The 144,179-nt window shown below is 42.3% G+C and overlaps 2 protein-coding genes across 9 annotated transcripts; both read left to right on the plus strand.

The window, feature by feature from the left end:
- Positions 1–21,174: 21,174 nt before the first annotated feature.
- On the plus strand, positions 21,175–97,095 carry LOC132572887 (core histone macro-H2A.1). 8 transcript variants are annotated; one of them, XM_060240436.1, is made up of 9 exons: positions 21,175–21,428; positions 43,221–43,421; positions 72,827–72,933; positions 73,198–73,395; positions 78,016–78,123; positions 84,221–84,320; positions 90,903–90,992; positions 92,756–92,930; positions 96,390–97,095. In XM_060240436.1, the coding sequence occupies exons 2-9, from the start codon at positions 43,250–43,252 to the stop codon at positions 96,553–96,555; spliced, it is 1,116 nt and encodes a 371-aa protein (XP_060096419.1). In that variant the 5' UTR covers positions 21,175–21,428; positions 43,221–43,249; the 3' UTR covers positions 96,556–97,095. The 8 variants fall into 8 exon arrangements, 4 of the variants coding, with proteins under 4 accessions (XP_060096419.1, XP_060096421.1, XP_060096420.1 ...); XR_009555467.1 differs by lacking the exon at positions 96,390–97,095 and adding an exon at positions 86,000–86,090 and having other exon boundaries at positions 21,232–21,428; positions 92,756–92,841; XR_009555464.1 differs by lacking the exons at positions 84,221–84,320; positions 96,390–97,095 and adding exons at positions 86,000–86,086; positions 90,385–90,487 and having other exon boundaries at positions 21,232–21,428; positions 92,756–92,841.
- On the plus strand, positions 30,784–31,385 carry LOC132572058 (histone deacetylase complex subunit SAP30-like). The gene has a single exon (XM_060238846.1). It carries the CDS (start codon positions 30,784–30,786, stop codon positions 31,240–31,242), a length of 459 nt encoding a protein of 152 aa, XP_060094829.1. The 3' UTR covers positions 31,243–31,385.
- Positions 97,096–144,179: the final 47,084 nt, after the last annotated feature.

The following is a 144,179-nucleotide window of genomic DNA, read 5'->3' on the forward strand; positions in this document are numbered from 1 at the left end:
TTCATCATACATCATTTGCCATTCCCAAATTTATATTATAAATTACTTTTGTGCAGGCACTGAGTACCATCTGCACAAAAATTAGCCCTTTAAAGTCCACTCATCTCTGTGGAATTTAAGAATATTTGCTTTCCTTGGGATTGTTTGGTGATTGTGTGTGTGTGCACATGCACACATGAAAGCCTGGAAGTCATGGTTGACTTCTGGCAAACCTCAGTGGGGTATTGAAGACTTTCAGAGAAGTGGCTTGCTATTGCCTGTCCCACCTGACAGCTAAACAGAGTAATGCGGAAAATAGAGCAGGAAAAAGGCACCCAGGCCTCCGCGAAAAACCAGCCTCAGTAATTACAAAATACTTTTCAACACTTTATAGAAATAACATTTTATTGCCAAGAATTCTGAAGCTTTGCTCTCTTTCGAAAATTGTATAATGGCATTTTGAAGCTTGTAGAAGCTTTGAGTGAAACAGGGCATCACATACAACCCTGTCGTCTTTCTTTCATGCTTTGCTCATTTGGCTACTACACCTATCACATTTGGAAGAAGGATTTGGAGCATTGGACTCCATTTGAGAAATGACTACACCACAGCCCGGACCTTTAATTTTGGAGCGGTCGGCATTGATTGCTGTTTGTAAGACTTTTGGTGCAAGCGTGGTTGGCGTTCTTTTGCTTTCAATATGCTTTATTTCATTTTCTATGTGAAAATACATTCCTATTTCTATAAAGTGTTTATAAGAATTTTGTAATTACTGAGGTTGGTTTTTCGCGGAGGCCTTTGTGCCTTTTTCCTGCCCTGTCCTGACAGCTGGCATTCCAAGGAGGTCTGCCATTCAAGTACTTGCCAGCGTCAGCCCTGTTTAGCTTTTGAGATCTGACAATAGCAGATATCCAGGTCAGGGCATTTTTCATAGTCTACCTATACAAAAGTAAAAAAAACACCTTTCCGCTCGGGCTGTATCATTTCTGTTTGAAGAACTGCATGTTTAAGTGCATCATTCATGCATCCATTTTTTTTCAAAAATAGTACCTATATGCTTCCTCAGCAAGCAAATATCAGCTCCCAAAGAAGCTGTTTTAGATCAGTAAAATGGTGACTTCACAACCACCCTGGCAGTTCTGACCTGAATTAAGCTCTTTGCATCAGGCAGCCGGCTCGAGGTTGACTCAGCCTTCCATCCTTCCAAGGTCGGCAAAATGAGTACCCAGCTTGCTAGGGGCAAAGCGTAGATGACTGAGGAAGGCAATGGTAAACTATCCCATAACAAACTACCCCATAACAAAAAGTCTGCCAAGAAAACGTCATGGTGTGATGTCACTCCATGGGTTGGTAACGAGTTGGTGCTTGCACAAGGGACTACATTTACCTTTTTATGCTTAATAACTGGACTATTTAAAAAAAAATTCCTAGAACTCCCAGTGCATCATTTGTCTTGGGCCATAGTGGCCACTGGTCACTGTCACCTTAGGATTTTCAAGGCAAAAGATGTAGCAACCCTGGACATCCTTGATGGTCTCCTATATCTGACCCTGCTTAGCTTCTGGGAACTGACAAGATCAGGTTAGGTCAGGGTCTACCTAGAGTTGCTCAAAATCTTTATGAAATAACTAATTCCAACCTCCAGCAGGTGGCGCAGGATGTCAGGGCATTTTATCAACTTCCAAAGCAAAGATGCCTTTAATGACATTTTTGTCATCAGTTTGGATGCTCAGGGGACAACTGAAGTCCAGGCCACCTTGCATTTACAGTCTATCAAGAAGCATCTTGCTTTCTTCAGAGGGCACTATATCGGACCTGTTACAAATAGACAGAAATTAAGAATACATCAATATAAAGATCATTGTTATAAAAATGCCCTGTGAAATGTAAAAGAAATGTTTTTTTCTGTAATTAAAATCTTACTGAACGTTGTTCTATTTTAATTATGTAGGGTTTTTAAACAGCAGTTTAAGCACAGCAGCAATATTAGTGTAGGAACAGTGCCATCAGAAGATTTATTCTAACAGCAAGGAGAAATAAGGTACTTTTTGCTGCACAACGATTATGAACACATAAAGCTGCTTCATACTGAATCAGATCCTTAGTCCATCAAAGTCAGTATTTTCTGGCAGTGGCCCTTTCACATCACCTACTGCCAGATTCTTTAACTAGAACTGCCAGGGATTGAATTTGGGGCCTTCTGCATCTAAAACAAATGCTCTACCACTGAATCACAGCCCCCTGCTTACAGCCCCCTGCTTGAGCCCTTAGAATAATTTTATTCATTAAGCAAGTTAGACTTGATTCCATTTATATGTGGAAACTACAAAAAAAAAAAAATTCTAATGCCCCCAAAATCTCAATAAAACTTTATATCTTCTATCCTACGGTGTTTTCTACAAGCCAATGTGCCAAAATATTCAATTGCAGTTCAGAAGCTTGGGGAAAGAGTTTAAAGTTGAGGAGCAAAATGTGGAATATAGTGCTTTTTTCATAGATTTTAAGTAATCTAATTCATGTAATGAACGTATAAACATATTTTCAATAAATTTTTGAGACTATGATAATAACAGACCAGATCGACATTTCAGTGCAAAAATAACCTACATTCAACTTTTTAAATAAGTGGATAAATGTTTTCTTCTACATTGAGGTTAGTTTTTGAATTTAAAAATATTTGGTATAAGAAAATAAAATTATCTGATGAACACACAAACAAGTAAGTGCCATCTCCTGGTTGAAATGTCTAAGCGCACCTTTTTCTTATACACCTATAACTCACGCAATGATTCTGATGTTTCAAGGATGTAGTACTTGCAAAATACATTTTCACTATTTATTTCTTAATTTTGAAAATGTGTACGCTATCTTTTCACTGCACACTGTATCACAGGTTGTTTGCAACAAATAATAACATTGTAAAACAGCCCATTTCTTCAAAGATAGCTACATATTAAATATCTAGATGTAATCTGTTGAAGAGCTCCCCATGACTGGGATTATTGCTAAATCAATGCAGCTACAGTATCACTCTTAGTTCTCACTGAACCAGTAAACTGTGTCTCAGCTTGCTCACTCACAGAAAAGAAGTGTGGCAGGAAGAAGAGTAGGTTAGAATCTCTCACTGAATTTCTGTTTGATAGTTTTGTTCTTATGTATTTATCTTTAATTTTTTGTATGTGGTAGCATTCAGTTCATGAAATCTCACTTGTAGTCTAAAGCAGCACAACTCAGACAGAGGTTTATCATCCAGTGAGAAATAAGCCTCAGGTATAATCAGGTTCTGATACAGCTAGCAGCTGGGTATTCGAGAGCAAAGCTGGGAACAACGTGCCAAGGGTATAAAAAATAATCAACTTGAAACTGATTGCAGAACTTTTCCCATGATTACACTGAAAAGGCTGATTGCTGGAAAATAATTACACTGAGCTGAAAACTGATTGCTTTTTTTTCTTCTCAGTGTTAACTTCCTAAAAATCACTGTTTACCTTTACAATATGTTAGTCAGACGTTAATAATATCTAGATATTGGGGTTTGTAGAATCTTTCGGGCTCAAGTGCTGTGTTCTACTGGAGAAAGTTTTCCTTCCAGACATTTCGTTCTCAGCTGCAGAGAACATCCTCAGTGGCGTTGCAGCCGGAGCAGGTGCTCCGACCTTCTTGGCTGCTGTGCACTTGAGCCCGAAAGATTCTACAAACCCTAATGATGTTACCAGCCGTGAAAACCTGAAATCTTTGATAATATCTAGATAGTATACTAAATAAAGAGGACAAACCATGTCCTTTTCACAGAAGCCAATTCCAGGGATAACCCATAAAAAAAGGTGACTTCCATACACTGGTGATAGATCAGGGTGCAATACTACTGTGAAGTCCCATTTTGAGTACTGAACCAGGATCTCAGGGTCCATTTTTGCCTCTTAAAAAAAAGGAAGCATTTTTGTGAAGTAACTGTGAACTGACATTTTCATTTATATCTGAATTCTTTCATTCATCTATTTATTTATAGTCCACCTTTCTCACTGAGACTCTCAAGGTGAATTACATAATGTAAATCAGTACAATCAATAGGAGACATCTAATAAACAAAGTAATAGGACTAGGATTGCAGAAATCTGAACATATCAAACACCACCACAAATGTATTAAACAAACACAGCAAACATATTAAATATCACATGTATTACACAAATAGTGTAATACATGTGGTATAGAAATTGTATTACACAAACAGAAATATAACACAGTAGAAGCCAGACAAATATGGCAATAGATAATAGATATTAGTAGTATTAGTTCAGTCCTATCAGAATGTCTTCCTGAATCATTTTAATACAGCCCTGTTTATAAAATGCCCTCCTGAACATTTCTGCTTTATATAGTTTGCAAAAAGCCAAAAATTACCCTTCAGTTTTGCTTTCCCATTTTTATTTTCCATTTAATATGTAACATAATTTCATAAACTGTAACACTGTGGGTAACTGCATCATGTGGTTTGGTCATACAAAGTATGCAAGACTTCAGCCAGTTTGGATTTTTGAGTATTTTGGATAGGAAAGGTTTTGATAAAATTAATTATATTGTGCTGTCAGGTAATTTGGTTGGTAGACTACCTTCCTTGAAGGTTTTGGTTCAAGTTTCAATTTGCCTTATACTAAATGCCCATTTTCAGTAATCAATAGTAACTATATCCATCAACTAGAATGTCAAGAGTAGTCTTATGTGGCTGCTGCAAACCGACATGTTCTGAATATGTCAATAGAACAACAACAGGATAATGGTCTGGAAGAAAAGCTCCGAAGTTCAGCTAATTGTATCTGTGCAAGAAAAAAATACTGCTACAACTCAATGACCAATTCCCCACTAGGCTTGCTCTGGCATTGGAGCTCTTTTTTCCCTGACGCTTCCATCCAATTTTGCACAAGCTGCTGCGGGGCTGCGACTTGCTGCGGGAAAGAGAACAACCAAATAAGAAGAAACCAAAACAGGATGCTCATAGTAACAAAGGCTGTAATTAACTATATACTACTAACAGCAGAAATTAAAGAAACAATGTATAAGTCTGGCTTCAATTTTTTTCAAGACATACACAGGGTACAGATTCAAATCCCATACATTGTATCCAACAAGAATCCACCATAGACATGAAAATGAGGTACATTCAATGGCACGCACAAAGTATTAACCCGTTTCCAGGGAACTCCCATTCCTTCCAGTGTGCTGATATAGAAATATGTGCTCTCTATTGGTTCCTGCACACAAAATTATTGTGATGGATCGCTAGCAAAATACATGGCTCGAAGTTTTGGAAGAGTTTGAAGAAATGTGTCCTGAGAGCATGCATGCCTGAAGAAGCCTTTCGGGAAATGGCATGGTACTGCTAGTGATCCGTCGCAATAATTTTGTGTGCGGGGACCATTAGAGATCACATATTTCTATGTCAGCACATTGGAAGCAATGGGAGTTCCCTGGAAATGGACTAATATTTTGTGTGTGCCATTGAATGTGCATGATTTTTGAATCTGCAGTGGATTCTTGTTGGATACAACGTATGGAATTTGAATCTGTACCCTGTGTATATCTTGAAAATTTTTGAAGCCAGACTTGTACATTGTTTCTTTAATTTCTGCTGTTAGTAGCATATAGTTAATCACAGTCTTTGTTACCATGAGTATCCTGCTTTTTACTTTGTGCCATGAGAAAGAGGCAGGCAAGTCTACCAACTTCCCTATGGAACCCAGTTCACCAACCAAACTTGAAAGAATAAAGAGAATAAAAGCATAAATGCCTAATGCTATTCTAAAATAGGTGCATGCAAGAATAAAATTTGGATTAAGAGTTTTTTGTCTTTTAAAAACCTTGAATTGCTTTCTTGAATATAATTATTAAAATTAATCATAATTGTTAATCTTATAGTCACTTTCAATAAGAAAAAACATATGGGTGTTAACTTCTCCCATTCAACAAATTAGAATGAAATTTCCCTTGCTAAAGCGGTCCTTCCTATCAAATTTTAGATAAGAGAAACTGTTCTGTTTTATAAGCATTCTCCCTTGGAAAGTGGGCACAGGAAGGCATGACTATCTTGGTTTGTGACTCTTCCCTTCTTTTCTCCTAGAACATGGAAGCTTATGGGGGGGAGGGGGTCTGTCTTTTTCTTTTAGACACAGAGTGCATCCAAGAAGAAAGTCAAACAGTTATCCCTCATCACCTTACCATGCTGCATCACGATACTTTCAGCATTTTTCCTCCATCCTAGCAGACATCCAGTATTAGAGATGGACTCAGGGAGAAATGCTGAATGTAATGTTTAGGAAGGGACAGCTCTTAGCTCCTTTGGTCTTCATTCTGCATTTTTGTTTTAAACCCACCCCCTGAGTTTTTATACATGAATGGCTGACCTGCTAGAAAGAGAAGGAAAGCCTATCTTTTTCTACACTTTGCCTATTTTTTTATACACTTGGGCTCAGAGCAGCTGGTCATTTCTATAACCACCTACTTTAATCTTTTTATATGCAGTTAGAGAGATGCTTGATCATCATCATATTCTTTGATCATCATGCTGACCTCTCATCAAAAATCTCTCCCATCATGTTTGGATGTTACTTGTGCCTCAACCCTCTTCTCCCATCCACAGCATGACTGACTGACTTGCTAGAAAGAGAAGGAAAGCAATATCTTTGCCTGCCTCCCCTTCTGGCACACTACAGTCCCTATCAGTGGGAATGTAGCTATTAGTACTTGGATTCTTCCATTATCTTCCCATTTACAAAGAAGATCAGTTTCAGCTGCCCATTAAACCTACCCACCTATGGTCATCTTGGAAGGTCTACTTCAGGTGCCCCCATCTTCTGAGCTTAGGTAGGTGGCAACCTGGGAGAGGGCCTTTTTGGTAGTGGCACCAAAACTCTGGAACTCTCCCCAAGGAGATTTGTCTATTGCCTTCTGTTACCATCTTCCAACAGCCGGTGAAGACTTTTTTTTTTCCACTTGGCATTCCCTCAGTGACCCATCCTGCTCACCCAATGTTTTAATTTTTGCTTTAATGTATTTGTATGTATTGTAGCCCTTGTTTTAATATTATTATCGGTAGTTTTTAAGAAGTAATTTTATTATGTGTGTTTTGATTTATTTGTCAACTTGATGGCCCATATGAGGGCAGAAAGGCAAGGTATAAATTTTGAAAAATAAACAAATAGAAGTAATAGCCTCTGCTCCTTACGCCATGCAGTCATGCCTGTCCACCAGCAACCAGAAGCAATGTCATTCTTCTGCATGCCTAGCAAACTGCCTACTATCCGGAAAAAATTTTTCAGTCTCTCCCCCCTCCACCACCCGAGACAGCTTTCTCTTGAATCATGCATTAAAAGGTATCCCACCCCAATCCCAGATAAGTAGACCTAAGGGAAATTCCTTCATGTTGAAATGTATGGAAACCAGACCCAGTTCATAGTACAGAAGCTATCACTGAATCTAGAGGAACATTTTTGAAAAAGCAATCCAATCCTACATCAACACTGCAACACTCGGTCTTCCACATACCTGATAGTCCATTATTTCATGAAGAAACAGAACATTCAGGCACAGGAGGCAAATCCCTTCCCAATTCCACTGAGGGCCAAATTAGATGGATTTAAACAGGGAGCTACTCCAATCATGTAGAATGTGGGGATGAGGTCTCGTTTTAAAAGCAAAGAGATACACACTAAAGGAGAGCAGAAAATCCCTTTCTAGCCAATAGGAAAGTGGAAAGGAGGCCAGGAGGAGGGTTCATTTTCTGGAAGAGTTTTGCATGCCCTGTTACTTTTAAAATCAGATTCACCCACACTCCTTTCCTAGGTGATTAAGAGTTTGGGGTTTAAACACAAGGAACTGTCACCATCATGTCTAGTATTGCCCTAGGCCACAGTCATCCTCTGTGACCATCTGTCAACCATCTTGGCTGTACTGTGAATAAAGCTTAGAGGGATAAACTAATGCTTAATCCAATTTGCTTCTCATTATTGCAACAACCATTAAACTTTGCTCATCATTTATCATGAACCTGTGAGGAATTCCAGTTGATATTTATTGGTTGATTGATATAAATTTGAACTGTACCATATCCTAAAGAGGTTTTATATTTCCTTACAAAATATATAACGAAAATTATCTACCACTGAATTAAATATTCCACAGTAAAATAATTTCTCCCTTAACCCTTGGTTACAAAACAGCAAGATAATAACTAGTCTTATCAGAAATGGAATTGTTTAAATTTCTTCTTGAACTTGCACATGAAATGAAAAGTTGCCACAAATAATACATTCAAGAGGACTCAAATGTTTGGTTACACAATTAGGGTTGCTGACCTCCAGTTGGTACCTGGAGCACTCCTGCTATTACAATTGATCTCCAGGTGACCAATATCAGTTCCCTTAGAGAAAATGGCTGCTTCAGAGGGTGGACTCTATGGCATTATACCCCAATGAGGTCATTCCTGGCCCCAATCTTGCCCTCCTCAGGCTGCCCCTCTCCACACACCAACTCTCCAGGTATTTTCCAACTCAGTTTGGGCAGCCCTACATACTGTATACAGCCAAGCAGTACTGTAGATTGGAGGGAAGCCTCATCTTGTTGATTCCCTCCTTTGAGAGGGAGAGAGCCAGTTTGGTGTAGTGGTGAAGTGTGCGGACTCTTATCTGGGAGAACTGGGTTTGATTCCCCACTCCTCCACTTGCACCTGCTAGCATGGCCTTGGGTCAGCCATAGCTCTGGCAGAGGTTGTCCTTGAAAGGGCAGCTGCTGTGAGAGCCCTCTCCAGCCCCACCTACCTCACAGGGTGTCTGTTGTGGGGGAGGAAGGTAAAGGAGATTGTGAGCCACTCTGAGACTCTTGGGAGTGGAGGGCGGGATATAAATCCAATATCATCATCTACCTCACAGGGTGTCTGTTGTGGGGGAGGAAGGTAAAGGAGATTGTGAGCCGCTCTGAGACTCTTCGGAGTGGAGGGCGGGATAAGAACATAAGAACATAAGAGAAGCCATGTTGGATCAGGCCAACGGCCCATCAAGTCCAACACTCTGTGTCACACAGTGGCAAAAAATGTTATATACACACATACACTGTGGCTAATAGCCAGTGATGGACCTCTGCTCCATATTTTTATCTAAACCCCTCTTGAAGGTGGCCATACTTGTGGCCGCCACCACCTCCTGTGGCAGTGAATTCCACATGTTAATCACCCTTTGGGTGAAGAAGTACTTCCTTTTATCTGTTTTAACCTGTCTGCTCAGCAATTTCATCGAATGCCCACGAGTTCTTGTATTGTGAGAAAGGGAGAAAAGTACTTCTTTCTCTACTTTCTCCATCCCATGCATTATCTTGTAAACCTCTATCATGTCACCCCGCAGTCGACGTTTCTCCAAGCTAAAGAGTCCCAAGCGTTTCAACCTTTCTTCATAGGGAAAGTGCTCCAGCCCTTTAATCATTCTAGTTGCCCTTCTCTGCACCTTCTCTAAAGCTATAATATCCTTTTTGAGGTGCGGCGACCAGAACTGCACACAGTACTCCAAATAAGACCGCACCATCGATTTATACAGGGGCATTATGATACTGGCTGATTTGTTTTCAATTCCCTTCCTAATAATTCCCAGCATGGCATTGGCCTTTTTTATTGCAAACGCACACTGTCTTGACACTTTCAGTGAGTTATCTATCATGACCCCAAGATCTCTCTCTTGAGCAGTCTCTGCCAGTTCACACCCCATCAACTTGTATTTGTAGCTGGGATTCTTAGCCCCAATGTGCATTACTTTGCACTTGGCCACATTGAACCGCATCTGCCACGTTGACGCCCACTCACCCAGCCTCAACAGATCCCTTTGGAGTTCCTCACAATCCTCTCTGGTTCTCACCACCCTGAACAATTTAGTGTCATCCGCAAACTTGGCCACTTCACTGCTCACTCCCAACTCTAAATCATTTATGAACAAGTTAAAGAGCATGGGACCCAGTACCGAGCCCTGTGGCACCCCACTGCTTACCGTCCTCCACTGCGAAGACTGCCCATTTATACTCACTCTCTGCTTCCTATTACTCAGCCAGTTTTTGATCCACAAGAGGACCTGTCCTTTTACTCCATGATTCTCAAGCTTTCTAAGGAGCCTTTGATGAGGAACTTTATCAAAAGCTTTCTGGAAGTCAAGGTAAACAACATCTATCGGGTCTCCTTTGTCCACATGTTTGTTCACCCCCTCAAAGAAATGCAACAGGTTAGTGAGGCAAGATCTTCCCTTGCAGAACCCATGCTGAGTCTTCCTCAATAACCCGTGTTCATCAATGTGCCTACTCATTCTGTCCTTGATAATGGTTTCTACCAACTTTCCCGGTATTGAAGTCAGACTGACTGGCCTGTAATTTCCCGGATCTCCTCTGGAACCTTTTTTAAAGATGGGGGTGACATTTGCTACCTTCCAGTCCTCAGGAATGGAGGCAGATTTCAATGAAAGATTACAGATTTTTGTTAGAAGATCCACAAGTTCAACTTTGAGTTCCTTCAGAACTCTCGGATGTATGCCATCCGGACCCGGTGACTTATTAGTTTTTAATTTGTCTATCAGTTGTAGGACCTCCTCATTTGTCACCTCAATCTGACTCAGGTCTTTCAACACCCCTTCCAAAATTAGTGGTTCTGGGGCAGGCAAAAAGTTCTCGTCTTCTACAGTGAAGACGGAGGCAAAAAATTCATTTAGCTTCTCAGCCATTTCCCTATCCTCCTTCAGTAATCCTTTTACCCCATGGTCATCCAAGGGCCCCACTGCCTCCCTGGCTGGTTTCCTACTTCTAATATATTTGAAGAAATTTTTATTGTTGGTCTTTATGTTTTTTGCAATATGCTCCTCATAGTCCCTTTTTGCCTGCCTGATCACAGTCTTGCATTTGATTTACCACAGCCTGTGTTCCCTTTTACTAATCTCACTTGGACTGGTTTTCCACCGCTTAAAGGAGTCCTTCTTACCTTTTACAGCTTCCATTACTTTGTTTGTTAACCACGCAGGCCTTTTCTTATGCCTGTTTGTGCCTTTCCTAACTTGTGGTATGTATTTTATCTGAGCTTCTAGGATTATAGTTTTAAATAGCGTCCAAGCTTCCCCAAGGGTTTTGACTGTATGTACCTTTCCTTTCAGTTTCTTCCTCACATGCCTCCTCATCTCAGTGTATTTACCCCTTTTAAAGTTAAACGTGGTTGTGGTGGTCTTTTTGGACAACTCCCTATTTATACAAACGGTGAAATCAATAACATTATGGTCACTGCTCCCAAGCGGCGCAATCACTTTTACATCTCTCACCAAGTCTTGGGCATTACTTAGGACCAAATCCAGGATCGCACCACCCCTGGTAGGTTCTGAGACCATCTGCTCCATAGCACAGTCATTGAGAGCATCAAGAAACTCAATCTCTTTCTCTCGACCAGAACACATATTGACCCAATCAATCTGCGGGTAGTTAAAATCACCTATTACAACACAGTTTTTACGTTTAGCCACTATCTTTAAGCCTTCCATCATATTATAATCGTCCTCTCTCTTTTGATTTGGTGGGCGATAACAAACTCCCATAGTTAAATTTCCTTTTGGGCCCTCTATTTCAACCCAAAGCATTTCTAAAAGTGAATCTAATTCTCTGATCTCAGCCTTACTGGACCGTATATCCTCTCTGACATACAGAGCCACCCCACCTCCAACCCTTCCCTCCCTATCCTTCCGATATAGCTTATATCCAGGAATCACCGTGTCCCACTGATTCTCCTCATTCCACCAAGTTTCTGAAATTCCCACAATGTCTATGTTTTCTCCCAACACTAAACATTCCAATTCACCAATTTTACTTTGAACACTTCTAGCATTTGCATACAAACATCTATAATTTCCCAGGCGAGCTAGGCCCGCCACCTTCCTCCTGCCGCCTCGAGACACTGGCAGACAGTCCATATTGTTTGTCACCTTCACAGTGGACAACTCCGGTCCGTTACCCGGTAGAAAAATAGCAGCTAACCCTTCATCTCTTTGAGACGAGTCCTCCTGAACCAGAGACATTTCATCTCCTGTCGGCTTTCCCCCAAGATTTAGTTTAAAAACTGCTCTGCCACCTTTTTGATTTTAAATCAATATCATCCAATATCATCATCATCATCATCATCATCATCATCATCATCATCATCATCTTCGATTCACAGCCCCCTTGATTCCCTTGATTTCCCCTCCCCCACAATTCCCTCCATGGACTCTCCCTTCGTTGATTCACAGACATCTTAAGATGTATGTAGCTAATGAAGATAAAGGCAGACTAGAGACAGACCGACCAAGGTCAAACAAGGTGAAATAAGGATGACCCTCTGATTTCTCAACAACTTTAATTTCATTTAAAAGCAGCTGTACTATTTCCCTAAGTGAAAGTGTCATCTACAGCTCTTTTTAGCCTTCACTGAGACAAAATACAAACAACTTCCCATTCATATATAACGAAAATGGAGGCAGGGAAGTCTGTCTTTAAATACAAGCCAAGCATTTTTATCCTAGATTGGTCTCCAGTTTTGAAGCCTTTGGTGGAAGAAAAATGATTAAAATACTGGAGTACAAAAAGGAAAGGCACAGCATTGTATACATCCATAGACTCATACATGAAGATCTCCTTGAGTGGTCAAAAGCCTGCTTCTGTCCACTGTGCCACTGAACAAATTGTGAGACCATCCTAAACAGTCACACCCTTCTAAACCCATTTAATAAAATGGACTGTGAAGGATGTAACATTGTTTAGGATTAGCATTGTTAATTGCCTATGAAATGGAGACCAATCTTCCTGAAATCTGGCAAGTAGGATTCTGTAGCTGAGGGGTACAATTTCAGAGGATCTGAAAACCATAGAAATGGAACAGAATAAAAAAACAGGGAGCATGCATAATTATGATCATAAAGGGACAAAAAAAATTGAATCTAAAATTAACTCACCCAAGGGGATGCATTTTTAGCTCTTAGTTTACCTTTGTAACTGTGTTTGCTTCCCTTCTTCTTTCCACTCTTAACAGGCTAATAAGAAGGGCATACATCTTTCTACATCTCCTAAAGTCTTATGAAAGGAAGACACCTTGTAGCATACAACAGAATTCCTTTCCTTATCTGCTACAAAGTAAATCCTCAACTGAGGCGTCTTCTTCCATAGTGCAGAGTTATGGATGGCTGCTAGAAATGTACTGAATCTGCAACAATTTAAAGTTACTAGAAAATTGCCTTCGATCAGCGTAACAAAATCACTGTTCTTTCTGCTCTGAAGACACATGAATAAAAAGAAAAACACATGGTGTGAAATTTTACTGTCATCTTAAGTCAATCATGTTATTGGATTGAAATCAGTACAAACCCACTGGGGCCTCCAGACACCCATTCAGATAATCCCCTGCCATTCTACTGTATCTGTCCAAGCAGGCTCATACTAAACCCATTAAAGTACCTTAACTTCCACTTCTAGATCTGATGATTACTCCCCCTACTAACAGTCAAAAATATGCCAACTTAAAGAGTTCCTGGAGGGCAAATATCCTGCAGTTACTCTTAAAATAGCTAAATTTGGTTGGTTCGCCGGACAAGAAAATTGCTAGTAGCCTAAAATGCCGGAGTACATCTGTTTTAATGGCCATTTCTGTATATTTTTCAATTTTAATAATGTTATAATACCTTTATCATGTTTTACAGATAGTTCTTATGGATATGTATAGTTATCCCTTTTGTTTAAGATGTTGGCTTTTGCTGTAAATAAAAAAAATCTAGATCTGATGGTATTATATGATATTGTTAAATATGTGCTGGATGGATACCCATATCTATCAGTGTGATGGACAGAAGAAGATTCCACCCTGAATGGAATGCTTAAGTGGGGCTGGGGAAACTGAAGGGAGTTTAACTGTCAACAACCAACAGACAAACCAGGGAGTTGAGTTTTGGAGAGATAAAAATAGGATGTATCCAGGACTAGTCCATTAACTACTATAGTGTATGGTTGTAGACAGGCATGGTTCAGATGTTGTTCCTTGATAGACACAATTAATAGTTAAAGCTAGGGATGGTCACAGAATATGAAAATGATGGTTTGTGTTTGTTTGTGCTTTGTGTGATCATTGAAACCGGAGATTCATTTCATTTCATTATTTGTATGGTTGCTTGAATCAGTTCATGGTTCATTGGCTTGTTTGGTTTGAAAGGTATAAAACTCACCAGGAGTCTTCAGAAGGCTCTGTGATGGACTCAGGAACAGGCTTGCAGCAATTGGCTGGAATGTTGCCCAAGCAACGGAAAAGTATCCTTTGGAGGTTTGCTCAGCAAAAAATCACCTCAGGATTTTTGGTCGGAGCCAGGGGGACTTCGAGTGAAGTCTTCACTATAGCAGCCTGAAGTGAAGATAGTGGGCTTAGGCCGGACAGTTGTAAAACCAACTGGACGAGGGGCTGAGAGCAGCCAGAGAGGCTGAGCTCCTTGTGGGAGACAGAGCTGAGTGGACTTTGTCTGGAAGAGGGAGTTTTCAGTGGTTTGGAACTCTCTGAGGGAGATTTTGCCAGTGCATCAGGCAATCTCCAAGTACAAACTAGATCACACAAATACACACTGAGAGGAGAACTGGATTCTGGTGGTCAGCAGGGTTGCCCAAGACTCAGACCAGAGGACTAGCTGTGTGGCTGAGACACATTGGTATTAAGGAGTGCGAGTCCTGGAAGATAGCTGGTGTGAAAGGGTCTGTGAGGGAGAATACTGACACCAGTCAGGAGTTCTCTATGTGTGTGTGGAAAGAGTGATTGAAGTTTGTTATTTATATGAATTGGCACTGCCAAAGCTAGGGCTAATCTGAAGAAACAGCATTCTGAGTGCCCAGAAGGCACAGACAGCCTGTGTGAAGTAAAGTCTAGTGGGACTCTGAAACCTGCCTGGTTTATTGTTTATTTTAAAGATATTCTGCCATAGTAATGTTATATTTTATCTCAGTCTAATTAGATTCTATTCTCTGTAAGTAATTTATTCTGCCAACCAGCTGCCATCTGATTTGCCTTGGGAATATTGAACAGCCATAATCAATATTATTTCATCTCTCTCCCTTGCCTTTTGTTCCTTAATAAATATTTTGTGGTTTTTAACTTTAAAACCGTCTGGTGCCAATTATTAATAGTTCTGACAGGATTTCTGGGAGTGTTACTGAGGGACTGAGGGAAGGTGACCGGGGAGAAATTTAAAGTGGTTGCCTCCTGAGTAAAGCCTCTGAGTGGGTTCTTCACAGACTCTCCTCCACCTGCCCTCCAAGTTTGGTGAAGATCAGATTTGGAATATACAAGTTATAGTCTCCCAAAGCAGGTGCCCCCAGGAAAGCTCAGCTCCAGCTCTTACAACAACTAACTCTTCTCTCATGGTACTGCAAAGTAGAAGCAGAGGAGTCAGGATGTCTGCCCTCTTAGAACAGAATGGGAGCTCAATGAGTGGCTCCCAGAGCTACCAATCAAGCTATGGACAACTGCTATGAGTTGCTATGAGGGCTCCTAGAAGTCCACCCCCCAGTGTTGCCTAGGAATTGATTGAATCAGCACCAGGCCATCTGGGAAAATGACCCAAACAAAGCACCAAGGAAAAAGGGGGGGTTTCCGGTTTGGGCATGACATGAACAAACAAACTGGTTCAGAATGAATCACAAATTGGCCTGATTTGTGAATGAATCATAATTCATGGTTGGGCCCATCCTTAGTTAACACTGTCTAGTTATTGTCTTTAGGGTTTATTTATTTATTTATTTATTTATTTATTTAATGGACTTATATCCTGCCCTTCTCACCGAGGTGTCTCAGGGCGGCTTACAACATAATAATTCATATAATTCAATTTAAAACGTTTACAAGTACAATTAAAACCACAGTTAATAAAACAAGATAAAATAAAACCACTGGGGCTGCAGTCAGACAACAGGCTTAGCACATTTGGACTGTGCTTCTAATTTTATTCTTATTTTTTTGTGCCGGATAATTTTGTCTAAATATCCAAACGTAACCCACTGCTCTGCATGCTCATCCCATGGTCAACTGTTCAGATTATTGCTGCATGGTATCCATGGAGCAGTTGGTTGGGCAACATCTTTTTTGTTTATTTTTCATGCATGTGCATAAGTATGTATTTAAAACACCGGCTCCTTTTGACAGCTCCACAATCCCTCCTCCAAGTAGTGTACTGTGATCATTGGTTCTTATCAGGCCCGTAGCCATGCGGGGAAGGCGGGGGGATGGCCTGGTTTTTCAAGCCCCCCCTCCAACCACGTAGCCCCTCCAATCAGTCAAGCTCACCGCTGTGCATTACTTCTCCTCCTCATCTCCATAGTGTTTGCCTCGTAACTACCTCCTAGCTGCCTTGTAGCTTAAAGCTGAAGTAAAAGAATTTGCTGCCACTGCTCTAATTGAGCAAATTTTGCTGCCGTTGAGGGGAACTCACATGGGATTTCAAAGGGGGAGGGGGTTGCGGCAGCGAGAGAGGGGCAATGGGAGGTCTTCCCTCGGCTGGTTGGGGCTCCCATGTGTTTGATCAGCTTGCCCAAGGCCTCTTTCACAGAAGGGAGGGCTCCTCAAGAGGAGCCCTCCATGCAAATGTGGCCATTTGACCCCACTGGCCTTTCCCGCACTGCAGGAAAACCCAGCGGTGGCAGCATTTGCACAGAGGGCTCCTCAAGTGCCTATTTCCAGTGTCATCCTCCTCAAGAGGAGCCCTCCCTCTGTGCAAATGGAGTCTGATTTGGGCCAGTGCTGGGGGCAACAAAAATCCCAGCACTAGCCCTGGGTGGAGGGGGGGAGTTCAGGGGAGTGAAACTGACCAGCCGCAAAGCTTCAGGTTTCTGCACCACCAGACCAGAGGAAAGGGAAGGAGAGAGAGAAGAAAGGAGTGACATCTAGGGGGAGAGAGGGCAACAGCAAGAGAGCGAGTATGAGAGGGGGGGAGAGAGAGTGAGGGAAGAGCAAGAGAGTAAGCAAGAGTGACAACGAGAAAGCAGGATAGAGAAAGAGAGTAACAGCAAGAAAAAGAGAGGGAGAGACAGCCGGGGAAGGGGAGGGGTGAGCCTGAGTGGTGCCCTGACAGCATTCCCCCCCCCCACACACACACACGGTTGGCCTGCTGCAAGCTGCTTTGGTGGGCAGGGGCTATCTCATGAGTAGTAGGGGGAAGTGACCCTTTTCTGGGGTGAGGTCAAAAGCAGAACTGGTAAGAAGCAGCCAAGCCCCTGCAGCCCCCCACCACCAATTTTTTTAAATCTCTGGGGCCCCTCCACCCAAATTTTTCTGGCTACAGGCCTAGTTCTTATACAACTGTATTTTTCCACCAGAAATCACTCCCTTTCCTGCCTGATATTATTCCCTTTCCCACTCATCTCATAAGGCTCTATATATTTCTGTGGCACTGTCTGTCTGCATCCTGCAGCTTTTTTCTCTCTCCATAAAGTACTCCATAAAGCTTTTTCTGTCTCCATAAAGTCGAGCAATATTATGAAGTGGCTTGGAGTAAAGTTCCAGGGATGGAATCCTGGCTACTGATATGAAAGCCTAAATAGGGACTATTTCCAGTGCCATTCCACCCGAAGAAATTTATTTTTCAGATTTGTATTCCTCCCTCCCTGCAAGTGGGCTCAGGATGAATCACAGAAAATAATTAGGCCATTCAGCAAACATAAATGATAAATAAATAATTAAAATACATTACATTAAAAATTAAAAATGATTGCACTATTTGTTGTGCACACAATCTTCAGAAACTGGTACCTTTGGATGCTGATGTTTGTTCAGTCCAGGGCATCTAAAAATGGTGTTTTCAACAGGGGAGGCTGACTTTTTTATTGGACATCTTCTGCCTCGGCCAAAGGCCTGGTGGAACAGCTGCATTCTACAGGCCCTGTGGAATGGTAGAAGGTCCCAAAGGGTCCTGATCTCACTTGGGAGCATATTCTCCCAGGTTGGGGCCAGGGCAGAAAAAGTCCTGGTTGAAGCTAAGCTGACATTCCTCAGGCTGGAAAGGGAACAACCAGCAGATCTTGGTCAGCAGAATGCAAGGCTCTCCAGGGCATATATGGAGAGAAGCAGTCCCTCAGGTATGTTGGTCCCAGGCTGAACTAGTCTTTGAAGGTCAATACCAGAACCTTGAAGTGGATCCAGTATTCAATTGGTAGCCAGTGCAATTGGCTTTGGGCTAGCTGAACGGGTCCTCACATAGCCAACACAGCAGGAGCGCCACTGCATTTTGCACCAGCTGGGGTTTCCGCATCAATTGCAAGGGCAAACCTGCATAAAGCAAGTTACAGTAATCAAGACTGGAAGTGATCATTGCATGGGTCACTGTAGCCAGGTCTTGGGGGAAAAGATATGGGACCAGTTGCCTGAGATGATAAAAGGCAGACCTGGCACCTGTGTTTACCTGGACCTCCATAGAAAGAGAGGCATCAGAGAGCATACCAAGGCTCCTCACCTGCTGGGCTGGCACAAGCAATGCACCATCCAAGGTGGGCAGCCTGATTCCTGACTCAGTTCTCCCCTCCTAGCTCAGGTACAGGACCTCTGTCTTCAATGGCAAAAGGGGTAGTTTTTTCTTGAATTTGTTGCTCTAAAACAATTCCATCCCCCAGTGGGCTCCTTATCACCACAAAATATTGCACTGAAGTGTGCAAGTGGTGATTCAAACCCTTGTGTGAAGATTTAATGATGTGCACATCACTAACTGCTTCAAAAGAGGGGGCAAAAACAGAAGGGAAGGTTCAGACTTCACAAACAGTTTGTCTTCAAAATAGAGGAGTCCAGACATCTGGAAATGTGGAGAGAAACACTTATACCTATAAACTCTTGATTTTCCCCAGTATTGGAAAACTTACAATCGAGAAGGGGTGAGACTGGGGGGAGGGGTGATGACTGGGGAACGGGGTACTGATGATGCTGTTTGAACATGATTCTTAAATCTACAGTGTAACAATAATGGCATCAGATCAAACAGCTCATCTGACTACAGAAAGAACCCACATTGTAACCGTTAAGTATACCACACCTCCCAGTTCTGGTAACTGTATCAGCTATGAGACTAGAATGGGGAGGCACTACAGGTTATGCTTACAAAATACGTAAATGAATGTTTTGTTATATATGTGCCTTCTTTATCATCCTCAACCTGTATGACCTATTACACACTCTGTAGGCAGGGGCGGCCCGACGCCCCATGGCACCCTAGGCAGACTCGCTGCCTGGCACCCCCCCCCCCGAGCACCCCCACTCCTCCCCGCTCTGCGCATCCCTCCCCCCACACTGTGCCTCCTCCTCCCTCCCTTCGGACCCTTCCCCCCGTGTCATTTTCAACGCCGAAACCGGCTCTAGCACCATGTTCCGACTCTTTAAAGACCCCCCTCCCCGGCCAAACACTCGAAATGCGGCTAAAACCGCGCCGCTGGGGTGGGGTGTGATCATCGCCTCTCAGGAAGAGCATCCTGAAAGGGTGACCCCCACTGCTACTGACCCCTCTCTCCCATCCAGGAAGTGGGGAGGGGAGCAGTCAGTAGCAGCGGGAGTCACCCTTTCAGGACGCTCTTCCTGAGAGCCGATGAGCGCACCCCACCCCTGTGACGGTTTTAGCTGCGTTTCGAGTGTTCAGCCGGGGAGGGGGGGCTTTAAAGCGCCAGAACGTGGCGCCAGAGCCATTCCAGCATTGAAAATGAGACGGGGTGGAAAAGGGTCCAAACGCCGAAGGGAGGGAGGAGGAGATGCGGCTGGGAGGGGGGAGGTGCAGGGGAGTGCAGAGCCACAGTGGGGGAGGAGGTGTGGGGGCACAGAGCCGCGGGTGGGAGATGAAGGGAATGGAGGGGCAGGCAGCGATGGTGGCAGGCAGTGGTAGCAGCGGGGGGCAGGGGAGGCAGGCAAACTAGGTGCTTGCTAGAGCACTGGGAGGGGGGTGGGGGAGCCCAATTTGCCGCCCCCACCCTCCCGGCACCCTAGGCAACCACCTAGTTTGCCTAGCAGGAGGGCCGTCCCTGTCTGTAGGTCCCAGAGGAAAGGAGTCTTGATTTGTAGCTGATGTGCTTACTGGTACAGAATAAAAGAATCCTGTGTTTGTGAAAGAAACACTCACCTAAAGTTAACCGTAGACCTGATTATAGCAACTTAACAGGGGAGTGTCAGCAGTGAGGTGGGTTAGGTGGGATACACAACTCTCCAGCCTATGGAACTTGTTATTGGCAAAGTGATATAAAACAAGATGAAAAGAGAGCAGCCTGTATCAGAGGTTGCGACAATCAGATTGGGGTCAGATACAGTCATGAAGACATGTGGTGTTCTGTAGTGTCCATCCACAGAAGGAGGCAAATTTTACCATGGCCTTAGCACACTGAATTTCCAATAGTGGTGGTGGTAAAGTTAAATAAAATATTCCTCTCATTACATGAACAGACATCAGATGTGGATGCACTGATCTTGTAACTCTTGCATTGGCAAGAAAATGTGTATAAAAAATAAGAGCAGTGGGGGATGGCCACGAAGGGGTTTTGTGTGATGAAAAACATTGTCTGCTTATCTGCTCAACATTGCTGCCATTCAACAGGCTACGCAGCCAAGGTTAGGTGGCAAACAGTACGACCCTAAACAGGGTTAAACCTTTCTAAATCCATTTACTTTAAGTGACTTAGGAGGTGCCTTGAGTGAAGCATTGCCTTGTGTTAAAGTGCATTTGATGACTCTAACTCAGGAAAGCTTACGCTAGAATAGCTACATCTTTAAGATGCCACTGGACTCCTTGTTTTATTTTGCCGGGGCAAGGGGGTCTGAGAGTAGCGCAGGCAGGCACAGTTCTGTGTTCACTTACATAAAGCCATCCCGCCCTTGAGGTCCCTGGAGTCGTAATGCTCGAGGACCGATTCAGCAAAGGCACTACCTACCATCCCTCATGTGAGCACCAGTCTGGCACAAGACAGCAGGAGCTGGTGGTTGAGCTATAGCAGAGGGACGGCTCAGCCGCATTGTTTGCTGCTGCTGCAGTCTGAACAGAGAAGCAGCGAGGGATGACTGGCTGTGCTTTGCCTGTGGGCAGTAGGAGGCGGAAGAGACATGGACATGTTAAAAAAAAACAAAAAAACACCAGTTTGGGGGAGGCATTTAGCCAGGCGAGGGAACCGTCTCCCGAAGGCCGTGGGAGCGAAGGGGCTTGCAGGCTCCGCTCCACGCCCCGCCACCTCAGCGGTGAGTGTGTGACAAACTGCAGGTCCGGGCACCGAGAAGGAGGGGATGTGACGAGCGCTTCGCTGTGCATTGTGGGACTCTATACACACACTGCTTACTTGTTCCAGTTCACACAGCGGCTGAGCTGAGAGAGGAGTGAGACACAGGGAGACATATTGCTACTGCCGTTGCCGCCGCCGCCGCTGGAAGCGACCGTGTAAGTGATTGGCACCCCGGTCCTTCCCAGGGACTCTGCACGGCACGAAATGTGGCCGGGCGCTGCGGTTATGCTTTGCACAATGCCTTCTGTGCCTTGTCATGTTTCGAAGGCGGAGTGGGGGAACGGCTGGATTGCCTCTCTCCTTCTGTGTTTTTCGCCCATGCAAGACTTGAAGTGGCCTTTGAGCTGCTGCAGTAGCACCTCATTCAGTGTCCGTCTCTCGAGTAGTGAAGTTTAAGTTCCTGAAAGAAAAGAGATCTAGGATGACTTTTCTGATATTTGGAGCTTGCAGGGCGGGGAGAGGGGGGAGGCGGAGAGGGGGGGCAAAGAAGGAGAGAGAGAGAGAGAGTGCTTAACTGAACCCAGAGGGTCCGTGGAGAGCCCTGGTACAGTCCTGTGTCCTTAAGGAAACCAGGAAATAAAGCCGCCGCCCCCTTCCCAGAGTGTCAGTTTTATCTCGATGTTGATTGCACCTTGACCAGGAGGTCTAGTAATGGCTCTGGAAAGTGGCCAGTGGATTCTAAGAATACATGCTCGTTGCACCATGATGGTAGAAGGCAGGGTTGCTTTTTGCTCTAGCCCGCGCTTCCCTCCCTTCCTCTCTCCCCACTTCGGGTCATTGGGCACGAGAGGATAATGTACAGAGACTGCCAAAAGAATAGCTGGGAAGTAACGGAGGATATATTTGGTACGTTTCACTTTCACATGACAAGGATAACCGTGGGCCAGAGTTGCTTGTGTGTACATTGGGAAGGGCTTTAACTTCCAGGGGAGTCTTAAATCCCTAACTCAGAGACGAAGGCAACATAGAAATATAGCAAGATGCCACACGGGGGCTTTTAGAAAGCTTTCTGAGGCTTGTGGTGGTTGTGTCTGCTGCTTTTGACTGCCTCCCTAAGTGTGCGTTGGGGGAGGAGGGGGGTTCTTGCAGAGAGCTGCAGGGAATTAAGGGAGAAGTCCTGAAAAGGAGTAGATGCGCAGTGCATGACATAATAAAGCAAATGCATCCAGTGCCCCCTTTGCTGTGTGAGATACAAGTCACTTAAACAGGCCTGGTTCTGTTCACTTCATTTAAGTATCCCATTTCTTTTGGGTGGATTGCTTGAGTTGCTGGACGACTGTCTGAACCTTGTCTTGAATGTACACTAGTGTACAGTTTTGCACTTTTGGCTGATGTTTGCTTTCTTGCCATCTGTTTGCATGAGATATTTAAACTTTGATGAAGGAAACCTGTTTCCCTTTTGTGTCTAACTATCAAGGACAAACTGACTAGCACAAATCAGAAATGAATCCATTTATGCAGTTGTAGAGCTTTGGGTTTCAAAGTATATTCAAGTTATACCAGTTTATCCTGATTTCATCCATCTGCCCAGAGTGTTAATATTTCTGCCTGTTATTATTATAAGACTGTCACTTAGCAACAGGTGAGCAGGGATTGCTAAATTCATGCCCCTCCCTCTTGTGTCCATGAGGGTTTGAGGAGAACCAATCAAAATAGCAAGGAAGCCTGTAATTAGTGAATTAACACCTGAGGTAGTGAGTGTGTGTGAGAGAGTGAGTGCGATGATGCATTTAAGCGTAAACAAAACAACTGTATTTTGATTTAGTATCCAAATATTGATTGGAGTAGTGATCATTGAATTAAGATATATTAGTTAAAGCAATCACAGGAAACAATCTGGGGCATATGTCAAATATACCGCAGTACTTAAGATCCAATGTTGTTTTGTTTTAATGTAAGGTGGGTGGGGAAGAAAGAAATTAAGTTGTACACTGTTTCAATGTTCTTTTAGCTTGATACACATGTGGCCTAATTCTGACCTAGATTTATGCTTGTGTAATTGAGAACAGAATTTGAACCAGTGACATTACACTTCAGAAAATACAGCTCAGGGGTTCCTAACTTTAGCACAAAGTCATGCATGCTCTATTGATTAGAAAACATATCAAACATTTATAGAGTCATAGGAATATAATGTGCACTTTTGGAATGCTTCCAGTGCCATAAAATTCTATTGAATAAAGGAAAATTATTTGAGACAGAAGGGTATAATTTTAAAGTAGTAAATTACAGAGGCGCTTACATTGGTAATTTCTATGATACAAGTGAAATTCTAAAATATAAAAAGCTTTCTAACCTATAATCAATACTTCAGAATTCTCAGATTAGTTGAAGAAATCAAGGGGAATTTATTTCATTTGCATAATTAGTTCTGATTGCATTTTTTTTAACAGTCTATGAGTTTATGGCAGATACAGAATAATTTTATATAGTAGTCTTGTCCAGGAACACTTGAACCTGCCTTCTACTGAATCAAACCATCCATTGTCGGTCTGCCACCACAGGCTTCCTCTGAATATCCGTCTACTCTCTCTGCTCTAAAAAAGATAGGGAATGATGGGCATCAGTCACTAGCTCTTTGCTGTTTTTGCAAACTTCTAGACTACAGCTGTGTTTCATTTGAGGCTGTGTTATGGAGCAGTGATTTCTCCCTTTCAGATCCCATAAAAAATGCTGGAAGGCTTGTTTCATGTGTGGCTTCCAGAACTACACATGACACTGGAGTTACATGACTGGATTTCCAAATGTGTTTTGGCTCTGAAAAACAGCCATGCAGAAGGATAGCATGGATAGGAGCTGTACTGATGTGGGGTGGTTTGTTATTTCTTATCTCACACATCATCCCCTGCTCAGAAGTAGAGGAGAAAAGAAGTACTCAGTTTTCCTGTTCTTTTCACACACTGAGGCTAAAAAGCAGTGCCATGAATGGCAATTTCAATTAGATAAATTGTTTGGGGAAAATTAATTCCACTTCCACAGCGTCATAGCTGTAATCCTCATCCTCTCCTCCTAAACATTTGCTTTTAAGCAGAGTGATTTGGGAGATTCAGCTGTGGAATTTCATTGTAATAAGTAGCTGAGCTTTAAGTCTAGAAGGAGAGAGAGTGAGAGCCTTACACACCACTTAGTCAAAAGCTGCCTTCTTGAGGGATTGCTAGTCCAGGTTAGACTGCTGTAACTTGCTTTATGCTAGCCTGTCCTTGAGACTGACCTGGATGCTCCAGTTGGTCCAGAATGCAGCAGCACAAGTCCTGGCAAGAATGTCACAGATGGTACATATACAACCTGTGATGTGCCAGCTACACTGGCTTCCAGAGAAGTATCAGATCAAGTTCAAGGTTTTGGTGTTAACCTTTAAGACCTTGAGTGATCAGGGACCAATGTATCTGAAGGACTGCCTCCTCTCATATGTCCCCAGGACAGCGTTATGCTCCCAAGATAGTAACCTGCTGGTGATCTCTAGCCCGAAACATACCCGACTGTCCTCAACTGGTTCCAGGGCTTTTTCAGCCATGGCCCCAACCTGCTGGAACTCTCTGTTTCACTATGCTTTTGGTGGATGGCAGTGACAGTTTTCATCTGGCTGGCACCCTCCCATATTCTCCTTTCCCTCAGACTGGCTGGCACCCTCCCATATTCTCCTTTCCCTCAGAATGTCCCCCCCACACACACACACACCCATGAGGCTGACTCTGTGATTAGTGTTTTGATGCGTGATTGCTGTAGAAATTTTTATCTACTTGTTCTTAATTTTTTAATGGTTTTATTATGCTGTATATTGCTCAGAGCCCTGTAACAGCAGGGACTGGGTGATTCAGAAGTTTAATATAATAAAGAAATAATAAGAAGGGACTTCATATCCCACTTGAGCAAGGCATCTCTGCTCTGGGATGCTCATGACATTAATCATTGCAACAGTCCCTGATGGGGAGTTTTTGTCTTGCCTTAGAGATGCTACTGTAGTCAAAAAAATCCTGTGAAATAACTGTAGTGATGGCAAGTCCTTTGGGCTGATAACCACCCTAAGTCAGGCAAAACTTCTTGCCCTGTATAGGTCAGCATTTGATTCTCTTACTCCTGTTCCTACTTTTAAGGTTGATGGTGGAGTAACCTGAATGCTAGTTATTACTATTTAGAACTTTGGATATTCATATTTCAGCATCTTTTAGTGGCACTAAGTTGGTCATTAGAGCACAACCAATTGTAATACATTTTCATCTCAGCTTCTAAGGCTGTTTTTTCAAATTAATTCACCCACATTCCATTTGATTATGCAAGGGTTCCTCATGAAAATGAAACAATTTACACAATATATAGTTTCTGAACAGTTTAACACATTTCCTTCAAATCTGAAGGATTTTTGTCCCCTGCAGAGCTACAAATAGCTCCAAGTAGTATTAAACAGTAGCTTTGCACCTACACTAAGAACAAGAAAAAAAACTTATGTACAGACTGATATCGGAGAGTTATTGGAGAGATACTCGCACATCTGTTTGATGTAGTTTACAATGCTGTTTTAACTTTTTCAAGGAGCCAGATTAAGTGTTCACACCTATATACAGCGCACAATATTATGCACAGGACATTCAGCACTAAAGCAGAGGGACGTCTTCACTCTTGGCCCTGCCTATTGGCCCAGCAGCAGTCCCTGGCAATGTTCCTCTAAGCTGTGGAGTCTTGTGAGTAAAAATTCTACTTTGTGAGCTGTTAGCATTACAGATATGAGCTACTGAATAGATTAGTTTGCTCTGGGGCCATTTTTCCTGAGCTAATACAAAAATGTGTGAGCCAGAGGCTAAAAAAACTGTGGGCTAGCTCACACCAACTCAGCTTGGTGGGAACACTGGTCACTGGTACCAGTGTTTGGAAAATGGCAAGGAAGGAATGGACAGAAGTGTGGGTTTCTCAGTGGTCTGTAGCACATGATGCCAAAATACATGGGGGCAGTCCATGGAAAGGAGGGCACTAGAGGGAACCTCAAAAGTAGCAGAATCCAACTGGAATACTTCGATTCATATGCAACTCTGCATACAGTAGTCCTCTCTCTCGGCTTGGCTTCGCGAACGAAGATTTAAGAAGGGTGCAATAGTCCACGTTTGCTGCAGGCTCGCTGGTGGCTGACAAGACCAATGTGGGACAGGCAGGTCCGGCCACAGCGGCTGCAGGGAAAAGTCTGATTTAGGGTTGGTCCTGTAGCAGTGCGATTCTTCCTCAATCCAGTCTTGGCTTATACTACAACATCTACCAGCCACAGATAGGATCAGCTGCTCAGAAGTTATTGTGCAGTCATTCCATTTATTTTATTTCCTATATGTCTAAACTGCCCCATCCCGAGAAAGTTTGCAGTTCTTCCTAATACTTGATCACCAAAACCACTTCCAGAAAGACATATGTCAGTGGGTGGGTGGGTCACAAATTTCACAGTGGTCAGGCAGCCTAGTATCAGAATAACATGTGTTAAACGTCAAGCTAATGCTAGGTAGGAGGGTCAAAGCTAATAACAGGCTATTAATAGACAATCAGATGCTGAGTGTGTTTCAACAGGGCAATTAGCATTCATGCTAATCAGGTATGAGCCAGTGGCTTGTCTTTTACAGGATAAGTGCACATATACATAATACACAGATGACAGATTTCTCTAGCTATATGTAAGGGAGATTGTCACCAGATAATGATCTCCTGGGACTGGATAAATGCTGAGAGATGCATGTTTTGTTTTGTTTTAATCACCTTGTCTTTCTTACCACTGGACCTGGGAATTTAGTTAGAACAGTCAGATCTTACTGTTCTGGCTTTGCAAATAAAAGTGTATTTTATTAACTTTTTTCCAAAGTAACTCAAGAGTGGCACTGCATGGGATTATCCTATTTCATCTTAACAAAAACCATGAAGTGGGTTAGGGTGAGAAATGTTACTAGCCCAAAATCACTCAACAAGCTTCAGGCTGAGTGGGGATTGGAACCCAGAACAGTTCCAGTATTCTACCTGTGACACAACATCGACTCTCCCCCTTCTCCGTTCCCTTCAGCCACCTCGTATTCTGTCTACCACTTTCTCTTGCCTTGTCTGAAGCTCCACTGTCCATCCTCCACTATTTCCTCCACTAGTTTTGGAGTCAGGAGAGTAACAATAGCACTATTGATTGATTATGTTAAATTTATGGATGCGCAATCCCTGCTACTGTAGGGCTCTGGGTGATGTAAATCATTTCATAAAAATAAAATAATAAAATCACTCACAAATCAGTATTAATACTAAATTTCTAAAAGGTCAATGGCAAAATTTCTTTCAAATTTCTAATTTCAGACTGCAGCCACCTTGCAGGTGGGGGGTGGGCAGGGAACAGAGCAACCTGGGGAGGAGGAGAGGGAGCCAACTAGAGTGGAAACCGTTGCTGTCCTCAACCATAAGCCTGATGGAGCATCTCTGTCTTACAAACCCTGCAGAAGTGCATTAGATCCCTCAGGTTGAGGCCTGGACTGAAAAGGCCCTGGTCCTGGTTGAGGACAGCCAGACATCTTTGGGACCAGGGATCACCAGCAGGAGCCAGTTTGGTGTAGTGGTTAAGTGCACAGACTCTTATCTGGGAGAACCAGGTTTGATTCCCCACTTCCCCACTTGCACCTGCTGGAATGGCCTTGGGTCAGCCATAGCTTTCTCAGGAGTTTTCCTTGAAAGGGCAGCTGCTGTGAAAGCTCTCTCAGCCCCACCTACCTCACAGGGTGTCTGTTGTGTGTGTGGGGGAAGGTAGGGAAGATTGTGACCGCTCTGAGACTCTGACATTCAGAGTAGGGGTGTGCATTCGGTTCGGCCGAACCGCATAGACCACCGAATCACCCCTGATTCGGAAGTATACGGCACCGTATACTTCCGATTCCATATTCAGGCCATTAAACGGGAGCTGTATATGGCTCCCCGTATACTTCCGTATAGATATTCGGAAGTATACGGAAGTCAATAGAAAAGGTGGGAAAGGAGCTTCTGCAGCCTCAGGGGAGCTGCTTGCTTCCTTTCCCGCCTTTGGAAGCCTTTTCCCACCTCTCCCAAAGCCTCCCTGGGATCAGGGAGGGAGGGGGACAGAAGCCCCAGCAGCCAATCCAAAGCATGCATTTGCAAAATGCATTGCAAATGCATGCTTTGAAGGGCTTTTGTGTAGCTGATGGCTGGGCTAATCCCTCAGCCATCAGCTACATTGTTGTTCTTTTGTTTACTTAGGTATCCAAGTAAATAGTGTTCTCTGGCCAATCACAGAGCAGTACTATTTTTTGAAACTGCTTTGTGTAGGGTCAGAGTCTGCCTGGCTGGACTCCATTCCATTGCTGTTGTGTTTTGTGTTGGTGTGAGAGAGAGATTGTGCTGCGCTGGCCCTTGGCCTCAGCTGCTGCTGCTCTCTCTCAGCCTTTCCTGACCTGCCTTGAGAAGAGAAGATGTCTAAGGTAAGACAGTCGGGGTGCTTGTTTTTATTTTAGTTAGTAAAAGGACTTTTTAAGATTCAGAGTCCCTTTACTTATCCAGATTTGGGTGTGTGAGTACTGGGTAGCTTATTTGGGGTTAGGGGGTTCTGCTGGGGGTGGGGGCCTGGGGTGGGGGGGGGTTTGCCAATTTGCCCATATCTTACTTTAGTGAGAGGACTTTTAAAAGTGCAGTGTCCTTTTACTTTTCTTGATTTGGGTGGCTTGGATTTCTTGGGGTTAGAGTGAAGGGGTTTTTTGGGGGGGAGGGGTTGGTAAAGTTCCTGTATTGTTAAAAGTTAAGATTTTTACTCTTTTAAAAGGATTGTGTTTGATTTGTTGCTGCTGTGTTGTGCTGCTGTTGTTCCTTTTCTCTTCTGGTTCTTGGGGGGGGGTGCTGTTTGGCCTAATTTTCATTGTTTAAAAGGCCACCTTTTAACAGTTGAGTTTCTTGGCCTTGTTCTGTTGTCCCTTTTCCTGTTTTTTTTTTTGGGGGGGGAAGCTGGCACCTGGGTGAGAGACCCAGAACCAGCAGGCTTGTTGTGCTTGGCCAGCTCTCCCCATGTTGTTTGGGGCAGGGCTGGAGAGCTGGCATCTGTAGATTGTGTGTTCTGTGGTAGGGAAGCTGGCACCTGGGTGGGGGACCCAGAACCAGCAGGTTTGTTGTGCTTGGCCAGCTCTCCCCGTGTTGTTTGGGGCAGGGGTGGAGAGCTGGCATCTGGGTTTGCTGCAGACCTTGACCAGATTGTGTTTTGTGTGGCAGTGACTTTGGCAACTGGGTTTATATTGGTTCCAGGCTTGCAGGGTTCATAGAGTAGATAGAGGGATGTAGTGCATTTGGGTCCTGTAGAGATTATGTGGTGTGAAGTTAGGTTTGGCTTTGGGTGCCTCAGGAATTGGACCCCCTAGTCCAATTTTTTTTTGGCCTTGTGGATTTTCGTGTGGGACAGTGCCCTGAAGCTGCACAGCAGTTTGGGGGGCTCTCCTCAAAACCTCCTGCTCCCCAGAGCCACTTTTCCCACGACAATTACAGAGAAGAAGTGGCTCTAATTGGTTTTTTCTCACCATTGGGAGCAGTGTTCCTTTTGGGGTGCCCACTGGGGTGCAGTCTTTTTGGGCCAGGGGGGTTTCATGCTGGGGAGTCCCCTGAAGCTGCCCTGCAGTTTTAGGGCCTCTCCCTCAAACCCCCCTCTGGCCAGAGCCACTTTCCCCACAGCAATTATAGTGGAGGAAGTGGCTAATTGGGCTTTCACCATCATTGTTGGCAACGGGCCTTTTGGGGAGCCCAAAGACAACGACCCCCTGGCCCAATCTTTTTGGACTTGGAGGTTTTATAGGGGAGAGTTTCCTGCAGTTTTTGGGGCTCTCCCTCAACCCCCCTGCCCCCCAGTAGCCTCTAATTATGCCCTACGTTGCCATTGATTTAAATGGCCCATAGGGTATAATACTGGTAACCTCTGCCCGCTTGAGGACTTCAGTGTTGGTCACAAAGTCACTCCAGTGGATGTTGAGGATGGTGCGAAGGCAGCGCTGATGAAAGCCACCAGCGAGCCTGCAGCAAACGTGGACTATTGCACCCTTCTTAAATCTTCGTTCACGAAGCCAAGCCGAGAGAGAGAGAGAGAGAGAGAGGGTATAATAGCGGGATAGGGGCATCCTCTTTGGATGCCCCTGTAATAGGACCCCCTGGCCCAATCTTTTTGGGACTTGGAGGGTTTGTAGGGGAGAGTCCCTTGAAGGTCCCCTGCAAATTTGGGGGCTCTCCCTCAAACCCCCTCCCCTCCAGGCGGCTTCCAATATACCCTATTTTGCCATTGATTTCAATGGCCATAGGGTATTATGGGGCCGTATATTCGGAAATAGTTGCACATCTACCGTATATGTGGCTATTCCGAGTACGGTAATAGGAAACACATGGTATTCCGTATCTTTTTGGCCCCGTGTATTTCCGAATCCGTGTAATTCCGTATTTATTTATTTATTGCACACCCCTAATTCAGAGTATAGGGTGGGATATAAATCCAATATCTTCTTCTTCTACTACTATCTTGGGAGCATAATGCCCTACCAGGAACATGCTGGAGAAGACGGTCCTGCAGATACCATTACTTGTAGGTCCAGTTCCAGGCTTTGTTTGCTTCTGCACTCCACACTCCAAGTGACCATCTGCAGGGCAAGGCATCTGTATATTTGTGACTTTCACAAAAACTTGATCCAAAGTGTCCAAAACAGAAGAAAGAGAAAAGGCAGGGATGATGATGGGGACTCACCTGTGCAAGATGTTAATACTGCAGAGGTTGACCTGTATCAGTTGCAAGTAAACACACTAAGAAGATACAAAAAGCACTTCAAGTTACAGACTAGACCAGGACTTAACAGAGCACAGCTTGTTGAAATAATTGGATGTCATTTTTGGACTATCCCAGTGAATGAAAAAGACACCTTAACCTATTTCATCTGCTCTGTGAAGAATGACAAGAACAAATCTGATCTAAAAATGGATAGTGCTGTCCACTAAATAAGCACACTTGAGACTTGCAGACTTAAAGACTGTTTTGGATGTAGTGAAGCTTTCTTTATAACTGATATTGAGAGAGGAAATCTTAATGTTATTTTTCATTGCTGCCGGGTTGGGGTGGAGGATTGCTCCAAAATGATATTTCAATGGTAAAAGATATTTTTCCTTGGAGGTTTTTAAACAGAGGCTAGATGGCCATCTGACAGCAATGAAGATCCTGTGAATTTAGGGGGAGGTATTTGTGAGTTTCCTGCATTGTGCAGGGGGTTGGACTAGATGACCCTGGAGGTCCCTTCCAACTCTGTTATTCTATTATTCTGACCACTAAAGGCTTTAAAGATCAATACTAGAACTTTGAACTTGACTCAATACTCCACTGGAGGACAGTGTAGCTACTGCAGCACAGATTGTATATATGCTCTCCATGACATTCCTGTCAGGACTTGTGCTGCCACATGTTGGGATTAGGGGGTTGGCCTTACAATGGCTTTCCTCCTTCCTTGAGGATCGGGGACAAAGGGTGGCAATCGGGGGTGAGCTCTCCCAGAGACGCACACTACATTGTGGGGTGCCTCAGGGAGCGGTTCTCTCGCCAATGCTATTTAATATCTATATGCGCCCCCTTGCCCAGATCGCCAGGAGGTATGGGCTTGGGTGTCACCAGTATGCAGATGACACCCAGCTCTATCTACTAATGGATAGCCGGCCTGACTGCGCCCCAGAGAACTTGGACCTGGCACTACAGGCCGTGGCAACCTGGTTGAGGCTGAGTGGGCTGAAACTGAATCCGGCGAAGACAGAGGTCCTTTGCTTGGGTCGGGGCACTCTGGGAGGGGAATTATCTCTCCCGGTCTTTGACGGGGCGCCATTGAAAGCGGCATGCCGAGTCAGAAGCCTGGGAGTCCTACTGGAGCCTTCTTTATCAATGGAGGCCCAGATAGCAGCCGCTGCCAAGTCAGCCTTTTTTCATCTGAGGCAGGCAAGGCAGTTGGCTCCCTTCCTAGAGCGTCGGGACCTGGCAACAGTGATCCACGCAACGGTCACCTCGAGACTAGATTACTGTAATGCCCTCTACAGGGGGCTGCCTTTGTGCCGAACCCGGAAGCTGCAGCTAGTGCAGAACGCGGCTGCCAGATTGTTGCTGGGGCTCCCAAAGAGGGAGCACATACAGCTGGGGCTGCGCGGACTGCACTGGCTGCCAGTTATATACCGGATTCGTTACAAAGTGCTGGTTATTACCTTTAAAGCCCTATATGGCCGAGGACCTGCCTACCTTAGGGACAGTCTCTCCCCGTATGAACCCCAGAGAGCACTGAGGTCAGCAGGGAAGAACCTGCTGACTATCCCCGGGCCAAAAGAGGTAAAGCTCCAGAGTACCCGTACTCAGGCTTTCTCTGTTATGGCTCCATAGCTGTGGAATCAGCTTCCAGAAGAAATACGGGCCCTGTGGGACTGAACAGTTCCGCAGGGCCTGCAAAACCACCTTGTTCCGAATGGCCTTCACCAGCTGAAACTGCTAAACTGCTAAGCAATCTTGCCAGCGATCATAGCACCAAATACATTAATGTCTTTTTAGAATTTTAATAGATTTTAATCAATTGTAGTTAAAATGTTATTTATTGTCGTTATATTGTACAATGTATGCATTAAGTTCTTGTTGTTAGCCGCCCTGAGCCGCTTTGGCGGGGAGGGCGGGATATAAATAAAAAGTGACTGACTGACTGACACATTCTGGACCAATTGGAGCTTCTGGGTCAGAGTTAAGGGCAGGACAGCATAGAGTGAGTTGCAGTAATCTAGCCTGGAGGGGCTTGTTGTATGAATACCCATGGCTAGATCTGAGTGCAACAAGAAGGAGGCCAGTTGCTGAGCCTGACATAGGTAGAAAAAACCCAGCCTTTAAGGAGACATCTGGGATCATGCCCAGACTCAACTGTCTGTACCAGTGCCGATGGCACCCCGTCAAGACTGGGAAGTCTGTGTCCTAGTCCTGAGAGTCCCCCTCCCCCCAATAAAGAACCTTCCTCTTGGGTTCAGTCTCAACCTTCTCTTCTTTAGCCACCCCACCATGGCTTCCAACCACACAGTCAGATATTGCTGTGTTTGAGTTGTCATCAAGTAACAGATACAGCTGACTGACTTCAGCATATTGGTGACACCCAAGCCCAAAACTCCATACCAGCTAGGTGAGGGGGCACATCTGTTAAGTAACATTAAGGAGAGAAGTTCTCCCCATGGGACCCTACACAGTAGGGTTTGTCTAGAGGGCACATTCTCTGCCAGTGCCACTCTCTGTCTCTGACCATGGAGAAATGAGGTAAGCCATTGAACTCCTACATCAGTGAGGCAGTGGGTCATAAGATCATAACTGACCGTGTTGAATACTGCTATAAGATCTAATAACAATACCAAACCACCTCAATTCGGCTGTCTATGGGGATCATCTGTCAAGGCAACCCACACCATCTCCATACTATGGCCACGGCAGAAGCTGGACTGGAATGAATCTGATACTGGTGTGTCATTCAGAAAACCTGGAGCTGTTCAGCTATTGCCCTCTCAATTACCTTCCCCGGGAACAATAATTGGCAGGATTAGAAGGATCCAAGAATGGTTTCTTTAAGAGCTGTATAGCCACAGCCATCTCCAGATAGATCCTTGTTTGACAGTATTCATAAATGGGTTCTGTATCCTCTCATCACCAGCTTTTACTAGCCACGAGGGGAGGGGATCTAAAAGGCATATGGTCAAACCAAGAACACCCAGGATCCTGTCAATATCAGCAAGTGAGAACAGGCTGAAGGTATCATAAACTGAATCCAAAGGCAGCAAAGTGGCCTTCAGTTCACATACTAGTATCAGTGTTGGTCAGCAAGTCACAGTGGAGTGACAGGATTTTATCCACTAAAAAGCTTGCATATGCCTCACAGCTAATAACCAAATTTCTACTGTTTTGGTTCCCTTTTGTCAAGGACGTCAAAGACCTAATCACCCTATCCTAGACAAGTGTGCCAGGCATGAGCTAGTGGATAAAATGGTGGCTGAGAAGAATTATTTCTTCACAGCCTTCACTGCCACCTCATATGACTTCATAAACGTCCTATATGATGTTCTTGCCATATTGTCACAATTTAATTACCAATCTTCCTCAAGTTCCTGTTTCATCCCTCTGAGTTCTGGAGTGTACCGGGGGACGATCTACCATGGGATCTCAGAAGACATTGTACTTAAGTACACAAGGACCAACTTTTGTTGAAGAACTGTTTTAAAAAATAAAACAGATGCCCAATGGCATCCTAAAAACTAAACTATATTTATTCCAGCATGAGCTCACCCTGTCAGATGCAGAGTATCTGAAGAAGTTAGCTCTAAGCTTCTGTTTATTATGCTACAGTAAATTAACACTTTACAGTAGAAATTAATAAAAAGTTTGTAGCTGCCCATGTTTTTGTCAATGGCATCTCCATACCAGCACCTTAGGAATGTGTATACCAGCATCATAGGAAGTGGAAGGTCAGGTGAAAAAAAATGCCATAGAATTAATTGCCTACATGCTTTTGCCCATTTTGGAGAAATATGATGTGTACTGAGATACTGCTGTGACAGATTGTAGTATCTTACAATTTGCAGATGTAACTCTGTGTGAATTTAATTACATTCTGTTCTCCCTAAACTTTGTTCACTGTGTTTGCTCTGTAGGCAAGCAAATATAGATGGTTTTTTGGGGGTCCTGAATCCCAGCTTTCTGGGCATCTAGAATATTTGAATCAGTATTACCATAGTGTTTCTCATAATGGACAGTGTGAATTGGAACAGGAGGTGCAGTGATGGGGAAAAAGTTGGAACATATGAGGAGTCCTGGATAGGACTGGCCTGTAGATAGAGACGTTTGGGATTTCTGATGCACCAACACCTGCTAATTTAAAAATTCCAGAATCCACAGTTTACTGCACACAAACAGTTGAATTAAATGCTTGTAGCATGTGCCTGTTGAAAGGGTCTGAGTGCAAAGAATCTCTTTGTGCACAAAATATAGTGTTCCTTATTTAGAAGATCAGAGAGTTTACAAATCAAAAGCTAATAGACAGACTGCACTGAAAATATACATGTGTGGAGAAAGAGCCCCTCACATGTCAGTTATGGTGCAGTTTTATTGATAACTGCTGCAGTAGTTATTGCTACTCTTACTCATAATTTAAACAGCATGTCAACTGTAAGGTCCAGTTGGCATGAATATCTGTTCCATTGCATGTGTGTATATACATGCATATATATTCACCCAGAGGTTGAGTGATTTGCACAAGTTGACAGTTTTCTGGAATAAAGTTAGAGTCCAGTGACACCTTTAAGACCAACACAGTTTTATTAAAGGTATGAGCTTTCATGTGCAAGCACACTTCTTCAAATAAAAAATGGAAGAAAATCATTCAAACTTATAGACAGAGCTGAAAAGCAAATTAGCATATAACATGATGTAGAAATTTAAAACACAGGGACAACAAGCCAAGTGTACAAGGTTAACAGCTGTATGGATTCAATTAAAGAGGAACAATACTTAAAGCAATAAATATGTCAAAATAGGAGATAAATGTGTAAGAGAATCTGTTATAATTGTAGGAAATTAACTGAGATTCTTTTATGATGCCCCATTCATCTCCCCATCAAGCATGAAGGTAACAAACAGCATTTTTTTTCTTTTAGTTGAGGTGGGGTGCAATATATTTCAAGTTTTATTGCATTACATTACAATCACTATATCCAGAAAAGGAAGGAATAAAACATTATTTAAAATAAACCAATTTATTGTTTAAAATAATAAGGAGCTGTTTAAAATGGTTATCGCATTAGCCTGTTCAGAAAATCTACAACGTAACTCATTAATAGTGCATACCTAAACAAAGTCATTCCACTCTCACCCCATTGATTTCAATAGGGCTAGACTAGAGTAACTCTGTGCAAGAAACCCACTAGAATAGCTTAATTTCCTTACTGGGAAATAGAAAGAGAGGACCACATAAGATATGTGGAGGAAATTTCTGTCTGGAGCTCCAGTGATTTTCTAAAAAAAATCACTTTCCATGGGGGACCATGCACCTAAGAATGGAGTTTTAAAAATTACTGTGACCTCCAGACCCAGAATTCCTAGCACATAGTTCATTGTGGCCCTCGGAGGGTGATTTGGATGTCTTTAGAATGGATGAGTTTGTGTTTAACCTAGCATCTCCTACCTGCACTACTATCAGCTTATTTCTTTAATCACAATTGAATTCCTTAAAGCTATTGTGCTGATTCATAAAATGACTGCATTAAGATAGACTAAGGAGCACTGCACACTGAGGCAACAAAAGGCTTGCCATCATGTGTTTATACTCAAATGGGAACTTAGCCGTACACACTCCCTAAGGAGAGTATTTTGTTTGCACTTGTGTTTGACACATTACTATTTTTCATTGTCAATAATACATTTTAAAACATTTACACCTAAAGATGTAATATATAGAAAGTAAATAAATCCATAATGAAAGAGTAAAAATTAATATCCCAGTATTAAATATAAAATATAAAAATATAAATAGTAAATATATGTTAAATATATTAAATATCCCAGTGTTAAATGCAGACAGAGCGGTGATCTTAACCCTCCAGGTGAATTGTGTTCCCTAAATGTTATTATTATTAAATAAATATGAAATGACTTTGAACATATATATTTCCTTACGTAATCAAAATATTATGTCAGGACCTTTTTCCCCTGTGGCAGAAAAAAAAATTGCTGAGCTTCTGTGATCTGTATAAAAATTTATCACATCTTTTGTTTACTAGATACAAGCTGTATCATGCTCTGAGTTTGAGCTTGGAGCATTCTACTGGTTTATGAAAGAGTAAAAATTAATATCCCAGTATTAAATATAAAATATAAAAAGTAAATATATGTTAAATATATTAAATATCCCAGTGTTAAATGCAGACAGAGCGGTGATCTTAACCCTCCAGCTGAATTGTGTGCCCTTTTTAGAGCAGCCTTAAGGTGGGGGAGAGAGGTTGCTGTTTTTTGTAAGGTGCATATTACTGGTGCACCTATGTAGAGAGCAAGGGTGCTATGCCTCCTGTCCTGAGAAACAGCAGGTAGGGTTGCCAGCCTCCAGGTGGGGCCTGGAGATTTCCCACTTTTACAACTGATCTCCAGCTGGCAGAGATCAGCTCCCCTGGAGAAAATGGGTGCTTTGAAGGGCGGACTCTATGGCATTGTACCATGCTGAGGCCCCTCCCCTCCCCAAACCCCACTTTCTCCTGGTTCCACCCCCAAACTCTCCAGGTATTTTCCAACAAAGACCTGGCAGCTTTAGCGGCAGGATATTTAGGCATGGTCAGTACTTTAAAGATTCCTCCATTCTTTGGCTTGTTCCTCGATATGGTGCACCTCTGGGTTCTCAGTTTATGGTTCCTGTTTTAGAATCTTTTAGTATGCTGGTGATGGTCCTAATCTTAAACACATAAAGTTGCTTTATATTGAATCAGGCCATTGGCCCATCAAGGTCAGTATTGTCTACTCTGGGTGTCAAATTTACCATGTGCAGGTTGTAACTGGCCTGCCCAGGACTTTAATCAGTCCCACAGCTCTTTCATCCTGCCCTCACCTGTACTCCTCCTACTCCTGTCCTCACCCTTTAAAGCTCTGAGGCTTGTGAGGTACCCACATCTTTCTGCCTTGTCTTTGCCTGCTTCAGCAGGAAGCTGTTCTGGGCTTTCATAGCTGCAAAGAAAATGTGGAATGGATTTTTCACTAAGATTTGGGAGTAGTCTATCTGGGCCACAGACCTTAATGGAAAGTCCATTCCATGTTTTCCATGCAACTTTGCAGCATAGACAATGTATTTTAATGGAGTGGAGCTCAAGTAGTTTCACTTCCAGCATTTGTATGGCCAGTTGAAGCTGTTGCTTCCTGGACTTGTCTTCTTGCAAATAAAGGGTTGATGCTTTGAGTCAGCTTGTCTCTGCTGAATGGACCTGAGAACTGGTGCCTAGTGAGTACTCTAACCTGGGAACCTACAGTCAAAAGGGGATATTACACTGGGGAGCCATTGCCAATCTGAGTAGATCAGGGTGGGGGAGAAACTTGCAATACCCAGCCACTTAATGTTTTCCTAGGCTCAGAGCATTTTATATTTTTAGTTTCTGATGTAATCCTTGTGCTTTTTCTTGATGTTTATGTTAAAAATTGCATTGTCAAATCCTACTATTCCTCCATTTTAAATAAAATTTTGCAAAAATTTTAAGCATGTTTGTATTTTAAGTAAAAAACCCCTAATATATTTAATTGTGTTTGTTTGTATCCTTTATAAAGTTTATATCTCCACTACCTGGCATTACATTTTATGACACGCATGGCCCAGCCCCACACAGTCCCATTTATGTCAGATCTGGCCTTCATGAGTTCGACACCCCTGGTCTACTCTAACAATACTAGTTGCAACTCTCCAGGGCTCCAATCAGAGGTCTTTCACATTCCCTGCTATTTGATCTTTTTAACGGGAGATCATAGGGATTGAACCAGGCATCTTCTGCATGTTAGGTAGATGCTCTATCACTGAGTGACAGTCCCTCCCCTCCCCTTTGACCCTAGTGAGGTCATAATTCTATGGCCCCTTATCCTGGCACCTGAGTTCCTCTCAGGTGCTTGCAGCTCAGTGGGTCCTATGTTCAGTGGGTCCCAGGCCTTGAAATGTTCAAATCTCTGTTGGAGTATATATTTCAACATTTGTTTTTAGAGCTCCTATGTCATGTCAGCACAGATCAGAAATCACATTGCAGAAGTTGCAAAATGTCAGTTTGAGTTAGGTGAACTTGCTTTTACTTCATTTTGTGACAACTGAGGTGCCTGACACAAATATTGATAGATTCTGGTAGTGCAGAGAGAGCACAAAAGCAAGAGCAGTGGAACAATACAGGGACAAATGGTTAATGGAGGGAACATGCAAACAAAATTCTACATATAGACATAACGATTTAATAATAGACAGGGAGTGGGAAAATGCTTTGAGAAGAGAAGTGGGGAGAAAACACTGTGAAAAGGCTCTCCTTTGTGCCAGGCCAGGTTGGGGTCAGAAGGAGATTTTCCTGTGGTTAATACACACCACTGGGTTTTCCTTTGGCTTATAAAATGTTGTTTATAAAGCTGTCTCTCTCCATAGGGGTGAAGGAAAAAGCCACTACAGGCTTGTTTTACAGGAAATCAAAGGTTTAGGAATTTGGACTAGTTTTCTAAACCACTAGCCCCCAGAAGAGCCATGGTTTGTGAGCTTGTAAACCACTACTCTCCAAGGAGTTTTTGGACATTTTAATTTAATACCTATACTCTTGCAAAAACACAAAAAACATGACAGGCATTTGGCAGATCTATCAGCAACAAGTCTGGGTAAGGTAGTAAATTAACATGCAATTGTTGGTCATCAATCATGGGTGTAGAGTCCAATTATATTTGTAGGAAGGAAGTTGTCATATTGAAGTCTATGGAACTCCTGGAGAGGAGTGAAGTAAAACAGCATGATTGATGGGGATATAAATTCCATAGTTTCAAATCCCAGTAGGTTGTTTAATTGCCCATCCTTATCCTTTCCTAAAGAGATAAATGAAGCAAATAGTATTAACTTGCTGTCAGGCTTCACTGGGGTATATCCTTGGAATCTGGTTTCAGGACTTAGACTTAGTCCTTCAATGTGTGAACCTCTAATAATGACTAAAGAAACTGTGACCATCTGCCAAATGCCTTTTTCTCTCCACTGAATAGTCACAGCATTTATTCATTTAACATATTTGGGACTACAGAAATGTGTACAGACATCACAAGAAGTCCAGCTTCCTCTTGGGTAAAAGAGGTTCCGTGTGTGTGTGTGTGTGTGTAAAGTGCCATTGTTGTTGTTCAGTCATACAGCTGAGTCCGACTCTTTGCGACCCCATGGACAAAGTCACACCAGGCCCTCCTGTCTTCCACCATCCTTCGAAGTCTGCTCAAATTCGTGTTTGTTACATCAGTGACACTGTCCAGCCATCTCATCTTTTGCCGTCCCCTTCTTCTTTTGCCTTCTGTCTTTCTTAGCATCAGGATCTTCTCCAGGGAGTGCTCCCTTCTCATTTGGTAGACCCTGATCTGACACTCTAGCCACTATGCTGTGCTGGCTTCTGTATATAGCTAGAGTTGAGGAAAGAGACTTTCAAACTTAAATTGGTTAGCTGCTTCTTGCTTACCAACTGGAGAGCCAGTTTGGTGTAGTGGTGAAGTGTGCGGACTCTTATCTGGGAGAACCGGGTTTGATTCCCCACTCCTCCACTTGCACCTGCTGGAATGGCCTTGGGTCCGCGATAGTTCTGGCAGAGGTTGTCCTTGAAAGGGCAGCTGCTGTGAGAGCCCTCTCCAGCCCCACCCACCTCACAGGGTGTCTGTTGTGGGGGAGGAAGGTAAAGGAGATTGTGAGCCGCTCTGAGACTCTTCGGAGTGGAGGGCGGGATATAAATCCAATATCTTCTTCTATCTTCATCTTCTCATTATTATTATTATTTCTCCTATAATCTGGAGCTAATATCTGTTTTTTTTATTGATTGTAGTTACAGTTGCGAGGCCCCCCAGTCTTGGGGGGCTCCCCCACTTTTATGAGTTCCTCCCTGCTGTCCACCAGCTTGCAAATGCCCCCAAACATGGCACAATGATGTTACTTTGAGGTGATGCCATCACACTGACCACATTGCGCAATGATGCTTAAGGTTTTTGGCAAAACTCTATGGTAAATTTCGGCTCAAAATCATAGAGTTTTCCCAAAACTTAAGAGTATCGCTGCGCAACATGAGCAGTGTGATGATGCTACTTTCAGGTGATGTAATTGCACTGTGTGCAGGGCAGAAGATCCTGGGGAGGACCCGAGAGCCCCTCACCAATTCAAAGTTAGGACCTGGCAACCCTAATTGTAGCACTTTATCGTTGGGATCGGATGGGATTTGTGGGAGTTTTGGCTTTTGAGTATGAGTTAGAGTTAGATTGGTAATTTGTATCTGTATAAATCTGGTTTTTAGTAAGGAGGGGAAGTTTGATCAAACATATTGGTTTTGTCCTTGGCATTTTATGATTTGGATCCTTAGTAGGACTTTCTGTGTCCTGGAGTTTAGCAGTCTATTTATCTAGTACATTTTTATTCCACCATTTGTCCAATTAGCTCAGGGTAGTATACACTGTTCGCTCTTCCCCCTTTTTACCCTCACAACAATCCTGAGAAGCAGGTTAGGCTGAATGTGTACAACTGACCATAGATAATGCAGTGAGCTCCATGGAAGAATGATCAGGCCCATGGCTACAGTCGAGCCCTCAGGGTCTGAGCCCTACCACTTTAATTCCAATGCAAAGGACCCGGCCCCACCACTTACCACCCTGACTTCCAATTTCCCTAGTCCCGGTGGATCGAGTGAGTCCCAGTTGGGCACTTGCACTCATCCTTGGGCTCAGCACACACACTCAGCTCTCAAACTCCACCCCACAGTTCTGCCTGGGCTCAGTTCAACCTGTCCCTCTGGGTGGGATGGGTGAGCCAGGCTCACCCCCAGGGAATGATTGGAACATGGCCTGAGCATGAGGCTCCAGCAGGTGAGTGCCAGAGGGACTGGAGGAGAAGTGCTGCCACTTGGCCATGCTGTTTGACTGGCTGAAGCACTTCATTGTACTGCTGGATGGCATGGAGCTGCCCCCACCACTAGTGTTCAGCTCAGGCAAAAGCGTGGGTAGCCAGGTGGTGCTGGAGCTGGCCAGGGGGGGTGCAACTGGACATACCTGCAGCTGCACCCAGTTCCACTAGGCAGAGACTGCGTGGACTTCTTCAGCCATCAGCAACAACTCTTCAATCCCTCACCACCAGGTAGGGCTGGAGGGAGATGACTTAGGCTTGGAGGGTCCCGGTGCTCCTTGTCACCAAAGCCACTGAAGAGGGTTGGGGCTTGAGCAGTTCCAGATCCCAGATAGGGGTAGGGGGCTGTGGGTTTTGCACTGCTTCCCCCAGTGCTCCCCACATAAAATTTCCTAGGTATGAGCCTTAAACCCAGGTCTCCTAAATCCTGTTCTGATATACTAGCTACTACACCACACTGTCTCTCTTTCCTGTTTCCCATTTTTCTGCTCCAGTTCCTATGCTTTTTGAAGGTCAAAATTCCTGAGAACTGCATAGGATGTGAATGGTACACCTGGAGGTAGGAATCTATGGAAATCATTCTCACATACATACACAGAAATATCTTCAGCTCATGAGGATTTGGCATCCTTAGCACCAAATACACAATATGTACCAAATGTCCAAATCAAAATTCTGTAGAATTATGGACTTGAATTCAGACTATACATAGTGATAGTGTGGACAATGTCAAGGCAAAGAGAGATGCATAAAGGTGTCAAGGCAAAGAGAGATGCATAATGATGCAAATGGTGATTAGTGATTTCTGTGGTACATGTTTGTGTTTCCTTCTCCCACTGGTGCCAAAAATAATGCCCTATCCTTTCCCTATGTTGGTCTTATGGGGACTGTTACTCCCAGCTTTTGTTTTTTAAAAAGTCTCCTTCTAGCATGGTTGTGTTGTAAAGTGCATACATAAGTATTTTATCTTTTTGTGCAAATACAGTATTAAGAATTTTAATAAAAATGTGTGTGTAGTATTTGTTCATGTCGTGTGGCTCTCAAACACCTGATGTTTATTCTATGTGACTCTTACCTTAAGCAAGTTTGGCCACCCCTGTTTTAGTATTTTATTTGCTGTTATTACTGACAGCATAGCACTACCTCTATACATAATGCTGCATCGTTGCAGAGGAACTGTAGTACCTTCACAAATCTGCTTGGCTTATTTTGTCAGTGATTCTTTAAAAGGCTGTGAAAATATCATTAGCTGTTTGAAAAGTAACTTACTGTAGACCTAATTTGTAACCTTAGCTTTTCCTTTGTTTCTAGTGTGCTGAGCCAGACCTTTTACACAGAAGATGTCCAGCAGAGGTGGAAAAAAGAAGTCAACCAAGACTTCTCGCTCAGCAAAGGCTGGGGTCATATTCCCTGTAGGACGAATGTTACGTTATATTAAGAAAGGTCATCCAAAATACAGAATTGGAGTTGGTGCTCCAGTGTATATGGCAGCTGTACTTGAATACCTTACTGGTAAGTTTACCGGATCCAAGGATATAAACAAAGATCTGCAGAATATACAAAAAACCAAAATAAAACAACCCAGTTGTTTAATAATAGAAAAAACATACTTAGCCTGAGAATAGAACATGTTATGTGTTTAGTGATTACTCTTTTAAAAAACTCTGAATTATCTTTCTACAAGGATGCTGCTGAGGTTGCAATTGGAAGTCGAAGAGAAGAGCTGGGGTTGTGGGGAATATTTCCTGATTTTCAGTGAAAAATGCCACAACAGGAAAGGATTTCAACAGCCCTCTTTCTACCTCATGTTAGTCTTACAATTAAAATTGCTGCCTTAGTGGTTGCATTGTATAAAAATAATTAAGGGTCCAAAAGAAGAATAACTGAACATAACATAAATTTATCATGCATAAAAATCTAGGTGACATCAAGGTTTAATATTTATCTTGGAGGTAGTGCATCATAGGCTGGAACAAGGGGTGAACAAACATGATAGGGTGAAGAAACATGTGGACAAGGGGGGCCCAATAGATGTTGTTTATCTTGATTTCCAGAAAGCTTTTGATAATGTTCCTCACCAAACACTACTAAGTAAGTTCAGTAGTCATTGGGTAAAAGGACAAGTCTTCTCATGGATCAAAACCTGGCTAGTTAATAGGAAACAGAGAGTGAATATAAATGGGCAATTTTCACAGTGGAGAGTGGTAAGCAGTGGGGTACCTCAGGGCTCAGTACTGGGTCCGATGCTTTTTAACTTGTTCATTAATGATTTGGAGTTGGGAGTAAGCAGTGAAGTGGCTAAGTTTGTGGATAACACTAAATTGTTCGGGGTGGTGATAACCCGGGAATTGTCAAGGCTGGGTGGGGTGGAGGTGGGTGTTAATGTGGCAAATGATGTTCCACATGGCCAAGTGCAAAGTGTATATAAAATACGGTATACAGTAATACAATAATAAAACAAAATAAAATACCCCAATTTACAATTATTCATCAGTTAAATATTAAAACATCAATAAAACCAGAATTTAAAACCACAGATTAGTTTGGTGCTACAAATATAACATAGCTTTGCATAACAATGCTGTGACGGAATCAAAGGGTTAAAGTAGTAGCTGAGGACTCAAGGAGCACTGAGTCATGTGACCTGAGGGTGGGGGCCAGGTGCGCTCAGAACTCTCAGGTCTGGAGTGGGGGGTTAACTGTCAGAAAACTGTCAAAAACAGGGAGTTGGAGACAGAGTGCTGTGAAGGAGACTTCGTGGGGAGGGAAGCACTCGGTTGGCTTGGTGAAATCAGCCAGGTGGCTGTGGAGGGCATATCTCTTGGTCGCGGGTGCCCTCAGAGAAAGAGGAGAGTGTCAAGGTGGAAGACAATAATGGTCACAGACATATTTTACACTGCTCCTAAGAACTTATAAGGTGGCGGAGGGAGAGCTGCGGGTCTGAGGGAGTCAGGAGAGCTGGGGGCTGTCACACCAGATGACTCCAGGGACCAGGCACATAAAGCCCAAAAGGCCAGCCTGAGTAGATTTTGGAGAAGGGAATAATAAAAGGACTGTGAACCCTGAAAAACCTCAGTGCCCTACTGAAGGTGTCAAGCCTACATATATGTCAAGCCTGTATATAAACTGTTATTCATAAGAAGACACAAACTATCCTCTGTATAAACATCCCATCACCCCCAGTTCAAGCCTTTCTGTAAATAAAGGACTGTGGTTGATTGTTTCGATCTTCGGTGCCTGAGTCTTTGGGAGAGACATCTATTCAGCAATGATCCCCTCCTTAGCTATCAACAGGACCCCCGAAGTGACTAATATCATTATACGTCCTTGCTCAGTTACGGGAAAAGGCAGGCAATAGGCGGCCATTGCATTAAATGGTTATAGATGGTATAATAATTCCACATTAAAAAGTCAGCTGGAAGAGGACGGTCTTGCAGGCCTGGCGGAACTGGTTAAGGTCCCGCAAGGCCCGTATCTCTTCTGGTAACTGGTTCCACCAGCGGGGAGCTATAATCAAAAAGGCCCTCTCTCTTGTCATTTTCAATTTGGCCTCCTTTGGCCCAGGGATTGTCAGCAGATTTTGCGAGCTAGATCGCAGCACTCTCTGGGGAACATATGGGGAGAGACGGTCCCTAAGGTAGGCAGGTCCTCAGCCATATAGGGCTTTAAAGGTAGTAACCAGCACCTTATAACGAATCTGGTACACAACTGGCAGCCAGTGCAGTTCCCGCAGTCTAGGCTGTATGTGCTCCCACTTAGGGTGTCCCATTAACAGTCTGGCCTTCGCATTCTGCACTAGCTGCAGTTTCCGGGTTTGGCACAAGGGCAGCCCCATGTATAGGGCATTACAGTAGTCTAGCCTTGAAGTGACCGTTGCATGGATCACTGTGGTCACCACACCTCAAAAAAGATATTATAGCATTGGGGAAAGTGCAAAAAAGGGCAACTAAAATGATTAAAGGCTTGGAACACTTTCCCTATGAAGGAAGGTTGAAGCGCTTTGGGCTCTTTAGCTTGGAGAAATGTCGACTGAAGGTTGACATGATACAGATTTACAAGATTATATGTGGGATAGAGAAGGTAGAGAAAGAAGTACTTTTCTCCCTTTCTCACAGTACAAGAACTCATTGGCACTCAATGAAATTGCTGAACAGTTGGGTTAGAACAGATAAAAGGAAGTACTTCACCCAAAGGGTGATTAACACATGGAATTCACTACAAGCTACAAGCATAGACGGCTTCAAGAGGGGATTGGATAAACTTATGGAGCATAGGTCCCTCAGTGGCCATTAGTTACAAGGCATAGATGGAACTCTGGACAAGTGATGCTCTGTATTCTTGGTGCTTGGGAGGGGTAACAGCGGAAGGGCTTCTAGTGTCCCGGCCCCACTGGTGGACCACCTGATAGCACCTGGTTTTTTGGCCTCTGCATGACAGAATTTTGGACTGAATGAGCTATTGGCCAGATCCAACATGGCTTCCCTTATGTTCTCTTATGTTTTTTAACTGTTGTAAGCCCTCTAAATTCCATTTGCAGTGGATTCTCACTAAGATATTTAGGCTTCCATTTTTAGTCTTTTGTGATGCATAAGTTGCATGCATATGGATGTGTAGTGTTAGCAGTAAGAGTTACTGTAAAAACCTGTTGTTTAATGCATGTATTGTGACTCTTCTGATAGGGCTATATATGGCAAGGTGCATTTTAAAAAAATAGCAAATTATTGCAAGTTTTTTCCCCTAGGGCAACCAAAATGGCAGTTCTAATGCACATAGTGGATTGTAAGTACACTATAAAATTATTGCTACTGTCAATAATTAGCCCTGAAATTAGGGGGAAATTTGCTCCAATGAAGCTACTTTTGCATAACTGCAGTGGATCAGAGTATCAAGCAGTCAGTTAGAACAGCAAAGAGAACAGCTTTTTAGGAAAATCTGAAAGTGGACAATTGGGACATTTTGGTTTCTCTGTCTCTTTTAAAGGAATTGTATAACTGTGAAGTTTGGTTTTGCTTTCTACATTTTGTGCATTTAATTCAATTACATATTTTTAAATATAATTATTATACACAATGTACAGTTACGTTTGCCAAAATAAGGTCTGGGAGCATATTTAATCTTTATAACCGTTGTGTAGAAGCTACCAAAAAACACCTTCTCTGGCAAGAGGTGATACACAGAGCCAGCTTAAGTGTGAAAGCATTTTCAACTGTTAGGCTACTGTGTGACATGCCTCTATGCAGAAGCGGGGCTTTAATGCTCACACTGGCCTGCAGACATGCTTTTTATGAAGAATGACAAATAGTCAGTGTTACATGCAGGCAGTATCCATATTCACAGGGATAGTGTGGAAATATCTATATAGATAAGAAATAGCTCTAGGCAAATGAAAACATACATATGCAAAACCTAACCACTTGTGGGTGGAGAGTAGGCCTGTAGCTACAGGGGGGCCCGTGGGGGCCCTGCCCCCAACTTCCTGTCAGGGTGCCCCTACTCAGGGTCCCCAGCCTTCCCTCTCTCACCCTGCTGCCACATGGGAAGGAGGAGGTGGCCCTCGGCTTTCAACCCCTTGGCCTCTTAGGAGGCAACAGTGTGTGTGGGGGGGAGGACTGTTTAAATTGTGCAGGAGGGGCAGCAGGAGCAGCTGCTGGCCTCCTGTGCAATTTAAAGGAGAGAAGGAGTAGGAAGGAAGGGAAGAACAAGCCCTCTGAGTTGTGCACTCTGAGTCCCAAGGTGGTGGTGGGGTGCTAAGAGCCCCTGTCTATTATTTATGGCCCTCGACCTTTGAAATTCCAGCTACAGGCCTGATGGGGAGTGAAGATTCACTAACAGGTGAGCATTGATGGTTTCTTTTTCTTGGTAATTAAAACCTGAGAAACATATGCCAAAGAATTAAATGGAAACATGTTGGCATGGCAAAATGAAATGCATCACTTGGCCAGAGACCAACTTTGAATGTTTCTTCACAGAAACAACTCCATTGTAAACAGAGAACTAGTCCAGAAGAAAGAAGGGTTCTACCTCTTTCATTTTCCATGTGCAGCATTAAGCTCTCATTTTTGTTGTAAGTCTTGATAGTTCAGCTGTTTCAACCAAGCCAGATCTATAGCATTGTTTGTGACAGGTGTGGCAAATCACACATGACACTCCTGGAATTCTGTTGGAAGGACAGAAAGGAGACCTAATCCATATGCAATGTCTTGTACATGAATTTACACTTCGGGGTCTCCCAGGTGGTATCTGTTCAACTGTTCGTTTTCCTATAGGCACACATTCCTCTTAAAATATAGCAGATTACTCAGGAACACTTTTAATATTTCTGTTGAGGAATGTTCTGAAGAACTGAGGAAATCTGGTAGCTCAAATCCAAGCCCCAAGAGCTGGTTATCACTGAAAAGGCATCATTAGTATGTATCCTGTGCTGACTCATCAGATAGAACATATGTGCAAAGAAACCCAGTTCCAGAGAGCATAGCAATTGCACTAGAGTTCATTGCATCCCCTTTTCAACTCAGCAGTCATGGGCCACCACACCAGTCATACCCCATGTCAGCCATATATGGAAACAGCCAACCAGTTTGTGCTGATAACTGACACTCCTCTTTGACATGAGCCTGGTAATATCCACATGCTGGACCCAACAGGGATGGCACAAAGGGAACTCATTTCCTCCAGGCCAGTAGCTATAGGGGGGGCCTCTGGAAGTCCCACCCCAACTTATAGGGGAGGGCCCTCAACTCAGGCCCCCCAAGCTGGCCCCACATCTCTCCCTTCCTTCCTGTTCAACTGAGGAAGGTGGGAGAGTGAAAGGCGATAGGTCTTCATGCTTCTCACAGTGCATTGGCTGCACGAATCAGGAAGACCAGGGCTGCTGGCCCTGCCTCTCTTTCTTCTTCTGCTCAGCCAAGCAGGACAGGAAAGTGAGAGGTGGAGACAGTCTGTGTGCTTCTTGGAGCCGGCTGGCTGCAAGAAGCACAGAGAGCTGGCCAGCTAGCCCTGCCTCCTTTTCCCCTCTGGGAGCAACTGTCTCCCTGCTTTCTTCAGCCAGCTGGCTGCAAGAAACAGAAAGACCTGTCCTGCTGGCCCTGCCTTTTTAGGTCAGGGGGGCTTTTTAAAAATTCAAGTGCCCCCTGAATTTTTTAAAAGCCCCCAGATCTAAAAAATCCTGGCTATGCCCCTGAGTTTTCTCCTCATTGTAGGGTGGATTCTGGTGTGTACAGTAAGAGCCCTGGGACAAATATACTCCAGAAGCTCTGCAGTTATTGGCTCTGATAAATTAGGAGTTTCAATGTGTGGATGAGATGGTGTAGGGAGGAAGGTTTAAGTTCGTCAGACACTGGGATGCTTTTTGGAAAAAGCAGGACCTGTGCAAAAGAGATGGCCTCTACTTGTCCTGACAAGGAACCAGGCTTCTGGTGCTTAAAATAAAAAAGATGGCAGAGCAGTTTTTAAACTGAATCCTGGGGGAAAGCCAACAGGAGATGAAATGTCTCTGGTTCAGAAGGGCTCATCTCTAAGGAATGAAGGGGTAACTAGTTACTGTTCTAGAGGGAAGTGGGTTAGACTGGCCACTGAGAGGGTGACAGACAATATTGGCTTCCTGGAAAGGTCTAGAGCAGGGGTGTCAAACTCATGAGGGCCGACTCTGACATAAATGTGTGTCATAAAATGTAATGCCAGGTATCAGAGATACGAACTTTACAAAGGACATAGACAAACACAAAGCTTTTTTTAAAAAAACTTTAAAATGCTTAAAAGATTAGCACTTGTACAATATTTTGTTATTTAACAGTCTCTGATAACTGACACCTCCTGCTCTGAATTATTGCATCATAATCTGGAGACAATGCTTGTGCTGTCGCAGTCTTGAGTATGCTGTTCAGGTGTTGCTCAAGTGTGTGTCTGTAAGTTGCAAACCTACTTTTGATTTATTGACATTCATTTCAGAAATCTCATGGTCAATGATTTGAGCCTAAGACCCAGGGAAAAACATGAAATGGCTGGGTATTGTGAGAGTTTGTACATAAGTTGCCTCCTGTGCTGGTCAGCCAATGAAGGAAATAGAGGCTTTGCTCTGTAGCTCTTGTGCAGTTGAGCAAGCCTGGCAAAGCAAGCTGTGATGCAAAAGGAAAGCAAGGGAGAGAGAGAGAAGGAAGCAGATGACAGTGAGTTGCTCGTGGGCCTGATAAGAGCCCTATGGGAACCTGATCCAGCCCTTAAGACTGTATGTTTGACACCCCTGCTCCACATACCTTGCTGTTCAGAGAGTTCTGAGTGAAGCTTCATGCCAGTTCCTTAAAAGGGAAGCAATAAAAACTGAAAACCATTACTGTCAACTTAATATTATTTGGAAGGGCAAACTCATTATTTAATCATTTCTGTTACCCAAAATAGTATCTCTGACCTTTTTTATTTCTCCTGGACAGACATTTTATTCTATCCTGTAAGCACCTGTATCAAATTCCATGCTCGTATGTCTCTTGAATTTCTTGTGGAGGGGAACCCCCCATTGTATAATTGTAATCTTTCCAGTGTAATATGTAATATGTATTTCCTTTGCTTCTGAACAGAATGCACTTTATAAAATATTAACTGAATGTCCTGCAGCAGTCCTGAAATGTGTTGCAAGTAACGTTAATGAACAAAATATGGTACAAATTAAATAGGATTTGCTCACTTCTGTGACCTGAAGTATCCTGAGTGCACAAAATAAAATAAATTGAAGCATGAAGCTCTTTTGGAAAACATAGCATGGGAATTTGTAAACATGATGACGTGTAACCTCAACAAATATATCACCCAGGAAAATATTATAAAGAAAACTGAGGAAAGCACGTTGTCTGCTTTTAATTAAATCCATTCTAAGGAGCTGAGATTATTTTAGGTGGGAGGCAATGTTCCCTCTAAACTGTGGAGTCTTGTGAGCAAAAATTCCACTTTGTGAGCTACTGGCATTAAAGTTGTGAGCTATACTGCATACATTAGTTTGCTCTGGGGCCATCCTTCCTGAGCTAAGACAAAATGTGTGAGCTGGAGGTTAAAAAACTGTGAGCTAGCTCACACCAACTCAGCTTAGAGGGAACACTGGTGGGAGATGGGGCTTTTTTTTTTTTGCTACTTATGTATCTGCTTGCTTTATGAGATACAGAGCTTACAAATCACTTTTTATACATGTTTCATTTCCCTCATTCCTGTGTTTGTTTAAAAATGCTTTAAAACCAGAAATTAATATGTCCATTTTGAGTAAGAATATGGTGCCGGTCCTACATTTAGAATATGTGACACAAGCACACTTGATCAAGGCCCCAGGATGGTAAGAGGGTGTTTCCATTTGGGTCATTAGCTCACCCAGGTTCTGCTATCATTTATTAGTTTTTAACAGTGCAGTCCTATGCAGAGTTACACCCCTCTAACTCCATTGAAGTCAGTGGATTTAGGAGTAGCTCTACTTAGGACTGTATTATAAACCTTATAGAGCAAGATTTTCCTGACCTTTTTAGGAAAAAAAAGCTTTTTTTGGTGTTACGATATGAAAGCCAGTGCTCAAAGTAAAGTTTATCAAACCTTTCTCTTGTGAATGAGGTTTAAGAATTCCCACAAGTGACATTTCTCCTACCTTTGAACTATGGTTATAATTTTTTGGTTAAGTGTCTCATTTATAGCTAGTGTAACACTTCATGGTGTCATGTTGAAGCTGAACCCAACAAAGACGGAGGTTCTTTAGTTGGAGGGAGCGGGGTTGGAGTTGGAGCATAGACTGCCAACTGCTACTAACACCAGCGCCTACTGTCAAGAGCTTAGGAGTGGCACTGGACACCTCAATGAAGGCCCAGGTCACACATATTGCCAAGGTGGCATTTTTCATCTCCGTCAAGCTCGGCAGCTAGCTTCCCTCCTATCTCGCTTGGACCTAGCCACAGTAATCCATGCAGCGGTCACCTCCAGACTAGACTACTTTAACTTGCTCTATGCTGGCCTACCCTTGAGTCTGATCCAGAAGCTCCAATGGGTTCAGAATGCAGCAGCATGAGTCCTGACAAGAACACCACAGACGGCACATATTCTACCTGTGCTGCACCAGCTACGCTGGTTGCCGGTTGAGTACCAGGTTAGATTCAAGGTTATGACCTTTAAGGCCTTGAGTGGTCTGGGGATCGATGTATCTACAGGACTGCCTCCTCCACTATGTCCCTGGAAGGGCGTTGCGCTCCAGTAGTCAAAATCTGTTGGTAATCCCTGTCATGAAAGAGGTCCGGCTGTCCTCAACAAGGGCCAGGGCTTTTTCAGTCTGGCCCCAACTTGGTGGAATGCTCTGCCAGAAGACATCAGGGCCCTGCAGGATCTTTTACAGTTTCGCAGGGCCTGTAAGGCAGAGATGTTCTGCCAAGCCTTTGCATAAGAACAGCGACAGTTGCCATGCTGGCACCTTTTCCTCTCCACCCCCTCTTGGGGGGATCCCCCCACCCCTGATGTGATGTACTGACTAAGAGCACTTTAAAGACACCATCAGGGTTTGTAATTTTTTACTGTAATTGATTTTATATATATATGTATTTTTTACTGTTGTACATCGCCCTGAGCCTGGCGCTAGCTGGGATAGGGTGATTCATTAAACGTAAATAATAATAATGATGATGATGTTAGGGCCCCCAACCCTGCCTGATACAAAGGGGGGGGGGGCTTTTCCGCTGCTGCAACCAGGGCTGCCTTTTCTGTGGCAGTTTTTCTTTAGGGTGCATAATCCACTAAGCAGACTGCTTTTAAGTATGAGACAGCTGTTCTTAGGAAACTCAGTGAGTAATAATGAGTAATTGCAATAAGGAATTTGAACCCTCAGTATTTCTTTAACATACCCTGGATTTTCACCAAACAAGCAAGGGCACATTGCCAGGTGTCTTTCTGACAAACAAGTAATAAGAGATTTGTATACAAATAAAGTACTGCAAGCAAGGTCAAATAAAAAATGTTTAAACTGCCTGTAATTCGTCTGTTTTTCAACAAACCTGTCAAAAATGAGGCCAGATCATGCTCCTCATGCATCTAATGAAGTGCAGTGTGGTTCACAATAGCTTACAACATGATGAAGTTTTTAGTCTTTAAGGTTCCACAAGATTCTCTTTGTTGTTTAGATTACTCATGAGAGATTCTGTTTGCCAGATTTCTGATAGATGGAACAAAATGCCTGGATGTTACATGGTTGGCTGTCTGAAGATGTTTTTATGCTTTCTGAGCAATAGATTTTCAGGCATTATATTGTTAGCGCCCTGGTTTCCATGTGTGGCTGATCTGCACTGGTAGTCCTGCACTAGTTTGACTTTGCCATGCCAGCTTCACCTGTGGCCTTTTTTGGTGATGGCTATTCTGTTTTAAAACAGAGGGGAAAAAATGTTGTATCATCTAATGCAGGGGTCCCCAACCCCTGGGCCATGGACTGGTACCAGTCTGTGGCCTGCTAGCAACTGGACTGCGGAGTGAGGCAGAAACACTTGCACTGGCTTTTTTGTCCGCCTGGGATCTGGTTAGATGAAAGAGGCAGCGTGGCCTCGCTCTGAAGCACCACCTCTTTCATCTGCCCCAGGTGGGCGGAAGGGGCAGCATAGCAGCAACCTTCGCCTACCCCTCATTTAAAGACTCCCATGGGGAGGCAGGGATGAGGTGTGGTTAGGGAACAGCATGGAGTGGCAAGAACCCCAGCAGCTCCCTCACACTGGTCCGTGGAAAAATTGTCTTCCACAAAACTGGTCCCTGGTGCCACTGATCTAATGAACAATATGTGTCTGGTCTGCCACTCTTTAGTTGACATCTCAGTACAAATCCTGTCAAGCACAAAGCAACCAGGAAAACATCTCTTGGGTACTTTTCAAAGTCTGATAATAAAATAATTTTCTTGTCAGTTCTGTTGGCCTGAACAGATAAATATTTTCACAATTCATACATCTCATTTTTGTTGCATTTCAAGAGTAATTCTAAGCAAGTCTACTTAGAAATATGTCCTCTTTTATTCAGTGGAGCTTTCCCCCAGAAAACTTTTTATAGCATTGCAGCCTCTATCCAAAGATGTAATGCATGCTAACTAATAAAAAATACCTAGGTTTCTCAGACTCATTCACATAACAGCGGTCTCAAGGTTGACTCAAGGTAGCCGACTCAAGGTTGACTCAGCCTTCCATCCTTCTGAGGTCAGTAAAGTGAGTACCCTGCTTGCTGGGGGTAAAGTGTAGATGACTGGGGAAGGCAATGACAAAACATCCCACAAAAAATCTGCCGTGAAAATGTTGTAATGTGATGTCACCCCAGGTTGGAAACGACTGGTGCTTGCACAGGGGACTACCTTTACCTTTTAAAGTTATGAAACATTTAATGAATTTGATAGCTCAAAGGCCAGAATGAACTAATTTTTAACTATTCCAGGTTTTGTTTAATTTAGACAAGCTGTATTTTTTCCCTATACTTCCCTCCTGCATTTTCCATGTATTTTATAGACATTCAGTATACTTGTAGTCTTCCCAGCTATAAAAGATTTTAAAAATTTAATGGAAAAATTATAAGCATAGTTCAAAAGTAGGAGCAATGTCACTTGTGGGCATTTCTATTAGTAGGCTGCCCCACATAGAAAAATATTCCTACAGCAAATAAGGAAAAAGTGAAGTTTATAAAACAGCAGGAGATCTACAGTATCCCCTCCCTCTGCAAGAAAAGTTGCTTTGATTTACATTGTTCTGCACTTAAACAAATCAGGTAGGGAGGAACTTTGAAATGTCTGCTCTTTCCATTAACATTTTTCCACAGCCTTATTTTATTAGCAGTCCCATGCATTTTGTAAAATTTAAAACAATCACTGTTCAGAATTCCAGAGCTGCAATTCATCTCTGGGTTCTGGTGACTTTTAAGCTTTGTTCTCATGCTTATGACATCACCAGTGGAGTTTCAGATACTTCAACAAACCATTTTCTTGCTGTTTAATCATGATTCATTTTCAGTGTGGAGGCCTGTCCCAACTCATTGAACATCTGAAAAATAAGCCTCTCCAGTTGGTATGGTTAACCATTCAACTCAGGTTCTTAAGTGCCAGAATCTGTTGCATAGAACTGCTGATCCATTCTGTTACCTTTTTTCTACTCAGAAAAAAATGTAATAATTTATATACCCATGATAGCCTTGTTCCTTAAAACACATAGTTTAGTGCACACTTTTACTTTTAAGAGTTAGTGGCTGCAGCCACTGTGTTTTACAATAAAACATAGATTCAAAGTAGAATGCTGGGCCAAGATTTGAAAGTTATTTGTAGATTGCATTGTAAGGAGAGGGAGGGGAAAAAGATGTGAAACAATGAAACATTCATTACAGTGACTTTTGAACATTTGTTATATTTGGTGTCTATTTTATGAAAGATGCATGTAACTATATAGAGAGGATTAGGATATATATGTGTGTATATATATGAATGTCATATATCCAGTTCTTGTAATTAAATATACTCCCTTTTAAATTGATTTTCATTGACTTTTTCTCCTTTTTGACATTTTTATTGTGACAAAATATATGGATCAGAAGTCAAACATCAGTTTTTAGAGTAAGTGAGACCGAATCTCTTCTGAGTAAAATGGAAATTAATATTCAATATTTGCAACTAGCGTTGGGATTTTTTTTTTTAAAAAAAAGGTCATCATTTCTGCATGTCCAAGGGATCTTTGGGTTTGCAGTCCATCAACCTCCTCCTTTCCTCACCCTGCTGTTCAGAAAGAGTTTGGGAAGGGAAGGAACCCCAACAAGGTATAATGCCATGGAGTCATTTTCTCCAAGGGAACTGATTTTTTTTTTTGTCTGGAAATCAGTTGTAATTCTGACAGATCTCCACATCCTACATGAGGTTGGCAACCCTATTATTGCTTCACAGTCTTCTGTTTCAACCTTGTAAAATAGAGTTTTTAGCTTGTTTTAATTATGACTTCCTGTCTCCCATAAGCATTGGTCATTTTGTTTTCTCTTCCAACATTCTTGTTTTTAACCTTGAACTCCTTGAACAATTTTGCTGATTTTTCTGGACATAGTTTTACAATTATTTGCAAAATCAAATGGAGAATTGATCCGTGGGTATCTGGGGCTTGGAGGGGGGCTGTTTTTTGGGGTATAGGCACCAAATTTTCAGTATAGCATCTAGTGCCTTTCCCCAAAATACCCCCCAAGTTTCAAAAAGATTGGACCAGGGGGTCCAATTCTATGAGCCCCAAAAGAAAGTGCCCCTATCCTTCGTTATTTCCTATGAAAGGAAGGAATTGAAAAGGTGTGCCGTCCCTTTAAATGTGATGGCCAGAACTCCCTTGGAGTTCATTTATGCTTGTCACAGCCTTGATCTTGGCTCCGCCCCTAATGTCTCTTGGCTCCACCCCCAAAGTCTCCTGGCTCCACCCCCAGAGTCCCCAGATGTTTCTTGAATTGGACTTGGCAACCCTAATTCTCGGTAACTAGTGTAGCTGTTTGCTGCTTTTCTGTTTTAACTGAAAGGAGACAAGAAACATCTTTCACTGTCTTTCATGAGCAAGTCATATATTTTATACTGAACAGAGTGGTATAGCTTCATTTTTCCTATGTAAGAAGTTAACAAACTATAAAATCCTGTCTTGAAATTTTCTATTCCTGCAAAGAAGGACCTCTGCAACATTTAGAAACATTATGATAATGTTTCATTGAAATCATTATAGTACTGTTGAAATATAAAGTGGTAAATGTTTTGAGATTGGAAGGTTATTCCCTTTCCTCTATGTTGATAGCTAACACTTTTTAAATGATATCAGGAACTGTCCACAGTATTTATTGGAGTCTCCACAGAGTATAATATATCTGTTTTTAATGGATGACTTGCAAGAGTTAAAAACATGTTTTATACCAGAGTTAAAAACATATTTTATACTATTGAATTCTGTTTGATTTATTTTTCCCTTGTTAGATATCCAGCTATTTCTAAATGTAATATTTGATTCAGGTTTTTTAATAGTACATTTGCATTGATTATTGAGTGACACTTCGACTGATATCTTTTTAATGTGGGATCCTTCCTTCTTATTCGTTAACTATTTTGTTTTCCTAACTTCTTCTATGTGTTCACACTTACAGCTTGTTATTTCCCCCTTTTTATACCCCATTTGGTAAAGTACAACATTCACAAACATTAAAACGATAATTTTGATATTCTCTTTTTGACATTCCATTTGGAGAAATGAAAATAGCAGAAGCTTAATATTGTGGGTATTACGGTATATTATAGGGATATTGTATACATTGTCCTTTTATTGTACTTTTTTCTTGCATAGGAGAAAGCCATGCTGATGAAACCAACCTTAATTTATTGAGTGTGGATCATGTATCTACACTAATTGCTGAAATTTTTGCATGTCTGCCTGTATCTAATGCAGAATTATAAAAATATGGTAATAGTTAGAGGATCTTACCCTGGTCTTTCTGCCCCACTGATGAAGTTTATTTATTCATTCATATATTAAAATATTTATACCCAGGGCTCATTTTGTAGCAGGAGCTCCTTTGCACATTAGGTCACACACCCCTAATGTAGCCAATCCTCCAAGAGTTTACAGGGCTCTTCTTAGAGGGCTTACTGTAAGTTCTTGGAGGATTGGCTGCATCAGGGGTGTGTGGCCTAATATGCAAAGGAGTTCCTGCTACAAAATGAGCCCTGTACCCCACTGAACATTTTTGCTTAAGTTGGAAGTCTTCCTCTAGTTTAAGTTGTTCTTCTGTTGGAGAAAGAATCACTTACTTTGCTGTAAGTTGGAGGAAGGCTACTTAGAGCATAGTTCGGTCCACCTTAATATTTATCCATTTCTTAAAATACTGTGGCAATTACCAAAAGTACTAACAAAGCTACAGTGGCATCCTCTATGATATACAATCGCAATGAAAGAATAAGGCTATAATCTCTTTCTTAAAAATTAGTAAAAATCATCCAAGTCAGGGCTAATGAGGTCTTTAGGCTCAGGACACATTACTGCAGGACTTTTTCCGAGTTGGAAATAGCAAAGGAAATAGATGCATGGGTTTGGGCCATTTCATCTGTCAATCAATAGTGAGAATCCACTGTGCTAACTTGCAACTTGAATCTACAAAGTAGCTTCATGTTCATACAGGACTCTTATTACTGGTTTTCACAGATGCAACTCTTCAAGTTCTAATGCAACTCAAGTTCTATTTCCATTGCCTTTCCTAATTGCACTTTTATGTGTCAGCCTTTAATATAGCCTGGGTCTCAGTACTGCTTGCGTGTTGCTCCACATCAGTACAGACTGTGGAAGGCCATCATCAACATTGCACTCTAAACTAGATGTTTAATAACTGGTCATTCCATTCTTTATATTGCTGTTAGTATTCTCTATCTTCCATTACATACAAGGTGCATGACTAGCATACCACCTCATTCTATCCCATCTCCCAATTTTAATTTGTGTAAAAGTAGTTTTATAACAAATGCCTTTACATGTCAGAGAGAATGCCAAGAGAACATTGTAAGATACTAGGTCTGTCCAGTGTTGTAAACCAGCCAAGACAAAATATATATGCTGCATTCACTCAAGCAACATCTGTCAGCACTTAGACTAATCATGTTTAAGTATATTTAAAAGAAAATAGCATATGTAAACTGTTAAGAGTAACAGCAAAGTGTAAACTGGTAGGCAAAGGCAACAGCATTTTATACACACCAGACAAAGCTAAGTATGAAAATTTCAAGATTACGTTGACTTCCTGTTATGAGGCTCTGAAAACTGCCTTTACATTTGACATTTCTGATCATTCTTTAGACTGCATTCTGTAGATTAATAATGTCATAAAGTTCAGCATGTTACTTGGAACATCAAGGTATCTGAGAGGCATACAGTGAGAGTCCTATAGAAATGATAATTTGTGAACAAGGGTGAAAAGATAGAAATACAATTTTTTTTGGGAGGGGGGGGTTAACCAGAGGAAAAAGAGGATTTACCAGTATAATAAATATCTTCAAACAGAAGTGAATCAGATTTCCAGAAATGTAAGTCAATCTGGCTTTAGGGGGAAAGAGAGGGAATGTATATAGGAAAAAGAGATATTGAGTGATTCTCTGTCTTTAATGTTAGTAGGCATTCCAGTGAGGATTGTAAGGAGTGTCCAAGGAAAGGAATGCATGAAATGTAGTAATAATAGATGATTGGGTTTAAACTTTCCAGCATAATGAGACATTTTTAGAATTTAGTAAAACATAAACAGAATGATTATTTTTAAAACTAAAAGAGAATCGTTCACCTAAAATTAGCCATATGGTATCATAGTGATTTCTCATGATTATATCAGCATCCTTCTTTCTTTAGTTTCTAGAGATGGCTCTTGGATTTCTTTTGGATGAAGGACTGACTTTCACGCTTTTCCAGAAACTCCTTACTTTTCTCTTGTTGAAAATTTTTGTGTTGAAAAAATGGCTGTTGTTCAACATGTCATCTGTTAGTGGTTAGTAACTGAATTCTCAGAGTTATGACTTCATCTTAGTGAGGTGAAGAAAGACAAAGGGTTTTGAAAGAGGAGACGTGGTTTCTCAAGATGTGAAATCCCCACGCTAAAAGGCATAAATAAAATAAATCTAATCAGACTTGATGAAGTCAGAAATGTCAGGTATATTCATATTTGCATAGCGAGAGTCCAAGTCTTGAACACCTAACAACTACAAGGACTTTTGAATATAAGTAAATATGAAAAGGAAGCAATCATGCACATTTGGAATTGACTAATATTCTCTCATTTAAGCAGCATATCAGAAACATCCATTATGCTCGGGCAAGAAATGTATCTGAAGTTTGCCCTACATTCAGATTTCACAGCTTTCAACTGTCTTGTAAAATTTCACATTATCAGTTTCATGGTTTTGAACTTTGGTTTAAATTTAATATTCATGACATGCCAATGCTAGACTAATCAGAACTGTTGTTTTGTTTTCAGGAGCTTCTCTGAACCACTGTCCCCCAACATATCTGCCATAGGAGGATGTGAATATAAATTAATTAGTCTGTTCTCACATGGGCTTTTCACTTGCTACCATGCTGGAGGAAACACTATATATACAACTCCACTGTTTGTACTGAGCTGCCTCTGACAGTACAGTAAATGTGGAAGCTCACAAGAAGTTGTTTATTCATGCCTCAAGCAGGAAGGAGCTATGGCTCTTCTTTTTAATGCAGAAGGCTCCATGTTTGATCACCAGCTAAAGGACTTCTGATAGCAAGTGCTAGGAAAGATTTCTCTCCCAAGAGCCTGGAGAACCACTGCCATATTAGACTAGATGGGCCAATAGTCTGACTAGCATCATAGGTTCACAGAGTGTCCACAGTTTTGGATTGTGGATCTGTATTTCATCTTAGATAGTGAGAGATACCCATACCACCAGCTGTGCCTTTTATTATTTAGATACTTACGTTGTATCAGTAGATAAACAAGACAGATAAGTAAGCATGCATTAATTTTGTGTTTTGCTTATTGAGCCCTAACTTTTCGGTGTCATCAATCCTTAATATAATCAATGGAAACACTTTTTTGGGGGCAAAACTTTGCAATCATATTTCCTATGTATTTAAAAATCAATGAACCCATACCACTCAGACTAATATGCTGGGTGTTTGGTTTTTTTTAATTAACTATTTCTTGTATTTTCACAACATAAACATAACAAAATAAAATAATATAGTACAGTACAATAGTTATAAATATGCTGAGGTGTTTATAACTTAACCTGATCTCAAGACTTGCCATTTTAAAAAAATGCTTAAAACGGGTTATGTTTGTGACACCACAAACCAGGCCTTTAAAAAAAAAAGTCAGTAAACTGCAAAGTTAATTGGGGGCATTATTGGTTCTAATTAATATTTCATAGTTTTCCATCTTTACAGAAGTTTTGTGCAGCAGGATCATTTGCAGGAGATTTTTAAATTTCCTGGAGTAGGGAAAGATCCTGAAGGGCTTTCCCTTAGATTCTTGACTAGCTACTGCTGGAGTTCTTGATCTCTTGGTTAAGGGTTTGTTTTTTGAATACTGCTGTTGGCTATTAAAAAATTAGAAATCAGAGCTTTAAACTAACTTCTCAGACTAGTTCTAAGTTGTTATGGTGTACTAGTTAAGCAGTACAATCCTTAGCAATTTAAGCCCATTGACATCTGTGAACGTAGAAGGTTGTAACTGTTTAAGATTGTACTGCAAGTCTCTTAAAATTAGTGTGTTGTGTGTGAGAGAGAAAGAGAAAGAGCGAGAGATGGGGGGGGGGACTTCTCTTTGTCTTCATTTTGAGTTCTTTCTGATGTCATCACAAACTTTTACCCTTCCTCTTAAATCACATTTTCTTCAGTGTCTGAAAAAGAAATAGTATGCATTAACTTCCCTAAAGGACTTTTAGAACACTGTGCTTTCAAAATCACTTCCTGTCCAAGGAAGAAAACTTAGCACTTTCTTTGCTGTAAGAAGCAGGTGAGGGACAATAAAATGTTCCTCTGAGCTTTCAAAGAACAACACTTGTGAACTCTTCGGTTACAATACAGCTCCTCTTTATAGTTAATTCAGATGCCAAGAGTAACAGAGAAAATCTGTTTGCAGTTCCTGGGAAATACAGGATAGCAATAGAGAATGTGTTGCTAAAGAGGGAAACAAAAAAAAGCTTGTGGGCTGTGTTACAGCCAACTTCAAGTGCAAGGCAGAACTTGAGTAAGGCTCTCACCCTTTTGTTTCTGCCTTGTCAATCCTGAGCAGAAATTGCTCCCACCTCCTTGCCTTAACAGTGGCACCTTCTCAGAAAACAAATTGATTTCTACAGGATAGAAGATGTCTTAGGTCCAGGTTATATAGAAGCAGGGCGGGATAGGAGCAATTAATTAAAGTGCTATTTGAGAGCAGGAGCAGAATAGAAAGCTATTAATAATATTGAGTCTCTTTATTAGCAAACGAAGTTTCAGACTCTTGACATTTGTTTTTATGGTGATTCTTATATCAGCTCTGAAATTTATGACAATATTTCATTTCAATACTGGAGAAGAGTGGCTTCGCTTAATGCTATATCAAGCTTGTGACTGAAACTGGAATCTGTAAACTTTTTGGCTTATAGTTCAGATACTACGTGACACCTACCTCTACATGCTATGCTAACTCAACATACTCACTTTGGGAAGGTTGTAAAATTGAATACAGATTTGGGGAAGGATACAATATTAACTAATACTACAACTCTGACCTGCACACTGTATTCCGCTCCCGCTCTCAAATAACACTGAGGACTCAGAAACTTCAAGGGAACTGAAGGCAATTCACATTTTCATTCCATGTCAGAAAATTAAGTTGAATCTCAGCTTGAGCTTTGACCTTGCCGCACAGGAATGGAATAGGAATGGATCCTCAGGATCAAGTTCTTGCCCCCTTCAATGACCTTGCTGCATTCATAATAAATGTAGTCAGAAGGACTCTGCTTCCAAGGAAGAAATGTGATATCACTGGATTCAGTAAATCCCACCTCCCTCTCCTGAGTGTTCCATCCATTTCCAGTCTTTCTCTTACCTTTGTCTTTCAGTTGTGGGCTTCAGGATTCATTATTGTTTCCTCTCCCTTCTCTTGGGAGAGCAGATAGGCCTTCTGACTAAGGAATTTTCTGTTCTGAGGCATTGTACTTTGGAACTAGTAGGGAGGGATGTGATAGGGCAAATCATTTTACTTTCAGGGAAGAACTTCTTTCAAATACCTTCACAACACTTTTGCTAGGAAGCCACTAAAAAGCATGTGAGATACTTCTGGTTGTTATGAACCTTCCTTGGAAATAATGCCACCACAGGTTTTGTGGCTAGCATATTTCAATTAAGATTAATATACTTTCAAAAATGGCTGTTTCCTTTCTGTAATGTTACTATGCAGGGGTCATCTCATAGAAAAAGAGGTGCCAGAGCTCATTAGCACAACTCATTAATAATAATAATAATATATTTTATTTATATCCCACCCTCCCCTCCAAAGCAGGCTCAGGGTGGCTCACAACATATAAAATTTACAAATTACAATATAAAAACATTATTTCAATGCAATATATATAATTTACTAATTAAAACCATTATAATTAAAACCATCAAAATTACAATTGAAACTAACATTTACAGTGCTATATTCTAGATGTTCTCCTCAGTAGTTTATGATGGCTGGATATAGTAGACTAAATCCATATTTAAGCGTAGGCCGTTTGAAAAAGGGTAGTCTTGCAGGCCCTACGGAATTGATTAGCATATGCCACACATCACTGACATTACCGGAAGGTGTACTAAATTATATCGGCTCAGCATCTACCTTCAAATGCTTCTTGAATTGTCATAAAAAAAACCCTTACTCCCATCACACTTTTAAATTCATTCTCCTTTGTGCTTACAGTGGTATGATAAAGATTTCCATTTCCATAAAGACGTAGGGTTGCCAAGTCCAATTCAAGAAATATCTGGGGACTTTGGGGGTAGAGCCAGGAGACTTTGGGGGGTGGAGCCAGGAGACGTTAGGGGTGGAGCCAATATCAAGGTTGTGACAAGCATAATTGAACTCCAAAGGGAGTTCTGGCCATCACATTGAAAAGGACGGCACAGCTTTTCAGTGCCTTCCTTCCATAGGAAATAATGAAGGATAGGGACACCTTCTTTTGGGGCTCATAGAATTGGGCCCCCTGGTCCAATCGTTTTGAAACTTGGGGGGTATTTTGGGGAGAGGCACTAGATGCTATACTGAAAATTTGATGCCTCTACCCCAAAAACAGCCCCCCCAGAGCCCCAGATACTCGTGGATCAATTCTCCATGATTTTCTATGGGAATAAATCTCCCTAGGGAATAATAGAGTTCCCAGCAGACATTTCCCTCCCCTCCTCTCGCTTTCTGACGACCCTGAAGCGGGGGGAGGGCCTCCAAACCGGGGGATCCCCTGCCCCCACCTGGGGATTGGCAACCCTAATAATATGTTTTGGTTATTTTCCCATTTTTTTGTGGGGAAAATATTAGAACCTCAGGATCTAGTTCTTGCCCCCTTCAATGACCTTGCTGCATTCATAATAAATGTAGTCAGAAGGACTCTGCTTCCAAGGAAGAAATGTGATATCAAATCTTAAGAGTTCAGCAAAATTCTCTCAGGGGCTTTAAACAATGGAGCCCAGAAGCAAATATTTTTTTTTTTTGGGGGGGGGGGGGGAAGGGAAGGAAGAAAGAAAGCTCAATAAAATTTAGAGGTTCCAGAGCTCCACTCCTGTGAACTCCTGCCTAAAATACGGCCTGTTAATATGTCCACTTGAGCAAATATGTCATCAACCAGGCAGACATATACATTTGGCATAGTGAGCCTATAAGAGTTTTCAGAAAAACACTCCACAAACCAGATGGCTAAAGAGGTTCTAGCTATCCCTATTGTTTCACTTTATTATTATATCACTCAGTTACCTCTTTCTATTGTGTCTTCCTGGACTGCATCAGAAAACTGCTAATACTTCAACAGTTTGGTAGCAAGAACCTTTTTGGAAATATGTTCCATGATATTTTTACTTGGGCTGCCAGGTCCATCCTGGCAACTGGCAGAGGATAGGGGGCGGGGGCTTACCAGAAGAAAGATAAAGGCTCAAGCTTTGTTGCCAGCATCACATGGGAAGTGATGTCATCACACCAGCAATGTCTAGATATGCTGTGACATTTGGGCAAAAACTCTATGGTAAAACTGGCTTCTATCATAGGGCTTTTTCGCACTGACCTTCAAGTGGTGCGACCACCCTCCTCACGCCGGCGGATCTGCAGGGATTTCGCACCAGAAGCGCCGGCGCACCCAAAAGAGCCGACGACTTCCGTCGCGAAACCAGCTCAAACGGAAACCACCAAGAAGCAGGAAAACGTTTGAGCTGGTTTCGCGACGGAAGTCGCCGGCTCTTTTGGGTGCGCCGGCGCTTCTGGTGCGAAATCCCTGCAGATCCGCCGGCGTGAGGAGGGTGGTCGCACCACTTGAAGGTGAGTGCGAAAACGCCCATAGAGTTTTTGCCCAAATACCAGAGTTTTGCCTCGGCATCATTGGCATGATGACATCACTTCTTGCACAGTGCCAGCAATGTGGTAGGGACCTTCCTTTTTCTCCTGGTAATTCCCCCCACTGGGGCATCTGGCAATCCTAATTTTTATGCAGATTCTTAATTGAATTTACAGCAAGGTTCAATGTGGAAAAAGGGGAGAGAACATGCTGTGTGTGTTTCCAAATGTTATTATTGTTTGTGGGGAGATGGATCAAATCATTTTGCAAATATTCACATATTTTCTATTTTTGGCCAATTCTACTTCATTAATCTCTCTTCAGGCTAATTCTGTATATGTATATACATTGCATATTTTTCTCATCAATTTATTACAAATAAATATCATTGGCTCCACTGAAAAAGAAAGTGTTTGAGCTGACATGAATGTTATGAAAGTTCAGTTTGCGGCTATTAATTTATGTTGGCTAATTCAACCAAGCAAGCCATCATTTGAGGCTACAATGATTGAGCAATGAGCATGCATATACTTCAGCCATTCCCTGTAAACCAGTCTGCATGACCCCTGTCCTACTCAAGTATCCACGATCATCCCTGGCCATTAATACATCTCAAGGCCTAAATTATATTTCCTTTCTAAGAATTTTGAAGACCATTTGGTTTACAGTAGCAAAGGCTCACTAGACTCAGTTGAACCGAGAGCAGACATGACTCCATGGAGTATTCACAGCATCTGGAGCACAGCAGGTGTTTAGCTCCTATAATTCTATGGCCTTAGGCTGATTCATATGTTACAGTTCCAAGCACAAGGTGATAATAGCAAAATGATGTCTTAGCCTTGCTAGAATTATAACAAATGAAATGCCCCTGAACACTCAGCTTATGGCAATTCTGTGAGGATGTGATGGGGTGCATGGAAATTCATTCATTTTTTTCATTAACTTGCCAAGGTTTTTTTAATTAAAATTTTGTCAGAAAGTTTTAGCCCCAGGCACATGAAATCATGTTAAATCATATCTGAATACTCTCTTAAAATACATATGAGCCTGTTTGCAAGATAGGGCAGAATAGAAATCAGCAAAAATAAAATAAATAAAAATAAAATACTCTTTTCAGTGCAATTTTTAAAGGAATACAAGGATATTGAAAATACAATGTTTAGCTTATCTAGAAAGTAGTCAAAGGTTTTCCAGTAAGTGTCATAACAGGCTTATCATAGTAATTGTGATTATAGTTGCTGGAGAAATATTATAAATGTCAGCTTAGTCAGTGCTAGGTTTGCTTGTTTTCTTTTTCATGAATATTGTTGCCCTTCCTACACAATACCCAACACAATTGATGTATATATGTTGCAATGTTTCTTCTGCATTTTTTATGGTAAACGTGAAATTCTTGATACTCATGACACGACGTTTTTATGTATTACTATGTGGATGAATGATACAAAACAGATGATTTGAGGTGCATAGAAGAAAATATTAAATGTCAGATACATCCACAGTCTGCCCCTACATTCTTAGTATATAGGCTGCCGTTCACAAGAGGACAGGCTTTTGTGGTTTAGTTGCTGGTGTGGCTGCAGATATTGAACATATTGAACATATGAAGCTGCCTTATACTGAATCAGACCCTCGGTCCATCAAAGTCAGTATTGTCTTCTCAGACTGGCAGCAGCTCTCCAGGGTCTCAAGCTGAGGTTTTTCACACCTATTTGCCTGGACCCTTTTTTGGAGATGCCAGGGATTGAACCTGGGACCTTCTGCTTCCCAAGCAGATGCTCTACCACTAAGCCACCCTCCCTCCACAAGGGGGCAACTGCAACAGAGTCTCTGTGCAACAGAGATAAAGGGCAACTGCAACAGAGCTTCCATCTGGCAGGTTTCCCTGCAGTTTCACTGCCCCTATTTACCACCACCAGCTACACCCTTCCACTGGGCTACTAGGGCTTTTGCTTTTTTTTTTTTAATCAGAACTAGAATATCATTATGGCAAGATACCATTGTAAAACAGGGTCTATAAATTCCCAGCTTTCATTTTTTTTTAACAGTAGCCCTTTCAGTTGCAAATCTATGCTTTTCCCTTTATCTTTGCAAATGAAAAGGCTAGAGACTTTTTAAAAAACATGAAAGTCCAGAATTCAGAGAACCTGTTGTTACAATGGTATATCAATATGACTATACTCTAGTGCTAATTAAAAATAAATGAATAAACAAACAAACCCCTGTGATGGAGGGAGGAAATGGCTGCTGCAGGGACAGAGAAAATGGGTGCCATGTGGGCCAGAAAATCTGAATTTTTCTACTCACACATCAGCCATCCAGGCTTTACTGTGGTCCTTCACAAAACTTTACAGCAAAGCAAGTTTGAGAAAGATCAGAGAAAAGCTAGGGGAACCTCTGGAGTGAATGTACTAGCATGCTGTGGGGAAGCAGGAAAAACACTCCCCCCAGAACACTGAATTTGGGGGAAATGACCTATGCGGAAAGCACCTAATCAAATTTGATAAACTGGAATATCTTGCTGTGAATACAAGAATGTAGTGGCACATCAGACTGAATATAATTTTATCCATTTTCTCTGAAGAACTCAGGGAGGCAAATAGTTTTCTCCACCCATTTTATAAAGTCTTGGCGGATGTACTAGTACCCAAAATGCAAAAGTTGATGAATTGTATTAGAGAAGACGGGAAGATACCAGATTCTTGGAAAGAAGCGGTTATTTCATTAATACCGAAAGAAGAAAGAGACTCCACGAATGTTAAAAACTATAGACCGATTTCATTACTGAATAATGATTACAAAATATTTGCTAGAATTTTAGCGGAAAGACTCAAACAGCATTTAAACATTTCTATTCAGGAAGAACAAGCAGGTTTTCTCCCTAGGAGGCAAATAAGGGATAACATTAGAAATGTAATAGACATTGTTGAATATTATGAAAAACATCCAGAAAAGGAGGTGGCCTTATTTTTCACGGATGCGGAAAAAGCTTTTGATAATCTTAATTGGGACTTTATGTTTGCAGTCATGGAGAAAATGAATTTAGGAGATGATTTTATAAGGATGACTAAAGCAATATATACAGAACAACAGGCAAAACTTTGTGTGAATACAGATTTAACTGAACAACTGAAGATCAGCAAAGGCACTAGACAAGGTTGCCCTCTATCTCCATTGTTGTTTATAATGACCCTAGAGGTCTTGTTGACTCAAATTGATGAAGATAGTGAAATAGAGGGATTGAAGTTGAAAGGTTTTTCCTATAAATACAGAGCCTTTGCAGACGATGTGTGTTCATCAGCGAGAACCCAGTACAAGTGACGCCTTTGTTGTTAAAGAAAATTAAAGAGTATGGTGAGTTAGCTGGCTTTTATATTAATAAAGAAAAATCGAAAATCCTTACTAAGAATCTGACACTAAATAAACAGAAAGAATTACAAAATGCCGCTAGATGTGAAGTTGCCTCCAAGGTAAAATATTTAGGTGTGGAGATGACGATGAAAAACATTGACTTATATAAGAACAATTATGAAAAGCTCTGGCATAAAATAGAAGGTGATATGTTAAAATGGAATAAACTAAACATATCCATGCTGGGGAGGATATCTGCAATTAAAATGAATGTTCTACCAAGGATGATGTTTTTATTTCAAACTATCCCAATAGTGAAAGATAAGAAACAATTTAATCTGTGGCAAAGAAAAATTTCAGAGTTTATTTGGGCGGGCAAGAAACCAAGAATTAAAATGAAAATCTTAACAGATGCGAAAGAAAGAGGCGGCTTCCAACTACCTGATTTAATGCTATACCATGATGCAGTTTGTTTGGTATGGATTAAGGAATGGATGACTTTGATCAACAAAAAATTATTGGCGCTAGAAAGACATGGAAATATATTTGGTTGGCATGCGTATATGTACTACGGGAAAGAGAAGATGGACGGGTTTTTTTCACATCACTATATAAGGAGGAGTTTGCTGAATACTTGGAAAAAATATAGTAAATATGGAGATGAGAGGAAACCACTTTGGATTGTGCCAACAGAAGTAATAAGTATGCCGCAAAGTGTAAGGGAAGGGAAATGGGCATCATACGAACAACTGCTAAAGTTCAAGGGGGGCAAAGTTGAAATGAAATCGATTGAAGAATTGCAGGACAAATTTGATTGGTTTCAGCTGTTACAAATTAAAAGCTTGATAGCGAAAGACATTAAAAGGACAGGTATAAGACAAGAGAAAACAGAAATGGAGAAAATGCTGCTGGGCGAGAATGAAAAATTGATTTCAAGGATGTATAAACTGCTATTGAAATGGTCTACAGAAGAAGAGGTGGTGAAGCCTCAAATGATTAAATGGGCGATTAATTTTAATAAAGAAATACAGATGGAGACGTGGGAACACCTATGGAAGAATTCAATGAAAATATCAACGTGCTATAACATAAAAGAGAACTGTTTCAAAATGCTGTATAGATGGTACATGACACCTAAAAAGTTAACAAAAATGAGTAATCAAGCCTCAGATAGGTGTTGGAAATGTAAAAAACATGAAGGTTCTTTTTACCACATGTGGTGGACTTGTGAAAAGGCGAAACAATTTTGGACAATGATTCAACAGGAGATCTTGAAAATCTTGGGTTATAATATTAAGAGAGCACCAGATGTCTTTCTGGTGGGATTACAAATGGAAAGCTTTCCGAAGCAAGACAGAACATTGTTGTGGTATTTGCTTTCAGCTGCGAGAACACTGTATGCAAATGTGGAAGCAGGACAGAATACCTGAAAAATGGGACTGGGTCTTAAAGGTTCTTAACTGGAGTGAAATGGACAAACTTACTAGAATCTTAAAAGACAATAACTTGGAGAAGTTTAAAGAAGACTGGAGTAAATTTCAAAGTTACGTGGAAACACAATGGAGGGTGAAGAGTCATTTACTGGTTTATGACAACATTAACTGAAATTTAAATGATAAAGAAGATTTGTGATTAATGAATCAGTAGAATATAGTTACATGGTAATTATGCATATATGAGTTAAGATAAAATGAAGACAGTTGGAATTCCGGAGTTGATTTTATAACTTTGGGTTTTGTGTTTAATAAGCATTAAGTGAATTATAGAGAAAGGGTTGGGGAAAGATAACTCTTTGTGTAACTCTCTGTGTAAAAATTTTATAATGGTGAAAAGATATATAGTAGTGTATGACAACATTAATTGAACTTTTAATGATAAAGAGGTATTGTGCTATTGTGATAAAAATATTAGTAGAACATAGCTACTTGGTAAATATATATATATGAGAGTTAAGATAAGACTAAGATAGAGGGAACTCTGGAACTGAATTAATAATTATGAGCGTTGTGTTTAATAAGTGCTAAGTGGTTATTAGAGAGAAGGTTAGTGAATGATATATATATATATATATATATTTTCTTCTTCTCTAAAGATTCTATAATTGTGAATTTACCTTTAATATGCTTTTAATTTGTTTTAAATACCAGCGAAGGTCATGAATAAGAGTGTGGGGGGGAGGAAAATATGTAATGTATTGGAGAAGTATATTTGAATAGATGAATGCATTTCAATATATTGCAAAATAAAAGTTTGGTGACATATAATAGTTTTCTCCACCCAGGCATGCCTTGCAACTGGCGGCATCCTGGGGGCAGGGCTTCCGCATCTGACTAGGCCAGGGTAGGTGGCTGCCTAGGGCACCACCCAGCCATAGGAGCTCTCAGAGGTGCTCGGAGGCTGCTGCCTCTTGCCGTGAAAGGCTTCTGTGGCAAGGGAGGGCAGGCTCTGAGTACACATGCTGCCCTGCTCAGTCTTCTCGGGTCTGTGCTTCTGCTAGAAGCACAAACCCAGGAAAGCTGAGCATAGGCAACGTGTGCGCTCTTGGAGGCACTCAGAGACTGCCCTTCTTACAGCTGTCTTGGAGCTCCTCCAAGAGTGCACACACAGCTCACCCACAGCTCCTGCTCAGTCTTCTCGGGTCTGCCCTAAGAAGGGCAGTCTCTGTGTGCTCCCGAGAGTGCACATGCAGCTCACCTGCACCCCCCACTCAGCCTTCTCGGGGTGCTGGTGAGCCACACATGTGCAGTGCACTCTCAGAGATCTGCCAAGACTGTGGCAGTCTTGGAATGCCTCCAAGAGCACATGTGCTGCTCGCCCAGCCTGCCCAGGCCTCACTTGCCACATGTGCCCTCACTGTGGGCAGGTGTGGGTGGCAGGACAGGTGTGGGCGGGGAATGACCTTGGATGCCAGAGACCCCAGCACCAGCCCTGCCTGGGGGGACCAAGACATGGGTGGGACACTGTCAGCGACAGCGTGACATTGCTTCTAGGAAAAACCTAGAAGTGATGACAGTCGCTTCTAGAAATCTGTTTTCCCTGGAAGGGACACTGTGAACTTTACCCAAGTCCCACAGATCGTAATCTGACATTGTAGCTAGTACATCACACTGCCTTTGCATTACTGTGTTTTCATCAAAGCATTTTGAAATATGTCATCAGAATACTCATTTGTACTACCGTTGCCAATACCTATATAGTCTGTTGAACTTTTATTTAGAGTTTTAAAGAATTCTGATGATATACTGAGAACCTCTTTATGGATTTAATAGACTAGGCAGTGGACTAAATAAGGAAATATCTAGAACTGACTACGTTGTATGATCAGAAGTATGACTATGTTTGTGGATTTCTGTGTTGACTAGTGTTTATTACAAGATACCCTGATAAGGTTATCAGACCGTGCTTACTGTTGCTTTTAAATGTAACAAATATAGTAAGAAGCTGCAGATATTTTTATTAACTCAATATGTGCATTTTTCAGCAGTCTGTTTTACATCATTTGTTGACACCTGTAGGAATGAAATAAAAGAAAGTAACATTAAGTCCACCAGTTACTTCTTTACAAAGACTTTTTTAAAAAAAGCTGCCCATCTTTTTCTGTACAATATTAACATAATTAAGGACAGCAGATTTTAAATGCTAGATTACTTTAGTAAAATAAGAACAGTGATTTCCTTCTCTTTAGTTCTTCATAATTATTATTTTCATTGTCTTTGTTGGAAGATTTTGATTCTAATAAGTTAGAAGATCAAGGGAAGTCTTCTTTCCTTTCAGATGGTTTTATGGACCAGTGTAAGAGCCCCACCCCAATAACTCAATGAAATGTTTGAGTGAGGGCCTGTTATCACAGGGGGTTGGACTTATCTATCTGCTGCTGTCTTTGTGAGTGATAGGGTTGCCAGCTCTGGGTTAAGAAATACCTGGAGATTTGGGGTGTGTAGCCTGGGGAGGATGGAGTTTGGGAAGGGTATGGACCTCAGCAGGGTATAATACAATAGATCCAGTCTCCCAAACAGCTGTTTTCTCCAGGAGAACTGATCTTGATTGTCTGGAGATTCATTGTAAGACCAGGAGATCTCCAGTTGCCACCTGTAGGCTGGTAACCGTAGGAGAGGATCTGATATGTGAAATGGGCTTGGCTCTCTATGTCTAAAAAGAGACAAGAAAGGTGGTGAGTATGCCATCCTGATCAACATGTAAGCCAGAACCTGAGAAAGAGAGGCTGTAGAGTGTGGTAGGCACTTTGTGTGAGTGGAGAAGGGACATCACACTAGTGTTAAACAGGAATAAATTGGGTTAATGTGCAGTTGTGTGAGACATGTTTTAACTGGATATAAAGTCCTATATACTTCTTATAAATCTGAAGGCTTAGCAGTGTTCCCAATGTTGGTGATTGCAATCAATTTACAAACAAATAATGCCTTAGTTTTTGCCAATGAGGTGTAAGTGGTATTGTTTAGTGTTGGGTGTGTGGGTATTCACCTAAAAATGCCTTTTAATTAAGATTTTTAAAAATATTCCCTGACAGCGGAAATTCTTGAATTGGCTGGAAATGCAGCACGGGACAACAAAAAGGGCCGTGTCACTCCTAGACATATCTTATTGGCTGTAGCAAATGATGAAGAGTTAAATCAGGTAAGGTGCTAGAATTTCCTTTAGAGCTTTTAAACAATTCTTTCATAACTTCAGATTTACAATTCAGGACCTTTGAAAATGTTTGTAGTTGGCCCAGCTTAATTAAAAGAATGGGAAATGTATCTACCACTGTTAGAACTGAAAACCACCATGTAACCATGTTGCTTTGTAACTAAGAAATCAAAGCAAAGCATTTCTGTGGATTCAGTTGCAAGGAGTCTTGCATTTTTAAAAGTGGGTTTTTTTGTCTTATTTGCATTTAAGCTGTTGAAAGGTGTCACCATAGCTAGTGGTGGTGTATTACCAAACATTCATCCAGAGTTGCTGGCAAAGAAACGAGGATCAAAAGGAAAACTGGAAGCTATCATCACTCCACCCCCAGCTAAAAAGGCAAAATCTCCTTCACAGAAAAAAACCACGACAAAGAAAACAGGTAGCAAGAAAGGTGCAAGAAAATCAAAGGTATTTTGGTATTTAATATTTCAGTGCTTACATGTGGGGAACCTGCAAGGTTTTGCAGATGTTACTTCATTTCCCATTGCACCCCCTTCACACACACTATATTCCCTTTCTCTTATCCTGGCAGCCTCCATATCCTCTTCCCTTTCCCTGCTTCTTTCTCTCCTTCCCATTCATCAACCCACCCTGCTTCCCTTGTCTTCAGCTTTATTTATTATTTATTTACCATAATTCATTCATACGCTGCCTTTCTTTACAGTGGGTAACCAAGCACCTTATTTCATTCTCCTCTGCTCCATTTTATCCTCACAACAACCTTGGTAGGTTATACTGAGAGTGAGTGACTGGCCCAGGGCCACCTGTTCATAGCAGATTGGGGATTCAAACCTGGGTGAGTCATCAGGTAGTCATCACTAGACCGGAGTGAGTTATTCAAGTCTTCCTTTAGTGCTTCCAAGCCTGGGCCCACTGAGTCCTCCCGTCGGGGCAGGGGGAAGGGGTGACTTATGAAGCTAAAACAGTCCTGAAAAGACCTCTTCCCCCTGCCCCTGTGTTTTACTGACAGAAATCAAAACTTGAAGGTTAGCAATATTGTTGTGGTTGCCTAACAACCCCCACAATAGCCATTGAGATCTCAGAGTCTTAAAACTACAGGTGCTGCTTCTGTGATTGGGGATATTTAACCCCCCTGATGGATTTTTTTCCAGCTTTTTCTGCAATCTTGGGACGTTTCTGTGGACTGCAAAAAGATCTGTATTGTCTGGTCATGTCTCTCATTTCCAGATTTAAGTATCCATAGAAGGGACCGTGTTGAGAATTCAGTATGTTGATAAATATGTTCTTAATTCTGTTCTATTTGAAGATAGCTTATCTGTCCCCAGGAAGTAATATAAACTACCCTCTGGGAAGGGGAGGCAGCATGGTATAGCCTGATTTCATCAGATCTCAGAAGCTAAGCAGGTTCGGTATTTGGAAGGGAGATCACTAAGGAAGACTCTGCAGAGGAAGGCAATAGCAAACCACCTCTGCAAACCACTTGCCTTGAATACCTCTTGCTGGGATTGCCATCAGTCAGTTGAGACTTGATGGCACTTTATACACACATATCTTTGAGGGAGGGCACTGCACCATATACTGCTTATCCCTGTGTTTTTCCAATGAAGTCAAGGTCAGCACTTGAAGCTTTAGAATTCAAATGCCAATGCCCATTCAGTCCTTCTCCCTGGTTTCTGATTCATTAGCAAAATCTTTGTGTAGGCAAAGTCCTTTTTGTAAAGCTTTCATCTCTGCGCAGCAGATTATCCAAGGAAATATTTATGAGTTATATTACATTCTACTTCTATTGCAGCAGCTCTATAGGAGAACCAGACAGCTTGCACATCATGAACTAAGTGTTTTTAGACAGTCCCATATTTGGGAGTAGTGCACACAGGTCTGAATACAAGGGAAGCCTTGACAGAAGTCATTCTCCCTGCTTGGTTGAGAAATAAAAATACGTATTTTTGATACTGATGAGATAGTAAGAGATTTTTTTTTACTTTAAGATGGTTTTCTTTGTCTCAAGTTGTCTTCGCAGAAGTCTTTCCCATTGCTATTCCATTCAGTTTGTGCTGGTCATCCATTAATATGGTAGTTATCCATAGATTTTATTTCTTTTCTAGGATTCTCTCTCTCTCCAGCTGTCCCTTTTGTTCTATTTTCTGTACTGGGAAAACAAACTGCAATTTTTTTCTAACTGGTCAAGATATAGAACTGTAGTTATGGTGTGAGGTTTAGTTTAAAATATTATGCTGTCTATGATGGAAAGGTTCCCATTTTGAAGATGGTCATACCCTGAGAACATAAGAGAAGCCATGTTGGAGCAGGCCAACGGCCCATCCAGTCCAACACTCTGTGTCGCACAGTGGCCAAAAAAACCAAGTGCCATCAAGAGGTCCACCAGTGGGGCTAGAAGCCCTTCCACTGTGCCCCCCTCCCAAGCAGCAATTCTTAATAAGCCATCCTATCTACAGACATAGAGTTGCCAAATCTGGGTTGGAAAATACCTGGAGATTTTGAGGGTGAATCCAGGAGAAAGTGGGATTTGGAAAGGGGAGGGGTATCTGCATGGTACAATGTCATAGAGTCCACCCTTCAAAACAGCCAGTTGGAGATCAGTTGTAAAAGCAGGAGATCTCCAGGCCCCACTTGAACACTGGCAACTCTACAAAACATGACATTTTCATTTAAAGTCCTAATCCAGGGGTGTCAAACTCATTAGTTATGAGGACCAGATCTGACATAAATGAGACTTTGTTGGGCTGGGCCATGTGTGTCATAAAATGTAATCCCAGGTAACAGATATAAACTTTATAAAACACACAGAGAAACACAAAGATTTTAAAAAAACTTAAAATAAAACATGCTTAAAACATTAACATTTGTTGGTCTTAAAGATGCTTTCTTTGTATCTCTCCTGTGAGGTTCAGGGAACTAGGCAAAGGAAGCTCTGGCTATTTCCTTCTTTCCCCAGAGGCTCAGGAGGGGGAGGAGCATCAGACAATCGAAGGAAGAGAAGCTTGGCACAGTAGCTCTGCTGTGCAATTGAGAGAGCCTGGAAAAGCAAGCTATCCATCCCTGCCTCCTCCCCATGGGAGGAGCCTCAGCCAATGGAGAAAACAGAGGCTTTGCTCTGTAGCTCCTGTGGAATTGAGCAAGCCTGGCAAAGTAAGCTGTGATGCAGAAGGAAACAAGAAAGAGGGAGAAGGAAGCAGACAACAGCCCGTTGCTCAGGGGCCTGATTTGGCTCCCGAGCCACATGTTTGACACCACTGTCCTAATCTGTGCCGACCTTTCAGTCTTCCCTCTTAGCTCTAAATCTTAGGGCCAAACTATACATGGTGTCTTTCTGTCCTCCATGAGGACAATGAGGCCATTTTAAAGTTATATAAAAATGCCATGAGGGCCTGATTGTGATTAGGCCTGTAGTAAAGCAGCCTGAGGTGCTCTTGTCCCCCCCCCCCCCAAACTCCTTTTCAAGTGCCAAAGCAGGGGGAAGGGAAACAAGGGCATCTCAGGCTGCCGTGCTTCAGGATTGGGACCTCATGGCAGCAGCATACCTGAGATGGCCATGAAGGTGCCATCATATCTAGTTTAGCCTTCAGTGTTTCATATCCACTTGTCCTGGTCTAAGGACCAGTCTGCATAATCAAAGAAAAAGAATGTTATCAACCAGAGAAAGCCCCAATACTTTGACAATGTAGACTGGTCTGTAATCCAGTATATTGTTTAGTCTCCCATCTCTGTTCTTGCATTGTGTCTTAGATGAAGAGTATCATGAAAAAATAAGAATAGTTTTTCAATCCAGACAACCAGTCCTTCTTGCCTTCTTAATCTTTTTTATATAGAATATCTGGTAGCTTCAGTGTGGTTTCTAACAAGTGTACACACATATTGGCCTTTAAAAAAATCTGTGGTGGCATTTTTTTCTTCTTCTTCTGTGCGTTAACATGCCTTTTAACATGTTTTGTTATTTGATTAATAATACATTTTTGAAAAATGGTACTGCAAGTCAACGGAAACCTAAATTAAAAATATTTAAGCCAGTTTGCTTATACTTTGCATTATATGAAATACAGGCTTCTTAGTATAACATCTGTGTCTTATATTTGTTTGCCTGCTCGGTTGCTTTTATTCTTTGAGAAGAAACAGGCACAATATGGCTTTGCCTTGCCAGTAATAGTGTATATTTACAGCAACGTACTAAGCAGAATAACAGATTTCTAAGAACATTGACTTCAACGGATGTATGAGGGTATTGAAACTCTTCTTAGAGGCACTTTAGATCTTAACCTTTTTAAAGATTTCAAAACAACATCAGGGGTACATATTCAATCAGGGTTACAGTGTAGAAGGTAATGCAAGATCAAAATTATTTTAAAAAATCAAATTCCCCTCCCATCTGCTATCAGCAACAGTGCATGGGAGAGGAAAAGCAGGTATAATCTTGATTTGGCATAATGCAGATGGAAATCACATTGGATTACTTCCCTCTGGATACATATCTGCATTGGCTTCATATGTATTTTAAATAGGGTTGCTAGGTCTGTGTTGGAAAATACCTGGACACTTTGGGGTGGATCCAGGAGAGGGCAGGGTTTGGGGAGGGGAAGGGCCTTGGCATGGTACAATGTCATAGAGTCCACCCTTCAAAGCAGCCATTTTCTCCAGGGGATGATCAGCTGTAAAAGTTGGAGATCTCCAGGCCCTACCTGGAGGCTGGTAACCCTATCTGATATTCCTAAAAATAAAGCTGCAATGATTTTTCACAGTTGTCTTCATTTTATCTCTATCTCTAACTATAAAAGGAATCCAGCAACTTCATTACTATTGCATAAACATTTATGCTGCATTTCAGCAGTGGGGAAAAGGCTCATAGTGCTTCAGTACAAAATGCAATAGGGTCAGACCTGCCTGTAGTGAGCTGGTCTCCATTCACAAGACCACTAATAAAGGGCCTTTTTGCAACTTCTTTCCCCCATGGGGTATCTGCAGTATAAAAACTTGTCCCTCCACGTGTACTTGGTATGGCGATATCTGTCTATTTAAAGTTGGATTTATTTATTTATTTATTTGCATGGGAAGAAACAGGGAGAAGTCAGCAAATCAGCAAGTGCTGACAGCACAACAGAAGGCACGCCAACAGATGGCTTCACTGTCCTGTCTACTAAAAGTCTATTTCTTGGGCAGAAGGTACGTTTGAGCATATGCTTTAGAATATTCTTATGTTCAGTGTTCCTTAGGAGGTACTTTCATGGCTCCATGCTTTAATTGAAATGCGCTTGTCTTTGAAATTCTTCTTCATATGCCATACTGAGCACATCTAGAAAAACATCTCCTTGGACATTAAGCAAATTATTTTCTCTCTAGATATGTAATTACTATCACTAATACAGTGCCAGCTGTATAAATGGAGCCTTACAGAGTTCCGTTGGCAAAAAGCAGACAAGCCCCTATCCTCAAGAAGCTTACAATCTAAAATAGGAAACAAGAGTGTGAGAAAAGGGGACAGGCAAGGAATGAATGTGAACAGCAGAGTGAGTTTACCCATACCTAAAACTTAGTTACAGTTGGAAATGAAGATTAAGGGGGAAGGTAGGTTTGGGGAGGAATTCGTTGGTGAAGAGAGAGCTGGTATGGTGTTACATGTTCAGGGAGCCAAACATATAGGGCACCAAGAGGGAATGGGCTAAACCATGATGGAAAACAAGATCTTCAGGCATTGGGTGGTGGTAAAGTAGATGGAGGAGTGTATCAGAGAGGTATATAACAGGAAATAAAGTCCAATAAAGTCCAAAACTTAATATGGGGCCAGAATGCACTTGCAGTAGAAAATCAGCAGAAAGGTTGTTTTATTTCTGTTCTCTTTACCAATTCTCCCTGGACATTCCACCATACACACTATTGCCCTTTGTCTTTTGGAATGGGTAGGAAGGAGGATTTGCAAGGAAGAATCAGTAGGAAAGAAAAGATCTCGCCTCTCCTTTTTTTTCTTGCTTGTTGGATTCATATTCCTATCCTTGTTTTCATATTATAAGATAAATATGTGTCTGGGAACATGAGGTTCAGCTCTCATTGCATGAGCAAAGAAGATTGTATTAGTTGCCTATTATCACAAACAACCTTAAGACAGCATTACAGAGAGAAAAATATTTAAAAATGGGATGTGAAACATTGAATTACATAAATTTAAAATAATGAATTCCTTTTGCTGTCTCAGTGTGTCTGTTTTCTTTGGTTAACTACTTCATATTGATTTCATATTGCTGGGAAAAGGAGTTGTTATACATACATTTTATATTCAAGAGCCATATTTTCCCTTGGGGAATAGAGAAGGTTTTAATATATGTACTAGAAAAATATTTGTTTTAATGTTTTGTTATTAGTGGCCTTACAAAATGCATTACACTAATATTATATTTGTCTTATTCTGCTGATGTGAAAAGGATCCAAACTTGTTGTCAACATAAATCCATAGAATATTAAAAGCTACATTTGGTTCTAGTTCTTGTTAGAAGCAACATGCTGATGGATGACTAAAGAAATATGACAAAACGCAACATGGGCTGGAATTCTTAGACAGTAGCTCCCCATGCCACTATCAAACCCATTTTGAAACTGAGGGGACTTTCAAAACAAATTGCAACATGGTATGAAGGTCAGCCTTTCAAAAACTAAAAACAACATGGGGATGCCTAAAGCAGCTCTTTGGATGCTGACTCCCTATGTATTAGTTTGAAAGGATTTCTGAATTGACCAAAAAATGAGTTGCTTCTTAGATACTTTCAGCTTTTAATAGAATGTATTTAAGTATTTTTATATGGATGTTTAACCTAATTTTATGCTGGATAGAATTAAAATTATAATCTGTTTAGCAATGAAGCCAAGAGATAAAATGTTAAGGCTTGGACTTGCTGTGGCTTACCAATGCATTGGCATGTGACAAAATAATCACAGATGTATTTAATATATCTATTGGTATAAATATTATTTTTCCTACATGGAAGTGAAATCTTCCATGCTGAATTTGAAGTGGCTCTTATCCCAAGCCTTTTAACTCCCTTATTATCCTTTGTGTTACCAACACATTGGTACCTCACCTCTAATTGCTCCCTCCAGGTGCTGATAATAGGCTCAGAGGTAAAACGTTTACAGCTGCTTTCAAGTGCGCAGGGAGTACCGTGCAGCTTGTCTGTACTGACTTGTTTTAAGTGTCTCCACAATAATTATTTTTAAGAAAATGATTTTTCAACGTTTAAAAATGACCTTATTGCTTACTAGCAAACTTTTATGGCCACAATCAGACATGCAGTGTTTCATTGTCCCTTTCTGTGAGCAGGATTGTGCTCTATTTTGCTATGGGGGTTTCTTGTGCAATCATGGAGTGGAAATAAGCCCTTGCAGCAGCGCTGTTCATTTCTTCGCTGGTGCATGAGTGGCATAGAATCACCTTGTGTGCATCCAAACTCATACGGGTATAGGCTGCCTCCCCCCCTCCTTTTTTTTTAAATGAATCTACAAGGAAAAAACTGCACTTATGGATTTCAGTTCTGTGTACCAGCTGCTTGAATAGATGCAAGTATGGGCTGGTGCGAATTGACAGCAAAAAAAGGGAGACTGGTTCAGACGTAGCTTGGATCATCTCTTAACTGAATCAGAAGTGGCCTTTCACAGTAGTGTTCACACAACATTATCCCCATTCCCTTTCCACTGTAGGCAAATTTTCCCACTTGCCTTAATCATGACTAAATGTTATATCAGGACTGAACTTGAAAGCGATTTCAATGTATTCATGTACCTTACTTAGTATAACCTGGTCAAGCAAGAACCTTAATTGCTAATTAACAAGGGAACACAAGACTAAACCTTGTGGGTTCACAGGGCAAGTGCACACAAGAATCAGAATACTGTTTAATAGAAAAATAATTAATACATTTATTTGGGAAATATCAATAGAAAGGAAATATTGCCAAACACATCACTCTAAAATCATACAAAACAGAAAATAACAAAGCTAGCCTCAACTACCTTACATTTGCAAGAAATGCATTAGGTGGCACAGACTTTAATTTTGAATGGAAGGCCTTAAACAAGCATTGTCTACATTGCTAGTAGTTAGTTCAATTTTATTACAGTCCCTGACAGATCCAACTGACATTCATTTCTAGTAATTGCAGATCATAATAGTCCATTAAACTCTCAGCTAGTCTCTCATCTCCTGGGCCCATAGTTCAGTTATAATTTTGGCCAAGCACATTAGGCAATGATGACAGCCAATCAGAACATGGAGACCTCTCCAGAAAATTACCTCATACTCTCGGCCTCCCCCTCTCCCAATGTTGGCCTTGAAGATGATTAGAGATACGCAGGCCAAGAAATCAGTTAACACCTGCAAGACAATTCAGGCCTGTTACTAGCCACATTAATCCTTAAGGGGAAGGAAAGTGAGAGGGAAGATGCTTTGCCTGACAGGACCAAATTTAAGAGTGGCATCGATGTTCTCAGGTTCCTTACTTAGTATACTCTGGTCAAGCAGGAACCTTAATTGCTAATTATACATTATGCATAAGTACTTGAGATGCTATTTTTAAAAAATAAATGACAAGCATTATAGGAGAAGGGAAGAAGCATTGGGAAAGGGCACTCGACCCTTTTTCTAGCCGCTGTTCCCGCATTAAACCTCTGAATACCAAGGGGGTGGGGCAACTGCAGAAGGAAGCCTTGGCCTCCATGTCCCGCTTGTAGACCATCTGGGAGCATTGGATTGGCCACTGTGTGAAAGAGAATGCTGGACTAGATGGAACATAGGTCCGATCTAGCATACCTACTCTTATTTTCAGATATTTTTCCACAAATGGATTTTCTCCTCACAAGATTCTGGCCATTTGTCTATGAGTCAACATGTACCTGCAACTCCACAGTGCAAAGCAACTTGGGGGAGTTTATTTGAAGAACAAAAACAATGAGCATGGAACATATTTTCCTCTCACTTTCCTGAAGCATCTCCACTCCATTACCACCTTGGGCTGGCTTCTCATTTAAAAAAAAAGGAAACGGTATCAGGGCTTTCTTGCAGACATTTGTCTGTAGCATGTAATTAACTCCTAAAATGTTTTAAGATGCATAAGGAAAGCAATGGGGGGAAAGCATGAAATTATATGTCCCATTCCCTGTATCTTATCACTGTTATGAAATCCATAGATGGCCATGTACTCAGACAGAATTATTGTTACATGAACCGCAATGATCTGCATTTGCTGAGTTCTCCCACAGAATATTGGCAGTTGTGGGACACAGAAAACAAGAGGATGATTTACATTTGATATTTATATTTTCTAAGACATATAGTACATTATGAGTTCCTCCATGAGTGTCTTTTCTTTAGTGTGAGTTGGACCTTATTATTTATTTATTTGTTTGTTTGGGGCTATTAGTTCCTTGTAGTCAAACACATGGCTCAAACAATTTTGTTATAAAAAAGGCAAAAGCACTTGAGGTGCATGAAATAATTGCCATGCTCCAGAGGATGTTTAAGAGCCAATCTTCACATAGTTCGCTCATATCAACATATATGCCCATGTTCTTTGTTGTAATTGTTATGGAAGCAGCAAAATAAGCAATTTTTTTTGTATATTTCTAGTTTTCAAACCAGTCCTCTCTGATCTCATCTCTGCACAGCTCTTTCATTTCAATGAAAGCTGTGCTTCTACTTTGAGGACTGAGCTGCTTTGCTTTCATTTATAAAAACTACTTTTCCTTTCCCTTTTTTCATGTTATTTAATTAAATAGCAGGTTGGATCTAGCAATGTGTGAAATAAAGACACTGACAGTTGCAAATCTTTCCCATGTCCCCCTCCTTGTTTTTAATCCCAAGAAAGTTTATTCCTAGGTTCACAAGTCCCACATGATCTAATAGTCATGTGGATTGGAAGACTGGGAAGGAAAAGGCCTTTCTTCTGAGGGTGGAGCTCCACTGATAGAAGAAGGGAGCAGTTTTCCACCCCACCACTGCAGCCTCCTGACCTGTGTGGCTATTACTTCATCTGGGTCCTGCAGAATAAGTTTTTCCAGTGTCAGAAAAAATTGTTTGGGGGAGAAGAAAGCCAGGAAGACCCATGGTCGTTGTATTGGATCCAACACATTGTCAAAATAACCAGTAAACCAAAAATTACCTGGCTGTGGCACCTATCTGGAGAAAGTCCCTCACAGATTAACCATTAAAATCAAAGAGTTTTAGATTAGTATTTTATGATTTAGTTCCAATGCTTTCAGTTGAGTTTCTCTAGACGGGCCCATGTTTTTTCAAATTTTCTTGAGATATACATGGTAATACAAGGGTGGAAATGTTTTATGTAGCTGTATGTTGGTTTCATAAGAGCCCCGTGGTGCAGAGTGGTAAAGCTGCAGTACTGCAGTCAAACTCTCTACTCACGACCTGAGTTCGATCCCGGCAGAAGCTGGGTTCAGGTAGCTGGCTCAAAGTTGACTCAGCCTTCCACCCTTCCGAGGTCGGTAAAATGAGTGCCCAGCTTGCTGGGGGGAAAGTGTAGATGACTGGGGAAGGCAATGGCAAACGACCCCATAAAAAGTCTGCCGCGAAAACATGATGCGACATCACCCCAGAGTCGGAAATGACTGGTGCTTGCACAGGGGACTACCTTTTTATAATGTCAGTTTCAGACACTATTAGAACTTCAGCATTGTTATATAAAAGAAATAAAAATGCCATGTACCAAATTCAGTTACTGTCACTGACAGAAGCAATTCAGAACTGCAATTTTATTTAAACTTTTTCATATAGACAATTAAGGGGAAAAGCACATTTCCCAACAGAGTGTATATGGATACAAATGAATTTAAACAAAAATGAATCAGCCTCTTCCTTCATCATCAGCAAACAAAAACTATTCAGTGTGAACCAATCAGATGCACATATGTGGTACAGTAGCCATCTGTGACCAGCCATAACAGGAAGCCATAGTATGTATACTAGAGACCAAATTGTCCATTCATCCTTATCAGGCATTAAACTATGGTAAGCTAAAGCTTCAGCTTAATAAATGTTTCTTTACAGTATCAGAGTCGTGTTTGAGTCTTGTGTTTGCAATGTAATTCTTTTGGTTTGTCCTTTTACCAGTAACTTCCCTTACGACCCACCATTTATTTTGCACATTTTTTTTGCAGTGATGCTATCCCCATCTGCGTTGCAAATCTTACTTTTCTGCAGCTTCTCTGTGTGATTTTCCCAACTGTCCTGTTGTTATTTCCCACCTCATGCTTTTCTTTTCAGCTGAACCTTATTCACAGTGAAATCAGTAATTTAGCCGGCTTCGAAGTGGAGGCCATTATCAATCCCACCAATGCTGACATTGACCTTAAAGATGATCTAGGTAAATGGGGATTGGGCTGTTGTAACTAACAGTCACATGAAAATTATGGAATTTGTAATTTAAATTGTTTAATTCCTGAAATCATATTATAGGGCAATTGTATTGTATTTGTCCAAGTTTCCATATATTGTAGTTGCAGATTGACTATCATGAAATTAATTTCAGAGTCACCGAAATATTTTTCCATAATAATCAAATGTGACTGTTAGTTCTTCATTGGGGGGATGTTTCTTTTGGAATCTTGGAGAACATACATATATATCTATATGTATATAGATAATCATCAAGTTGCTTTCAAAATAAGCAGTTTCTCCATTCTGGAACACATTTCTGTTTTCATTTATATTAAAGTAGTCAGAGAGACTCATAAAGAAGGGCAATCAGCCTGTAGATGTTCCCAAGCCCTTCCACCTTTTCAAGTGTAATCAAAACAACTTCCTGTTCAGTTAAAAGCAGCTATTAAATGAAAAAATGTCTATATTAGCCATATTTTAAATATCTCTGCATTCAACAGAAGTGTTCCTTGTTGTCACCCATATTTAACAATACTAATCTATTTTTATAGCCCATCTTCCTTCCTCATACTCAAGGCAGATTACAAAATAGAATACCAATTCAGTCAGACAGTATGAAATTTCAAGTAAACAACATAGTGAGACTAGGATTACAGATTTAGAAGACAGTACAGATGAACAAAAAAACAAACAAACCTACCTAAAGCATAACATACCATAATGCTGAAAGAGGGTTACAAATGTAGCAGACAAAAGCAGTAAAATAAACATTGCATTAGACTACAATCCTGTCCCCCATAAAAATGATCTTCTGAGTTGTTACTTTATAACACAATTCTAATCTCTTTGTAAAAATGCCCTCCCAAACATTTCTGTTTTGTACATCTTTCAAAATTATAGAAGTATAGGGACCTTTCTGACCTCCTCAATCAGGCCATTCCACAAGGCGGGAGCTACCACAGATAATACATGTGAATGGGCAGTTGCCAATCTTACTCACTGGTAGATAATGATATAAGGTATGCTATAGCTTGGCATTCCATATTTATATTCTATATTTTTTTTAAAAAATACTTCATATTTTCTTAAGGGAGCAATGAAATTAATTCCAACCATGAGTTCATTTTATACAGCATCAATGAGAAGTAGGCATAAGAAATCTTTTGCATCAATGAAACACTTTAACTGCCAATATGAATCAGTACTTCTCAACAGGAAATAATCAAGGCCAAATAAGGTCCATCAGTGAGTGATCAGAATAGAGAAACGGTTTGTTTTGCTGGCCTTGGTGATGTGGGTTGTCTTTTTAAAGTACACTGGATGTTGTCATCCTCTGTGAGATTACAGTTTTTTTAGGTTTCTGCAAAGTCTGGAGGGTGCTAGATGCTCTTAACACTGTTCAAAAAGTTTGCCACATGACTCCTTTGATCTGTTGGTCAAATGCTAGAATGAACATACTTAATGCTTCTCTACCCTTTATCCCCTTTCCCTTCTGAACACACACCTATATGCAGGTTTTGGTTTTTGTTGTTGTTGTTATTGTTTACGGGACACATTTTGGAGCCAAAAGGTAGGCTAACAAGAATGTTGGTACATGCAAAAATGTAGATCCTGTTCTGGGTCTCTGACCAACATGGTTGATACACATTTGTTTACCTGTTGTAGTTGCAAGTTGTTCAGGCTGACATTGCCACAATCGACAGTGATGCTGTCGTTCACCCGACAAACTCTGACTTCTACACCGGTGGTGAAGTAGGTAATGGAGAGTTCAGCGCTGCAGAGTTTGTATGTGTATGCATGACCAATCAGCAACAACAAGCTTGCCCCTGCTCTACAGATTCTGCATTCTTTTCTCACTTCCAGCAGTCCTGCCAGTGTTAAATGTAGTCAGTGCCAAATTGAATAAGTGCAAAAACATCTCTCTAATCAGAATCTTTATTGAACAAACAATTAATGCAATTTACTGGAATCTCTGCTTTGTACTGTGATTGGTGACAGTGCACCAGCACAGAAACAGTTTCTTTAAAGCTTAAATATCTGTTTTTGTATGTTCAAAAATACAGAGCAAACAAAGACACTTTAATGGTAGTACATAAATTCCAGATGACAAGACATAAGAACAGATAAGGCAAAAAATACAACTTTTGGTTGTGTATAAAACTCTTCCAGAATAAAACAAACCGCTTGGAGTTACTTTTAGGTATATACCCCAATTAATCAGTGAAATAGTTATAAAAGCCTGATGCCTTTTGGGAGATGAATAAAACAACTGTATACCATGAACTGCCCCCCTCCCATGTTTGTTCAAAAGGTGTATTTTCAAGGTCTAAATTGGAATAAACCTAGGCATTCTGCAACAATCTAATATCCTAACTTTTTGCCATGCTTAGGCTGCTTGGCCATAATCGAAAATGCTGCTGGCTTGATAGCTTATTTAGTTAACTTGATGGCAATAAGGATACACCAGTTTTAGTGTGAGTTTGCCAGACTACATAGCTTTTTCTCTGGAATCCACATTTATTTATGTATTTAGCTACAAAGAGAAGTCACTGTATATGATCATTTCATAGGTGCTTAGCCCCCAGACACTATACAAGGGGTGGCCAAACTTGCTTAATGTAAGAGCTATATTTGAGAGCTGCAAAACAGGAAGGAGGGAAGGAAGGAAGGTAGATGGGGATGGAGGAGGGAGGGAGAGGAGGAAAGAAAGCAACTATAAATACATTCTACAAGCTGCCAGCTGGCTTGGTTTGAAGAATTGATTTAAAGAGAGAAATGCCTTCTCCTAGCCAGCTAATGGGGCAGTGGGGGCTTTGAGTGCCACACAATATGTGTGAAAGTGCCACAGTTTGACCACTATACCATAATGCAAAGTAACAGATGAAATTGGTCTAATTTTATAATAATTAGGGTGCAGTGATGGCAAATAGCAAACTAAGGGTTGCACCAGTTTTTAATTTATTTATTTATTTATTTATTTTATTTAAGATTTATATCCCGCCCTTCCCACGAGTGGCTCAGTGTGGTTCAAGAGATAAAGCCCATTGAGAACACTTTATTCATCAGCGTAGAGCTATTGAATGTGCTTTCAAGTCCTCAGCCCTCCTCCACATGTCAAAGCCATCCACCAGATACCAACTGAACATACTTAATGCAACAATTGTGTCACAAACACAAGCATTTAAAAATCACACTGAGCAAATAAACAGATGAGTCCAGTTGCAGACTACTTGTCAGGTCATACATATAACACATAGGTGCAGCATATTCAGAAACGAAACAGAAGAAATCCTAGAAAACTTTTACGCTTTTTTACAGATATGGTCTGTGAGATAGAAACTAGTCCTAAGAACCATTAAAGAATCCATCCTGGAAACTCAAAACACAAGCAAAGCAGAAATCACAAGAAAAAGCAACATATACTACAGGTTGAATCACATATGTGTAGTGCTGTTGTTCCCCTTGTTCAGCTGGAAAATGGCCATGAAGCCCATTAATTCTAAAGTACCACTTGCAAAGTGAAAGGCTGCAGTGTGGTGCTCACATATGCAGTCTCTATTTAACATGTTCTTGTACAGCACACAAACACAGGGCAGAAAACTGCCAGTAAAATTACCACTGTCAGGTGGGAGTTGCAGCTGACCCATTCTGCTCAAGCATAAGCTTGAGTGCCCCACTGGTCATTGCCACCATGATGGCATATGGGGACTCTTAGCCCAAACCTGATGATAACTAGAAAACATGCAGTTTTTTATTAGCCTGCCATAACACCTCGTACATTACTGTTCTCCAAGTGTCTTCTAAGGCCTGAATAACATGGAAAGTGGACATAAAACCGGTTGCACAAGGAAGAAGCTACATTCTGTGCCTTAAAATAATGTTTGTAAAATCTGCAAAGTTATATTAACCTTTGAGGAAATGCTTTTAAAGCAAGTCTCAAAATTGTGGGAAAGAAACTGAAACCTGGATTATTTCATTCAGTAATGGTCTCCTAATTGCTTGTGACTGCTGGAAGAAAGAATAGAAGTGCACACATGCTTAGCTTCAGATGATTAACTTTTATCCATATAAAGGTCTTTCTAACAGCAATATATATTGGGGGAATATTTTGAAAACTGTTCAAACCCAGATTTATGCCTAGGCTGTTGTTACCACTATACCAGTGCCTGCTTAACAGCATGAAATGATGACTTTATTCTGTGGGAGTAACATGTATATGTATGCCTGCAACCAAGCAGCCACTAACCTGGAACCTGTGGAGCAGAATATGAATGAAAGCTCCTTCTAACATGGTATAAAGAGCATAGAGCCACAGAGTTTCATTTCTTAGATACAGCTAGCAGTACTTATGTACTTAGGTACATACAGTAACTGTGATGCTCCTATTATGTTAAAGCCACACTTGTCAATTTGAAACAAGTAGAATTTAAGTTATATCATTGGTAAAGTGTCAACCAGGGCCAGTCATTACTGGTGTACTGACTGAAAAGGCAGCAAATGTGGTTTACATTTTTACTTCTTGGAGACACCAAAACATCTTGAGCATCTCTAACATACAGTACACCAGGGAGTGTTAGTTAATAGGGGGGAAAGGACAATGAGTCTTGTAGCATCCCAAAGACCCCCAAATTTTTGTGAGCCAGATGTATATCAGAGAACAAAAAGTGCATAATTCAAGAACTAAAGTCAAGCTAGACAAAAAAAAAGAAAACCTTAAGAAATAGATGCAAAGACCACACCAAATTTTAATAGAGTTCAAAGCAAAGTAAAATGTATCCCTTAAAATCTTTTTAACAATTGTGGAATGGCTTAATAGCATAAGTGCCTGTGAAACTTTCCCTTGGGCAACTTGGGTATACTTTTTATCAGAATGTACTGAGACACGTTGGCTAAGGCGATACAGTTGTCCCATTCCTGGCTGTCTTGGAGTCAGATTAATCAAATGAATTAGATTTCCTAATTGTCACTATTCCTATAGAGATTATCTTCAGTTGCTGTGGAGATACTTTAAAATATTTTGACAATGTGAACACATTTAAAATGTATTACTTAGATTCTGATCTTACTTCAAGAAACGTACTTTCATGGCTTCCAGGCAACTGAACAGGCAGTTCAGGTTTTAAAATGTGATAACATCATGTGCCCTTGGACTATTCACTGGGTTGTTTGAGGTTACCACTGTGAATACTTTAATCTCCAAAATACAGCCCATTTTCTGAACAAGGACAAAACTTATGCTGTCAGCCAATTATCTCTTGAGAGAATATAATAAATCACTTGGCTAAAATCTATTTCACGCCCCTTATATGGAAGGATATATTGTTAGAACTCTGCCAAAATTAATCTGTGATATCATTCTTAAATAGCTCTTAGATACAGATTATCTAGTAGAAATATATGTCACTGAGCATATAACATGCACACTTCCATCAGAAACTGCAGTCCCCTCCTTCTCCTTATCATTAAAATGAATTCATTGCATAAAGTATGGTAGTATTCTTAAATACTTACAGCCCATTTTAAATACCTCCGGCCCAATTAAGTCTCAGTGAATTTGCTAGGGCATATTCCCAGGTAAGCATGCATTGGATCACAGCCATAGATTATAATCCTCAGCACACCTTTACTTTGAAGGTAAGTTCCATTGAAATAGGTGTGACTTACTTTCTAAGTAAATGTATTTATGATTCAGCTGCAGGAATCAACTTGTCGATTACATTTTCTCTAATGCAGAATCAATCCAATATCAATGTCACTGTTTCCCTGCCTTGCTATTTGTATAGTTGTCAAGCAAAATGCAATGTGATTTGAGTGCTTAATTAGGAATAAACTTTTTGGGCTACATTGTATTATAAAGCTGCAAAATAAGATCTAAACCATTCACGATGGACTGCCTTGGTATCAACTGAAAGCCGTAATTTATGCTGTGCAGCTCCTGTCCTCCCAGAGCAGCATTGTTAAGCTTCTTTAGCTGCAGTTAAGCAATTCAGTGGAGGAATATGTTCCTTAGAGAATCTACTTATTTCTGAGGCTCTTCCTCTTGGTTAAAGGTGGTTCAACAAGTTGGGCAGTTGTCAAGTAAAGCAGCCCGCTGCACTCACAAGACTGTTTCACTCCCGGGGGCCACCTGTTGGGGTCAGGGATGAAGATGAGGTGAGTTTCAAGTTCTTCTTATGACAAATTTGTCTTTAAAGCAATCTGTAACAGAAAAGGGTTCTCATGCCCTAAGGGAAAGAGTTCATGCATCAAACAAATGCCGTTGAATTTGTGTGTGTGCTGGAACTATGTCTAGTACCTGGTGAGAGAAAGCAGCTAGAAATGTCACTGCCCTGCTGGTTGACATGGAGAATTGCGTCACAAAACATATTCAGGCAGAATGAAAGCATTGTGGGAGGGTGACCTTTTTAAAAGAGAGTGAATCGTTACTTCTGGACTAGTCCCCAAAGGTTTAGATCTTACTTTGCAGTCCCCCAAAATTTTTGGTTAGAGAAATTTATAACGTGTGATTATCGGAAGTGTTGGGTGCCTTTTTTGGATGTGGAACAGTCACTACTCTGTCCCCACACAGGAAGCACGTTGGAGAAGAAAGGTGGAAAAGAATTCGTGGAGGCCGTTGTTGAACTTCGCAAAAAGAATGGGCCATTGGACACGGCAGGAGGTGCAGTTTAAATCTTTAAAAAATGGGCAGATCAAAAGTCTGTGTGTATCAGAAATTTCAGATGGTGTGAATGAAATTCATTCTTCTAAAGTGTTTTAAAGAGTTATTTTTAGTTACATTATTTATAGTACATATTCCTCACTGAGATTCAAAGTCAATGTGTTCAGCAGCATGGAAACCCAATAAATAGACTGGGATTGCAGAAATCTGAAACAAGCTAAAACAGCAGAAGCATTAATATAATATGTTAAACAATGCAAAGATTTCATAGTAGCATACATAACAGCAACAGCATTCTTAGCTATTTAACCACAGCAGATAGGCAACAATCCAGGATTTCTATTGAATCACAAGGAGATCTGAATCAGGAGCATACTGATGCCAGCCAGCCCCAAACAAGAATGGTTTGTCCTAAGGGCTTTACATAGAGGTTGAATAGCATGGGGAACCTCACAGGACAGGTCCCACATTATTGACAAATCTTTGAGACCTGTCTGTAAGGAATGATTTGAATCAGTCTAAATCAAGTAACCCCTGATACCTGCTTCTGCCTCCAAATGTCTCAGCAAAATGTCATGGTCCACTGTATCAAAGGCTACAGATACATCCAGTAGGAAAAACAAAGAGGCATGGCCTTTGTCTACATTCAGAAAGGTAATCAGCTAAAGTCATCAGGGTCATTTCTGTTCCATAGCCTGGCTGGAAGCTGGACCAAAAAGCAAAGAGCAGATGTATTATCCAAGAAGAACTGAGGTTGGTCCATTAATGCTTGCTCAATCACTTTGTCCAGAAAGGGAAAATTAGAGATTGGGCCATAATTGGTCACATTTTTCTGTAGGGATGCTTTTGAAGTAATAGAAAACTGCCTCTTTTAGTGGCCAAGGGAAGCTACCTTGACTTACGGATTGATCTTTAGGAGAGGCACCAAGGACTTGTTATTGTGATCTTTATGTAATTTTAGCAGCCAGAATGGACAAGGATCCTGAGCACAAGTAGTGACCTTCACTGATACCAGGATCCTGTCAACATCCAGCGCAGTAACTGGCTCTAAATGTTTTATAAACAGACCAGACAATGTATTAGACATTTCCTCTAACTGACAACCAGCATCCAGATCAGAGTATATTTGCAATATTTTGTCAGTGGCAAACAGCTAGTTGTCTGTTCCTGAGACAATAACGGCTCAGATTTAGGAGTCAGCAGATGCCAAGATACTTAAACCCCTTGGGATGGACATGAACTAACTGATGCAATGGTGGCAGAGAACTACCATTTCTTTGCTGGTGTCACATCTGCTTCATAGGTCTTTTAATGTTCTCAATAGCACATTTTATTAGACGCAGTTTGAATTTTCCACTAGTGTCATTCTAGACATCACCCAGCCATTAATTAATTAGATATCTCCCAGCCATTAATGTTGTTTTTGGTGCCCCCCATCGCCCTGAAACAGACTTCTTTACATAATCAGAGCTGCCGCTGCAACAAACCTGTTCTCTGTTTATTAAAATATGGGAGCAATTGCCTAAACAGTACAAGTCTTCCTATGATGTTAATATTTCTGGTCAAAGATAAAATTTATTGGAGTGTCATAAGCCAGTACACAAATGATAGCAGAAGGATAGCAAAAAGAAAGTACCCAACAGAGATAAAGCAATTCATCACAAATATAATAGTATTACAGTTTCATTACATTTTCACATTTGGACTTTTAACAAAAATCTTAAAAATAATTGAAGTAAGATGTGCTTTCTGTTTCCATCCAGCTGTTGTCAGTGCAGGCCATGGATTGCCTGCTAAGTTTGTGATCCATTGCAATAGCCCCAGTTGGGGGGCAGATAAATGTGAAGAATTACTGGAGAAGACAGTGAAGAACTGCTTAGCTCTGGCAGATGAGAAGAAACTGAAATCAATTGCATTTCCTTCTATTGGAAGTGGCAGGTAAGATTGGCCTCTCGAACCTTTGCAAAAACACTGTCAGGCTTCGTGTACTGCTACATGTCTTGCTGTCATTCATGCATGTATCTCCACTGCTTTAATCTTGTTTTCATCCTCAGTTTATTTCTATTCTGTAGCTTCTTGCTTGTGAAATCAGCTCACTAGGCTGCCAACATAAGCAATAGCTGGGTTTCCATCCCAGAACTCACCTGTTCCATAAGGGGAAGACTGTCTGCCTGCACTTTTTTATATCCTGTAATCTGCCTTCTTAGCGAGAATGGCAAACTATAAACAAAGTCAATAAAATAAGTGTATCCAATCCTTTCTGCTACCTGTGCTGTCTGGTGGTGTTCTTGTTTATTGGAGTTCAAGAAAAATTGCAGTTAGAAGATAAAAGCAGCAATGCTGGATCAGAGAATCTAGTAGAGCAGCCTGTTTCATATATTGACCAAGCAGATGCCCTGCAAGGCCTAGAAGCAGTGCACAGAATGCCATAACTCCCCCCTGTTTTTGACCCCCCCCCCCGGACTGCTCTTCAGAGGGGTACTGGTTCAGAACAAGGAAGCTCCATTTAATCAACATGCTGAATTTTCATAAGCCTATTCTCTTTGAACATGTTGAATCTCTTTTTAGCACCAACAAACTAGTGGTGGGTGGGTTGCCAACTGCCTGGAGGAAAAAAGTCTTGTCCCTTTAATAGAGCTTTAATGAGATGTTATTTACTACGCAGTGTTATTTATCTCCGTGCCATGAAAAGCATCAGCTGCCCATTTTGACACAGTAAGGCTGAACCCAGACCAGCAGTTTAAGCCAACACAGGGACGGGACCCAGTTAGATTAAAAAAAATGCACATCTGGCTCCTATCCTGCTCCTGGCCTTACCTCATTTGTGTGCTCCAAAATGCTACCTCTTCTGAAGTGGTAGCAAATCAGAGGAGTGCTTCTGGGGTGCCTTCCCGGCCATCTGAACAGCAGGGGAGCACCAGAGACGCAGCAATTCAAGTGCTTGAGCCCTGTGGATGCTCCTCTGGGCCATCTGGCCATCCCAGGGCACTTCTGTTTGTGCCAGCTCACTTCCAGGTCAGCATGCTGCTGCCCCAAGCTGGCAGGCTGGACTCTGCCTAAGAAAAAAACATTTTTCTACCTTAGCCATCACTGCATCCTGCGACAATGACTTCCATAGTTAATTACTCATTGAATGATAACGTTATTTTGTCTTTAATCTGCTGCAAATAAACTTTATTTTATTTGTATTCCACCCTCCCCGCCAAAGCAGGTTCAGGGTGGCTCAGGGCAGCTCAGGGCTTCCTCTGGTGTAAAACAAATAACTGAATTACTTTTTAAAAAGAGATAGTACTTCTGTCTGTCTACCAGCTTTGAAGTCAAGCATCACAGTTTTTTTGTTTTTGTTTTTTCTGTTCCTCTAGAATTGTGACATGAGAAGACGTATCTATGAAATTTCTTTTTTCCTCAGAATTCTTAAGGAACCCATTCTTTTTCTAATATGATCACTCTATACTCTTTCTTAGGTCATTTATATTGAGCTTTAGGAAATGCTGTATTGCAGTTATAGATGAAGTCAACGTTGCATGTTTCGCATTGCAGCTTAGTATAAATGTTTTAATTTATTCAGTAGTACAACTGAAATATAATTAACAGATTTTTCACCATAACAATTCAAACACTGATGAAAATACATTACAAGTTTGTTTTTTTACAAGAACTCCCATAATGCTTTGTTAACCCTCCATGTCTACCCATTTGTGCCCATTGTCAACAGTGAGATGTACCAAAAAATATTTATCACTTTAAGGAAGAGCCAACACCATTGAATATTGGAAGAGTTTGCAGAGAGCAAGCTGTATAAAAAGCATGTTTGCAGAGAGCATGGTCTGTCAAAAAAAAAAATGTTTCCTTGACAAAGGACATTCTGTTAAGATAATGCATTGCTTTCTAAGGAGAAGATACTTTTGTTCTTGACTGCATCATAGAGACAATTTGAGAAGGTTTCTTACCCCAAAAAACATGTAAGGGGGGAGTGTTTTAAGAAAGGAATAGTCTTAACTTTTATAAATAAGGTAGTTAAAAAAAAGGAGACAGACACTAGTCCTTGGTAAAGCTACATGATGGGGTAAGTGGGAAGGAAGAATTTAATAATAGAATGGTACTTCAAATGTTAATTTGCTCCTTTGAAACATTTTACCTGTTCTGCTTGCAAGTTTTAAAAAGTAGCAAAAAATTAAACACAATTTTTTTTAAGGCTAGTATTTTCTCCCAAAGCAGCTATTCCAGGATAGACATCTGTCAAGCAGACTACTCAATAAACCTGCATAAACAGCTCCATTTACTTTTATGACTAGGGAATGGGTTTACATGGGGGTGATTCCAATAAATATATTTTATATTTTTTCAACAGGAAGGGGGAATAGCACTCAGTGTGCCAGATGCTCTTCTAAATTTAGCTTCTACAAACCAAATTTGTGAAGGATGGCATTGAAAAAGTTACTGCAAGTTTTGTATGCCAGGCGCTAAAAGCAAGTTATGGGATAGCCCAGGTCTCAATATTATTTCAGCATTGAGGATCGGGCTTCCATTCAGGTGCTTGGGGAGGGGGCAGACAGAACCCTGTATCCCCATCATGCATTGATGTAGGTATGCTATTCTGACATTATCAAAAGCATACAACTGCCCTCCCCCATATGAACATGATATACTATGTATATAAAACTATACTATGCAAAAAAAAAATGTACTTTGAGTGTTCCATTGGAGAGAGATTACCACTGTCCAGACTGGGTCACTTTTAAGCTCTATGATATCTTTTCACAGCATAGGAATGTGCAAATATATTAAAAATTGTGGCCATCATACCATGAAGGGTCTTTATATAGGGTTTTTAAAAAATATTTTCTTTTAGGGGATTTTATAACAATGTACAAAGGTAGCCTAAGAAAGACAGAACTGTGTATTTTTCACATTAAGCAGAAGTGCGAATATGCTTACTTTCTTCTCTTAGGGAGGAAGCCTTTCACAAGGGAGGCTGAGGCTAAAGGCAGGTTTGTTCATGTTTTGTTCTCCTGTTAGACAGGGCCATGTTCTCTCTTCAGCACTCTCCCACAGGATTTACTGGTTCAGCAGCACTCCCTAAAAGCATGGCAATACAGTGGATAATATCAGCTCTCTTTCCTTTTTCCTTTTTGTGTAATGGAGGAACGGAGGAGGTGGTCATCTACCAGGTCTCTCTGAGACATGGTGAATCATATTTCTGGGCTCATTGTCTTTTAGCCACTTGGTTTTCATCTGGGACTTAAAACTTGTGAATTTTGTTTCAAGGCTGGTTTCGTGTCATGCATTACATTTAAGGAGCTTCCTGTGATTTCTTCAGAAGGGGTAGCAAGGCCCTTGTCCATATCATTGACTATATTTTTCATCTTTTGTTTCTTTCTATATTATCTTTTACAGGAATGGTTTCCCAAAACAGACTGCTGCCCAGCTGATCCTGAAAGCCATTTCCAGCTATTTTGTGTCAACAATGTCTTCTTCAATCAAGACAGTGTATTTTGTGCTCTTTGACAGTGAGAGTATAGGGATCTATGTGCAAGAAATGGCCAAGCTAGATGCCAACTAAGACTAGGAAGCAAAGAGCACCAGCCTCCTTGCCCATCATCCCCCGCCCCCAGCCCACATTCTTAATCCCTCCTTGTGAAACAGAGCTGCCCCTTATTTTAAATTTTGCTCATTTGGGGGAATAAAGGTGGGACCTTCTTTTGACTTTCTAAAATGTTTTTATGTTGGCACTGATAGTTGGCATTACTGCTGTTAATGCACTGTATTCCAGGCATTGTCTGAATTTAGTGTAATTTAGGAGATTTTATAGTTTTATTTTAATGAAGTATGGATTGATGCAGAAAGTTGTTAGCAGTACATAGTCTTTTATTCGTGAAAGAAACCGGCAGATCCTATTTTGTAACTGTGTTGTGGTGCTTTTATTGAGTGGCGTTTCTTTCTCATTTTTTAAAAACAAAAACAAAGAGAGGCTACACATCTAATTTGTGTTTACTTCTTGTCTTAATGATAAATCTCAGAAGAAAAGAACCCTCTTGTCCTTAATTATATAATTTGCAATTTGGAATTTGTGTGAAATGATTAGTAAAATGTTTGAAATGTTCTTGTTGGTGTGTTTTGAATTAATGGTTCTTAAACCTCTGATAGACATGGACCAACATCTTTCATATATTGACTGGAAGGACCAAAAATGCACTTGTACTGCATTATTAAATTGTTATTAAAGTAGTCATTTATTAAGTATTGGTAGGTAAATTTATGGAATCTTTTCAAGTGTATTTTGCTGAAGCATTCATCAGGATATGGCACTTTAAATGCTTCACTTATTTTGTTAATTCTGTGTTCATTTTGAATCTAACTTCTTTATTTTGGAGGCTGTGTTCCTGATCTCAGTGATGTATATATAAACTCCAGTGCAGTCACACACATATCTGATACCAGGGTAATCGTATTATCTTGGAGGACCACTATTATTAAATATGGATATTTATTCCTGAAAATGTTAGCCTATTCATTTTATTTTTTTTCCTTATTAAAGATGTGGGCCAGAATTTTGCACTGTGAAAAAGTCTAATAAGTAGCTATCACTATTGGTTGATAATAATCTAAGTACAAAATATAATTTAAAATGATAAATTGGTTGAGGTGTGGAGATAAGAACACAAGATAGCCTTGAAAGATCCGACCAACAATCTTACTGAACAATTGGTCAGATTCCACAAAGGATTTCTGCAGAGTAAAGTAAGCAGTTTTTACCAGTTTCTCGCCCTCTTGCATGACACTTCCAATTCCCCCTCTGTGCTGCTCATGGGGCCCCCTGTTCCACAGCTGCAGCATTTGCGGGGGGGAGGGGGGGCGTGTTCAGGCTGCAGTGGGAGAGAGGAGAATCTCATTGTTTGCTGACTGCAGTCTTTCCATAGGCAGAAATTTTCAGTAGAACTGAAGTCATTGCAGAGATGTTCACAAGCAACCTAATGGAGGTAGCCATCACCTATTGTTCATCCTCAGCAGACAGTGATCAGATGTCAGGGTTATAAAGAATCAAAAGGAAAAGCTGCATTTTATTTTTTCATGTATTAGTAGTTGAATGATGTAGGTTTTTCTGTTTTACTTCTTTTTTTGACTGCCTTATTTTGTGGCTCAATGAAATCAGCAGAAATAATTTAAGAAACTAGGAGAAAGTAATTACTATATTCCCTGGGGTCTCGTCTTCTTTTAGCAATTGTACTGCAAAGTTTTTCTTTGAAGGCTTATAACATTGGTTAAATAAAAATATTGCTGCAAGTCTTAACCTTTTCTACATGAACACATGAAGCTGCCTTATACTGAATCAGGCCATCGGCCCATCCAAGTCAGTATTGTCTACTCAGACTGGCAGCGGCTCTTCAGGGTTCGGGGCCAAGGTCTTTCATATCGCTTACTGCTTTTTTTTCCTAATAATTTTATTTGAAACAATAGTAACACAAAAGATAATATGAAACAAAATTACAACCAATCTAAAAGCCTAAGCAAAATTTATTTTCCTATAATTTGATACCCCATTATTCCCCTATTCATTGTTCTTTAATCTATTAAAAGATATTTATCCTTTTTTTAAAAATAAGCTCCTGAAAAAAAAAAGATTAGATGATGGAATCGCTTGAAGAAACTGAACTATAAAAAACCAGACTGTTTGAAATTTGTTTCTGATATGTAGCTAAAGTTTGTAACCCTGAAGAGTGATCTAATTTATCCAACACAAAATGATTCCAAATAGCATTATACCATTCCTCCAACTAGGCCCTTTTTTCTGTCTCCATTTATGTGCACTTTCTATCTTAGCAATTGGTAATAATCCTAAGACACTATGCTTACTGCTTGGTAATAATTGGTAATAATGCTAAGACACTATGCTTACTGCTTTTAACTGGAGCTGCCGGGGACTGAACCTGGGACCTTCTGTATGCCAAACAGATGCTATACCTCTGAGCCACAGCCACTCAAAAAGCAATCCATTTAATTATAATTCTTTCAAGGGATGTCTATATGGAATAGACTCCAAATACTAATTCTTGTCTTCCTATCATTAGTTGCACTAAGCATTTTAAAAGTTAAGTGGAGAAGTGTAGGATGGTCTTGCGTTTTATGTGTGCATTTTCCAAAAAAACCACTAGATGTCAGTAAAAGAACTGAGAGAACAGGGGAACAGCACTTTGTGGTTTGGATTTTTTCCAGCCAAAGAAAAAAGTTTGTCAGCAGTTTTTGTTAGGGCTTTGTATCTGTGATCTTCCTAGCAAAAATGGAGAATTATATGCCAATGTTGTTTGCAAGGAAAATGCTGTGGGTGTTAGAATTTGAAACTATATCATAATATCAGATATCAAAATTGTGAAATGATTAATGTCTTTCTCATGCATCATTTTTACACACTAAATGAAAAGCAAATGTTCTCATACAGCCCTGAATTCTGCATTTGCAGTTCACATAGCATAAAAAGAAAGATGATGTTTATTTTGTGCCTTAGACTCCAAAAGGTATTTGACAAATATATGTCTTTCTCTTGCTACAATGGTGATTAAAGGGAAGGAGGGGAACGGCACAAACTAATAATTTCAAACTGTCTAGTAGATTGACATTTTTTTTAAAGTTCACATGTTGAAGCTCTGCTCATTTCTCCTTCCTTCCTCCCTCCGCTTCCCATGCACACCGTTAAGTAGAATTTTGCATAGTATATAAATAGGCATTTGGTTCAGGACTTCTCCTTCCATATGTTATTATTTCCTACACAGACACACCATTTGTGTAGGAAATATTTATGCAGATATGTGTATATTGTTACATATGACAAATGCATGCATATATTTCACCCAAACTATAGGCATTCTGTACATAACAGAAGGCCAAGGCCAGTTCATGTTTCTCATTGTGGTAAATTAGTGGAGGGGTCCATGATGTGCACACATCAATTTCAGGCAGTGGTATGCCCAATTAAAAGAATCACAGCAGAACCTGGAAGAACCTTTTCTAAGGCTTTGTGGACAAGAGCTGCCAGAGCAGACAAAGCTATATGCTCACTATATGTATCCATATCATGTGTGCACTCATCCTAATTTCAACCTCGTCAAATCTGATAAACACCACAGCAATCAGGATTTACTTGGAATGTGAAATGTTTGTAAATATTCATAGCAGCTGTTTGCAAACTCTGTTGAGCTAGTCTGTTCAGGATTCATAAGAACTCCACTCCTGTCTGGCACGACCTGTATAACTGGGGTTGGATCAAAAGCAGGGTGGAAATTGGAAAAGTGCTGACTGGCTGTTTCCAGTGCAGTGAGAACGTAGCCCATATGGGACACAGTCCTGGACCTCTTTGTTTTGAAGAGTAGTGCTAAAGGTTGTCACAACTTCCCTTTATGAAAAGTAAAATACGGTACAGTTGAGTACTATACAGTCTGAACTTTTTTTCTACGTAGTAAGAAGATATTGAAGATATTGGATTTATATCCCGCCCTCCACTCCGAAGAGTCTCAGAGCGGCTCACAACCTCCTTTACCTTCCTCCCCCACAACAGACACCCTGTGAGGTGGGTGGGGCTGGAGAGGGCTCTCACAGCAGCTGCGCTTTCAAGGACAACCTCTGCCAGAGCTATGGCTGACCCAGGGCCATGCTAGCAGGTGCAAGTGGAGGAGTGGGGAATCAAACCCGGTTCTCCCAGATAAGAGTCCGCACACTTAACCACTACACCAAACTGGCTCTCTTTAGTAAGTAAAAGAGAGAAAACCAAGCTGCAACACTTCTGTCTGTGGCAAGAAGAATTTAATTTCCATGCCTATGGTTGTAAATCTCTATGACTTCCCCACCCGCAGATCCCAAGTTTAAATGTGTCATTTGCCTTCAATGAATCACAATTGCAATTAGAATAGGAACTCATCACCATTACCAGAAACTTCATGACCACATGGTGGAAACCTTCAGATCTACATGGTATGAATTGTCACAGGTATCCAAAAAAAAAAAAATGGAAGTTAGAAGACACTGAAACTAAAATAACAAGTATGCATTATATAAATCTGTGTCATGGTTACATCTAGAATACAAAGTGGGGGACCCACAAGGACTCTCAGGGAAGTGGAAGCCCCACTCCCCACCTTGCTGCTCTGCCTTGTGCTACCCCCATTTGCTCTTGCTTTCTCACTCCCCCTTTCTGGTCCTGACTTCCCTTCCTGGCTCTCCTTCCCTTTGCTTTGCAGTCCCCACATCCTCTCCCCAACTCTGTCCTTTGCCTCTTTTCTAAATTAACATTTGAGTGCTGTTTTGGATAACTACAGCAACCCCAACTACTGTCTGAACCGCATTCTATTTCCCAATGGTGTCTACGCTTGTACATGCCTGGCTTTTTATCCTACAATGGAGCTGAATGGTCACAACGCTGCTTGGCACAGTCTTGACTACCATTCTGCATTGCAGGGCAGCCCCATACAACATTCCAGAGGCCGCCATGCTTTGCATTTGGCGCTCTCTGCTGAAGAGTTTCCAAACGTTACCAACTTGATGGCACTGAGTCCATCCCTAATCTTTGCATTGACAAGTGAACAGTGAATTTTATTAATCATGATTTTTCATAAAGGATGTACAAATTAGAAAGTTTTGTTCGTTGGGATGCTCAGGCAAAGGCCAACTCCACTCATGTCCTGTTTGCCAGTCGCAGAGAGCCTATTTTTTAAAAAAAAAATCAAATCTTTGTTCAGCATGTTGCTTCACTATATTCCTAACACTCACAGTACAGCATAATCAGCTTTGCATACATGCACAAATGTCACACAACCCTGTGGCCTACCAACCCCGCTTGCTGCATGACTGTTCCAGTTGGCAGGAAATTAAACAGTTAAATCAGTCGCAAGTAACATATATCACATACATAAATGCTGTGTTTTGGGGGGAAACGAACACTCTTGGTGTTTGTCTTAGCAACGATAATTTCAGCTGGCATGTTTGGATCAGCAGCATTTTTACACATGTGCAGTTTGGGAGGAAAGCCTGATGCAAACCTATTTGGCAGGCATTCTACTTGTTTAGTGGGAACTGAACAATCCAGTAATCAGCTAACACCTGATAATCACATCTTGAACAACTTTTGAAAATGCTGGCTGTAAAATGTGTGGCATGCCAATTTTTTTTAGAGCAGCTGCTCTGCTGGGATTGACGTGCCCTGGAATAGCTACTGGAGAGTCTTCAATTATTTTTCAATTTGTTCCCCCCTACACACTTGCTTGAATTTTCCTACACTACAATATTTGAAGTTTCATGAGGGAGGGGGAGTAGATGGGACTGACTTTTTTTGTGTGACATCCTCTAAATTAACTTCTGTTGTCAGAAAAGAAAACATGTTAATGCTCTGTCAGCAGGGTGAACTTATTTAGGCTTGGTGTTATATATGGTTCGTGGTATAGGTATACATGCTTTATGGTATCGGATACACTTGAGGGAACAAACAGCAGTGTATCAAGCTACATCCTAATAAAAAAGAAGGAAAAGAAAATACTACTAGTGTGTTTTCTGGCCATCTTGATGTTGATTTTGGAACCATTGACTGACTTGCATAGTATTTTTACTGCTGCAATCCTTATATACTGACACTAAGAAAGGCACTGAAAATTGCAGCCTCCAAACACCAAAGTTTGGCTTAAAAATCAGATATCTACCAATATTTAAAAAAAACAAAAACTTCTTTTGTTAACTTATTAGTAACATTTGCTACTATGTATGGTTCAAATATTTTGGCAATGAAAGTGCTCTATATTATTCAGCCTTACCTAAATGGGACTATTTCCATCAGCTTACCTCCAGTCTGCAAAAGACCATCGTACTTCATCATCTGCTATGATATGTTTATCAAAGATAACAGCTTTACTAACAGTTTTTTTAAACAATATATAAGGCATGCTGCCCTTTGGAGACATGAAGATACTTTTTAAGGCTTGACTTTCCAGTCCCCTATACACAAATATTTGTCAGATGGGTTGGTCCAGCAAATAAAGCCTTGCCCATTTCTTTGCTAACCAGGTTAGTGTGCAGACTGGCACACTTCCAACAGTATAGCAGAGAAGCAACATAATTGCATTCACTCTTGTATCTGAGGAAGACTCAGCATGGGTTCTGTAAGGGAAGATCTTGTCTCACTAACCTGTTAGTGTTCTTTGAGGCAGTGAACAAATATGTGGACAATAGATGTTGTTTACCTTGACTTCCAGAAAGTTTTTGATAAACTTCCTTATCAAAGGCTTCTAAGTAAGCTCAATAGTCATGGGGTAAAGGGACAAGTCCTTTCATGGATCAAAAACAGGCTAATAGGAAACCGAGAGTGAGTATAAATAAGTAATGTTCACAGTGGAGGTCGGTAAGCAGTGGGGTGCCGCAGGACACAGCCCTGCGTCAAATGCTTTTTAACTTCTTCACTAATTATTTGGAGTAAGCAGTGAGTTAAATTTGTGGATGACACTAAATTATTCAGGGTTGTGAGAACCAGGGAGGATTATGAGGCACTCCAAAGGGATCTGTTGAGGCTGGGCAAGTGGGTATCAACGGACAAATGAGGTTCAACATGGCCATTTGCAAAGTAATGCACATTGTGGTGAAAAATGTTATTATTAGGAAGGGAACTGAAAACAAATCAGCTGGTATCATAATAAAGGTAAGGGCAGTCCCCTGTGCAAGCACCGAGTCGTTACCGACCCATGGGGTGACGTCACATCACGACGTTTTCATGGCAGACTTTTTACAGGGCAGTTTGCCATTGCCTTCCCCAGTCATCTACACTTTACCCTCAGCAAGCTGGGTACTCATTTTACCAACCATGGAAGGCTGAGTCAACCTTGAGCCAGCTACCTGTATAAATACCTGTATAAATCGATGGTGCAGCCTCATTTGGAACACTGTACAATTGTGGTCATCACACCTCAAAAAAGATATTATAGCATTGGGGAAAGTGCAGGAAAGGGCAACTAGAATGATTAAAGGATTGGAATGCTTTCCCTATGAAGAAAGGTTAAAGTGCTTGGGGCTCTTTAGCTTGGAGAAACAATGGCTGAGGGGTGACATGATAGAAGTTTACAAGATTATGCATGGAATAGAGAAGGTAGAGAAAGAAGTACTTATCTCCCTTTCTCACAATACAAGAACTCGTGGACACTCAATGAAATTGCTGAGCAGTCAGGTTAAAACAGATAAAAGGAAGTATTTCTTCAACCAAAGGGTGATTAACGTATGGAATTCACTGCCACAGGAGGTGGTGGCAGCTACAAGCATAGACACGATAAACATGTGGAGCAAAAGTCCATCAGTGGCTATCAGCCACAAGGTATAGATGGAACTCTCTGTCTGGGCAAGCGATGCTCTGTATTCTTGGTGCTTGGTGGAGGGCTATAGTAGGAGGGCTTCTAATGGCCAGGTCCCACCGATGGACCTGACGGCACCTGGTTTTTTGGCAGCTGTTTGACAGAGTGTTGGACTGGATGGGCCATTAGCCTGATCCAACATGGCTTCTCTCATGTTCTTTCCCCACCCGCCCCCCAGTAGATTTTATTTTATTGAATCTAATCCAATACAAGGGGAACATAAATAACAATACAAAAATCCAATTTAGATCATTGGATGCATATAACAAACAATTTACAAAAACTATACATAATATGCTAGGTATTAAGAATTAAGAAAAAGCCTACAATTTATTCTATTCGGCAAAAAAGAAATTTATTTATTTATTTATTTTATATCCCACCCTCCCCACCAAAGGCAGGCTCAGGGCGGCTCACAGGTTAGGGTAAAAAAATGAGCAAACAAGATAAAAACATCGATAATACATAACACATAAAAACAACATTAAAATATCAGTTAAAACAATATGACAATAGATGCTAGTACAAGAAATGTTCCCAAAGAATTCCAAAACAGAGGCCCAAAGCAAATCATAATCTGTAGCCAAATCAGTATCATTTTTTTTGAAGAAAGGATTTTCCATTGTCTTACCCATTACATACTGGTCCCATAACTTATATCACATTTCAATCGTGGGAGTATGTTGGGTCTTCCAATTTTTAGCAATTGTCATACGAGCTATCGCCAACATTGTCGAGATTAAAGATTTCTGATCTTTACTCACCAATTTCTCTTATGTTCTTAATGTGAATGTTCCTACCATCTACTCACCAATTTCTCTTATGTTCTTAATGTGAATGTTCCTACCATCTACTCACCAATTTCTCTTACGTTCTTAATGTGAATGTTCCTACCATCTTACTACACATTAAAAATGCAAATGATTAGAAGGCCATGCATTAAGCCGTGAATGAATTGAGTTGATCTGTGGCTCCAAGAAGAATATTGATTTTTTTAGAGAGATTGAGCTGATAAAGGCATTTGAAACCATCTCTAAATTCCAGAAGGACGAGTCCTCTTTCTCTCCAGTTGTTTATGTTCTGTGGATTCTCTTATCTGCTCATTAATGCTCTGCATTGCACTATATGGAACAGACTATGTTTGAAAAAGCAATTGGAGCTTAGAGACCCATATGAACATTAGGAGCAAGGAAAAAATGACTGTGTTTGAGCTCCCTTCATACATCTTAGGTTGTGAAACTCTTAAAGAAACAGAGTATAACTGAATTCTAGAACAGTAGCTTTTGTAAATGGATACGGATTGCTATACTATGTTTCAAATTATTCTAGCTGTTACATTTTTTCTGGATAAGCTTATCACATTGTTTTGTTGCAAAACTTTAGGGGCTCAAGATTGTCATGGCTCAGTTGAATTGTTATTTTTCAGTTAATTGTTGGATTGTAAAGACTAAGGGACTCCTTCAGCAACCCTCCTGAATTGTGAATTTTGGCCAAGTAATGAATAACTTAACTGAATTTTCTCCTGGGCCTTGGATTGCCTTTCGAACCTGATATCAGTGCTCCATTCTAGTGCTACGATCTACCTGGCTGGAGGTTATTTTAAAGACTTTTGCTGCAGCAAGTCACCCACTTCTGTACTTTCCTGCATTATCAGATGCAGTCTGAGATGGAAGACATTCCAGCCAATGCTGCCTTAAAGTAATGGAAGAAAATCCTACCAGGCCAGATATAATTAAGGATGGTGCAAGGAACAGTCTGCGTAGTAAAAGGGACCACTTTAAAATTTTTGTCACCTTCGACCCAGTACCTCGGGGAACCAGAATAAATCCTTGTCAGAAAATAACGACGCACCAAACTGTTTTAAAATTCAAAACCAAAATAGTATGTTTATTAAATACAGAAGGCAAGGAAGGGAGCAATTAATAATTATTAGATGCTATTAATAAATCAGTTGGCAGGCAGGAGTTCAACTAATAACTAATCTCTGAACGCTAGCGATGTTGGCAGGCTGAAGAAATACAAAACAAACAAACAAACAGTGTCTCCTTCACACTAGAAAACACTCGGGTAGAAAAAGATTATAAAGTTGTTTGAGGCTTTCTTAAATATAAAACCATACACTCTTTGTCTTTCACTTAGAGGACTGTCAGAAATATCCCCACACAGACACTCTCCACTAGCACACAGGTACACTCCAGACGTTAGAGTAATGCCTAAGGACTAACACCCTTGAGTGCTATCACACCAGCACCTCAGTTCCCTGTGCTCAGTCCCACACAGCTAGTATTCCTGTCTGACTTCTGGGATTTCTTCCCAGCCACAAGTACCTTTGCCTCTCTCCCAGAGTGTTTGTGTTCTGTATTTGAACCAGGAGTCTGCCCTATAGCACTGGCAGGACTCCTCAGCAGAGCCTTCAAGTTTTCCTCTGACACAGTGTGCCACAACTCAGAGAGCTTTCCCTCAGAAAGAGCTTGCTTTTGCCCCTTCTCTCAATTAAACTCTCAGACAGAAACTCTAATTCCCCAGTTCTGTCTGAGGGAACTGAGCTGACAGACTACTTTTTGCTCCTTTCTCAGTTGATCTAACAACTAAACTAACCTTCTATGGGAAGATATTTCCCCCCCTGCTAGCCTTCTTCCAATCGATACATTCGTCTCCATGGAAGCAGCTCTGCCAATCAGAGTGAGCTTTACACACTCAGCAGGCGAACCATCACAGATGGGCATGAACCAGCTCACAAGCCAAAACCAGCTCACAAAAGCCCCTGAACATTTGTTGGACTGGTGGATACACCCACCCCCCACACCCACCTCCCCACTAGGTTGAAATGGCTGCCAGCTGGGCAGGTCCACTAATACAGTTGCCAAGTCCAACTCAAGAAATATCTGGAGACTTTGGGAGTGGAGCCAGGAGCAAGGATGTGACAAACATGATGAACTCCAAAGGGACGTAAGAACATAAGAGAAGCCATGTTAGATCAGGCCAATGGCCCATCCAGTCCAACACTCTGTGTCACACAGTGGCAAAAAAATTTATATACACACACACACACACACACACACACACAAACTGTGGCTAATAGCCACTGATGGACCTCTGCTCCATATTTTTATCAAAACCCCTCTTGAAGGTGGCTATGCTTGTGGCCGCCACCACCTCCTGTGGCAGTGAATTCCACATGTTAATCACCCTTTGGGTGAAGAAGTACTTCCTTTTATCTCTTTTAACCTGTCTGCTCAGCAATTTCATCGAATGCCCACGAGTTCTTGTATTGTGAGAAAGGGAGAAAAGTACTTCTTTCTCTACTTTCTTCATCCCATGCATTATCTTGTAAACCTCTATCATGTCACCCCGCAGTCGACGTTTCTCCAAGCTAAAGAGTCCCAAGCATTTCAACCTTTCTTCATAGGGAAAGTGTTCCAGCCCTTTAATCATTCTAGTTGCCCTTTTCTGGACTTTCACCAATGCTATAATATCCTTTTTGAGGTGCGACGACCAGAACTGCACACAGTACTCCAAATGAGACCGCACCATCGATTTATACAGGGGCATTATGATACTGGCTGATTTGTTTTCAATTCCCTTCCTAATAATTCCCAGCATGGCGTTGGCCTTTTTTATTGCAAACGCACACTGTCTTGACACTTTCAGTGAGTTATCTACCACGACCCCAAGATATCTCTCTTGGTCAGTCTCTGCCAGTTCACACCCCATCAACTTGTATTTGTAGCTGGGATTCTTGGCCCCAATGTGCATTACTTTGCACTTGGCCACATTGAACCTCATCTGCCATGTTGACGCACACTCACCCAGCCTCAACAGATCCCTTTGAAGTTCCTCACAATCCTTTCTGGTTCTCACCACCCTGAACAATTTAGTGTCATCCGCAAACTTGGCCACTTCACTGCTCACTCCCAACTCTAAATCATTTATAAACAAGTTAAAGAGCATGGGACCCAGTGCCGAGCCCTGTGGCACCCCACTGCTTACTGTCCTCCACTGCGAAGACTGCCCATTTATACTCACTCTCTGCTTCTTATTACTCAGCCAGTTTTTGATCCACAAGAGGACCTGTCCTTTTACTCCATGACTCTCAAGCTTTCTAAGGAGCCTTTGATGAGGAACTTTATCAAAAGCTTTCTGGAAGTCAAGGTAAACAACATCTATCGGGTCTCCTTTGTCCACATGTTTGTTCACCCCTTCAAAGAAATGTAACAGGTTAGTGAGGCAATATCTTCCCTTACAGAACCCATGCTGAGTCTTCCTCAATAACCCGTGTTCATCAATGTGCCTACTCATTCTGTCCTTGATAATGCTTTCTACCAACTTTCCCGGTATTGAAGTCAGACTGACTGGCCTGTAATTTCCCGGATCTCCTCTGGAACCCTTTTTAAAGATGGGTGTGACTTTTGCTATCTTCCAGTCCTCAGGAACGGAGGCAGATTTCAATGAAAGATTACAGATTTTTGTTAGAAGATCCACAAGTTCAACTTTGAGTTCTTTCAGAACTCTCGGATGTTGCCATCCGGACCCGGTGACTTATTAGTTTTTAATTTGTCTATCAGTTGTAAGACCTCCTCTTTTGTCACCTCAATCTGACTCAGGTCTTTCAACACCCCTTCCAAAATTAGTGGTTCTGGGGTGGGCAAAAAGTTCTCATCTTCCACAGTGAAGACGGAGGCAAAAAACTCATTCAGCTTCTCAGCCATTTCCCTATCCTCCTTCAGTAATCCTTTTACCCCATGGTCATTCAAGGGCCCCACTGCCTCCCTGGCTGGTTTCCTACTTCTAATATATTTGAAGAAATTTTTATTGTTGGTCTTTATGCTTTTTGCAATATGCTCCTCATAGTCCCCTTTTGCCTGCCTGATCACAGTCTTGCATTTGATTTGCCACAGCCTGTGTTCCCTTTTACTAATCTCACTTGGACTGGTTTTCCACCGCTTAAAGGAGTCCTTCTTACCTTTTACAGCTTCCATTACTTTGTTTGTTAACCATGCAGGCCTTTTCTTATGCCTGTTTGTGCCTTTCCTAACTTGTGGTATGTATTTTATCTGAGCTTCTAGGATTATAGTTTTAAATAGTCTCCAAGCTTCCCCAAGGGTTTTGACCGTATGTACCTTTCCTTTCAGTTTCCTCCTCACATGCCTCCTCATCTCAGTGTATTTACCCCTTTTAATGTTAAACGTGGTTGTGTCGGTCTTTTTGGGCAACTCCCTATTTATACAAACGGTGAAATCAATAACATTATGGTCACTGCTCCCAAGTGGTGCAATCACTTTTACATCTCTCACCAAGTCTTGGGCATTACTTAGGATGAAATCCAGGATCGCCCCACCCGATCCAGGATCACCCCACCCTGGTTCTGGTCATCACATTAAAAAGGTCTGCGTGCCTTTTAAATGCCTTCTCTCCATTTGGAAATAATGAAGGATAGGGACACCTTATTTTGGGAGCTTGTAGAATTGGGCTCTTTGGTCCACTCTTTTTGAAACTTGGGAGAGGAGACGTGTTTTGAAGAGAGGCACCAGACGCTATGTTGAAAAATCTGGTGTCTCTACCTCAAAAAAAGCCCCCCCTCCTCAGAGCCCCAGATACCCACAGATTGATTCTCTATTATATTCTGTGGGAATTGGTCTCCATAGGGTATAATGGAGTGCCCAGCAGACATTCCCCCCATACATACTTTCTGATAACCTTGAAGTGAGGAGAGGGCCTCCAAACTAGGGGATGCTGTACTTGCGGCAGAGAAGGCCCTGTCCCTAATAGATTTTAGGCGGGCTTCTTTTGGCTAAATAATTGTGCTGGGCATGAGGTTGCAGACGCAATCCGGGACACAAAGTAAGTCTTCTTTGTGGCCCGGACTGCCATCTCATAGGTCCACATAAATGATCTATAAGATGTTCTTGTAGCTTCGTCACGAGTGCATCACCATTGTCTCTCTAGTCGTCTTAATCGCCGTTTCATTGATCACAGCTCAGGGGTATACCACGAAGCAGATCGTGAACAAAGATGAAGAGGACATCGGGGAGCAATCTCGTTGATGGCTGTAGAGAGCTGGCTATTCCAGATCTCCACCAGCTCATCCAACGAGTCATCAGAGGGCCAGGGATCCCATAAAGCCATTTGAAGCTGCAAAGGGTCCATCTGGCTTCGTGGGCAAGCCAAAACTTGCTCACTGCCTAAACAGGGTAGGGGTGGAGTATCCACACAGGCTTTCAGGGCATTCTCTCAACTGCACGCTCTACAACCTGTGATCTCGACCCATGCCCCTCATGGCTAATTAAATCTTGCCAGAGGGAGCTTAGATATCCTATACGGGATATCATAAATAGATCCCTCTTGGAAGGGCAATTCCCAACATCTTTGAAAGAGGCTATGGTCCGCCCTCTCTTAAAAAAGAGTACAGCAGACCCGGCTGAATTGGCGAATTATCGACCGGTCTCGAACCTACCATTTTTAGGTAAGGTTTTAGAGAGGGCAGTAGCGTCGCAGTTGCAGGGCTTTTTGGATGACACTTCCGCCTTAGACCCCTACCAGTCCGGCTTTCGTCCGGGTCATGGGACGGAGACAGTGCTGGTCGCCTTGATGGATGACCTCCAGCGGCATCTGGATCGAGGCGGCGTGGCGGTGCTGATGTTGTTAGATCTGTCGGCCGCGTTCGATACGGTCGACCATCAGCTACTGGCCCGCCGGCTCGCCGACACAGGGATAAGGGGGTTGGCTTTACAGTGGCTTTCCTCCTTCCTTGATGGACGGGGACAAAGGGTGGCAATTGGGGGGGAGCTGTCCCGGAGGCACCCCCTAGTGTGTGGGGTGCCACAAGGGGCAGTTCTCTCTCCGATGTTATTTAACATCTACATGCGCCCCCTTGCCCAGATTGCCCGGAGGTTTGGGCTTGGGTGCCATCAATATGCAGATGACACCCAGCTCTATCTATTAATGGACGGCCGACCTGACTCCGTCCCAGAAAGCCTGGACCTAGCATTGCAAGCCGTGGCAGGTTGGCTCAGACTGAGCGGGCTGAAGTTGAATCCAACGAAGACAGAGGTCCTTTGCTTGGGTCGCGGTGCCCTGGGAAGGGAAATCCCCTTGCCGATTTTTGACGGTGTGCTGCTGAAAGCGGCACATAGGGTCAAGAGCTTGGGGGTTCTTCTGGAGCCTTCACTATCAATGGAGGCACAGATAGCGGCCGCTGCCAAGTCCGCGTTCTTTCATCTCCGACGGGCGAAGCAGTTGGCCCCCTTCCTAGAGCGCCGTGACCTAGCAACGGTGATCCATGCTACGGTCACCTCGAGACTGGATTACTGCAACGCTCTCTACATGGGGCTGCCCCTGTGCCGAACTCGGCGGCTGCAGCTGGTGCAGAACGCGGCGGCTAGGCTGTTGTTGGGACTCCCAAGATGGGAGCACATACAGCCGGGGCTGCGCGAACTGCACTGGCTGCCAGTGGGATACCGAGTTCGTTACAAGGTGCTGGTTATCACCTTTAAAGCCCTATATGGCCGAGGACCTGCCTACCTGAAGGACCGTCTCTCCCCATATGAGCCCCAAAGAGCATTGCGGTCGGCTGGAAAAAACCAGCTGACCGTCCCTGGGCCAAGGGAGGCCAGATTGAAGGCAACCCGAGATAGGGCCTTCTCTATTGCTGCTCCACTGCTGTGGAATCAACTCCCGGTAGAGGTGCGGGCCCTGCGGAGTTTGGAACAGTTCCACAGGGCCTGTAAGACCCACCTCTATAAACTAGCCTTCAACCAATGATAAACTAGGAAATGCCTCTAAAAAATTGCTCTTGGTTACTGAATTTTATGGAATTATTGAAGATCGAATGTTTTAGCACCATTGTAATTTGTAAATTTTAACTTGTAATTTGTCTTAACTTGGATTTTATTTGCAATTTATGTAATCTGATGTATAATGCATTTTATGTTGTAAGCCGCCCTGAGCCTGCTTTGGCGGGGAGGGCGGGATAGAAATTAAAAGTTATTATATTATTATTATTATAGTGGTCAGACCATGGCACTGCCTCAGCAGAAATATGATCCACTACAACTCCTGCTGCAAGGATCACATCCAACATGTGCCCGGCCCGATGTGCGGGCGTTGTTATATATTGGGAGAGTCCCAGTGCTGCCATGGAAGACATAGGTCCATCGCCTGAGTGAAAACCGCATCCTCAGCATGGGCAGTGATGTCACCCAGGACTATAAGCCTAGGATGCTCCAATGCCCAGCCTGCTACAGCCTCCATCAGAGATGGTAAGGCACTGGCTGTTGCATTAGGTGGACGGTACACCAGCCAGATTGCCAAACTCTCCCCAACATTCCACATCAGGCCAGCACACTCTATGCCCATGACCTTTGGAGGCGGAAGTGCCCTGAAAGAGCAATCCTCCTGTATGAAAAAGGCCACCCCTCCTCCCCCCCCACTAGTACATGCCTGGTGAAGAACGGAGATGGGACGCAGGAATGGGACACAGGCTGGAAGGGGAGCGAGCCCTCCTGCATCTCAGTCTCCTTCCATTCCAACTTTGCCCACTCCCAACGCTGTACTTGTCAGATGTCGCAGTGACCAGGGTGGTAGAGACCCCCCTCGGGCTGCTGGATGCACCAACAATGCATCTCCATCCACGTGACAGTAACCACCAGGTTGAGCCAGCCCTTGTCCCCCACCGGGGGCTGGGACACCCCACCCCCTGACTCTCACCGTGCACCACCACGAACCTTTCGCTGGCTCTCTGCCAGCTCCTCACGCTTTCCAACTGAGGGCCCAAAGTCCTCACTTCATTGCACTGCCACACCCCATCGTTGCACTCTGCTGGCTCTCCGCCAGCCTCGCTGGCTCTCCACTCCTGCTGCCCAGACGATCCCGAACTCTGGGCCACAGCAACAGCTTCCCACCGTGGGCACAGGCAAATGCTCTGCCACTACACGCCACCGGCTCCCTGCTGGCTTCGTGACTCTCCGCCCCCACCACCCGTTCAATTTCTCACTCTGGGCCGCGGTGGCAGCAGCTTCCCGCCATAAGCGCAGGCCAGCGTCACCCCGCCAACCGCTCCATTCAGCCGGTCTCGCTGCCGGTCTCTGGGGTTCCCTTTCCAACTTCCTCCACATGCCCCACTGTCAGCGAACCTCTAAACAAGTCCTCCGCTCTCTTCCAAGAATTAAACAAGTAAGAGTAAAGAACAGTTTAACGTTGGTGTCTCAGAGCCTCAGTACCCAGGCTCTTGCATGTGCCACCATCTTGGTGTCTTCTTTGTGAAACTACAAAACTACAAACTACAAAAAATTACCACCTACATCTGAATTGTCCACAGATACCTTCAGATCAGTGCCAGATTAAACCCTGTGGAGGCCCCTAGGCAGTCAAAATCTTGGGGGGCCCCTTGCAAATTATCTCAGAGTCTGGGTGCCTGCGCCACCACTGCAGCCTGCAAGCACCTTTTAAGAAGCCCCTTTGGCAAAGCTGTGGGGAAGAGGCAGAGAGAGGCAAACTTGGTGACAACTCCAGCAGCAGCTGCACCAGGCAAATCGGGCAAAGAGCAGCTCAGTTGCTGGCTGAGCATGCAGGTTGGGAGGGCTGCAAGCAGGGGGAAAACCAGGGGGGAAAGCTGGCCTGGGGCCCCTAAAAGCATGGGTGCCCATAGGCAAGTGCCTTCTTGGCCTAATTGTTAATCCAGTCCTGCTTCAGTCATCCCAGATGCTCTCCAGAAGGCATTTGTTGCATCTCAGAATTACCTTTAAATTTCTTGCATGGCAGCAGGAATTGACAAGGGAACAAAGCTTTATATTAGTTTTGGACTGTCAGGAATATTCATGTTCCACTGATTGTTGGCAGAATGCATTTCTTTTACCACTAAATGATGCTGGCCATGGTTCTTTAAAGCTGTGATTGTGTAAGGAATTTGGATCAGAACCATGATATTAGGGGAGGTTATTTTAACCCCTTGCCTGATCTGTTTTCCGATGTCCCTCACTTCTTCCCCCAACTAGTGAGGGCAAGTCTGGAGACCCAATGCTCTCCTTTGGTGGAAGGAAACTGTACATACAGATAGACTGCAGGAGCACACAGCGAGGGTCACATGAAGGCTCAGAGGTAGTCCTGTAAGGTTGCAGCATGGTGGTGGCAGCAATAGTCTGTTTCACTTTCCTTCATTAGACAAAAACATTCAGTGTTCAGGCTCTGGGAGATAACCAAGCGAAGCTTCATCCAGCTCAGGTGATGGCAAGTGGGAACTCATAGATGTACTTCACAGTGCACAGGAGTAGCTATAGTAACAACATGCTGGGGAAAAGAATGTGGTCCAGGTCCCAGCAGGTGACGGACTTTTGCCATCTTTTGCCACCACTGCCTGCTAGCTATGCCTCCCACACTCAGTTCCTTCCCAACCCTAAAATATAACTGCCTGGTATTTTCTTAGCTTTTTTCCTGAACAGTTCATGGAAATACTGAACTGTCTGAGACAACACCAGACACCTGGTAACCCTACCTGTCATGACCAAGTATAATTTTGGTGTTTATAGAATGACTTCTGGGGACAGAGCATGATATTTTTGGTGTGAATTCATGGGCTGGCTCTGTGTATTTCCTGCTAAGTGATCTTGGACTCTGTAGGAATCCCAACATTTGTCCTTTCTAGCAAGGAATTCTCATGTTGATTAAGCATAGCTAAATTGGCAGACACTGCTACATAGTAGCTCATAAACAATCTTGATACAAGAAAATGGTTCATAATATATTCTAAAACATCATTGCCTGAAGTGGAATAATGAGAGCACCTTTTGCAGATGCCACAACTCCAGCACAACCTTTATGAGAATTATTTTGGATTGTCACCATGAATAAAGGCAGTAACATAGAAGAATTGGGCCTGGTGTCTGCAGTAACCAGTCTTGTACTCATTCTATACGTCCCTTGTAGAGCCATAATGCCTAAAGTTGTAACTGCAACCCAAAGGCAGCTGCATAATTGGTAGGCCTGAAGAGTGCAGGTAAGTAGAAGGATTGCATTTACATCCCTTGTCTGAAACCCACAGGGAACTAGGCTACAGCACATTGGCTAAAAGACTTGAAAATTGCCACCAGTTTCTTTCTGTGTGCTGTTCTTCAGAGATTTAGTTCATTCCTCCATAGAATCCAACTTAATGCCTCCACAACTCATGTTTAACCATTATCACTAGCACCCGGTTCATAAATGACTTTGCTCCTGGATGGATCTCACAAATAGGAATCAAAGGGAGATGATATTTGCTGCTTTCTAATAGCAAACAAATAGTGGCAACATTTCAGACTATAGCCTATGAAATCCCAACTCTGCCACATATGTTTCTTCACCAACCCGGTTAACACAGGAAATTTGATATTTCTGTACCTTGAAATGACTAGGCTTCTTAGGCTTAGGAGAATAAATTAAACTTGAGCCAAAGTATGCCTCAGCTGCAGTGGATGGGCAGATTGATTTGCTTTCCATCTGGGAGATTAAATTCTACTGCCAAAAAATGGCACCAGCATAATTAGCTGTCAGTCAAGTTGCAAAGAGACAGACTATGTAGGATAATTGAAAGCCCTGCAGCTTCTCATTACTTACTACAGTAGCTCTGTTTGCAAATTTCCACCTTGAGGTGGTTCTCAGAATGTTGTCAGAAATTGTACTTATCCCTGCTGGCACATTCTTCTGATGCGAATCAAGAATATTGGGCAAAGCAGGGATTAATGTGAAGTAACTTTCACTTAACCTAACTCTGTTGTAAATATATTTGTCAACAGGCTTTGACAGCTCTACCAGACCTTCATTACAAGTAAATCCACACACAACTGGGGAGAAATAGTGGGCCTTCCACCAGGTTCTATCCTAGAGGCATTCTGCAAGCATGAAATTTTTTCTCTCTTCTTTGCCTCATCCTCTTCCATGATTTGGGAGCTGAGCTGACTGTATTTGATATGCTGTAATGTTCAGGAAATGCCTGTATATCACTGGAGGTTAAATTATTGGTATTGGTGGTTATTTATAAGGTAACATCAAATATAAATGATGCTGTATTCCTTTACATGATGCTTTATAAAGTACAAGATGTCCTTGCCCCAAGAAGCTAACAATATTTAATTTGCATAACAGAGATAATAAAATAAGGAGACAGAGGTGAAAATAAATAAAGGAAGGATATGGCACTCGTTCTGGTTACACATGTCTAGGCTTTGTTTCAGTACAAAAGGGGGACTGAAAGTCTGTCAAAGACTTCATGAAAAGGTGGATTTTGTGGAGGAAGCAGGGGGAATACTCAGTATAAATAAACTTTGGAGTTTTTCATGTATTCATGAAACCTAATGCTATAAAAGGCATAATTGGTTTTTGAAATTCATTTCTACTACTAATGACCGCTATATTAGAGGGCTTAGGCAAAGTCATGGTTATGTTGTATGACTGCCAGGTTCTTACTTTATTGAGAGACAGCCTGCCACTGGTTGGCCATTCATTCTGCCATTTAGCTGCATGATGGGGGGAAACATGGGAATGGGGAAGCAATCATTCTGCTGCAATGGAATCACTTCTGGCTTGACCAGAAGTGACATCACTAGGGATATTCTAACAATAAATGCTATAGAGCTGTGATGGAATGCTGGTGATGCAGTAATGTCACTTCCAGTCATGCCAGAAGTGATGGCATTGTGTCAGGATGCTGGTGATCATTCCTCCATCTCCCCATTTTTTCTCCCACCACCCAGCAATGCCATCATGTCACTGGTAGCCACCACAACCCACAGATCAGTCTCCTGACAGTTTCCGGCTTTATACTGGCAGTGGCAACCCTATTATATCAATTGGTGACTGTTAGCCATGAGAGCTAAATTGAACATTCATATTCAGAGGCACTGCACCTCTAAAAAGCAGTGGCTGAGAAGCACCTGCAGACAAAGACTTCATTTATTTATGCCCTGGGGATTCAAAGATTTTGCAAACACATCCAAATGCAATTTATATAAAGTTCCAACATTCTTAAAACTGATGATAAGCAACAAGGTTCTCCCAGGCTGGTGCTGGTAGCAAAGTTCACACTACAAACCAGGTAGGACCCCTTCAGCTTACAATTCTAGCCAAGCTCAGGCAAAATACTTCCAGGTAGGGAAGGGACAGATGCTCAGTCTATGTTGTAATCAGTTGGCTCAGATATTCCCAGTTTCTTCCCTTCATCCTCCTGTCACAGAAATCCCATTTCCATCATAACTTAATATGTGATTCAGGCACTGTGGAGGATTCAGGATTTAGAGGAGGCCTATATGCTTGCAACCCCAATTCAAGCAATCTCATCTCCCTCTATTTTTGAGGGGGGGGGATTGCACAAATAGGGCTTCTGCATAGCCTGATAGGATTGGCAATTCTGGAATGAGGAATTCCTAGAGACCTGGGGTGGAACCTGGGAAGGGTTGCCAGTCCCCAGTTGGGGGCAGGGAACCCCTGGTTTGGAGCTCCTTGCCCCAGTTCAGGGCTATCAGGAATCAGGAGGAATTACCACCCCCCAAAAGGCAAGAAACTGCAAAGAAATGCAACATGCCTACATCACCCGGAAGTGACATAGGTGCATTGCTGACATTGTGGAGGACATTCTGGTTTTGAACAAAACTCTATGGTGAGAAGCTAATTCTACTATGTTTTGCCCACAGACCGGAGCATAGCCCCCAACATCCCCCAAATGCCTACGTCACTTCTGGGTGACATAGGCACATCATGTTTATTTCCTCCCTGCTTGACAGAGTTTGTGTGCGTAGGAAGTTTTCCCCTGTGTGAGTAGACAGTTGAGTGCAACTCCAGAACACTGTGGTAAGGAAACAAAACTCCACAACAGCCAGTAAACAGTTGTATTTTTGGGCTAACACGTAAGAGGCAGTCACAGGCAGGCAAATGGTCATACACAAAATAGCAGTCCTTCCAATATGCAGCACCAAATCACAATCCAATAGAGAAGTCTAGAATCCAGTCCAATACATTATGTCAATAGCCAAGCAATCCTCCAGAGTAACAGTATATCAGTCTGTTGTTCCTCCTCTCACATACGTCCTTCTCCTTCTCCTCCATCCACCATCGCCCAACAACTACTGTGAGCAATGCTATCACTGATATAGTGCAGCCACCCAATCCCAACACAGATTGTAACATTAGCTGCACCTGTCCCTCTCGTGACTTCTATCACAGCTGTATAGTTTTAGTTGCATAACCTTGACTCAGCAGTTTAGTTCTCTTAAAGCAACTTAGCACTGACATCCTCCCCTTATGTAACTAAAACATTCTATACAGTAATATAAACTATTTACATTCATAGTCTACATACATTTTCAAACAACATTGTAGTAATATTGCAACTTCATTTCAGACCAAGTTTCAGACAGTTTTCTTTGTGCTTAACTGGTGTCTGAGCTTTTGTAAAAATGTCTGCAATATTATCACTCGTAGCACAGTATTCCAGAGTGATTAGCCTGTCTGTTAAACATTGCTTCACATTGTGAAACCTGACATCTGTGTGCTTGGATCTTGATTTTACTCCAAGATTGGTTGCTAGCTTAAGAGCCGCCTGATTGTCCTCATACACAGTGATTGGTTCTACATAAAACAAACCAAGGTCAGATAGTAACTGTTTGTACCAGGTTAACTCACTGCACACTGTACTGAGTGCGGAATACTCTGACTCGCATGTCGAGAGAGCTACATGGCGCTGTTTCAGAGATCTCCACCCTACCAGGACACCACCCAAGAAAATTGCCAATCCGGTGGTTGACTGTCGGGTGTTCTGATCACTGGCAAAACTTGCATCTGCGTAAGCATGTACTTTTAGATCCTTAAAAGGTGTTATAAACAAGCTTAACTCTAGAGTATGCTTTAGGTATCTAAGAACATGTTTTGCAGCAATCCAATGGCACTGTCTTGGCTGCTTCACCGCCCTGGCCAATTGGTTGGTTGCCATCGCAATATCAGGTCTAGACCAGTTAGCTATATAAGACAGACTACCAATCAAAGACTTATAAATGCTTTGGTCAAATAATGGACTCTGACTGTCATTTAAGTCAAAATTTTGCAGCATAGGACATTGCACTCCTTTGCTTTGGTCCATTTTATAGCTCTTTAGCAACTGAGCTATTTTACCCTTCTGTGAGACTCGATACCCACCATTTACAGGCTCTATGTCTAAGCTAACATACTGTCTGATGTTGCCCAGATCCCTTACTGTAAACTGGTTCTTCAGAGTTTCAACAATAGAATTCATCATCTTTTCATTTCTACAAATTAAAGCTAAATCATCAACAAAGACAAGTATTATGCACTGCTGCTCCCCTTTTCCCTTGACAAATATACATGGGTCAGCTATGCCCTGTTTGAAACCAAGCTTTTCAAACATTCAGTTAAGAACTGGTTCCATTGATGACCAGACTGTACAGAGATTTTTTACAGAGATTTTTTAAGTTTCCAGCAAACATTTGCATTGCTATTTCCACCAGAGACACCAGGTGGCAATTTCATATACAATGTGTGTTCTAGAGGAGCGTGCAGGTAAGCGGTTTTAACATCTAGGTGTTTCACAATACAATTATGCTTGGCTGCATAAGTCAGAGCACAAAAAATTGATGTAGCCTTGAGCGTGGGTGCAAATGTTTCGTCGTAGTCTTGCATGGACTGCAAGTACCCTTGTGCAACAAGTCTAGCCTTGTAATGCACGTTTCCGTCTGCCCCAGATTTTAACTTATAAACCCATCTACAACCCAAGAGTTTATGGTTAGGTGGTAACACAGACTCTTCATAGACTTGTAGACCTTTTAACGACTCAAGTTCCGCATTCATGGCTGCGGTCCATCCAGCCTGTTCGTCTTGCGTGAGATGCTTGATGCTGTCATAGTAGGAAGGTTCAGCAAGGACGACACACCCTTGACCAGGACTGTAGCGATCTGGAGGACGAGTTTCTCTCGTAGATCGTCTGAGAACTGGTGCTGTTTCCTCATCTGACACGGCATGCTGGTCCGCCGGCTGCTGCTGCTGCTGCTGCTGTGACACTCCCGCTCCAGAAGACGCAGGTGTAACAGGTTCTGGCTTGATGACTCTGCTGCTGGGTGAAGGACTCCGCCTCTCGCCTCTAGTAGGTAGCTGCGAATCAGTTTCCACCGCTGTAGGCAGGAATACTGTAGAGGACGTTCTCTCCCAACCGACAGAGATTTCCAAGAACTTTGCAGAGCAGGACGTTGTTATCTTCTTGTCACCTACTTGGGAAAATCTGTAAGCCTGGTGATTATTTGAGTAACCAAGAAATAACAACTTTACAGCCTTGTTTCTCCCCTTTCTCTGTAGCTGCTTTGGGATGTTTACATAAGCTGGTATCCCAAAGATCTTTATATGGCTAATGGAAACTTTCCTGCCATACTACACCTCAGCAGGTATTTTTCCAATAGCAGAAGACCAGGAGTAATTCAGAACATGGGAAGTGCACATGATACTCTCCCCCCAATAACTCATTGGAAGGTTGCTATCTCTCAACATAGAGACACACATATTATAGAGAGTTTGATTTCTCCCATCATGGACTGCATTCTGTTGATGACGGATGCCATATTTCCTAAATAGAGAAAATATTTGGTCATTACAAAATTCTGTCCCATTATCAGAAACAATAGCTTTTGGAACTCTACCAGTTTTTCTCTTGACAAAACGAAGCCAGTTGCTGATGTTTTGGTAGGTCTCAGCCTTTGATCTAAGTAAAAAACAAAAACCATAGCGAGAATGGTGATCTTCTATATGCAAACAGAATTTAGCTCCGCCCACACTTCTGGTTTGAAAGGGTCCAATCAGATCCAGAAAAACTAGGTCCAATATTTCTGCAGACTGGAATTTTGTCGGAGAAACTGTGGATGCTGCCTTTGATTTCGTTGCTTTGCATATCTCACAGTCAACAAAACAATGACAGGACTTGGGGGTAATTTCTGCAGCTTGCAAGGTTCTCTTAACAGCTTGGAAATTTATATGCCCCAATCTTCTATGCCACATGTGAATACACTCATCATGAGGGGGTCTGTTCATACTCACATGTTGCACAAGATTTTCTTTCTCCAGAAAATATAAGTTATCTTTTCTTTTAGCCACAACAGAAACGCCATCTGCACAAATCAAGCAGCTTTCAGCTGTAAAAGAGACTTTAAAACTCTGCTCAGTCAACGTGGAGACAGAAATCATATTGTACTTAATACTTGGCACGTGAAGCATTTGGAGTTTTCTCCTTAGACAAGGAATGTTAACAAGCCCATTTCCTTCTATTTTGGCACAAAGCCCATCTGCCAACATGACACACTGACCTTTAACTGGTGTGTAGGTGTCGAAGAGATTCTTGTTCTTAATGATGTTTACCGTAGCACCACTATCTATTAAGAACTGATTGCTGTAGGAAGAATTGTTAACAACAAGATTCACATGCTTCCCTCCCTTCGGAGTAACAGAAGACTGTTTCCCTTTGAAACGGTTACATTGCCGCTTGAGGTGATTAGTGCTGTTACACACAAAACATCTCCTCACTGAGTAAGCTTTCTCAGCTGCTGCATGACTGTCAGCCCCTTTAAATTCCTCCCGGGCAGGAGACTTGGCTGAATGAGCTGAAGACTCCCGGAACAAAGCTGCGTTCCTCCTCCTCATGTCCTCATTCAACAAACGTTGAGCGATGTTAGACACAGTTATCTCAGTTCTTGGCAAAATATCCAAATTGGCTACAAACTGATCATAACTAGCATCCAGGGAGCAAAGGATTATGTAGGCTTTCTGCTGCTCAGAAAAAACCACCTCTTTCTCCTGCAGCTGTTGCAAGGTACGTTGCATGAACTCTAGGTGGACACTCATTTCCCCACCAGCCACATATCTTGCACTAAGGAGTTTCTTCATTAGATATATATGGGACCCCACACTCTCACTGACATCAAGAGACTTTAAAGCGTCCCAACAAGACTTTGCACTGTTGGAGGTTTTTATATGGATAAGCTGGCTGTCCTCCAAAGTTAGACCAATTAGTGCACAAGCTTTATCCTCATTGCTTTTGTGTTTTTCTATAACAGCTGCGTCATCAGCAGCGTCAAGCACGGCTATGTTGGGTGGATTCGTCACGTACTCCCACAAACCTTGATATTTGAGAATCATTGTGACCTTCTCAGACCAGGTGCTGTAATTCTCCCCGTTCAGCCTCTTGATAAGGAAACCGGAGACTTGAATACAGGACTCCATTATGCCTGTGTGAAATACAAAAACTGCCACGCCCAAAAATGGCTGTTACTCACGAGTAGACCTCGAGTAGACCACAGGAACTGATGGCACTTATTGCTCTTACTCTCCAGGAGACCACACTGGGCCCATAACCGATGACAGAGTTTGTGTGCGTAGGAAGTTTTCCCCTGTGTGAGTAGACAGTTGAGTGCAACTCCAGAACACTGTGGTAAGGAAACAAAACTCCACAACAGCCAGTAAACAGTTGTATTTTTGGGCTAACACGTAAGAGGCAGTCACAGGCAGGCAAATGGTCATACACAAAATAGCAGTCCTTCCAATATGCAGCACCAAATCACAATCCAATAGAGAAGTCTAGAATCCAGTCCAATACATTACATCAATAGCCAAGCAATCCTCCAGAGTAACAGTATATCAGTCTGTTGTTCCTCCTCTCACATACGTCCTTCTCCTTCTCCTCCATCCACCATCGCCCAACAAATACTGTGAGCAATGCTATCACTGATATAGTGCAGCCACCCAATCCCAACACAGATTGTAACATTAGCTGCACCTGTCCCTCTCTTGACTTCTATCACAGCTGTATAGTTTTAGTTGCATAACCTTGACTCAGCAGTTTAGTTCTCTTAAAGCAACTTAGCACTGACACTGCTCCTGGTAAGTGCACCCCTCTTCCCCACCTGCTCATCCTAGCAATCTTAAATCTGGAGAGGGTTGAGTTTGGAGAGGGGAGGGACCTTAGCAGGGCATAATGCTATACAGCTCATCTTCCAAAGCAGGCATTTTCTCTGGGGAACTGATCTCTGTGGTCTGTGGAAATCAGTTTTAATTCTGGAGGTCTCCAGGCTCCACCTAGAGGTTGGCAACCCTAGTACCTGGCTTGAGATACTGTTGAAGTCACTGTAGGTTTTCCATGGTGTCAGTGAGAGCTGGGACAGGCTCTGACAGGTACTTCTCATTCAAATATGATTTCCCTCCATAGGCAAGCTCTCTCCCCACCCCTCCCTGCCCGTGTATATTGTATGCAGAAAGAGGAAATATCTGTGGCTCTGGGACTGTCCTTTGGACTGACATTAATAGAACTTTTCTAAAGTACACAGAGAGAAGCTTTCAGCCTAAACAGGTGTTTTTGCACTGGCCAGACTTCCATCACCTATGCTCCCAAGGCTGGAAAGGTTACAGCTTCCCACAGAAGAGGGAGCTCATGTCACAATGCCCAGATCAACAAGTCTGTCCTCTCTGACCATTTAAGTGACTCCATCCTGTGAGTAAAGGCATTTAAAAGAGTGGTCTCATTAAAGCAAGATTGTTTGTAACTGATATAGCCCCATGTCCCAAAGACTTCTCATGCACAGCAAATGAGATGATGGGTTATACTACAGACTGCCCTTTGCAGTTCACATTACTGAAATCTCCGTAAGAAAAATAATCTCTGGATGCAGAAAACCAGTGACTCGCTGAAAAGGTAGAACCCTTCTCTCTGCCATCTGTGAGGAACATTCCATCATGAAAGCCCACATCAGAATTGATTTAATCCCAAAACAGGTTTACCACTATATTTGTTGTTTTGAAACATAAACCTAATTAACACATCATTTTCAACCAGTACTCTCAATAAAATCAGGAAATAATAATCAGAAGTTCAGTTCCCACTTTCTATGGGGAAGGGGGTTGCCTTTGCTTACCTCCATTTCTAAAATAGAGATACACTAATAAAGAGGGCTGGCCAAGGCCAGGACCTCCTAACCAATCAGGGGAAATGAAAGACATGTGCACATCAATAGGTTCCTCCCTGCCATTTGGAAACACCTGCTTTTTGTTTGGGCAATGCAGAATTAACTGCTTTGGGGCCAGGGAGGAATTGTGGAGGCTCTAAATTCTGGTTTTGTGCCTCTAAAACAGTGAGTAGGCATCAGGCAAGCCTCAAGAGAGAAGACTGTCATATAAATACAACTGGTTCTGACTGGGTATGCTGAGGAAGCTTGGGTTTTTGCTTCAGGAAAGGCAGTTTGCCTGAGGTTTTAAAAAAGGTAAAATTGTCCCCTGTGCAAGCACCGAGCTGTTACTGACCCATTGGGCTATGTCACATCACAACGTTTTCTTGGCAGACTTTTTGTTACAGGGTGGTTTGCCATTGCCTTCCCCAGTCATCTACTCTTTACCCCCAGCAAGCTGGGTACCCATTTTACTGACCATTTTACAGGATGGAAGGCTGAGTCAACCTTGAGCTGGCTATCTGAACCCAGCTTCTGGCAGGATCAAACTCAGGTCGTGAGCAGAGCTTGGACTGCGGTACTGCAGGTTACCACTCTGTGCCATGGGGTTCCTCCTTGCCTGAGGTAAGGCTTCCCAAAATAGCCTCTAATAGCTGCCTACCTGGTCAGGTAGTTGGAGAAGGGACCCCCCCCCGCCCCGGGGCTAGAATGAAAACCTTTTTAAATGGTAGTGTTTATTGTATGGTTGCCAGCCCTGTGCTGGCAACTCCAGGATGTTTTTGATGATGGTCTGTGGAGAGAGGGAGCATCATGGATGTGACAATGTCTCTTCTGGCTGATCAACCAGAAATGGTGTTACCACTCCCCTATGGTGCTATAGGAATTCCCACAATCTCTATGGTAAAGATCACAGAGATCAGGGGAACTCCTAGAGAGTCTCACACAGTAACCCAACATAACCTCACAGCATCCATGACAGCATCTCCCAATTTTCTCCCACTGTGAAGAGCTTGTGAGAACTTGCCTTCCACAGTGGACACCCTGGTAAGCCTAGTTTACCAGGAAGGGGGGCGGGGGGATTGCTCCTCTAGGCTTACCATTGTAAAGTATACAGGTTAGGAAAAACTACCCACAGGCTGAAGGGTGCTCTGTGCTTTGAAACAGGAAGAGATTGCCCTTAAAGTCGGCATGCCAGATACAGCCCATTAGGAAGGATAGCTTGTACCAAGAGGTTGGGAGATTTAATTAAGTGAAGGTTATTAAATAAAACACAATCTAAATAATTTGTGTGGCATCTTCCTTTGGGGATGGGTAGTCAATAAAAGAGTAACTGTTAATTAGCTTGTCTTGTTGAAGGGCAATAGCACTATATTGGTTTTAGAACATGCATATTGTGCAATATTGTTTTTGTTCTCAGTTCTTCATTATGAAATCATAGAGTTGGAAGGGACCTCCAGGTCCAACCCCTGCACAATGCAGGAAATTCAAAAGTACCTCTCCCCTACACACACACCAAGTGACCCCTGCTCCAAGATGGCAACCAAAAAAAACCACCTTTCCAGGATCCTGGCCAAACTGGCCTGGAGAAAAATTGCTGCCTGACCCCAAAGTGGAAATCAGCATTGCCCTGGACATGTAAGAAAGGCCACAAGAACTAAGCACTGATGCAACCCTTCCTGCCCTCCTTTGCATGGTCTAAATAAAGAATCCAGACTGGGCTTGATGTATCATAGACTGTGGAACTTTCTTTAAACGTTGTGCCAATATTGCAGCAAAGATTTTATAATCCACATTTAAAGGAGAGATCGGGTGATAATTTTTAATAACTTTCAAATCCGCATCTTCTTTTGGGATTAAGGATATTGTAACTTCTTGTCATGAAGCTGGTATTTGGCCTTGAATCTTTTCAAGGAGACGCTTAAATGGTAACAGTAAAGACTCCTCATAGGCTTTGTAGAATTCAGCAGGCAGTCCATCTGTGCCCGGGGCTTTGCCATTCTTTTGCAATGCCATTACGTCTCCAGGTTCTCTTAATGTTATTGGTTCATTGAAATTTTTTTGCTGTTCCTCTATAAATTTGTTAAGATTATTTTGGTTAATGTAATTTTCTAAATCTGTCTTGTGAACTTGCTTATCTTCATATAATTTCTTATAGAACTGTTCCACAATTTGACATATCTTTTGTTTTTGAACTTTCTCTTTATTATTCTCATCTTTCAAGACTGATATTATTCTTTTGGCATTCTCTTTTCTCATCCTATAGGCCAACCACCTTCCAGGCTTATTGGCATGCTCAAAAATTTTTTGTCCGGCATACATCAATTTTACTCCATCTCCTCCATGAGTAACAAGTTCAATTGGTGTTGTATTTCTTTCACCTTATTTTGTAACTCATGTCTTGTCGGTTGTTTTTTTAAAAATTCTTTTCAGCTTCTCCAGTTTGTGACATTAGTTTTTGAAAGTTTTCAGTTCTTTCTTTCTTTTTCTTGACATTATATCTAATTGCAAGGCTCCTAAAGTATGCTTTAGCAGTATCCCAAACTACTTGCATCTTTATATCTTGCGTTATGTTCTGTTTGAAAAAGGATTCCATTTCAACCTTAGATTTTTTTGAGAAAGTCTTTATCTTTCAAAATTGAGGAATTTAACCTCCATGATCTTCTCATTTGAACTTTATCATTACAGGGCTATGGTCTGAGATAACTCTTGTTTGAATTTCTGTCTCAACTAAATCTTTGACCAGATTTGTAGAAAGCCAGCACATATCAATTCTTGACCACGTTTGGTGACTAGGAGAGTAATAGGTAAAGTCTTTAGAATTTGGGTATCTTGTTCTCCATACGTCAACCAAATCCAATTCTTCTGCTAGCTTCCAAAAATGAATAGGCAATTGAAGACTTTTACTTTTAGTTTGTTTATGTGTTTTTTTGTCCAGTTGTCTATCAGTAACTGCATTAAAATCTCCTATTAGACAGTATTCCGCATATTCCAAATTTGATAGTTTAAGATGCAAATCTTGAAAAAATTTATCTTGTTGATCGTTTGGGGCATAAATATTTGCCAATAGGATTTTTTTGTTATCCACTGTAATTACCACTAATAGGGTTCTTCCATCTTCAGAGGCGTACTGCAGTTGTGGGTTGAATTTATCTTTAATATATATTGCCACTCCCCTTTTCTTTTTATTTGTATCTGTTGCTGTGAATAAGCTACCAAGTTTCTTATTTTTCAAAAGATGTTGGTCTTTAGTTAAACTATGTGTTTCTTGTAAGCAAATTATATCCATTTCCAATTTTGTCAAATATCTAAAGGTCTTCCACCTTTTGACAGGAGAATTGAGTCCATTCACATTAACAGAAATTAGCAAAGCCATTATGGATTTGTCTGATCACTATCTTTTTAATCTTTTTTAGTCTGCTGTCTTGTCGGGTATCTCCGTGGTTCATTTGGATTCTCTTCACCTCTTCATCGTCCTTCTTTTGCTTCCCCTCTTTTTCCTTCACTCTGTCCAGAAAGTTCTGGGCTTTGAAAATGGAATTTATCCTATACCTATTCTCCTGATAGGTAAAGAGAAGGCCTTCAGGCATTAGCCATGTATAGGGTATTTCTTTTTCACTCAGGAAGCCTGTTAAAGCTTGGTATTCTCTCCTCTTTTGTCTCACCGGCCATGGTACCTCTCTTAAAATTTTCACCATATATTCAGCTATCATCATAGGCTTGTCTCTTGCTTGCTTCATGTCATCTCTGATCCTCTTTCTTGTAAGCTTCAAGTGGACTTCACTGGGTAGTTTATTCCATCTTGTGAAGCTTGATGGCACTCGTCTAACTTGATCAAACTCTTCTTCCACCCTTTGAGGAGTCACCTGTAAAATTTCAGCCAAGGCTTCACTTAATATTTTCTGCAAATCTTCAGTTTTCTCTTCTGGTATGTTTTGAAACCTCAACATATAGGCAGCTCTGTCTATTTCCAACTGCAAGAGTCTGGAATCATGTATGTTCTGTTCTTTTCCAAGTTGTTCCACCTTTTGTGTATTATCTGTCACCTGGGCATCAAATACTTTTAAGGCTTTATTAGTCTCTGCTGTCTGTTTGCTGCTCTCCAGAAGCTCTTGTTTGATCTCTGCCATCTGTTCTCCAATATTATCTACTTTAGTATCTACTTTAGTAGTCAACTGTGCTATGGCAGTTAGTAGAGCATTTTGCATCTCTTTCATGTCTCCCTGCATGGTTGTAAACTTCCCTGGGCCAGAGGAAGAACTGGGTGAAGGAATTTGTGGTTTTCCTTCTCGATTTCCTTTTTTTTTTACTGTTTCTTTAAGAAGAAGAAGAAGATATTGGATTTATATCCCACCCCTCACTCCAAAAAGTCTCAGAGCGGCTCACAATCTCCTTTACCTTCCTCCCCCACAACAGTCACCCTGTGAGGTGGGTGGGGCTGGAGAGGGCTCTCACAGCAGCTGCCCTTTCAAGATATCTGAGTAATTGAAATCTCCCATGACCACCATATCTTGTAATCTGTTCTAAGAGTGTCTCATCCAAGTACTCTGCCTGGCATGATCATCCCAATCACTCAACAGACCTTGGTATCAAGTCATTTCTGTTTACAATTTATATTTTCCTTAAGGGTTTTAGTTCTCTGCTTTTTACTACCAGTTTTAAAGATTCATCTGTATTGTGTATGCTTTATGGATTTTTTTTTAAAAAATGCACAATTTATATTGTATTTATATCTATGGACTATTATTTACATCTAGAAATGTATAACATATAGTGTTGATTATTTTTAATCTTAATTGATCAGCCAAAACAAACACATTTAAAAGAAATAAAGAATCACAAAATTTGATTCTCACAAGGAAATAAAAATGGGGATATTCAAGGTTGAAACAGCAAGGATGAAAAATGTTAAATAATCTGTAACCTTAACCCAATCACGCCTACATTTTGTGTCTAATGAAATGCCTTACAGTATCACCCTGGCTCCCAAATTCCAGTCTAAAAGCTCTTTGTGATTAATTGTGGAAAGGAATTTCACCTTTTTACCAATGTATAGGCATTTTCCTGTGAAGGATGTGGGGCATTAAATTGCTTATATCCTTCCTCAGTGTCCTACTCCAGTAGACTGGGTGATTCATGTCTGAACCAGTCTAGGTTCTATACTTCTTTTGATTCTCCAAAGGGACTCAGATAAGGGCATACCCAGCCAAAACAGTCAGGAGTGGACTTGTTATCATAAAGGTTCTTGAATACAGCAGAGGATTTCCTCAAACTTTGTTTGAGGAAATCCTCTGCTGCATTCAAGAGTCTTTATGAATACAGCAGTTATTTTATATGATTTCCCCCCTCCTGATACAAACCTTTATTTCCCCCAACATGTTCTTCATGGTGGCACCGTATTCCTTGGGAAAGCATGGTTGACATTTACGGGTACACAGAGAGGGAAGAGGGAAGGACATCATGCTTAGCTGGCAGAAATCCATTTAATCAGCAGATATCTTCCAGTGGATCCCGAGAATCAGTGGGGGGCAGTGGTGAAAAGCAGTAGTTTCTAATCTGGAGAACCAGGTTGATTTCTACTCCTCCACATGAAACCTGCTGTGTGACCTTGGACCAATTACAGTTCCTTCAGAACTCTCTTAGTCCCATCTACCTCACAAGGTACCTGTTGTGGGGAGAGGAAGGGAATGTGATTATAAGCCACTTTGAGACTCCTTAAGTTAGAGAAAAGCAGGGTATAAAAACCTGTTCAATGCATTACAATTATAATGCCAATTCTCCTTTAGCTTCAGTCACTATATTCAAATGAGCATTCTTTACACTATTGTATTACAATCAGTTTAAAAAATAAGAAGCAGCCATAGTTCAATTATTGCATTTCTACTTCTGCAGCTTTTGGGAGCATGTCACACATCCACGTTTTACCATGTTTTTTTACATGTCTACAGTGAAAACCTCTTGAAGAATGCAAAATGCTATCATTTGCTGTGGTCATGATCATCTTGGATTGAGGGCATTTCTTTTCATGAAGGAAGACACCCCAAGGCCAGATTATTTCTGACCTTCCTAGTCACCTCACAAATAGTACCTGGCTAAGCAGAGGTTTGATCAGAAAATTGACACTCCACATTTGTTGCTTGTGCGTTTCCTCTTAATTAGCCTCCCCAGATGGAGTAGAGGCAGGTGATCATTTTTTTCATGGTGCCCTTTTGTTGTCAGACCATGGCTGGAGCAGACTGTTCGTCTTGAGTTTCAGGCACAGCACAGCTGTTCCACAGGCAATTAGTCTTCCTTTGCACACATGAAACTCCACGGTTTCCCTCTTTCCCGTCTCTGCTTGATGTTTGTTCAATCTAGCAGCCTGTCTAAACTCTGTGTGTGCACGTGTCCTCCATAAATCCACTGAATGTATATTGTGATAACATTACCCTTAACAGCTTCATAAGTACAAAATAACTGAGCTGTGTTTGACTCTGGTGATTCGTTCCAAAGGTCTGTTTGCCCCCTTTTCTTAATGAACCCTTAGGAATGAGCTCATTTCTTGCAATAGATGAGGAATAACACCATGGGACCTGATAGAATTTATGTAAACAGAAGCACAATATATGTTAAAAAGTGCTTTGTGGTAAACCTTTCACAAACTATGATAAGGTACAATGAAATATCCCTTTAAGAAAACCTTGACCTTTTAACCTATTTTTAACATGTAACTCTTAATTGGTTGCCCTGTCTTTTAAATTCCATACATTTGGGTTTTTCCTTCTGAGACCCTTCCTCCCAGCATGCCTTAGTGCACTGTGTTATATTGCCTGAGGCATTTTTTATTTTCCAAAACAAAATCTATACAATATCTTCTGTTAGGACCAACCAACTTTTCTTTCCGGCCTGATTCAATTCTGGGATCTGAGATCATGGACTGTCAGAAAAGTGCTTCAAACAGTAGAGGTTGTGAGTTAAAAAATGGGATGGAAAAACTTTCCGCTCACCCACATGCTCTGCTTCATGTAAACAATAGACACTCTTTATGTGTCAGTAGAGTGGACACATGAATAAATACACAAATCAGCTCCCATCTCAAATAGTCTGACTCTTACACATCTTCACAGCTATGTGAAATAATAATTTATCTGGATTGGTGCATTATTTCTGCATCGATAGACAAGGCAGAAATAGAAATTGAGTTCCCTTCACTCTCCTCACTGCAGCTTCCATACCCATTTGACTATTCATGTGAGTTTGGCAACCCTTGGAATAAATTTCCCCAGGGCTGGAAAGGAATGTTGGGGAAAGAATGACAGAAGGCTTGGCAGTAATGAGTGTCTTCCACTTAGAGATAACTGGAACCAACCTATGATCTACTGACTTTGAGGATATTGATAAGATCCATATTGGCAAATTGACTATAGTGGCAGGCACAATAATTAAGGGCATATAGGGTACTTAACACCACCATTCTAGGGTTCATGCATGAAGCAAATAGCTTTTATACAGATAGGCCAGTTCCTAGGTAATTCTGAAGTCACTTCTGGTTCATATCCAAACTGCCTGTTATCAAGAATAGTTTTTAATATACATGGACTGAACTAGTTAAAAGGATTACTGAATGACAATAGGGAAATGGCTGTGAAGGTGAATGCTTTTGCCTCTGTCTTCATTGTGGAAAATGCGGAGTGCTTGCCCACTCCAGAACTGCTGATTTCAGGAGGGGTGTTGAAAAACTTGAGTCAGACTGAGGTGACAAGCTTGCCTACTAGGCAAACTAGGAAGTTGCCTAGGGCGTGGGGAGGCAGGGGGTGGCAAATTGGGCTCTCCCCCCCTCTGGTGCCCTAGGCAAGCACCTAGTTTGCCTCCCTCCCCCCCCCCACCGCTGCTGCGGCCACCTCTAACCCCCTCTGGCCCGCTGCCATGCTTGCTCCCTCCCCCCAAAGCTCACCGCTGCTAGCCCTCTCTGGTCCACTGGCCTGCCACTGCAGCCACCACCACACTCACTCACTCCCCCCCCCCCAAGCTCACTGCAAGTAAAAGTAAGCCCTGTCAGCTTCTTGCAGCCCACGCCTGTGCATTTTGTTAAGAGACGTCACTTAGCAAAACATGCAAGCACGGGCTGCGAGTAGCCAGTAGGGCTAACTTTTACCTGTAGTGAGCTTCGGGGGAGAGGGAGAGAGTGCAGCGGTGGTGGGGGTTGGCATTGGTGGGCCAGAGGGGGCTAGTGGCAGTGAGGAGGCGATGGGAAGGAAGCACGGAGGGGTGCTGGGGGGGGGCGCCAGGCAGCCAGTCTGCCTAGGGCACCATGGGGCATCGGGCTGCCCCTGGTGACAAGAAAGGAGGTCCTACAACAGATAGGCAATTTAAAAATTGATAAATCACCAAGCCTGGATGGCATACATCCAAGAGTTCTGAAAGAACTCAAATGAGAACTTGTAGATCTCCTGACAAAAGTATGTAATCTTTCATTAAAATCTGCCTCCATTTCTGAGGACTGGAAGGGAGCTACTCACCCCCATCTTTAAATAGGGTTTCAGAGGACATCGCAGGCCAATCAGTCTGACTTCAATACCAGGTAAGTTGGTGGAAACTGTTATTAAAGACAGAATAAGTAGGTGCACTGATGAACAAAAGCTACTGAGGAAGATCCAGCATAGGTTCTGTAAGGGAAGATCTTTTCTCACTAGCCTGTTAGTGTTCTTCGAAGCGGTGAACAAACATATGGACAAGGGGACCCAATAAATGTTGTTGACCTTGACTTCCAGAAAGTTATTGGTAAACTTCCTCATCAAAGTCTCCTAAGTAAGTCCTCTCGTGGATCGAAACCTGGCTAATTAATAGGAAACAGAGAGTGAGTATAAATGGGCAATTTTCACAGTGGAGGGTGGTAAGCAGTGAGGTTCTGCAGTACTGGGTCCGATGCTTTTTAACTTGTTTATTAATGATTTGGAGTTGGGAGTAAGCAGCAAAGTGGCTAAGTTTGTGGATGACACTAAATTGTTCAGGGTGGTGGGAACCAGAGAGGATTGTGAGTCACTCCAAAGGGATCTGTTGAGGCTTGACAAGTTGGTTTCAGTGTGGCAAATGAGGTTCAACATGGCCAAGTGCAAAGCACTGCACACTGGGGCCAAAAATCCTAATTATAAATACATGTTGATGGGGTCCAAACTGGCAGAGACAGACCAAGAGAGTCCTGGTAGATAACTCTACCATGTTGAGACAGTGTGCAACTGCAATAAAAAAAGGCCAATGCTATGGTGGAGATTATTAGGAAGGGAATTGAAAACAAATCAGCTGGTATCATAATGCCCCTGTATAAATTGACGGTGCAGCGTCATGTGGAATACTGTGTATAATTCTGGTCACCACACCTCAAAAAAGCTATTATAGCATTGGGGAAAGTGCAGAAAAGGGCAACAAGAATGATTAAAAAGGTTGGAACACTTTCCCTATGAAAAAACATTGAAGTGCTTGGGGCTCATTAGCTTGGAGAACTGACGAGTAAGGGGTGACATGATAAAGAAGGCAGAGCAAGAAATACTTTTCTCCCTTTCTCACAATACAAGAACTCAAGGGCACTCAATGAACTTGCTGAGCGGGGGCTTCCGGGGTTGAAGCTTGGTGAGCTGTCCTGTTTCCCTGTGTGGAGCAGACCAGGATCTTTGTTTTTGGACAGAAAAGACTTTATAAAGCCTACTGTCTACTTTTTCCAGTAAAGGAAATTGTCTACGGCATGCATGTTTATTTCGAGGGGGATTCACTTTGGCTGACGAATGATCCCAGGAGGGGGGGGGGTTGGCTTTGAAGATTCCCCCGATGAAGAATTGCATTCTATCGCCTACAAAGAATCCTTGGAGTCATTAAATTGACATAAACTCACTAAGGCTTCAACTTCCTATGGACTATAACAACATCTGAGATAAAGTGGACGGGAATAATGAGAGAATAGATGACGTTAATAAGGTAACGATCCTTATCTGATACTCCGGGTGCAATTTAAGCTTGTTAAAAGGGAAGATCTGGGACCCAGAACTATTTTTCAAAGTGGAAAATCAAGGAGAAGTGGAAGGGGGTAGAAGTGGTTTCTTTGGACTCAAAAGAAAGCAGAAAAGTGCAGAAAAATACTTACTGTTATGGATTCCTGTGCTTCGGAAAAAAACCCCAGTCATAACAAAGCTGCAGTCTCTCTCCTCAAAACAGGAAGTGACGCTTTCTGCAATCATTATGAGATTTCAATGCTAGAGAGTCAGGAAGTAAGTGTGGAGAGAAGAGCATCCAAGTATCCGGATACTTGCAAGAGTCAGTAACCATAGAGAAACATTGGAGGCTAATTACAGAAAGGCCAAAATATTTTCACTAAATAACTTGAACGTGGACTATAAAAGGATTCAAAATATATATAAACAATCCCCTAAGGGCTAAATAACATGGACTATGTGCTTGAAATTGGAAAATAAGCCCTAGAGGGTAAAAGAAAAACTTTTTTAAAAGAGAGGCTTGGAACTTTAAAAATTAATATCTTGAGCTAGGAAGCTTTGAGGACGGCGTTTTTAGGCTTATTGAAAAGGGCATGCTCTGTTCTGTTAAATGCAACTACCAGATTGGGGTTTAAAGATACCAATTAAAAACCCATTATTTGTAATGGGCAATCAGTAATGTCTGAGTAAAAGTTGGAGTCAAGAATTACAAGGTTAAGAGCTGCCTTAGTGAGAGAGGGTAAAATGTCTAAACAAATTTATGATCAACTGTACGCTATGGAAGGAAGAATATTGATGGCAATGAGTGATTTAATAACTGAAAGTGAGAAGAAATTAACTAAGAAAATAAACTCCAGTGCTGAAGAGGTAAAGAAAGAATTTAAGAAGGAAATTGATGACCTAAGGAAAGAGTCCCAAGCAATAGCTAAAAAGACTGTTGACACAGAAGTGAAAATTAGAAATCAAGATGCCACCATTAAGAGAATGCAAGAAAAAGCAATACTACAAGACTGTAAGTTGATGGAGAATATGATTCGGCTAAGGGGAGTGCCTGAGAATGAACAGGAGGATGTGAAGACTCACATTGTCACAATTACAGCTGAATTTTTGGAAGAAGATCCGGAGGAGATGGAGCGTTTATGTGATTATGCATACAGAGTCAATTCAGAGCTTACCAGAAAGCGTAAACTGCCCAGGGATGTAGTGAAACAATTTTGGATAATGATTTAACAGGAGATCTCGAAAATCTTGGGTTATAATATTAGGAGAGCACCAGATGTCTTTCTGGTGGGATTACAAATGGAAAGCTTTCCGAAGCAAGACAGAACATTGTTGTGGTATTTGCTTTCAGCTGCGAGAACACTGTATGCGCAAATGTGGAAGCAAGATAGAATACCTGAAAAATGGGACTGGGCCTTAAAGGTTCTTAACTGGAGTGAAATGGACAAACTTACTAGAATCTTAAATGACAATAATTTGGAGAAGTTTAAAGAAGACTGGAGTAAATTCCAAAGTTACGTGGAAATATAATGCAGGATGAAGAGTCATTTAGTCATTTATGACAACATTAATTGAACCTTAAATGATAATTAGAATTGTGATTATTTTTATTTATTTATTTATTTATTTGGGATTTATATCCCGCCCTTCCCACAAGTGGCTCAGGGCGGCTTCCAGTGATAGATCCAACAAAATTACAGTATTTAAACATATAAAGGGATCAGCATTTAAAACAGATAAAAACAGATAAAACCATGGTTATCAATAAATATTAATAAATATTTCAACTGTATATAAAAGAAATCCGGCAAGTTACATTAAAATTCTCAAGCTAGGTATAGGCTAGCCGGAAGAGGGTCGTCTTACAGGCCCTGCGGAACTGTACAAGGTCCCGCAGGGCCCTCACCTCTTCCGGCAGCTGATTCCACCATGTAGGGGCCATAACAGAGAAAGCCCTTTCTCTGGTGGATTTCAAACGGGCTTCCTTCGGCCCAGGGATAGTAAGGAGATTTTGTGTTCCCGACCTCAGTACTCTCTGGGGAACGTGCGGGGAAAGACGGTCCTTCAGGTAGACAGGTCCCAAGCCATATAGGGCTTTAAAGGTGATAACCAGCACCTTGTACCGGACTCGGTATATTACTGGAAGCCAGTGCAGGGTCCGAAGACCCGGCTGAATGTGTTCCCACTTTGGGAGACCCAATAACAGCCGGGCCGCGGCATTCTGCACCAGCTGCAATTTCCGAGTTCGGGACAGGGGCAGCCCCATGTAGAGGGCATTACAGTAGTCTAACCTCGAGGTGATCGTGGCATGGATCACTGTTGCTAGGTCGTCGCGCTCCAAAAAGGGGGGCAACTGCCTTGCCCGCCTAAGATGAAAAAACGCGGACTTGGCAGCGGCTGCTATCTGAGCCTCCATCTTTAAGGAAGGCTCCAACAGCACCCCCAAGCTCCTGACCCTGTCCGCCGCTATCAGCGGCGCACCGTCAAAGGCTGGTAGGGGGATTCCCCTTTCCAGACCGCGGCGACCCAAGCAAAGGACCTCTGTCTTCGCAGGGTTAAGCTTCAGCCCGCTCAGTCTGAGCCATTCAGCCACGGCATATAGTGCCCGATCTAGATTTTCCAGGACGCAGGTCGGCTGGCCGTCCATCAGTAGATAGAGCTGGGTGTCATCAGCATACTGATGACACCCTAGCCCGTACCTTCGGGCAATCTGGGCAAGAGGTCGCATATAGATGTTAAATAACATCGGGGAGAGAACCGCCCCTTGGGGCACACCACAATCAAGTGTGCACCTCCGGGACAGCTCCCCCCCAACTGCGACCCTTTGTCCCCGACCTTCAAGGAAAGAGGAAAGCCACTGTAAAGCCAACCCCTGAATCCCTGCGTCGGCGAGGCGACCCTTCAGTAGCCGATGGTCGACCGTGTCGAACGCAGCCGACAGGTCTAACAGCATCAGCACCGCCGAGCCGCCCCGATCCAGATGCCGTTGAAGGTCATCCACTAGGGCGACCAGCACCGTCTCCGTCCCATGTCCCGGGCGAAAGCCGGACTGAAATGGGTCAAGGATGGAAGCATCCTCCAGGAAAGTCTGCAGCTGCATCGCCACTGCCCTCTCAATAAGTTTGCCCAAAAAGGGCAAATTTGAGACCGGCCGATAGTGTGCCAATTGGGCCGGGTCTAAAGATGGTTTCTTTAAGAGGGGACGGACCACAGCCTCTTTGAGCGGCGTTGGAAAGTGCCCTTCCCTCAGGGATCTATTTATGATATCCCGTATAGGATATCTAAGGTCACCCTGGCAAGATTTAATAAGCCAGGAAGGGCATGGGTCCAATTTACAGGTAGTTGGGCGAGCAGCTAAGAGGATCCTGTCAACTTCCTCCAGGCTGAGGGGGTCGAAGTCATCCAGCATATAATCCGAAGACAGGCTCGGAGCCTCGAGTTCGCTAACTGTCTCAAAATTGGCAGAGGAGTCGGGGCGGAGTGACGCGATTTTATCCACAAAAAATTTCGCAAAAGCCTCACAGCCTATTTCCAATTCAATAGAATTTGGTCTGCCTTGCGGCAGTGTTGTAAGTCCTCTAATTATGTCGAACAATTGGGCCGGGCGCGAAGTCGCGGACGCAATCTTAGCCGCAAAGAACACTTTCTTTGCGGCTTTGATTGCCATCTCATAGGCCTTCAAACTCTCTCTATAAGATGTTCGGGGCACTTCGTCTCGAGTACGCCGCCATTGCCTCTCTAGCCTTCTGAGTCCCCGCTTTTGTTGCCGCAGCCCCTGGTTGAACCAGGGCGACGGCTTCGGGCGGGAACGCAGAGGGCGCTTGGGTGCGACCTCCTCGATGGCCGTGGAGAGCCCATCGTTCCAGGACTCTACCAGATCATCCAGGGAGTCGCCAGCAGGCCAGGTGTCCCGAAGGGCCGTTAGGAACCGTTCCGGGTCCATCTGGCTCCGCGGGTGAGCTAAAATACGCTCTCCGCCTAAACAGGTTTTGGGTGACACTCCCATACGAGCCTTAAGGGCAAAGTGATCTGACCATGGCACTGCTTCCATTGCAATATCAGTCACTGGTATTCCGGCCGCAAAGACCAGGTCTAACATGTGTCCCGCCTGATGAGTGGGCGTTGTAATAACCTGGGAGAGTCCTAGTGTCGCCATGGATGACACCAGGTCCGTCGCCTGGCTGGAGGCCGCGTCGTCAGCATGGACATTGAAGTCACCCAAGACCAGAAGCCTTGGGTGCTCCAACGCCCAGCCCGCCGCGACCTCCACCAGGGACGGTAAGGCGCTGGTCGGTGCGTTAGGCGGTCGGTACACCAGCCAGATCGCCAACCCCTCCCCAACATCCCACATCAGGCCAACACATTCTATGTCTGGAATCTCTGGGGCCGGAAGGGCCCTAAAGGAGTAAGCCTCTCGTATGAGAAGTGCCACCCCTCCCCCCCGCCCGCTAGTCCATGACTGGTGGAAGACCGAGTATCCCGGGGGAACGGTCTGGGAGAGAGCTACCGTCTTCCCTTCACGCACCCAGGTCTCGGTCACGCAAGCCAGGTCCATGTCCTGCTCGGTCAGAAACTCTCGCAGGACAGAGGTCTTATTATTAATGGACCTGGCATTGCATAACACCAGTGACGGAGGCGAGTAATTCAGCCTGGCCCTACTACTTGTCACCGTCGGGATGGGACGGAGGCTGGAAGGGGGTCGAGCACTATTATGTCTCGATCTCCTTCCCTTATAACTCTGCCTCGTCCCACCGTTCCCGGAGTCACTCCATTTAGTTAGTAAGATATAGTTACATGGTAATTATACATATATGAGTTAAGATAAGAATAAGATAGCTGGAATTCCGGAGCTGATTTTATAACTATGAGTTCTGTGCGTAATGAATACCAAGCGAATTATAGAGAAGAGGTTATTGAAAATTTACTTTTTGTATAAAAAATTTATAATGTTGAAAAGATATTTAGTAGTGTTTGATAGCATTAATTGAACTTTTAATGATAAAGAGGAATTGTGATATTGTGATAAAAGCATTAGTAGAATATGGTTATTTGGTAAACATATATGTATGAGAGTTAAGATAAGACTAAGATAGGGGGAACTTTGGAACTGAATCAATAACTATGAGCGTTGTGTTTAATAAGTGCTAAGTGATTATTAGAGAATAGGTTAGTGATTATTAGAGAATAGGTTAGTGAATGATAATTTTTTTAAAAAGATTTTACAAGTGTGAATTTACCTTTAATATGCTTTTAATTTGTGTTAAGTACCGGCGGAGGTCATGAATAAGAGTGGGGGGGGGGAGGAAAGTATGTAATATGTTGGAGAAATATATTTGAATTTGTAGAGATGAATTTATTTCAATATATTGCAAAATAAAAAGTTTGGTCACAAAAAAAAAAATGAACTTGCTGAGCAGTCAGGTTAGATTGGATAAAAGGAAGTACTTCTTCACCCAAAGAGGGATTAACACATGGAGGTGGTGGCAGCTTCAAGCATAGATGGCTTCAAGAAGGAGCAGAGGTCCATCAGTGGCTATTAGCCACAAGGTATAGATGAAATATGCTGTTTGGGGCAAGTGATGCTCTGTATTCTTGGTGCTTGGGGGGTGGCAACAGTGGGAGGGCTTCTAGTGTCCTGGCCCCACTGGTGGACCTCAGGATGGTCCAACATGGCTTCTCTTATGTTCTTAATGTGAACGTTCCTACCATCTTACTACACATTTAAAAAGAACAGTTTTCCCCCTACATACAGGGGTAGAAATCTAGCAGGAGCTCCTTTGCATATTAGGCATGTTAGGTCATACACCCCCTGATGTAGCCAATCCTCCAAGAGCTTACAAAAAAGAGCCTTGTAAGCCTTTGGCAGATTGGTTACATCAGGGTGTGTGATCTAATATGCAAAGGAGATCCTGCTAGAATTCCACCCCTGCCTACATATATTGCTTTCATTCTGAAATGGTACATACAGTGTCCTTCATAAAACAAACATTTGGTATAATAGTGTCTGTTGTGTCCTAGGTTCAAATGGAGAACTGTTATTTTTGGAGGGAACTGTTACTTTTGGAGGGAAGCTGAACAAGCCAAGCTTGTACTCCACACCAGGGTTCCAGAGAAGGCCTAAGCGTGCCCAATCAGGGGAAGGATTGAAACATAAGTAGCCAATCTACATCTCGGCTCATACTGTACCCTGATAGGCCCTTAGGCCTCTGTAAATAGCCAATCCATGTACATAGTTAAGGTCCAATCAGAAGGGGGCAAGAATTGTATAAAGGAGCGGGAGGTTTGAATAGAGCTCAGTCTGTGTTGGTGTTCCTGAAGTAAAGCTTGCTGAAATCACTCTCCGACTCTGGTCTCTTACTGCGCCGACCCCAGTACTTTACACTGGCGACGAGGATGGGATGCCAGTAAGAACCAGCAACAGAACTAGGAACACGAAAAGGTGGCTAAATCCAAGCCATCTGGGTCCGCACCTCCGCTCTGCGCACACCCCATCTCTCAAGCCGCCCAGACACGCTGCCAAGAATGGAGGCTTCAGCTAATCTCCTGCAGCCCTTTAGCATCGATCGCCCCGAGCTGTGGGACTCGTGGGTCGAAGGCTTCCAGTCATACCTGACCTTCCGGAAGATTACAGAGACTACCATGCAGAGAGCTCTGCTTATCAGTACGTGTGGCACGGAGACCGTGGACTTAGCCAGGGCTCTTCTCCAACCCAGGAAGCTCTCAGAGACGCCGGTGGACGACATCATCAGCGCTCTGGAGAAGTATTTCCAGCCCCAGCCAACCAAGCTCACCCGGCACTGGGACTTCCGACAAAGGACACAGAAGGCAGGCGAAACCACGATGGCGTTCTTGACAAGCCTGCGCCAGATGGCAAGCCAATGCAGTTTCGCAGACCTCAACGAAGCCCTTCTCGACCAGTTTGTATGGGGCTTGAGGGACGAAAAACTAGTACAGAAACTCCTGTCCCTCTCCGAGTGCGACCTAACAAAGGCAATCGATGTGGCCACCAGCTGGGAGAAGGGCAGATCAGCAGAGCCACGGCTGACAAGACAGGCTGCGGCACACCAGATCAACCCTGAACCATCTACAGAGGACTCAGACGAGGACAAAGCTCTACAAACCGGCTATCGTTCAGCAGGAAGGAAGACCACCCATGCCCCACAGGGCATGAGACACAAGACACCACCTGCATGTGCAAGCTGCGGGGGCCAGCACGAGCGAAAGACCTGCCAATTCCGGAATGCCACCTGTCGACTCTGCAACAAGGAAGGCCACATCGCCTGTGCCTGCAGATCCAAATTCCGAGCACGCGTCCCGCAAAGATCTGCGCACTCCGAAGGCCAGCCAGACTTCGAGACCGACGCTCTCCACGCCCACCCATACCCGGTACAGTACCTACCCTCGCCAGTCAGGCCCTCCAAAATCCGGGTCAATGTAGGGATCGGGGGGGTGCCCTGCCAAATGGAGGTGGACTCTGGGTCAGCATCATCTATTATAGTGGCAGAGACATTTTTTAAAATCCCCACCAGGCTGAGGCCTCGTCTCAGGGACCCGGGGTTTACCTTAGTGGACTTCCAGAAGAATAAGGTGCCTATCTTGGGAGTGGGCCCAGTCCCAGTCCAATACAAGGGGTTCAAGGGCCAGCTACAAGTGCTAGTGGTCAAGAACCACCTTACAAACCTTTTGGGTCTCGACTGGTTCAAGCCCCTGGGAATAGAGATCAGGGGGGTCAATAAGACTGTCGGAGTGGACTTTAACAAGGTTTGTGAAGAGTTCCCGGCCGTTTTCGATGGCACCTTGGGCTGCTACACGGGTCCCCCGGTTACACTACACCTCGACCCCACAGTGCGGCCTATTAGGCTGAAAGCGCGGCGAGTTCCATTCGCGCTCAAGCCTAAAATTGAGGAGGAACTGGATAAACTGATTGCACAGGGAATACTAGAGCCTGTCACCCACGCAACCTGGGAAACTCCCATCGTGACTCCAGTCAAGCCCAGTGGGGAAGTGCGGATTTGTGCAGACTATAAGTGCACCCTCAACAAGGCTCTTCAGGCCCACGCATACCCTGTGCCCATCGTCAGCCATGTTCTAGCCACCCTAGCCAGCGCAAAATTTTTTGGCAAGTTGGACTTGGCCCAAGCTTACCAACAGCTGCCGGTGGATGAGGCCACGGCCAACGCCCAAACAATTGTGACCCACCGGGGGGCCTTTAGAGTAAAGCGGTTGCAATTTGGCGTGAGTGTGGCTCCGGGGTTGTTCCAGGAACTCATGGACTCTCTTTTAAAAGGACTTCCCGGAGTCACTCCATTCTTCGATGATGTGCTGATCGCGGCAGCCTCGCCTGAAGAATTCGCCGCCCGCCTTAGAGGAGTCCTACAACATTTTGAAACAGCCGGCCTCAAGGTCAAACGGGAGAAGTGCCTCCTGGGCGTGGATCGGGTGGAATTCCTGGGGTTCTCCATCGATGCCCAGGGGGTCCATCCCTCCGACGCCAAGCTGCGTGCCATCAGAGATGCTCCAGCGCCCACCAGCAAGCAAGAACTCCTGGCCTTCCTCGGCCTCCTAAACTTTTATCATGCTTTTCTCCCCCACAAGGCAGTGGTGGCCGAACCCCTGCACCGGCTTCTAGACAAGAACCGACTCTGGGCGTGGGGCCGCCAGCATGCTAAAGCCTTCCAGGATATCAAGGGCCTCCTGATGTCCAACTCCGTCCTTGCCCATTCCGACGAGACCCTGCCCTTGGTCCTTGCATGCGACGCATCCCCTTATGGCGTGGGGGCAGTTCTGGGCCACCGACTCCCTGATGGGACCGAAGTCCCTATCGCGTACTACTCGCGGACCCTCTCGTCGGCGGAGCGGAACTACGCCCAAATCGACAAAGAAGGGCTGGCAGTTGTGGCCAGTGTCAAAAAATTTCATGATTACATCTACGGCCGGCCCTTTGCCCTCTATACAGACCACAAACCCCTCTTGGGCCTCTTTGCAGCAGACCGGCAGACCCCTCAGGTGTTGTCCCCACGGGTCCTCCGTTGGTCCATTTTTCTAGCCGCCTACACTTACACCCTAGTGTCAAGTCTGATATGTATAAAATGATGGTTCTGTAACTTTGGTTCATTGGTAAAGGATTCTGGGTAAAGCATACTGTAAACTAGCTGCTGAGAACTACCCCTCCTTCCCCTCTGCCTTGCTATGTCTTTGTTGTGTAGTCGCTTTGAAATGCTGATATGGGAACAAGATAACTGAGCCCTCTCAGGCCGAGTGCATGTAGGAGTCTGGAGGCGTCACGGCCTCGCACTGAGGGAGAAAGTAACATCCTGGTGTGAAAGTAGATTGTATAGAGGGCCCCTCCCGCAGGAATTCTTTGATCTGTACCTTGAAAAGCTGGGTCAGTGTATATGCTCCCCAGTCCTTCAATGACTATCTTGCTCTGTAGTTCTGTATTCAATAAACTATGATACTTTGTTTCTACAAAGACTCGTTATTGAAATCAGCAGACTTGACATTTTGAAGGACTCCCCTTTTTGGAGTTCAACCGTTCCGGCAACTTGAAAAGGCGATGGCTGACCAGATTCCGGACGACGGAGAATTCCCCATCAGGGAGGAGGAGGCTGAGACACCCTGGCACATCCACACTGCCAGAAGGACCGCGGCCTCTCCTCCCCACTTCCAACTGGTGGTCACCCCACGGCAATACCAGCCGAGGACATCCACAGCGCTTATGGAGCAAGCCCCGGTGCACCGGGAGGCTATTATGACCCGCCACACCAGGCGCGTTCAACTGGCCGAAGCCGCGGCTCCCGACACGGGTGAGCCGAGCGAGGGGGCAGAGCCGATCGTAACCCAGGCCCTGAGTGGAGAAGGGGATGGCGCGGAATGCCCCGCGGACGACGGGGGGCAAATGCC

The sequence above is a fragment of the Heteronotia binoei genome, chromosome 5, assembly GCF_032191835.1.
Source record: "Heteronotia binoei isolate CCM8104 ecotype False Entrance Well chromosome 5, APGP_CSIRO_Hbin_v1, whole genome shotgun sequence".
NCBI classification, from domain to species: Eukaryota; Metazoa; Chordata; class Lepidosauria; order Squamata; family Gekkonidae; genus Heteronotia; species Heteronotia binoei.

Coding starts and splice junctions, on each gene's coding strand:
- LOC132572058 (XM_060238846.1), top strand. CDS start 30,784: ATGCCCTACCAGGAACATGCTGGAGAAGACGGTCCTGCAGATACCATT.
- LOC132572887 (XM_060240436.1), top strand. CDS start 43,250: ATGTCCAGCAGAGGTGGAAAAAAGAAGTCAACCAAGACTTCTCGCTCA. Junction 73,396..78,015: donor AAGGTGCAAGAAAATCAAAG/GTATTTTGGTAT, acceptor TTGCATGGGAAG/AAACAGGGAGAAGTCAGCAA. Junction 90,993..92,755: donor GCCATTGGACACGGCAGGAG/GTGCAGTTTAAA, acceptor GTTTCCATCCAG/CTGTTGTCAGTGCAGGCCAT.